The sequence below is a fragment of the Periplaneta americana genome, chromosome 1 (genome assembly GCF_040183065.1).
Source record: "Periplaneta americana isolate PAMFEO1 chromosome 1, P.americana_PAMFEO1_priV1, whole genome shotgun sequence".
In the NCBI taxonomy this organism is placed as follows: domain Eukaryota; kingdom Metazoa; phylum Arthropoda; class Insecta; order Blattodea; family Blattidae; genus Periplaneta; species Periplaneta americana.
Window position 1 is genome coordinate 56200189 of NC_091117.1, and position 120318 is coordinate 56320506.

Consider the following 120318-nt stretch of genomic DNA (forward strand, 5'->3'; position numbering starts at 1 on the left):
TCATGGTAACCCTATTCCAGGGACTCTTATTCTGATCTATCAACTACTCTCATCTATCAAGCTTTAACAAACCACTAGGAACACCCACCACCGCAGACGATCTATTTGGCGTCACGGAAACACAAGTGGTGCCCTATTTCTTAAGACGGAAATCATAGTGAAAGAAGAATTGTAGAGTACGTTGGTAGAAGGAATCCCGAGAAAACTCGCTGAAAACCTTCCTTTTTTCTACCAGAAATATACTCAAACTTCGTCGAGAGATGAACATGTGGGTAGTCATAGTACACTATCTTCTTTTCAATTCACCTAACAAGGTGGGTAGAAGTGAAAGTAACTTAAACAGCTAACGTCATTAATGGCAATCGATTAAACGAGAAGGTAGATGTAGAACCAACGATTCCGGTATATACGAGTATTTACGTAAATACGTTTTTGTTCTTCAGTTACTTTAAGGCAGCGTTTCTCAAACTTTTTTGAAGTGGAGACTACTTTTTTAAGTCAGAACAGTTCCGCGGACCACCTTAGCCTTGTTTCCTTCGAAAGCAAATTTATCGTTTTTGTAGTATATATTTTAATATCAATACACTTATATTTTAAAATAGAATTAATTGATTAAAATTACTTAAATTAAATTAATTTTATATTAGTATTAACTAATTAAGCTAATGTTAATACAAGAAAATTCAAGGCTATTAGAGTTTGGATAATCTTTAACTTATTAACAAAAAAAAAGTAAATAAATGTTGGTGCTCGCATTAATGAGATGATGAGCCTGCCGATTCTTGCACAGTTGTTCTATATTTGGACGTATGCTGGTAAGCTTAAGTCGGATATCGTCACATACATCGAGTCGATTTCGATAGCCTACTTTGTTTTTATTAGAGAGTGATGGAAACCCTTTCTCACACAGATACGTAGAAGCAAACTGAATTATAATCTCTAAAGCACCATTGTACAGTTCACTATATTCTCTTTCCACTTGTGATGCTGTCCAGATATTAACCATACATTCCGTTTGGAATTTCATTTTAAGTCCGGTCTCATTCCAATTAACTGTTCTCTTTCACTCAATGAAAGTTTGTTAGTTTCAATATCGCTATGAAAGTGATCACGATCCCATGAAAATTCGTCATATTTACTTGGAAAATAAGTTTCAAATTGTGACTTCAGAATTGTATTATTGGTGTACGAAGTACAGTACGTGACCATTTCAATATGAAGACTGGGTGTCGGCAAAACTATTAAGAAAGTCATAAATACATGAGAAGGTTCGGTCCTCTGTTATGAATTTGGAGGTCCCTGGCTGGGTTACAGGGGCGGCGACATATGTACAGGAAAAATATGGCGAGAAGCACCACATTTTTTTAGTAGGTTATTTTACGACGCTTTATCAACAGCTTAGGTTATTTAGCGTCTGAATGAGATGAAGGTGATAATGCCGATGAAATGAGTCCGGGGTCCAACACCGAAAGTTACCCAGCATTTGCTCAGATTGGGTTGAGGGAAAACCCCGGAAAAAACCTCAACCAGGTAACTTGCCCCGACCGGGAATCGAACCCGGGCCATCTGGTTTCGCGGCTAGACGTGCTAACCGTTACTCCACAGGTGTGGACGAAGCACCACATTCATAGTGCTTTAAATCCCTCTTTTGTTGTTGAGAGTAGAGTGGGAAGTCAGTAGACGAATAGGGTAATAAAGTTCATAAAATGTCAGTACTGAGAGAAAAAGTGAAAGGCGATTGCCATGTTCATTTCCAAACTCTTGAGATTTTCAGCTATTGAGTGATACGCAATTCGTTTGAATTTTGAAAGACCACAAGGGCAGACCTCGAGGACCACAGGTGGTCCGCAGACCATAGTTTGAGAAACGCTGCTTTAAGGAAATAATTTATAAGAGACAGCTATTATACGGAGTGTTTCAAAAGTGATGGTCAATAATTTGCAGATGAAAAGTACAAACTAATTCAAACAAGAAAGCTCCCATACACATTGGTCCGCAAATTGTTGGGTTGTCGACATAATCCACATTTTCTGTTGAGATTCCCCGCCGACTAAGAGCAGAAGTGCAGACATTCCAAACTGAAGTACCTAGAGCAGGTGTTCAAAATGCTGTCCATGCATTGAACACAACGTTATGCTTCTCTCTGTAGCGAGCTGCGAATTCTTACGGGCAGTTCTGCATCTTTTCTCATTTACTGATAGACACGTTGAATCCGAAGTGTGGTCACCATGAAGTGTAAACCAGGCATTTTAAATGATCCTAAACACAGAAATCGAATCGTATTTAAATCCGCTGGCCACGGCACAGACCTCCTCTGCCTACGGGGATATCACATGAACGGTTAATTTGGAGAGCAGTGTTTATTGGAGATTGTTTGCTCCTTTCAGTTTGTACTTTTCATCTATAAATTATTGACCATCACTTTTAAAACACTCTGTATATTATCTGTATATTTTATAATACATCATTCAAGCTATTATTGTTAAGAAACTGCAAGTGCCTTTATTTGCACAATTACAGTGCCGCAATTTTCAAATTATTTGCCTAACCTAGAATCTAACTACGTATTTCAAGAGGCCATTCCTTCTCACGTATTTTCTACGCTGCATATGAAGGATTCAGAACCATATTGGGCCAAGCGCAATTTATTAAAAACGGAGAAAGCAAGGGTTAAAGTTAAGTGAATACCATAGTTTAATGAAGATTGACATATCATTTAGTTTTAATGTGCATTCCTTATATTACTTCCTATAAGTTTGGTGATTTAATGTCGTAAATCGTGTTTTAGTGTGATGAAAATGTGTTTAGAGGATCATAGATATAGAGATCAGGTAGGAAGTTACAAAATTAAAAAAAAAAAAAGCTTGGAAATTAAAAAGTTAGTTAGTTAATAAATATAGATACCGATTGAAGTTTACTGTAAAGAAGTAAATCTTCGAAAGTGATGTAGTGAAGTTATGAAAGATGATTTTAGTGATAGTATTTACAATTTTCTATGGTTTTTTTTTCTGAGTGTTGATTGTGGTTAAGAAATTATTGATCAAACTAAAGTTAACTAGATACTCATGTCAAGATTTGATAAGATTATAATGACGTATATTAGGTAGAAAAAAGATCCCAATGAGTATAACCGGGTGGAGTGTTACGAGTTAGATGTAATGTAGAAAGACAGAATTATGTATAAATTTAGTTAACAAGATTAGAATACTGAAAGGAACGTAAGTGTGTGACAAACAGATGGTGGACATGTAAGATCATTAAGAAGAAATTGACTGTTTGGAGTTGGGTTAATAGCGAGAGTAGATGAGTTATTAGTAGACTTCGTTGAATTGCCACACGCAGCGTGCATTCAGGTTGCCGATGTACGGTAGTATAGAGGAGGTGAGCGACCGCCCGGTCTTGTAGTATAAACAGTTCATGTTAAGAGTTGTGACCGGTCCAAATAGATAGAGCAGCTACAGCTAATGTATACCTATGTAAAAACTTGTTTTTGCATTACTGTGGTCGGAATAGTCAAAGCTTAACATTTGTTCAGTGCAGACAAGAATTCAATCAAACATACTACAATGAGATTGTTGCTGTTCCAAACAATTGCCTCTGGAATACCCTTACCCCCGCAGCCAGTCTTGACCCGTTGAAAAACGTGATTGGATGCTGTTAATTATTATTCAGAATATTACGGCAAAATAATGTAGGTAATTGATCCATTAGATAGCACAGACAGTTCCGCTGTTGCAGCTGTAAAATCATTGCCTTCCGAACAGCTATTGGAAGATATTCTGTTCATTGATTCTAATTTTAAAATCGTGTCCAAAAGCATCACCCTGTTAGAATCGTCTAAACTACAACTCTCAAAAGCCCTTAATATCGTGGATAAAGTATCACAAATCGTTATCCAAAATATCACTAATTTCAGAAAAAGTGAAATGTAAGTTGAGAAACATTATTGCTAAAAATTCTGCCTATTCACAACTTCGTACTATAAATGATGTACTATCACGTCACGACAAGACGTGTGAAGTTGGTGTGCTAAAAAGTAGTGACTTCCCGTTCTTCAAATATGCACCTATTACATCGTGTGTTGTTGAACGTACATTTTCCCAAAATAAAAACTGTTTAAGTGGCCATCGGAGGAGCTTACTTTGCAGTCGCTCAAAATGTACGTAACTCTTCACTGCAATGCACATATTCAAGGATGATGTGAGTATATTACATTAAATTTTAAGAGTTAATATATCTCACTATAAAATAATTGTGTATTTACATGTTTAGACATTTCCTACTTCAATGATCATTCATTATATTTCTTGAATGCGGGATACAGGTTTTATTGTAACCGCAGTATACTGCTCAGTGTTTACATCAGAGGTATACTCCATCCGTTGCACGTCCCCTTCTCATACAGTCTATACCGCGAGCGTAGTAAACCTTACGATTCTCGTGGCAATTCCACGAAGTCTAGTTATTAGTTTAACAGGCTGTCGGGATTGCATGCTAATTGTAGTTATATTAATAGAAAGTTATGGTGAAACCCGTATACATAAGTTGTGGTACACCATAACTAATATAAATGTTGATGACAAATAAATATCTATGTATCTACCTATCTATCTACCTATCTATCTATATTACTTCCTATATGTTTCCATTGCATTATTGTAATAACTTCATTTTAACTCTTGTGTTCTATGGTTTTAGTAAATGGCGCTTGGCCCACTATGGTTCAGAACCCTTCATATCTAGATCCATCTCTAATATTTAACTGCATGCGTTTAAACGAGATTCAACATGCAATTCTTCTGTATGTTGTAATATTACAAGGGTAATATACAGTTTATTTAACTGCTATAAAAGTTTACATCTAAAGTGTACAGATTTAAACATATTTATTTTGTGATCATTTTCCGTGCAGGTTTTATTGCCCTCTCCTTATTGCTTTAACTTATAGCGAGTTATTCAAATAGTTTAGCAAACCTTTTTATATGAGATCCGTTACTTGTAGGTTATATTCGTTACCGAGCAATCGGCTTTTCCCCTTCAAAATTTTCTAAAGTTCCTTCAATGGAGCAGTGTAACCCGGAGTGAGACAAGTGGCCAACAGGCTTGGAGCTTACATATTCAGATTTTCTCAGCCCCAAACTCCATAGCAAGGACGCATATTCACGTACCATTTAAATATTCTCTTCCTATTTTCTCATTGACATAGACAGTTCCTGTTGGCTGGATCATACTCTCACATAACACATAATGCAGTTTTATCGGATCACCCTTCTGCAAAAGTAAAAAATTGACGGTGGAAGCCGGTGTCGAAAAATATGACGTAAATACGTCTTGCACTGAAATCAATTTTAGGCAGTTAAATGAATAGAGAATTTATAAATTACTGTTTTATGTTGATTTTTATTCCCAATATTTATTTCCACTTAAAGCATAGCTTTTACAATTAAAATGTCACTTTAATTTGAAATAGTTACATTTAAAGTATACATATAATAGGTATAATATATAACACCATTATAGTAATTAGTGCTAAACTACAGCCGTGCATATTTATTGTTGCAACTAAATATTAATAATTCCCAAACCATTGGTTCTACTTAAAATCTGAAAATATATATAGGAAACTTGAAGTTCTTTTACATATTTCATATCCAGCATGACCGATCCATCCATAAGAAAAGAGAAACTGAGCGTTCTTAAACATTTGGAGTCATATTCATAGACATTCTTAGCGCGGGCTTCCGGTGGATGATCAGCGAACTAACGTTTTTCGAATTCATAAACCAGTGTTTATTATATATATGATATAGTATGATATGATATGATATGATATGATATATGATATGATATGATATGATATGATATGATATGATATGATATGATATGATATGATATGATATGATATGATATGATATGATATGATATGATATGATATGATATGATATGAATCCTGTACAAATAATCACTCGATAGCCGGGGCTCGTTTAGCACTCTCGTAGCACGGACTAGCGAAATGTCTATGCATAGCACCCATAATATTTTAACATATTTGCTGTCCTAAATAATAAACAACACTAATAACTGTTAAAATATTCTAAATGTAACGAAATGCTGTATACTGTACTGTTCTCCAACCAGGAGTTCAACCGTGAAAAGAATGTGCTTACTATTGCGACATGTATTGGAGCGAAGAAGATATAAATATTATCGTTATAACGTCTGTTTAAAAACCATGCGCTCTCCTGCATTTGTTATTTCCTGTATGGAGAGATTAAAAGACCAGGAGATTAACAGTGATCTAATTTTGTAACTATTGTAGTATAAACATGTATGTATTAATGTTATTGTTTGTGCTGTGACAGCGAGCCATTTGAGATATCAGTACCCACGTGTGTGACCTTATGACATCTTATGACATCAACATTCCTTCACAGCATTACTCCCTTTCGTCTCATCCGGCAGAGACTTTCTCGTGGTTGGAGCACAGTAGTACTCGTATATAGGTTCTTTGTTATCTCGTGAAACCTTTCTGCGCGTCAAAGAAAGAGGAAAGTGGACTGGGAGGCTTCCCTCCCTCGCTACGCTCTTGATTCTAGCCAGGGAGCTGGCTTATCCCCAACATAAGGTTCTTACTAAATGCTACGGCGCATACAAGCATTTGGTTTCACAAGATAACGAATGACCTATACCTATAACATCGTAAAGCTCTTTATTTTCTGATTATTTTACATATAGGATTCAATAACAGAAGCATTTTAGTTTCTGAATTATCACATGAAAGTCCAACTACTGGTCTCACGTCTAAATACCACAGCAGAGATGAACAGTAATCCAACCTCTACGGGAGTATTGTGTGATTAGCACAATGATTTACCCGCTCTTTACATCTGACTTCCGAAACCGACTTGTCTGCTCAATCTAGCGCACCAAATTCTCATGATGCTGATTCGGCACCGCTCCATACGCTGGCCGAAATTTCAAAAGAAAATTCTTTCAAAATGAGGACTCGAACCAACGCTCTTTCCTGTACGTAGTCCAAGACATGACTATTTACAACAGAGGGCTACGGTCTGCAGTTAAAAACTTTATTAAATAATGTACTACTACTACTGTTACCACTAATACTGCTACTACAACTACTACTACCACTATTACTACAAATACTACAACTACTACAACACAACTATTAGTACTACTACAGTGCTATGACAACTACTACTACTACTACTACTACTACTACTACTACTAGCTTTTAAATACAACTCGTAGAAATGTGTTACAAAATTCACAAACACACGTCTAACCTAATACAAAGTCAAATCAGAAGTAACAAATATAAACATAGAGTATATATCAACCAGATAGAAGCCACTACTTGGAACTGTGAGAATTAAATTTGCTCTGAGACACTATTTTTGTGGACAAGCTACTAAGGTATTGTAAATTGCATTATCATTCAATAATAATTCTGTGGTGTTCGGGTAAAAGGGGATGTCATTTTTGTGCAGATGGAATTTTGTTCCCCACATGAACACACAAGTTAAATTATACAAGTGAGTGTGCAAAAATGAAAAGAATACTTGCAGTTGATGTGTTTTATTTGTGTAGAAAATTATTTGCAATAAGGGTTAGAAGTTTAATTTTCATTTATCTCCGAATTCAGTTTTATGACTTATCTCCCTTTACCAAACAACACAGAATTGTACGCGAATGATGTTGATACAGCTCTAGTCGGTCTACGCCCCAGAAATTTCAGTGATAAAATATAAAAAAAAAATGTAATCTTAAACATAACCTTCCACAGTAGGACAGAAGGAAAAAAATATTACTACTTATAATATTTTCACCCTCTTATTTCAAGAATCTATGCCTCCAAATGAGATTCATGCCTTAAAATAAATATTTCCTTCAATCTGTATAGAGTATTATACTAGAAAAAGATATTACCAAGAATGGGCCTACAGGTCTATACAAAATTCATTTTCAGTATGTCGTTTCTAAAGTGGCCATTTTTTTAGATTCGCTTCTTATTCGCTTTATTAGCTACGTCATATCGTGACTGTTTCTTGGCATTGATACAAAATTGATGCCTTCGGTTCCTTGCTTTTTTTTTACCATAGACCAAGCTGTCTACTGTATTTCCTACGTACTGTTATATATAGACTTGTATCTGGTGTTACAGCTCATGGATCCTTTTTTGTACTTTGCCGTTTAGTGATCATAACTGAGAAGTCTGAAGACATGTCCTTTGTGGAACTGTGGGGTCATGTCTTGGTATAATTGCTTGTAGTGGAAGTGAGAACCTATCTAGTAAATACCTTCAAAATAACTACATTCACAGCAATTTATTGTCGAGAAAACCACTAAAAACCACAGATTATCTCACTCAGGAATTTGAATCGGGGCGTTCTGTATACTGTACTGTACTGTATAATTTTATATATCTCCATAAATATAATTTTATTACTTTTTCAGTGTCATACAAGAGGATATTGAATGCAAAATTGATCTTACAGTTAAACGAAAATATTATTGAATACAAAAAGAATATTATAGAATCCAAAGTGAGTATATGAGTAGAAAAAAAAAGATAATAGATTACATTACTGTTCAAATTACGAATCACTTATTCTTAGTCTTGTATATGATGCTTCCATAATAATGGGAAATAATCTCCAAAACAAACACAACACAACTTAAAAGGTTTCCGACTGCAAATAAGTAAAAGGTGAGCAGTAGATGTTCAGTACTAAATACTATAAAAGTTCCATATTTAGTGTCGTATTCAAAGTCATAATCAGTTCGCTTTACAACGGATTTATCATCGTCCTTCGAGGCCAAACCAGACTCAATCATAGACCTCAAACGGTTGTTATACAAGTCAAGGAAGAAACTGCCCTTTCTGAAGTAGGACACAACTGGAATTGAGATCATATCTGTATCACTCATTGGACAGACATACTTATTTTTCTTCTGGGAGTTTAAATAATTCTCGACGTACAATTTATCTCCGAATAAAGCGAAATTTCCAGTGTGAATTATGCGATGTATACAATCAAGATTTTGGCAGGTAGTATAGTTTTTCATGACTTCTTTGTGGATTTCTACGTCAGATGTCTTCAACAAAAGTTCGGTAATCCCGTATAAACCATATTCCATTCCTGAATTTAAAAGTTCTTCAAGACTTGTTATCTGTTTCTGAAGTCCTGGATCCACCAGGTAACTAGTGAAGTATATCTGAAATACGAAACCGACAGCGAAACAGTAACACACCCATGATAAAATTATAAATCTCAGTCGGTATGTTCGAGGCATTTCTGTGAGACTTACACCCAATGTTATTGACCATATGTTGAACAGAGTCATGCAAAGAGTGGAATATGTATGTGACTCCACGGAACGGTCTGCTATAATCCATGATATAACAACAGTGGTCAATCCCGTTCCAATTATAGCAGTCCACAGAGACTCAGAAAATATTTTAGATACCATCGAGATGCGGTCATTGGCCTTAGCACAAGGTACATACCATTTGTGTCTATTACTGAAGAATGAATTAGAGTAATCTAGATATTCGCCAATTTCTAGGTGGAAAGTAATGCCACAAGTCATTTCATTTTCCCCATATAAAACAGTCTGTATTACTGCCTTCACTTTATTTGGAGTCTTATTCTTAGATGAAAAGTCGAAACCAAAAATTACACTGATGTTCAAAGTTTCGTAAAATGCCCTTGAGAACAATGACTTCACGTAGATTGTTTTATTCAGAGCAACTTTCAGCGGACAGCCGTTGAAATTCCTTGGAATTTTGGTAGAAAACAAACTAAATTCTTTATTCATTTCGAGTTTCCATTGTTCCAAGAGAACGATATCTGTCAGATCCCAGCAAGTGTTCTTTGTTTGTCTCGGAGCAGAAGTAAACAAACCAAATCCATCTCCTCCTATCCTAAGCAGAACCAGCACATTGAGAATGTGTACAGAGTCCCATAGCTCCTGTATGATGGATGTGGCCAATGTTTGAGGCGACTGAGAATGTTCAGTTAGAGTTACCAGGAAACGACCTCGGTTATTCCACATTCTGGAGTCACTCAGACCGTCACACTGGTCCACGGCGTCTTCAACATCTCTTGCCACTATGATGTAACTGTCGATCTTACCGTGAATTGTGATCTCTGTGCGTACACTTTGAGCGCCCGGTCTCAAATTATAAATTGTCCATAGTGACTTCTCGTTCATTTTCTCCAAAATTATACTCAAGACATCGTGCGTTGTACTTCGAGAAACGATGAGACTGTTTCTCACTTGGAAGTATCGTGGAGAGATTTTGCTGATTTGTAGTGCTATCAGTTCAGCATCGCTGTTATTAGGTGCTGCAATGTCTGTACGAACTGAATTCAAGAGTAGCGCCAACAGTAATGTCTGTAGAGTCTTCATGTTTCCTTCAAGGAACGTACTCAATGCCTTTATTCTAGATTTTAATGTATTTGTACTTTGTATGATTTGTTTAAAGTGTATAATATATCAGTTAATTATTCAGATGTGGCTCTCAGTGAAATTCCATCCAAATGTCGAAAAGTGATTCGTATGTGAAATAGTTTTTCGTGGGACAAAAATATATCAAATGAAACCAAAAAATGTACTTATAACTATCGTAAAGACTACAATAATTATATATCTCAGCAATGTTTTGCAAATGAAGATAGATCGGAAAAATTGTTAAATGTAATTGAGAAGGATTCTTGGAGTAGATAAACAGGAAAATCAAAATTTGAAAACATTTCACATATTAAGATCACAGAAATTCCATGTTTCTCACGCAACAACAGATGGAATAAAAACAATATAACATAGTACGGACACTTTCAACAAATAGATGACGAACGCCTGACGAAAAAAGTTCTACAATTGAGTTCACCAGGAAGAAGAAAGAAAAGGTGGCCAAGGAAAAGCTGGATGGAAGGCAAGAGAAGAACGCAAGATCTTGAAGGAGATCAGTGGAAAGACAGGAAAAGCTGGAGAATTTGTATCGAAAAATGTCGAAGAGCGTTATCAAGCCGACCTGATGATTATCTCTTTCTTCAATATTACAACTATCATCTACTGCAAGATTGGTTCACTTACACGTACCGACTCAAAATTCACCATGTCAGTGACGTAACGATCTTCAGACTTGTCATCTTCTTGTGTTTTATTTTGGTAAATCTGAGTATTTTAAGTAAGAAAGTTTTAGTTAGGAGGCCAACCAACCCGAATGAAAGACACTCACAATGAAGGACTAGTAAGTTCTCCTGAGCAGTGAATTGTCATCCGCTCCATTATTGTGTTAAAGCACCACTCTTATAGTTACCTCTTCCACCAAACATGTCATTCCGAAGTCCACCTTCTTCGTTAGATTGCTGTTGAGCACTTTGTATGTCAGCAAAGTACTCTGCACCGGATCAGTCCAACCTCGGCCTTAGGACAGAAGAATGTTAAACCCTTCACAGGACTGTCATGATAACAATTCAAATTTACTCTTATTAAGGTATACCGTAAAATATCTTACTCGTTCTTGTCTACAAACTGTTCTGAATATTCATTTGAATGTCTTGATATTTTAAAATTTATTTTCGTTAACATTTGATATAAGATAAATTGGCCTACTGTACATTTGTCAAGGTATATTATTGTAATCTGAAGCGTATATTCTTTAACACGGGGACTGCTTTAATCATTCTTCTAATACATCATCATAATCCATGTATATTTCTAAGGTCTTGAGCAACAGCAATATTCATTTGTCATGAAGGAATTCTAACCAATACAAGTCGTCTACAAGTAATTGATCTTATTGGCATTTGATAAAGATTTTATAAGGCTAACGCTAAGATATTAAGTAATTTTAAAGCAAAGGACAAACTGGTGACTGAAAGGAACATAAATCTGCTGCATTCATATACTTTTTTGTTCTTCTTTGTTCACTTTCACTATTGACACACATCTATTTTTATACTTACATTATATTCTCCTATTCCATTCCATACATTATCCCGTTTATTTTGTCCCGAATCCTTTCCTCGTTTCTCAATACTGACACAGATTTTGTTATTTGTAAGGGCTACGGCAAGTAAGATAAACGTTTTATTCTTCTCTTCATCTGTAGGAGAAAGCAGACCTACTGAGTTCTTTTACACTTCACAGTTCAAACGCAAACTTCTGTCCCGATTTGTCGTGGTCTTATATTTTCTTTGCCTAGAATAATATAAAGATTACGAAACTAATTTAGTCTTACACTCTTTTCATGTTTATTCAACTAAATCACATCCAAGGAATAACATCGATTTTCTTCAATTCAAGAGTCTTCTCAATCAATATCAATACTAAACATTTTATGAACTCAGTACTGACATGATCTTAAGATTTTAATTGAAACTTTTAAATTCATCTTAATATTTGATGTAAATTCTTGCTGAGATATCGGGCGAATTTACATGCTCTACTGTAACATACAACAAGGTACCTCAGAGTGAGCTTTGTTACTTTGTTAAAATATCACATTATGAACTAATGCATGCCACAAATGGAAGTGTAGCAAGAAATATAATTGCTATACTTATTACAGTTTTATGTTTTCGTATTAATCTTGTCAGTTAGCGAAGAGAAAATTAACCTCACTATTCTGTTCACCTGTCAGGTGCAAAGAAAAATGATTGCTTTTGATTTATTACTGTTGTATTCTCGACCAATTTCGTTGTTCAGAAGCTTTATATGAGCTTTAATTTGAGTTTTGTATATATGAATTGGTTACTTTTCCAATTTCTGTGAGGTATGCAGTTCCATATTGATTTGGAATAGTGATAATATCATTATGTTAATATGAATAGAATACAGGAGCAAATTATACAAATAAAATATTAATAGATGAATTAAATTCATGTTTCGAAAAGTCAGATGAAATAGGGCGAGTAATATTAGGCTACAGTTATTATTATTATTATTATTATTATTATTATTATTATTATTATTATTATTATTATTATTATTACTTTATTACTATTTTATTATTATTATTATTATTATTATTATTACTTAATTACTATTTTATTATTATTATTATTATTATTATTATTATTATTATTATTATTATTAGTAATGACATTTTAAGAAATTTAGTCATATTATTATTACTTAGATCCTTCAAATTTATGAAATAAATAACAAAATTAATAAACCCATATAACCAAAATCTTATTCTAATTACATATGTATAGGTTTACATTTCAAGTACAACGGCGTGAGGCTATCAAAATGACGGTTCTGTCCTCTCCATTCCGAGCAGATCCCAAGACGGTAGCCTCTGCAGACGATGTTACGGAGAGATCGAAACTCTTGCTCACGTCCTGAGATCCTGTCCAAATAGGGAGGTTCTGCGTACCAATATACATCATAAAATTAGATCTGAAATTGCCAGTCCACTTAAAGATGTGAGTTACACAGTACATGAGATACTCCTTTATATGGTAGAAAATGGAAGCAATATAAGAAATGACATATTGGCCAATATAAGCAATTTTGATATTGGCTCAGTGATCGATCCAACTGTTCGCTCTGAAAGTTACAGCAGCCAACTTGATGATGTAGATAAAAAAAAAAGAAAAGTATCTACTAGCGCTCTATTCCGTTATTTAGAAAAATAAAACCTTAGAGAAATCAAATTACTAGGCCTCACGGAAGGAGCCACAGGAGCTATTCCTCATCTTGTAAATCACCAGAGCATTCAATAAGTAATGGCAACAGTGCTGTAAGTCAGCGCTCCTAGCGGTGAGCATCGGAATCTTTTAGTACGTAATATAGGAGTGTGGAATATCAAAAGTCTTTAAGTAATCATATTTTGTGAATACAGGGTCTGTTTCTGATTTGTATTAAGTAATACTGAACTAGAATGTTCAGTAGGTATGAACAAGGATGTTTCATAAGTTGCAAAAGGAAAAAACGCAACGCAGTGCTTTACGGTATTACAAGAAGCTTGTGGGAGAGAAGTCCTATCATATAGAACTATTCCAAGATGAGTGGAAGCGAGGCATTCGCTTGCAATCAAGAGTTGACATGCAATGGGCTTTAGATCGATCAGTAAAAGAGATGTCCAGAAATGATGCTGCAAATGATATCCGCCGTCTTGCAAGGATTTACCAACGTATTGCTGACACGGCAGGGAACTATATTTGAAGTATGTAATGCCAAAAGTAGCAAAAATCAATTTAGTGTGAAACAAGTATGTTGCTATTACTTTTCGAATGCCCTAGTATTTTGTCAAACGTAATCCAGAAGTCCATAAATTAAAATGAATTGTGCTGTTAGCTCTTTAAGGACCCGTAGCTCTTCTAAGAAATTATTGTTATATCTTGCAGCTGTAAATTGAAAATTTTCTGTATTTGCTTATTTGTGTAAATATTAGTCACGAAGTTATTAGTTTTAGATAAGGCTTACATGACGTAATAGTATTTTTCTTTTATACAATCATATAAATTGTTATAGTACCATACTTTATTCTGAGGCAATTCTCTAATGAGCAAAAGTTTGTAATAAAAATTAGGCCTATCTTACTTTCTTTTTATGTAATATAAAAGTATCCTATTTATGTTTTTAATTTATTGTGTGAAACATTGAATTAGAGATTTTATTCCCTGCATTTCTGCGACAGGAAACACGGTTCTTAGTATGCCATCCCTTTCGATGTCTGTGTAGTACATAGATTTCTCCTAATGTAGTGAACGGATATGATATATTAGTATCTACCAGTCATTCAATCGGAAATACTGTAATATATAATGTGAAAAAGTTGTTTTTATCTTAAGACCAATGAAACTTGTTCAACAGTTTAGTAAATCGTTTTCAGTGAGGTACGTTACTTGTAGGATATATTCGTTACTCAGCAATTGATTGTAAGTAGATCTCTGAAAGAAATTGACAGGAGCGTACACCAATACACATTTCGGTTTTCAAATTCTGTCGTTCACCTACCTTCAGCTGGCAACGTAACCTTAGCATTAGCTGATATTCTCAAAACACCGGCAGAAGAAAGGTGTTATTTTTCTTCATCGTGTCGATGACTGGGCGGGGAATGCTGTGGATTGCAGCGGTAATTTTTTATAGTTCATCATCTGCTTGATTATCTAGCGCAGTGATGTCAAAGCAAGCGCATTTTGCTGACCTTGACGTCGTGCGCGGGCATCAAGCGCTAGGTATGGAATGAGGAAGGGTTATGTTGTTATGTATATGAATAAGCAGCCTGTTGGATTTAAAAAACAGTGGTGCACAAACTTCAAACTGAAGGTGAAATTTTATGTGACTTCTTTCTGGTCGATTTTACGTATATTGTCTGAAAAAAAGTACTAACACCAATTTCTTAATATTGCAGTTGTGCTTTAAACGTTAATAACATAATAAAGAGTTAAGAAGGGATATTCACATACATTCCATAGTAGTACAACTACACTGTACTAAGTGAATGAAACACATCATTCATAAAGTTATATCCCCAAAAAAATAGATTGAATATCACATGATAAGCTGGAATTTATATTGATGATATCTTTAGCCTTATAAAAATAATCAATAAAATAATCAAAACAATGCTATAGTACAAAGCAATGTTACCTAGGTACATGTTTTAACTGTAACTAATATTACATAACAAAACTCTTATCACATTATGCTTTGAGGTGATATTAGTGCGCAACTTCTTATCATCAGAATATTAAATTATTTTCTCGAAAATTTCTGAAGCTATAGAGCTGACGTTTTTACAACACATGAACACATATCTTTTGTGTATGATGTAACATTAGTTGCTTTGTTTTATTCATTTCCTTACAAACATTTTCCATGCGAATATTTTCAAAAATTTCAATACACTGTATTCAGTAATACGTATTTACGATACGTATATTAGATTTACGAAAACATCGCTTCAGTACCTATAAGGCTACTAGCTAAACATATCTGAAAATTTTACTTTTCTATAAAAGAAAATTGAGAAAATATTCCTTTTGAATAAAAAATAAACTTGTGAAAAATGAGCATTAAAATTAAAACTTACATCCCTATAATGGACTTACACTTCTCAGAGAAATCTAAAACTTAACATGGGTACAGTTTTAATAAGTTCTCTTCTATTGATTCAGTGCTGGCCATCCCTGTATATACCTCGACCAAGCGGTATAAAATACCGCTTTCGTCCGTCTCTTTCCTTTCCACTGTAAAACGCTCAGGCTCTCCTGAGCTCTAAAGCGCGCACTTGCGCCTATGGGCATCAATTGACATGACTGAACTAGCATCTCAGTGCGATGAAGGTGATAACGTTAGCAAGATGAGTCCAGGGGCAGCGGTAGTAACTGTCTATGCTGTTATGTCTGCTCGTACCCGGCTGGGTTAATTGCCCAACTACTTAACGTTCTATTAGTTGACGGTCCTTTCTGCTTTTCCCCCCCGCAAAATTTACTTAACCCCCTTAACTGGGACAGTGTGAGCGAAGTGAGACTAATTGTATTTAGGCTAGGAGTTCACATAATTTTTAAGATGAGTTCCAAGAGCCCTCGCAAGGACGCAATTGTCATTGTATACCTTCTAAATTATAGTTCCTCCTTTAATTAATTAATTAATTAATTAATTAATTCATTCATTCATTCATTCATTCATTCATTCATTCATTCATTCATTCATTCATTCATTCATTCATTCATTCATTCATTCATTTATCTGACAGATGAAGTCAACGCAGCTCTGGATCTTACTCTTGCATTACGTTTGTGCAGTTTTCTGCGAAAGACATTTCCACATACGCAGACGTATCTACCAACATCAAAAATTGACAGTGCAATTTAGTTTCCGAAGAGTGTGACGCAGATCCTTTTTTCATTAACAATTATTTTTAGGGAGTGAAATATAACAATAATTTATAAATTAGTTTTTATGTTTATTTTTATTCCCAATTTTTTTTTATTTACAGCATACCCTTTACAATTGATTGAAAATATCACTGAACTACTAACACTTAAAATAACATTACAGTAGATATATCTCCTCTGGCAGGCGTTGGATGGCCGCATCAAACAAGTGAGATCTAACTGTGTTTCAGGGCAGATGATTGTTACGATATGTGAAAAATGAGAAAAAATTTCCTGAAAGCAGCCCGGTATAGATTTGGTTATAATGACCATAACTTTTGAAAGTTTTTGTGCTCAATGATGGAACTTCTGGCTATTCAATTAACCTAGAATAGTTTCTATGTAGATCTTTGTAAGACAGAGATATATATGTTTTTTAATATGAAATGTTTTATAGAATATCGTTACATAATATTAGTGTACTTTATTAATTTTCTATAGTTCTGATGATAACGAAATTTTAATCACTTATTGTCAGAGGAGAGTAAAGTAAAACCATACAATATATTTTTAATATGTCCATTAGTTTGGTATTAGGGCTCAAATGAAATTCGTTGTTGAAAACATTTTTTTAATAGAGAAATTGGCATAAATAAGACATTTTTTGAGTTCCTTAAAAATTATATGAATATGACTAACATGTATCTATTAACATACCCTGAAAATGTCATAATCCTAACTTAATTAGTTCCTTAGTAAGATGTACAGACATGACGAAAAATGTAACTTTCGGGGAAAGAAAACAAAATTATTTCTGTCTTACAAAGAACTACATGGAAACTATTGTATGCTAATTCAATAGCCAAAGCTCCATCATTCGGCTCAAAAAATTAAAATATATATATCCTCATTAGAACCTAATCTATACCGGGCTGCTTTCAGGCAACTTTTTCTCATTTTTTCACACACCAAAACGACCATCTCCTCTTCATCTGGTAACAATTTGCTTCACAATATGAATTGTTTTAAGAACATTATATTGTCCAATGTCACCAAGCGTGGTGGAGACTGATATTTATAATAAAATAGTAGTTGATATTTCCAATTTTGTTTTTTCAATCACTAATTTTTAAATACGGGACAAAAACATGTCCCGAAAACGGAACACTTAGCAAAAATGGGACCTTTCAGATATTTAAGGGGACACGCTACTGAGTTTTCGTCAATTTTGGTCAATGTTAAAAGTTTTTTTTTTTTTTTTTTTTTTTTTTTTTTTTTTTTTTTTTTTTTTTTTTTTTTTTTTTTTGCTGATGAACTGTATTGACTAGGAGCAAACCCATGCACCATTTCATTGTAGGTAGTCTTAGCATCATTTTAAACCTTTAAGAAACAAATTATCTTTATATGAGACCCAGATATTTGTTTACTAAAATTATAAACACTTTTTTTATATTTTATTTTTTTCCGACTACATTTTTCAACATAAAATTTTGAAAATAATTGTGCACATGTAACTCATCAACATCTATTCGATTTTAAAATTTCAAAAACTTACAATCAAAATTGTGGAGATTAGAAATCTCAGTAGCGTGTCCCCTTAAGGGAGGTATAGGAACACTAGACACACAAAAAATAAGTGATTATTTTTATTATGTACTAGCCGTACCCGTGCGCTCCGCTGCACCCGTTAGAAATAAATATAAAGTAATTACATAATTAAAATAGAACGTTTGATCCAGGGAACATTCGTTTTGATAGAAGGATAAATCGTTTATTATGTTACTTAATTTAAATTGTATTTGCATAATTAAAATGCGATCATTTTGATCCAGAGACCACTCATTTGGTCATAAAAATTATTTTACGAAATACGGGAACCGAATGTACAGAATAGCCTACGAAGTTTTCTGTGCATAAGAAGCTATTTTAATCTTACCTTTCATCAATTCACTCAGAAGTTACTGTAATAACATTATAGCATTATGTCCATCTAGAGAAACTACACTTTCCAATGGTGAATTAATAATTAATTATACAAATCGGTTAATTTAGCTTCCGATATTACTTCATAAAAAACACAGAAACATTATCTGTAGGTTATCATTTCATAGCTTTCGATTGTTGCTGTCAAGGCCCCTTATAGACGAAGTCATTTGTTTTTTAATTCATTACACGGCCTTAGATGGCAGTTATTTTAATTTTAAAACTCATTTATCTCATTAAATATCAGTCCTATCAAAATTTTTCGAGGAATAAAACTTATCGGAAATTATTTCTAAAGAAACGTTTGTTATGTAACATTTTTCACAAAAATCAATAATAAGCGAGATATTTCGATTTATTTAATTCAGGCCCCCTTATAACCCCCCTTTTAAATAATGTATTTTGAATGCCATATAGCCTAAAATCTAAGTTACAATGAACTTAATTTATATTCCAATTTTCATCGAAATCGTTCAGCCATTATCGCGTGAAAAGGTAACAAACATACAGACAGACAGACAGACATACAAACAAAAATTTCAAAAAAGCGATTTTCGGTTTCAGGGTGGTTAATTGTATATGTTAGGACCAATTATTTTTGGAAAATCGAAAATTACCAGAAAATTTTCGGCTACAGATTTATTATTAGTATAGATTTAATGATTCAATAATAATTTTTAGAGTGAATGATTACTTACTGAAATTCATCAACGTTATAGTTGTACTTCCTTATCTCAAGCTTGTTCATATCGTTTAAGAAAATCTGGCGGTAGAATTGAATACTCTTTATGCACAAATGTTCTTACTCGACACTCTGTTCTTTGATGTTGAATACGTCTTTTTCCTCTTGTAGTTAGGCGTGCAACGGCCAGAGGAGAGGGCAGTGGTACCACGCGGTAAGGCGAGGACGTACGCGTGTTGTGATAGGTGACTTATCGAGGTCACGAGAGTTGTCAGGCGACGATAGAAAACAAAATATGTGAGAACAAATTAATTAGATGTATAAACAATTGAATACTCTTTAGTATCATAATATAGGGGTGCTATCTGGAACTTCTTGATGACTTAATGCTTCAGATCAAGGAACTGTTACCAGAAATTAATTATTCATAAAAATATTATACGAGTGACTGTGGTATTCTCAGAAGAACCTATTTTGTAAGGACTGTATTTTCAATACATTTAGTTCAAATTATTCTTTACATACTTTATTTTAATTTAATTGTTTTTTTTTTATATTTTCAAAGACAACATACATAAGAGCGATGGAAAATATACATCAAAGCTCAATTTTTTAATTAATGCTTTTTCTGGTTTTTCTGAGGATTCTATTCATGTCTCATGTACATAAATTTGTATTTTCTAAACTGAATAATATATTTTATAGTTTTTATTTTGAAGCAAGATGTAAATGAAGTAGTGGGGATTTCACACGAAGTTCAAATTAAGGTTCTCCGACCCAACCAGAAAACAGAGGCACTGAATTTGAAGTATCGACGATGAAAAATAGAAAAGGATGATCTGCCTTGATGTCCAAGGTCTCGGTGTTCGGAAGTATGATGAGGCTCTCCAATTCGACGATTACCACTGCTGGAAAAATAGATGATAATAATAATCACTTACATAATGAACAATATACCGTAATTCTTTATGTCTTTTCAATATTCACTACGAGTCCTTGATATATCTTAACACTTTATTTCCTGTTATAGATTTAATTAAATAAAATAGAAGAATCATCTTAAAGATTCTGTAAATTAATATAACGTTATAGTTATTTATAGCATAGTATATATATATATATATATATATATATATATATATATATATATATTGGCACACATACGTAGACGACATACTAACACTATACAAAGGAATCTAAAGACAGATTCAAAGCTACATCAACACATAAACAAAATACATCCAAAGCTACACTAATAATAATCCGTGGCGCTACAGCCCGTGAAGGGCCTAGACCGACCAGCCGGCTCCTGGCCTCACGCCCACATGCCGAAGCAGAGGTGGACGATCATCCCCCAGCCGTTATAGCTGGTATTCGCAACCGGATTTCGCTACTTATCGTAGTTCCCCAAGTGCATCACGATGCTGGGTGGGTACCGGTCCCATACACCGGTCATGAGAAAATGTCTTCCCCCATGAGGAATTGAGCCAGCGCGCATTCCGTGTCACAAGTCCTAGGCGGGATCCCTTAGACCGCGACGCCAAGGCGCGGGACCCAAAGCTACACTACACATTAGAAATCGAAAACAACAAATTCATAAACTTCTTAGACATCACAGTAACAAAAGTAGATAACAAATACATTCAAAATCTACAGAAAACCCACAAGAATAACCACACACATACACAACACATCCAGTCACCCAATAAGCTGCATTTCGATCAATGGTACACAGACTACTCAACATACCAATTAGCCAGCAAGACTACAAAGAAGAAATAGATATCATAAAATATATAGTACAAGAAAATGGATAAAACCCGAATTTAATACACAGCATAATTAAAAAGACAAAACATAATTATAAGAAACATAGGAACACAACACAAACACAAGAACACAAAAAATACATCTCACAACATAAGAAAACAAAAACACATACAAAATTGCATCTTCATCCAAAAAATTAAACTATAACATAGCATACAGAACACAAAACAATCTACAAAAAGCATCTCAACACAAACAAATAAATACAGGTATATACAAACTCACACGCAATAGCTGCAACATCTTCTAGATCGGAGAGACAGGCAGATCATTTCAAACAAGTTACAAAGAACACATCATAGCTATAACCAAATCACACAACACTTCGACATACGCAAAACACATCACATATGCCAACCACACCTACAGCAACATAGACACAGACATGGAAATTCTATATATATATCCAACCGAAAAAAACACAGAAACTAAACGCACTAGAACAATACGAAATATACTGATACACAAAATCAAACACAAATTCTCAAAACACAACTGAATTTCAGAACACACACACTATTTTACTCCACAGAACACAACACAAACGCACCCACCGGGGACGAAGACGCCCAGAAGACGCAAGAACCGTGCAGTTCTGAACATGGCTTCCAAGCCGAAACTAGTCAACTGAGGTATTTTTTAAAATTAGTTCAAGTTAACATGTGAAAGTCATATATTTTTATTCCTAGGTAATACATTACTGAAAATATACTTCCACTCCAAATTATCTGGCACCGCGGTTTCAAATCCTCACAACACCTCCTAGTCAGTGTCTGTCGCTTTTTTTCTGTTCCTCCTCACAGAACTTCTTCATACTCATCTTCCTTCACCATAACAACGTCGCCTCCGGAATTCTTTACCTAGTGATGTCATAGATTGCAGGACTTTATCACAATTTAAAACTAAATTATAAATGAGTGATTTATTGCATGAACTCTTGTTTTAATAAGTCGCTAGATACGTTTATATCTCAATGCAACACATTTTCATAATAATTAAATTGAGTTGTACATTAATAACTCTTTTTATCTTTAAATTGCTAGTGCATAAGTATTACAGTTCTAATGAAGCTGTCATTGGTACTTCTTTTGTAGATTATGTCGCTTAAATTCTGCCATTATTGTTGTAATTCAATTGTTGATTTATTTTTTAGTTCCTTATCTATGTTTTACTTATATTTTTACTTCTAGTAGTTTGGAAAAGAAGACCTACTGTCCTTAACTCCACCAGAATAAATAAATAAATAAATAAATAAATAAATAAATAAATAAATAAATAAATAAATGAATAAATAAGTAAATAAGTAAATAAGTTAATAAATAAGTAAGTAAACAAGTAAATAAATAAACAAGTAAATAAATAAACAAGTACATAAATAAACAAGTAATTAAGTAAATAATAATTATGTACATAAATAAGTAAATAAATAAATAATTGTATTTAGTCAGCCTATATATTTGCTAAATAAAATTTTTATATTTCGTCGCACGATGTAATCCGAATTTAATTAGTACTATATATAGTCAACATGTAGATATCTATTATTGGAGAAAAATTACATTCAAAAAATATTTCCTTAAGGAATAGGTAGGTTATTGATGTAGGTCTTTAAAACATTTCTGTAAAATAATCATGCAGATATTTCATTAATTGTATATTTTAATGTCCTGTAAATGCTTCACGGTTATAAAAAAATGCAAATTTGATATTATTTTTACATGTAATTATTATTAGCTCTTTTAATATTCTGAATAGTGTTTCATAAAGTGCGTATGTATATTAAGCATGGGAAATTTTCTGCCTTCCTCTCTGTTTCCTCATGTGATCCATATATATCTTAATGTCGTCTGTCATTTGATATATTGTTCTACCCCGAACTCTTTTCCCGCTCACCATTCCTTCCAGTGCATCCTTCAGTAGGCAGTTTTTTTTCTCAGCCAGTGACCCAACCAATTCCTTTTTCTCTTCCTGATCAGTTTCAGCATCATTCTTTCTTCACCCACTCTTTCCAACACAGCTTCATTTCTTATTCTGTCTGTCTATTTCACACGTTTCATTCTTCTCCATATCCACATTTAAAGTGCTTCTATTCGCTTCTCTTCACTCCGTAGTAATGTCCATGTTTCTGCCCCATACAATGCCATACCCCATACAAAGCACTTCACTAGTCTCTTTCTTAGTTCTTTTTCCAGAGGTCCGCAGTAGATGCTCTTTTTTCAATTAAAAGCTTCCTTTGCCATTGCTATCCTCCTTTTGACTTCCTGGCAGCAGCTCATGTTACTGGTTATGGTACACCCCAAGTATTTGAAGCTGTCCACTTGCTCTACTGCCTCATTTAGAATTCGCAAGTTATCTTCTGTATTCTTCCTATGACCATGCTCTTTGTCTTATTTGATTTATCTTCGTCCCATGCTGCTCATAGCTGACATTTAACTCTAGTAGCATATCCCTTAGTATTATTTTCTCTTCTGCTAACAACGTTATACCATTAGCAAATCTTATGCACTTTATTCTTCTTTCTCCTACTATCACTCCTCCCATGTTCTGAAAACCGTTCTTAACTAAATCCTCCAAGTAAATGTTGAACAGGGTAGGTTACCCTTATTAAGTCTAATAAATTATATTTCTTTAAGTTATCAACATTTATACTTACTGTACTGGTACCTTTACACACTTCAAAAAACTTACTTTCATCATATTTGATGTAATAGCGTTAAAAAAAACAGACGGGTCACTGGGACCCATCTGCTCCAGTTATGAGTCAATTGTTGATCTCTTCAGTTAAAGGTTAAGGGACTTCCCCCCCCCCACTATGCGTCGACTGATTTGTTCCTCTAGAGTTAAGGTTTCAGCTGTCATAAAGTGATTGTGGAAAAGCACTTATTTTATGAGTTTAAGAACGCAATATTTACGCATTTTGAGGTATGGCCTGGCATCGGGATGGAATTATAATGAATACAGGAAAAAATAATGTTTCATGTTGCAATGAATTGATATTGGATGGAGATAAATTAATTTTATTATGGAACAGCAGGACTTAAACACCAGAGAAAACATGGGAGAAGTTTACAAGACTTGATAATAGACGAAATAAAAATCGGAATATGTAAGATAAGAACTTTCTTGTGTTAAATATTATTAACGTACCTTGTTAACATGTTTCGACCTATTTTCGGTCATCTTCGAAACTGGTCGTTGTTGGTCTTGGCGCCTCTTGTTTCCTGTGTGGATGCATTCGTAGTGTAGAGTCAAAGAGTGTATGTGTTTTGAAATTGAGTTGTGTGTTGAGAATATCGTTGGGGTGTGTTTTCGTGTGTCTGTAAATTTCATATTGTTCTAGTGTGTTGAGTTTCTGGCTTTTTGGTTGGATTTGTAGTATTTCCATGTCTGTGTTGATGCCTCTGTAGGTGTGGTTGGCATTTGTGATGTGTTCTGCATATGTGGAGGTGTTTTGTAATTTTGTTATGGTTGTGATGTGTTCTTTGTAACATGTTTGAAATGATCTGCCTGTCTGTCCTATGTAGAAGTTGTTGTAGGTGTTACATTTGAGTTTGTATACGCCTGTGTGGTTGTATTTGTTTGTTTGTGTTGTTTGTGTGTTGTTTGTTCTGTATGCGATGTTGTAGTTTAATTTCTTGAATGAGGTTGCAATTTTATGTGTGTTTTTGTTTTCGTATGTTAGTGTGATGTATTTTTTGTGTTCTTGTATTTGTGTTGTATTCTTCAATTTTTTGTGTTCCTGTTGGTTCATTGGTATGTTGAGTAGTCCGAACAATGGTACACAGACTACTCAACATACCAATGAACCAACAGGATTACAACGAAGAACTAAACACAATCAAATACATAGCACAAGAAAACGGATACAACCCTAACATAATAGACAACATAATACGTAAGACAAAACAAAACCACAAAAAACAGAAGAATACAACACAAACACAAGAACACAAAAAAATACATCACACTAACATACGAAAACAAAAACACACATAAAATTGCAACCTCATTCAAGAAATTAAACTACAACATCGCATACAGAACAAATAAATTTCTTAAAAAACATCTCAACACACAAACAACACAAACAAACAAATACAACCATACAGGCGTATACAAACTCAAATGTAACACCTGCAACAACTTCTACATAGGACAGACAGGCAGATCATTTCAAACATATTACAAAGAACACATCACAACCATAACAAAATTACAAAACACCTCCACATATGCAGAACACGTCACAAATGCCAAACACACCTACAGAGACATCAACACAGACATGGAAATACTACACATCCAACCAAAAAGCCAGAAACTCAACACACTAGAACAATATGAAATTTACAGACACACGAAAACACACCCCAACGATATTCTCAACACACAACTCATTTTCAAAACACATACACTCTTTGACTCTACACCGCACAGGAAACAAGAGGCGCCAAGACCAACAACGACCATTTCCGAAGATGACCGAAAATAGGTCGAAACATGTTAACAAGGTACGTTAATAATATTTAACACAAGAAAGTTCTTATCATACATATTCCGAAGTGATACTGTGTTAAAAGTTGTGTAATCAAGATGTAGAAATAAAAATATATAAATAATTCTATAACAATTTTGTAATGAACTAAATAGAGTATGTAAAGTTGTAATGGATTGTGAACGTAAATGTTACAAGTAGAAATGGAGATCGTTTGAAAATAGTAGTGAACGAGACTGAAATAGCAATTATGAATGGAAATATTTACAAAAGAATGCAGAAGAATAATATTATCACAGTTTTTAAGGATCGTTTAACCCTTGCACGTCGTAACATATCCTCAAAAGGAATAGTAAGAGAAGAAACATTTTGTATTGTGAATTATACTCAGGAATTTTGGATGGTAGAATAACCTCGCAAGTGAAAAGCTTTAAGGAAGAAGCGTAAGCTTATAATTTTGTGTTATAATAAAATTATATTTACGGATTTTAAAACGTAGACTCTAGGGATGCACGACCCATCCAGAGAAGAGTGGGATATTGTTAGAGCGATGTACAATGAAGAACATGAAGGGATGATCAGCCTTTATTAGTACGAGCTCGTCTATGTCCGCGCGAGGAACAGAGAATGTGACAACGTGTAAACCTGCAACAACAATGATAAACTGATATAACAGCTGTAATACCATGTACTTCCACCAGCTCTTTACATAATTTCTTTCTGATCTCATTTTCATGGGAAAAGTTTATACAAATTGCTCACAGATCACATAAAATACATTGCCATCAGATTCGTTAACATAACTAAAGAATTTGCTGTTCAGTAGTTTACTAAATGGAAGGCATTTTGATTAAATTATTTTACGTATTCTTGCACCCGATAATAACTGATCTTTGCGCTGCTTCCTCGATATCACACTGAACCCTATCCTAAGATATAGAATTTTTGGATTTGCTTGTAGAATTTCTTTTTATGAATACGTTAAATATTTTCTTCCAAATATTAGTGATTTCGTTTATCAAAATGTTCGTAAGCGGTGTTCAAGTTCATTCGTTTAACGTTTTCCACAGAAGCAGCAGAATTTGAATTAAAAAACTTAATGTTGAGACACTTCAGGTTTTCCAAGTGCAATTTAGCACGTTTTATTGCGCTCGTACGTAAATGTTGAAGTGCAGAGACGTTCAGACTTAGTTTTTCCTAGCATCGCCCGTCCGATCCTAGCCCTTCATGAACAAACCGCTAATATCTCAAGGAAAGATTCACATTCTATGATTTGGGTGGCCGAAAGAAGATTTTAAGCGTACAGTGCATTTTTAAACTATTATTTTGTAAAAATTATCTGAAATTTTTTCCTAATGTATGTGACATAATAGAGAGAAATGCTTGAGTAATTATTGAAAATTTATCACTATGTAGAATAAGTGGACCATGAATGAAATAATCATTGAGGAAAGCTAATCAAAACAATTGAAAAACAGTTGTTGTTTCATGTGATTTATAATAGCCAATCTTACAAAAAGAGAACAAATGGAGATGATGATGATGATGATGATGATGATGATGATGGCTAAGGTGATAGAGAACCCAAAAGAATGTTAGCCGATTATCATCAGTATATCAATTCATATTCTTTCTGCAATATTTGCCATGTAAGAAGTCATTGTTACTCAATTCTTTTACTACCGGTACCTTTTATTTACATTTTTGTTCCTCATTCAAATTTATTCCCAATACTTTTTGATTGCTGGTAAAATTCATGTTCTGGGAATAATAAGTTAATTAAGTAGTAAAATATCGCTGCACTCGAAAAGTATTGGGAATAAATTTGAATAAGGAACAAAATAAAGTTTCCTTCCCAGGCAGGATTCGAACCACGAAAGTCTTAGTTACCAGTCTATCGTGCTCTGGAGTGAACAAGCCTCTGAAATCAGCTAGAAGGGTCGGTTCAGTTTTTTTTTTTTTTTTTGCTACTACTGTACATTATCGAGCGGCACTTTTTTTTTTATAGGCAGGTTGGATATAGGAGAATTGGTTGCAGCGGGAACAATAAGTATATCTGAGACACAGACTCTCAACATGTACAGTTCCCCTGGAAAAGGATGAGACGATTGAATATTCCTGTCTCAGATGTAAGACACTGCGCATGATCGGAGACCAGAGCACCGATACACAAGATAACGAATATTGAGTTACTTAAATTCAGGCTATTTGGTTTGTTACTAGCATCGTTCCGAAATTCAATTAAAAAACTGCAAAAAATATGATAATATTACGTAAATAAAAGATAAATATATACATAAATCGTGTAGTTAAATCGACAATGGACCTTCATGACTAGATCGACACTCCGCACAGAAAGGAAAGCTTTCATGTCGTTTCCATAGCTCAGACGGTAAGACTTCTGCGTGTTGCGTAGAAGAGTGCGAGTTCGATTCTTAGTCTACACAACAATTTTTTTTTGTCTAAATAACGTTGAAATAGCTAAGTCACGTTGAAATATAGTTTTACAAAGTCCTGAGATTAAGTGTTAATGATCGCAAACAATACAAAATTACAAGTTATAATATTATAAACGTTAATCTAATGAATGCATTTATACACACACATATATACAATGTAAATGCATATATATTAAAAACTAACAATTAAAATGAAATTAAAAAATATATATAATAATAGACAAACTTTTACAAAGGTTTAGAGTCCTTAGGCTATGTCATTTGTTGAGTAATTATTACAATAATTTATTAATAGCTTTCCCATATGTGTAAGAAATGCACTCGCAAAAAACAATTTTTGTTAAAAGTATGGCTTTGGATTATTTAATTCTCACCCCTGCAGTTAATTTTAACTATTTTATCTACGTGTTTGCATTCAATTTTATTCATGTTATGATTGAATGTATAAGCACTGTTGCAGTTATTGACTAATTACATATATTAATAATAATAATTATTAAATACATCTGTTAAGTAACCAATTGCAGTATCTTTTGCAAAATCTTGAATGTTTAAGTTGTCAATAATATTTCTGTACTATATACTATAATACGTTAAAAGAATTTGCAATAGATTTGGGATCCTCTACTTTATAATTATTGATTTTAATGAAAAAATATTTTCTTTCTTAGGATATCTACAAGTTTAAATTTAATAATATTACGAATAGGTTTAATTGCATTATCTGAATTTTGTACTTTTCTACTCAAATATATTCTATTTCCCCTTTCATAATTTTTGATAAATTACACTGTACTTCTTGCAGTATTTAAGAACATGAAGATCATTACATTGCAACTCATTACATATAGATTCTTCTTTTTAATACATGAGATTTTGAAGTCCCTGCGTCATCTACATGTTTTAACTTTTGAATTTTTTCACAACATTGAGTCGAGAACATCCACTGAAGTGATTATGAAATTAAGTGAAAAATTCAATATATTTACTCTTAATATCAGTAGTACCAGTATCATATATGTTTTTCCAAGATTCATTTTGTAGACATAAATGTAAATAATCACTAGATACAGCAATTACGATCCTTTCTCAGTTTTTAAATTAATATTTTGAAATTGTTCAGTGACATTGGAAACACATAGGATTTGTTTATCATGGTCAGACAAACCATTGATTATAGGTTCTGTCGAATAGGAATTCAGTCTAATTCTGTGTACAAAACGTTTATCAATGGCTGTGTTACTTCAGCTTGTATGCTATGGGAAAATGACCCTACGAATAAGGTTTCCAGTTTCAAGGAGTGAATTTAATTTACTTTTACGGAAAAGTTCCGAGAGATAATCTATGTTTATGTCACTACAGATCACAAATTCCATATGAGATTTCTAAAGTCTTTTCTTTACAAATTCAATGTTGGCTATAAATATTAATAAATAATGTAAGAAATATGAATGATTGTAGTTATGTCTGATTTACATTATAAAAAGCAAGAAGTTACATTCCTCGACAAGATTCGAACTTTCGATGTTTGGTTTTGTCGTCCAACGCACAACCACGGACCTATTCAATGCTTATGTCAATAACATACAATTTAGCTGTAGCAATGTGGTGTCATAACTTGGGGTTTGTTTATTTAATGTAATTAGATTTAATTTGATTAGTTTCGCAACAATTGGACTTCCTGTTATATCCTGTTATTTAGATATTTAATTTAGGGTTGATTTATTAACTCTTACTATGCAAGATGCCTCTTATTTCAATAATTCTATATCATGTTAAATAGTCATTGTCTACACTAAAGTATTATCGTCATCTCTCATCTCTCATTTCTCATCGTAATGGCGAACTGACGTGACATGAGACAGCGAGTTATAGCTCTAGTTGAGGCTGGATATGGGGCTAGATCTGCTGGCCGTTTGGTCGGTGTTCCTGGAAGTACAGCCGCGAGATGTGTTCATCGTTACCAAAATTTTGGGGAGGTCGAAAATCGCCCTATTCCTGGGCGTCCGCGGATTTCTTCATTGGAAGAGGATGCTCTTTTATTCGAGACAGTTCGACAGGACCCCTTTCTGACTGCTAACGAAATAAGAGCAGCATCTAACTTTCCCGGCTCTTCACAGACTATGATCAGCAGGTTGAGGAACCGCGGTATTAGGAGCTGGAGGGCTGCGAAAATGGAAATATTGGGGGAAGCACAAGCTGTCGACCGTCTTGCCTTCGCTACCAATCGAGTGGATTTCGATTGGAGAAATGTAATTTTCTCCGACGAAACAACCATCTCGAGTGATTACGAAGGTCCTGTCCGTGTCTATCGTGAGGATGGTCTCCGACATGATCAGCGCTATGTGCACCGACGTGAAAGATCGGGGCGCTTTAGCATATCGTGTTGGGGGTGGATGTCTTACGATGGACCTGGCGTTATAGAACGCATCGATGGCCGGTTTAATGCGGGAACTTACGAGCACATTCTGGAAAATATATATCTTCCCTCCGCCCGAGAACGTTTTCCCGAAGGAACATTGCTGTTCCAGCAGGATAACCATCCCGTGCACTATGCTGCAAGCATTCAAAGATGGTTTCAAAGGAGACCCGAGATCGAAATCATTAATTGGCCTCCGAAGTCACCTGATTTGAATGTCATCGAAAATTTATGGGCGGAATTGCAAAAGAGAAGGATAGCCACCTATGCCCACCGACGCCCTCGAAATCGAGACGAATTGTGGGATCAAGTTGTTGACACCTGGGAAGATCTCGCCGGGGATCAGAACTTATTCCACAATCTCGTGACATCCATGCCGGATCGACTTAGAGCTGTAATAGAAGCTGATGGCATGTGGACAAGATTTTAAGTTAACAGGTCTCTTTTTGTTTCTTATGATTTTTGTTTGAGGAAGAATACTTTTAACTTCCAAGTAAGATTTATTTTTTTTGACGAGGTTCAGCCCACTTGTAAGACCCAGAAATTGGGCATAAATTATTCCATATTTTTCGACAAATTAGACAGTCGAGGAACTCTGAACAAATTAATTACACCACAATAAAAAAAAAGTTTTACCTGGGATCGAACACGAGACGTTTCGGTTATACAATGGAACCGGCACGCTACTATATGAGCTACCGAGACAAGATAGTGATAGCAGCAGTCCAGAATGTAGATCCCTTAGCAGGCATTTGCCATTCGGTACAGTGAAGCAATGATATTTTGGGACTCGAGCTATGTTGTGAAATCCTGGCCTTAAATGGCAGTCTTCTTCGTGATCCTTATTCTGGTCCTTGTCCTTGTTGTGGTCCTTGTAACAATTCTTGTACTATCTGTCATGTTATGTATCCCTACGTCGATATCGAGTGAACCGCGCTGTAGAACTTTAACTTCCGACGACCAAGAATCGTCTCATTCTTTTTCAGGGTAACTGTACATCGTCGAGCCACTGATCAAACTTACATTTCGTTACATTAAAAATAAATTTTAGATAATTTAATAATTTAAATTAATTTAATATTTAAAAAAGAAGAAGAAATAAAAGCACCAGAAAAGGAAGTAAAATGCGAAAACAATGATAAAAATATGACTTAAAACTTGAAAAAATGACCTAAAACTTCAAAAATAGAAAATATGACGAAAAATACACAATACAATTAATATTTTTATAACTAGAGGTTCGTGTTCAAGATTTTAATACTTGAGAGCAATGCATACTGCACGAGGAAAAAAAAAAAGATGACGTCACGTCATAAAAATTTGGACCCTTTATTAGCAGGCTTTGAAAAAAATTAAAACAAGAAAAATAATTATTTGTGGTTATTAAGTCAAAGCTTGATAATGATACTTTAGGAATATGTTTTAGTGTAATGAATAAACAGTATATGCAGGGTGAACCATTTAAGTTGATACTGTACAATATCTTCAAAACTAAGCGTTGTAAAAATAAATGTCTTGAATAAAAGTTGCTTGATATTATGGGGGAAAGTAAATGCCATTTGTCGTGTTTTATTTGGAGGACGTTGTGATGGTTATTTTAGGGTAAATTTAATTTTTTAAAATAGGAACCTACATTTTTTATGTTGCTTCCTCATTCCTAATAAGAAACTAAACAACTTTTGTATGAAGCACTTTGCGATTGTTCTTACACCAACGTAAATAACAACAAAAATTATGAATGGCTGTGTACGAAGAGCGTAATGAATGGTTGGACCCATTCGAAACAATCCAGCATCGCAGTAGCGAGGAGGCAATGAGACATTGTGTTCGTTGTTTTGTTTACTTTCCACGGTAGGATGGTTTCCTTGTATCTGTCGTTAGTGTACTTGCAGCCGCCTTCGAGTCCAGGTGGATCCACTGGTGGTACGTACCTACAATTAGCGATTACCGAGTAACAACCATCAGTTCCATGCAAGTCGTTTAAGTGTACTCAGTTGTCTGTGGGTTGAAATGGACCTACTTTCTCAACAATATAAAGTGGAAATAATTCTCATTTACGGGGAGTCTAGGAGAGATGTGGAATAAGCTATTCTTGTGTACGCGGAAAGGTTTCCTGATAGAAGAACTCCATCAAGAGCTTCATTTTATCGTGTGATAAAACAATTCTCCGAAGACGGCAGTGTCCAGCCAAAGAAAAGGAGGCGCAGAAGAACCGTTCCGGACGAAGATGGGGAAGTTGCGGTCCAACCATTCATTGCGCTCTTCGTACACAGTCATTCACAATTTTTGTAGTTATTTACGTTGGTGTAAGAACAATTGCAAAGTGCTTCATACAAAAGTTGTTTAGTTTTTTATGAGAAATGAGAAAACAACATAAAAAAATGTAGGTTCCTATTTAAAAAAATTAAATTTACCCTAAAATAACCATCACAACGTCCTCCAAATAAAACACGACAAATGGCATTTACTTTCCCCCATAATATCAAGCAACTTTTATTCAAGACATTTATTTCTACAACGCTTAGTTTTGGAAATATTGTACAGTATCAACTTAAATGGTCCACCCCGTATATATATATATATATATATATATATATATATATATATATATATTTTTATAAGCAAAAATATATCGTAACTTAAAGCCTCAGAGGACGGCTATTCAATGGTCAAACCGAAAGCTTGATACTAGAGGACTCACCTGTAACAGCGACGGCTTTCGCCCCTTTTTCATCAACCTCAATCTCAGCCTTTTGGATAACTTCCGTTGCCTTAAGAGGCCGAAGTGAGATGCCTGTCAGGTTCGCAGATATGTCGAACAGATCATAAACTCCCATCTGTGAAATATAATATAACGGCTTCAAACATTGTGTGGCAGCGAAGAATCCAATTTTATAGCTTTCGTGTTTTACATTGCTTAAAACTGATAAATCTATGTTAATTATAATCTGGAAATTTATCCATATTTTGTCTTAGAAAATAATTTCGTTAGAGCTCTTTAAAATTTAACGAATAGATTGATTCATTTTTATTGTTATTGGAATAATTTTAATGTGTTATAACATAATTAATATGCCAAAGTAAAATTGTATTACATAAAGTAAAGAATGTATAGTCGCTTAATTAAAGGGAAGATATTTAATGCAGGAGAACCAAGAAAAGAATCTAGAAGAAAAAATGAGACAATAAACGGGAATTTTAGGAAGCATAGGGAAATAAAAGAAAAAGTGAAGAGAACGAAAAATTAAAACTAGTAAGAGGAAGAGAAAGGGAGCAACCCAATATAAAAAATCAAAAAAATGAATTGAGGTAGAGAATCGAAAAATGAATACGGAAAAAAGTTTAGGAAACAACGAAGAACATAGAGAAAATGGAGTAACCAATAAGGCAGTAAGAGAAAATGAAGCAACCAACAAGGCAGATAGCTCAGGCGGTAGCACGTTTATATGCTGATACAGAGCTACGTTTAGCCATGGTCCCCTTTCCATTTGGGTTGATCACCAGTTTGGGTTCCCCATGTTTTTCTGAACTGTAAGGCGAATATCAGGTAATCCTCGCTATTACCAATTCCATTGACGCTAAATAACCTAGTACTTAATACTTAATACAGCGTCGTTAAATAAAGGACTAAAAGCAAGGCACAAAGAGACAATGGACCAACCAACAAGGCAGAAAGATAGAATGGGGCAACCAACAAGGCAGAAAGACAGAATTCAGTAACCAACAAAGCAGTCATGGAAAATGGAACAAATCAACAACAGAAAGAGAGAATGTAGCAACCAACAAGTCAATAATGGAAAATGCAGCAACCAAAAAGTCAGTAATGGAAAATGGAACAACTAACAAGACAGAAAGAGAAAATGCAGTAACCAACAAAGCAGAAATGGAAAATATAGCAAGCAACAAGGTAAAAATGAAAAATTCAGTAACCAACGAGGCAGAAAGGGAAAAAGCAGCAACCAACAAGGAGATAACGGGAAAATCCATCAACCAACAAGGTAGTAATGAAAATGAAGCAAATCAACAAGCAGACAAAGGGAAAATGCAGCAACCAACAAGCAGATAAAGGGAAAAAGCAGCAACCAACAAGACCAAGAGGGAAAATGCAGCAACCAATAAGCAGATAAAGGGAAAATGCAGCAACCAACAAGCAGATAAAGGGAAAATGCAGCAACCAACAAGCAGACAAAGGGAAAATGCAGCAACCAACAAGGAGATAAAGGGAAAATCCATCAGCCAACAAGGTAGTAATGAAAACGAAGCAAATCAACAAGCATACAAAGGGAAAATGCAGCAACCAACAAGCAGATAAAGGGAAAATGCAGCAACCAACAAGCAGATAAAGGGAAAATGCAGCAACCAACAAGGAGGTAAAGGGAAAATCCATCAACCAACACGGTAGTAATGAAAATGAAACAAATCAACAAGCAGACAAAGGGAAAATGCAGCAACCAACAAGCAGATAAAGGGAAAATGCAGCAACCAACAGGCAGACAAAGGGAAAATGCAGCAACCAACAAGGAGATAAAGGGAAAATCCATCAACCAACACGGTAGTAATGAAAATGAAGCAAATCAACAAGCAGACAAAGGGAAAATGCAGCAACCAACAAGCAAAGGGAAAATGCAGCAACCAACAAGGAAATAAAGGGAAAATCCATCAACCAACAAGGTAGTAATGAAAATGAAGCAAATCAACAAGACAGTAAGAAAGAATGGAGTAATCAACAAGGCAGAAAGGGAAAATACACCAACAAACAAGGAAGAAATATAATAATGCAGCAACCAACAAGGCTGTAATGGAAAATGAATCAAATAAACAAGATTGTAAGAGAGAATGGAACAACCAACAAGGTAGGAAGGGAAAATGCAGCACCCAACAAGGGAGAAAGATAAAATGCAGCAATCTGCGAGGCAGTAAGAGAGAATGGAGCAACCAATAAGGCAGAGAGATAAAGTGAAGCAACCAGAAAGACAGTAAGAGCAAATAGAGCAACAAGAATGTCAGTAAAAGAAAATGGACCAACTAGGAAGGCAGTAAAGGGAAATGGAGCAACTAGAAAGTCAATGACAAAAGAATGGACCAACAAAGAAGGCAATAAGAGAAAATGGAGCAATCAGAAAAGCTGTAAAACAATCTGGAGCAACCAAAAAGACAATAAGAGAAAATGAACCAACCAGGAAGGCAGTAAGAGGAAATGAAGCAATCAAGACGACAGAGAAAATGCATCAACTACAAAAGAATGAAAGTAAAATAGAGAAGCCGAAAAGCAGGAAGAGAAAACTGAGCAAGAATCGCAGGAGAGGGGAGTGAGCACGAAGAGGAAATTGAACAATGTGAAAGTCGGGAAGAGATAGAGAAAATGGAGAAAAGAAACGCACAATTGTATAAAATGAATTGCAAAGGAAGATAGAAGGAAAATTTTGATTAGACCGTTGGTCAGTTCGTAGATGGGTCGATTCAAATAATATCTTTATAAAATAATTTTCATTTAAAGAAAAGGTAGGCCTATAGATTGGACATCTTCTAACTTGATAATAAATAAGGCATTCAAAGCGCTTCGAATAGTTACTCTTTCTTTGTCTTTAGAAAACCCTTCTCACTCCAATGTTTAACCTGAAGACGAAGATGCAAACGATTTTCGAAGGGCTGTGAATTACTTAGTCATTAGCGAGTACACGTCTTCCTAACAGCTCACCGTTGCTTTCTCTTCTTTTAGATCAAAACTGTTTTTACGTACTTTCTTTAGTGTCGGTACCAACTTGGATGTTGTGTCAAATTTGTACTTTGGCAGGGCAAGGTCCACGTATCTGGTATCGACTTCCCTGATAAGACTGACGAGTTTCTGAGTGGTGAGAGAGTTGAGAACACCCTTCAGTCCGTCTACAGCATCGGGCACTATCAGCAGCATCGAGAACTGGTTATTCTGGAAATGATAAGTAATAATACATCTTAAAATACAAAGAAATTATAGAAATCTAAATATTTACACCCTTGTTTTCCGAGCTGCCATATCTGTTCTAAATTTGATAAAATATTATATATATATATATATATATATATATTATTTTCTTTAAAAAATTATGTAATAACTTCCATAAACTTTTAGAAAACTCTGTTAGCGTTGCCAACTTAACAAAATAATTATATAACTAATGTGTATATTCATCGCTTCTAAGACTTTTCAAAATAAAGTAAAGCAGCAGCAAATGTGTTCTTATTATTATTATTATTATTATTATTATTATTATTATTATTATTATCATAATCATCATTATTCTCTATGGTTGTGAATCTTGAACTCTCACTTTGAGAGAGGAACAGAGGTTAAGGGTGTTCGAGAATAAGGTTCTTAGGAAATTTTTTGGGGATAAAAGGGATGAAGTTACAGGAGAATGGAGAAAGGTACACAACGCAGAACTGCACGTATTGTATTATTCACCTGACATAATTAGGAACATTAAATCCAGACTTTGAAATGAGCAGGGCATGTAGCACGTATGGGTGAATTCAGAAATGAGTATAAACTTTTAGTTGGGAAATCTGAGGAAAACGACCTTTGGGGATGCCGAGACGTAGGTGGGAGGATAATATTAAAATGGTTTTGTGGGAGGTGGGATATGATTGTAGGGACTGGATTAATCCTGTTCAGGATTAGGGACCGAAGGCAGGCTTATGTGAGGACGGCTATGAACTTCGGGTTCTGTAAAAGCTATTAGTAAGTATTATTATTATTATTATTATTATTATTATTATTATTATTATTATCATCATCATTGTTATTATGCATTTTCCTTCATATTTCTCTGACAAATTAGATTTGCTGTAGTGTTAAAACTCTCTTGTTCGCATTACTAAGGATGAATTTTATTATTTATTTATATTGTGTTAGTAATACAAGTGATAATTTTCTTGTAATTCTTATCATTACATCTCAAGCTATTTATTTTAATATTCTTTTTGTTTATTTAATTGTAGATTAGGGTTAAGTTATTACCATCGAGACGATTATTTGAAGATGAAAGTGATTGGCTATTAACAAGCTCTACGGTGGCTTCTTTGAGTCACCCGACCTATTCTTATATTTAATTATCAAATATAACATATTTATTCATGCGTTCATTGTTAAAAGGATGAGTTATAACTTTCAGATTCCCCAAATATCAAGTAACATAATTTGTGTGGAGTTCTAATTAATCTCTAACATTTTAGAAATGCTTGCACGTTCCATTATCAGGATTGGTCAAGAATTATCAGTTGCATGCGTTACGTCTGACTAGTCTAACTACCGAAGAAGTACTAAGGGATCCCATAAAGTGAGCGACGCTTTATGTTACCCTCATGCTGGAACATTTTAGTAGTTCCGAAAAATTATATTAATCTGTAATAAACAATTAAAAATAATAAATTGTTCTATTGGACAATGAAGAATTTGCTTGGAATACAGCAAGTAATTATTTGGGATTCAAAACGTGATGTTCGAAATTTCGTGACTGTGAATCAAATGTGGCATAGTGACCAATATTGTTTGATCTTCCTGGAAAATTAGACACAAATGAGAAAATAATTTTATTTGGTTTAAAAACTAATATTTTTCGGCATCCTCAAAAAGAGTAGATGATTACCTACATTTCTTTCGCGCGGAATGAATTCTCTTCCGAAGCATGAAATTTCATCGGCACAAAAAAGACCTCTCTTTTACTTTCCAACGTTCAAAACACATTTTTAATATGTCTTCATACAGTTTCATTCTTTCTATTACAAGTGATTTGAAAAGAATAAAATCAAGATAATGCAATGTTAAGTTTTAAAAAAAAATCTACATTTTCATATTTCATTCTAAAACATTTGCAGCAATATGAAAAAATATAAAGTTATTGTTGCCGTTTCTATCTTATTATTATTATTATTATTATTATTATTATTATTATTATTATTATTGTTGTTGTTGTTTCCAAGGAATAATCTTCTAGTTCTGATCTCATTCTTACGAGTAATATGAGCCAATATTATACCATCAATAGGGACGAATTCCTTCTCATACCGTCAGGATGCCTAAATACCACAAGTGAACATAATAAAATACACCCACATCCCGTTCCTGTGAAAGGAATGTAAATCTTCACATCCTTTCAATGAGTCAAAGGAAAATCAACGGCAGTAGTAACCGCAATGTTTACACTTCATTTCCTTTAAAAAAAACTTGCATTTCTCTATACTGATTAGTAGGCCTACTTATAAAAATGTATTTTGACTATTCATTAATATTAATTTTAAACATGTACTCATGTATGTTTGATTCGCAAATATATATACAGTATAAAGGGCAATCAATAACTTTCCGGACTGCCCTCAATATAGACAACACACAAGACACAGAAAACGACCAGGAAAACGCCTGGAATCTATGCTAAATGCATCACTTGAAAAACAGAAAAGAGTAATAGTCATAAGGCGTATATTCAGAGATTGCAATAGGTCCTTGATATGTTTGTATAAAATCACGAGAAGAAACTCAGTTCTTAAAGACAATCTGGCGCTGTTTGATAGACTGACTCAACAGACATAGAAGCAATGATTTTCAGTGACACGCGCTTGTAATAATAATATGTTTTATTTAACGACGCTCGCAACTGCAGAGGTTATATCAGCGTCGCCGAATGTGCCTGAATTTTGTCCCGCAGGAGTTCTTTTACATGCCAGTAAATCTACTCGCGCTTGTATGTTTCACGGTACAATAAATACAAGTCCAGTTCGGAAATATGTTGATCTTCATGGCCGTAATAAATTGTCACTGTAGTTATGGATTTTAAAAATTGATCTTATGAACATGAAAATTTCTCATTTTTCTACGTATGTTGTAACAATTCATTTGTTAAACATGTTACCATCATATTTGAACACTTGAAGGTTTAAGTGCCATGTTTGTAAAAACATGTTTTTACCGATTTAACATGTGCTTAGCCCTATAGCACAAATAAAGATCAAAGTTCAGACACATCCCTTTGTAGTTTTATTAGGTGTTCATAGATGGTGGAACCTGTATGTACCACCAATACCTTCAAGGTATATTATGACTCATTTTTCTAGAAAGTTTGAAAATGACGCAGAAGACATAAATTTTTCACTAAAGAACAATATTTATTTTACATGTGTATTAAATTAACTTCTTGAGAGTTTCACGCAAAATAACTAATATTATGTTGATGCATGTTTTCCTTTATCTATGCGAAGCAAGTGTCCGTGGCCCCTTAGGTCTCCAGATCTAAATTCTTGCGACTTTCATTTGTGGGCTACCGTAAAAAGTGTACACAAAAATCCACGTAATCTGGAGGATTTAAAAGAAATTATTCGTGAAGCGATTTTTGGAATACAGCAAAATCAACTTCACGTTATCTATTCCGTACGATTGGTGCATTTTCAAGAGCAAATGGTGAACACTTTGATCGTCTGATGTAATAGTTTTAACTGATTATTTTCATTAAGTAATTAAAGTGCGTGAATAAATAAGCTCTTAAAACAATAATAACTTTAATCTGTGTATGTCAAGACGAATAGGCACTTACACTGAATGGTAGATGCACGTATTTCGCTCCAATGTCAGAATTGTGTCCTCCCACCAAGATCTCTTGGTAATGATGCATTGTTGCCACGTCTTTTGAATTTCCATCAAGTGTAGTAAACGGCTGCATGTTAGTATTTCTCTCTGCAAACACTGTATCCCACCCACCAGAGAAATATACAGCGTTGAGCAGCATCAGTACCGTGTCTGGTGTTATCATATCTGTGCGGAAGAAAGCAGGAAAAAATATCGTTAGGTTATGTTTGATATAAATTACTTATGAAGAATGTTCTTTTGCCTCATATAGCTTTGAAGTTAAAGTTGATAGTTTAATGATTATAAACATAAGCATATAACTCTTCATAGATCATGCTGAAGCATTTAATAAGAGTAGATGTTGTTTTTGAAAGCAATTTGAGACTTACTCCAAGTGATGTTTTGATTATGAGTTTTAATCTGAAATACTTATCACTAAAATACCAGGGAGTCGGGCGCAAACCCTTGTTGGGATTGCATGAAAATAAGAATATCTGTTGCACAAGGAAGGCCTACATTGGGATCAATAACAACTCTTACAAAATTCACATCATTTCGCTGGCAATATAATGACAAATTAATATTTAGTAGTATTTATTTATTTAACCTGGTAGAGATAAGGCCGTCAGGCCTTCTCTGCCCCTCTACCAGGGGATTCCAACTATAATATGAAGAATAAAATTGCAATTAGAATTAAATTTACAATTACAATTACAAATAAAATTATAATTAGTATTAAATTTACAAATACAATTACAATAAAAATCAAAGTACGAAAAGATTACTTGACTTATTAAAGCTAGATAATTTATCATAGAAAAACAAAGAATATTTTATATTTAGTGAATTGCAAATTAAACCTAGAATACCAAAATTGTATAGTGATGAAATTACTGGATATTGAAATATTTTGTGATAGATTAAGGAAACTATTTACAAGAAATCAATTACTGACTTACGCCCAGTAAGTTTGCGTTTGAATTCAGTTTTATTCCGACAGTCCCTGATGCTAGCAAGTAGCGAATTCCAGAGTCTTGGCAGGGCTATTGTGAAAGAGGATGAGTATGAGGAGGTGCGATGGGATGGTATTGTTATTATTGTTTCATGACGAGAGCGTGTGTTCAGATGGAATGTAGCCAGCGGATTTTGAGAATAATTTAATTTCGTATAGAATTTTCATGTACCATAGGCATTCCAATATTCATTAATTTCAAAGGATTTGACTACAAGCTATTCAGTGTTTAAAGGTCCCGTTAAAGACAAACTTTAAATCGAATAATTTTTCCTTTTATTGTTTCTGAAAGAGCCCTAGACTTCTTTGATCAAACATCTGAAAAATGTAAGATCTTGAGCAGAATTCAATACTGCATCTGCATAAAGATAAATATAATTTAGACGACACGTTACGAATGAAGTGGTATAGAATTTCATACATACTCAAATACCTGCCAAATGACGAAGTAATATAGCACGTTGTCGAAGAAATGTATGGAGTGTCACTGAAGCAGTCTAACTCCCTGATGTCATCAGTATGATAATTTTGACAATGAATTTTATTGATTGACACATTTTATTTTTCTCTCTCATGCACTCCCTTTTTCAATATTTTCTCTTGATATCCCTTTCTTTTTTCAATTTCTCTCTCTCTCTTTCTCTCTCTCTCTCTCTGTTCCATTCTCATCATGTCTTCATCTTTTTCTCTGTATGTCGCTTCCCTTTTCTCTATTATGAACTTCTTGAATTCAAAGAAAAGCCACCATATTTAAATATTATTGTGAACGTACAACGTGTGATTGAAAATGTTGTGCTCAAACTGAAGAAACTGATAGAGGTTAGAAATATAACATTTTTTTTCGGACAACAACGTATTGTCTCCGAAGTTATCTTTAGTCAGCATAAGTTCTTAATGTCAGGACCTACGTTGCGGATGTAATAATACTTTGCATCTTACATCCTGTTACCAAGATTGAATAGGGAGATTTACAAAAATTGTTTGCAACAAGTTATCTCAGAACTGTTAGAAAAATATCACTTATCACACTTCAACATATCTGGATTAAACAGGACGAAGCACCAGCACACTTTACTCTTGTTGTACGACACTTTATAAATCTCGCATATCCCAGAGCGTTAGATCGGAAGAGGAGAGCCAATTGAATAACCACCCCGCTCCCCAGATTTGATGTCTCTTTATTAAGTTACTTCTTTTGGTGGCATACCAAAAGTCTCGTTTACGAGACACCTGTACAACAATCAAAAATATTTTTAGTTAGGATATTTGCAGCATCTGATGTGGTTCAAGTAGTGCCTAGTTTATTTAGGAGAGTGCGCCAGATGCGACCATAAAATGCCTGTACTGAATGTGATGGTCTCCAATTCGAAAAACGTTTAGAGTACGGTAATACAAAATTAATTGTTAAGTTCATGTAATTTTTGCCCTGCTTAAATTGTTGCACAAATTACTATTACTGGTACTTCATAATGAAGTTTCTTACATTTACAACCGTATATTTACATAGGATTACTTCCTAGCACATGAGATTCTATATATATATATATATATATATATATATATATATATATATATATATATATATATTTATATTTATATTTATATTTATATTTCAACCCCTCTATAAACCCCTTCAGTTTGAGCATAACCATATGAATTAGCCTATGTACGTAGGCTATAAGAACAGTAGAAATGCATGGCTTACTGCTACATTCAATGATAATATGCAATTTTGCGTAGAATTCACCTACCATAATCTACTGAACTCACCTTTTGTAACGAGGCTTTGTATTTTATGGTGAGTGTTCTCGGACACCCATGAGTTGATGGTGTCGGCTGCGGATGCTGCATCAGAGAAGTTCAAATCCTCGATGTCTGAACGAAAATCTTTCTTCACAATGTTCACGAAAGATTTCAGAATGTCAAACCCAGTTCTGACGTATAACTTGTTTGCGATCTCCAACTTTATATCTTCAAGATCTCCCTAGATATTACAAACATTTATTTAGAACACTCTTCATTAAGTACCGCTTAATTTTCTTATTTCCATCCATCATATGTACTAAAATGGCTGACGATTTTCTATGCTCTTTAGAAATAAAAATATAGAGACAACACATGTAAGTACAACAGGATTACACACACAGTATGAGGCAATTTAAGATTTCGGAGTAAACAATGGTGAATTCACCACAAGATGTGTAGCTTGGACAATTTCTCCAATGACGGTAACCCTGGTCTACTGTACACTAGGTTTTCCTAGTCTACCTGAGTAGCTATTTCCTGTCCCAACCTTTCGTGGTCTACTTGATATTATGCTTTCCTAGTCAGCCCCAATCTTTTCTACCTACCATATACTAATCTTTTCTCGTTTACTCGACGCTAGGCTTTTCTAGTCTAACTCAGTCTTTCCTACCTAGTCTACACTGACCTTTCTTGATCTACTCGATATTTGGCATTCTTAGTGAAACCTAGTCTTTCCTGTCTACTCTACACTAGGCTTTCTTAGTCTACCCTAGTCTTTCCTGTTTACTCTACTCTAATCTTTCCTAGTACACTCGACACTAAGCTTTCCTGTTTACCCTAGTCTTTCCCTTCTACTCTACACTAATCTTTTCTGGTACACTCTACACTAGACTTTACTAGTCTGCCCTAGCCTTTCCTGTCTAGTCTACACTAACCTTTTCTGGTCCACTCTACACTAGGTTTTCCTAGTCTACGCTAGTCTTTTCTGTCTACTCTATACTAACCTTTCCTGGTCTACACTACACTAGGCTTTCCTAGTCTACCCTAGTCTTTTCTGTTTACTCTACACTAATCTTACCTGGTACACTCTACACTAAGCTCTCCTAGTTTTCCCTATTCTTTCCCGTCTACTCTACACTAATCTTTTTTGGTACATTCTACACTAGGCTTTACTATCTGCCCTAGCCTTTTCTGTCTAGTCTACACTAACCTTTTCTGGTCCATTCTACATCAGGTTTTCCTAATCTATGCTAGTCTTTCCTGTCTACTGTATGCTAAACTTTCTTGGTCTACTCTACACCAGAGACCTATACAACGGCCCAACTCATGGGCTACTTCCGCACTGCACCGCACTGGGCTTCACAGTCTCACACGGAACAAGCTCGTGGCCGGCCGGGCTGCTTGCGAAGCGGTTTTGTGTGGTGGGCTGGTATCAAGGCACCGAGTCCAAGTCTCCTCTTCTATCAGTTACTTATTAATTGTGTTTGCGCGGGCTTATACTTGCGTGTGCGGTTCGATCTACGATCAGCTACTGTTTCAGACGGTTTTTTTTTTTTTCAAGATGAGTCCAAATAATAGTGCATTGCAAAGGAAATACAGTCTCTGTGATGAATGTTTTCCGGGATGAGATGCCGTGGTCTATTGGTAGACTGGTAGAATGGTAGACCACGGCATCTCAGCCCGGAAAACCTTCATCACAGACACCGGCCGTGGAAGCACACATTCCAAAATTTAGTCTTTCTAGACTCTAGAGAAATAGTAGTGAAGGATAAAATCCCTGCTAGAGAGTTTAAAACAACAGAGTCGGCTGGAAATTAAAAAAAGTACCATTTGGACAATTGTTAAATCCGTCTTCGACAATAGTGGAAAATAATTTAATTTTTTATGTTGTTCGGTATGCGGGGAACTGTATGCTCATGCCACACGCGAAGCGACAGCACAACCAATGCGCGCAACTGGAAAAGCAGTAGAATGCAACCAACTAGTGGGTTGATGTCAGTGCACTGCTGAGCAGTGTGGTGGGCTACGGTGGACTTCGAAGTCCAGTGAGACGGCTAGGAAGCGGCCGTGTGAAGCAGTGTTGGTCTTGGGTGGGCTGGGCTACTGACGCGTGCGGAATGGCAGTGCTGAGCTGTGAGCTACCGTGCATTACTGTGCTTTACACTAATCTTTCTTGGTCTACTCTACACTAGGCTTTCCTAGTCTACCTTAGTCTACTCTACAGTAGCATTTCCCGGCCTACTCGACACTAGCATTTTCCGATCTATGGTAACCCTATCTTTCCCGCTCTACTGTAGTCTTGCCTTTATTGGCATACTTTAGCGTAACCGTGCATAGTTTACCCAAGGCGGGCCTAGTTTAGCTGAGGCTACTGAGGTTTATAATATTTCGTTTTGTGATGATGTACAGAAAGTTCTACTGTTCTCAATGAACAGTTACCTACACTGAGTTCTTGAATGAGATCCTTGAAGCCTTCTCTCGTTGATTTCGGTTGTGCATGTAGAACCTGGTCCAACTCCTTCAGTGTATTTCCACCCGAGCCTTGCTGAACCATGGAGAGGACGGTGGACAGGCTTAGGGGTGACACAACCGTATTTTTCTGCCTCTTTTCTGAGCTGAATATTGTCTATATTTAAGCATACATATGTTAATAAACATTGTCATGAAGTTGTTAAATCTTACATTTATAACTAAGTGCTGAAAGATCGTTATGACATTGTTGATAACAAAATATCAGTATATAATTTTATTCTGGTGGTTATTGTAATTAAAATGGGTTATTTTCCTTGTGGTTATGTTGTACTGCTTCCTATCACAAACCCAACGGATGGGGATTCGATTGCCGATATCTTACCTTTTTTATACACGTACACTCACGGAAACAAAAAGCGACCGACCATGTAACTTATTTTTGAATTGACAAATAATAATTATTTAATTCTCTGTCTATTATTCTCTCTTGTGGGGAGAGACACGGGCTGGGGACTGCCTTTGCACGTTGACCGCTTGGATGGGCCCTTTTTATTACCCGGAATGGAATGGTGTGCATATCCTAATACTCCCCGCGCTACAGATTCCACTGCGGGCCGCTTCCGAACTCCCCTGCAGCCTACAGAATCCGATATCACTGCCTAGGTCTCACCGTGGTCCCTCAACTCCGGTCCCACGCGCTACCAGAGTTCATTGTACATAGCACTACCACCAGCAGCTAATGACCACATACCACGGAGTTCAAGTCCGGAAACCCCGAAATATGGGAAAGAAACATGATGATGATGATGATGATGATGATGATGATGATGATGATGACGATGAAAGAGAGAGAAAGTGTAATTATGGTGGCGAAATGAGTCCGATGTCCTACGTCGAAAGTTACACAATTCAATTAGTTGAAGGAAAACATTGGAAAGACTTCAACCAGGTAATTTGTCCCAACCAGGACTCGAACCCTGACCCACTCGTTTCACGGTCAGACATGCTAATCACACGCAGGTGTGAGCGGGCTCCTCTGTCAGGTTAAGGTTCTTTTACGTGTCGTAAATTCATAGCTTTATTTCCCTCCCTCCACACCTGCGGAGTAACGGTTAGCACGTCTGGCCGCGAAACCACGTGGCTCGGGTTCGATTCCCGGTCGGGGCAAATTACCTGGTTGAGGTTTTTCCCAGGGTTTTCCCTCAATCCAATATGAGTAAATGCTGGGTAACTTTCGGTGCTTGACCCCGGATTCATTTCACCTTCATCTCATTCAGACGCTAAATAGCCTAAGATGTTGATAAAGCGTTGTAAAATAACCTACTAAAATTAAAAAAAATATTTTCCTCCCAGAGGAAGCCATGCTAGGGATATTATTGTCTTTTAAAACCCATGGTCCCTGGTCGGGTTTGAACCCGGAAACCTGTGATCTGACGACCAAAAGACCACAGAGTATATAATAAAGGAATCTAGGCTAATTATTACGCAACTCGTAAATCGTATTACACTAGGCCTATATGTTGTATCTTGATATTATTCTTTATTCACAAAGTAGGTGACCTGGTAGAGTGTAAGAGAAGGTCCTATGGCCTTAACTTTGCCAGTATAAATAAATAAGTAAATAAATAAACAAACAAATAAACAAATTAATTAATTAATTAAATAAATAATAGGTACTTACTTTCATCAAATCAATGCTGAAAGCATTACTGGCTGTCACCATTTCCTCTGAAAGACTTCCATGGCTGAGTGAAATTAACATCGAACCCAGTACCACAGTTAGAATTATCTTGGCTATATATAAAAGGAAGAGATTCATTACAATAAATTCTTGCATAGTAATTTATCTCAGATAGTTTAATATCATAAAAGCTTACTATTTTGTCGTTAATTTATCAAAAGGAAATGGAAACTCGAGTGATGTTTGATATCATTATTTTCCGAATAGGATCATAATTAAATAATGATAATAATGCATACTATTATTCCAAGGGATAAGTAATTTATTTACGTCGTACCATATTTCATTTGCTGTCACGTCTCTCTGTATTCGTAAGGAAAGAATGAAAATATTCATTTAGAAATACGGCCAAAGACTTCTAGTGTTAAATATTCTGACAAGTGAATGACAGAAACAACAGAATAATACATGTATAAACAAGATGACTTCTAAATAGACTATTACACTTTTACTACGCCTACCACTTTTGACCAATAAAACGGTACGGAACGACGTGTTTCAACCAATCATCACTGCTTATCCTATAATTTTTATCATCTCCCTAGCATTTGTTTTTATCACCTCCCTAGCATTTGCTTCTTTGTTTGCCAACATTGTAATTTCAATAATAGTACCTTTTGAAATTATTGATGTTTATTTCATCATCTTTAATTAAAACTTTTCTATCAATTATCTTGTTTATATTATTTAGGTTATGTTATAGCTTTTGCTATATGAAGGGTATACGGGAATAACGATCAAGGTCCATTTTAGAAAGTTTCGAGAAAAACGAATTTTAAAGTTTAAGCACTTAATACTTTGTTATGTGTGTGTTTAATAGAAATTGACGTAGTGGAATGTCAAGAACGATGATTTCTTATTACTAGCTAGACCACATGATAGTACTTTCTTTCCACTATAAGATAGCATTATTAACTCAATTTCGATTTTTGATTGACCTTGATCGTTTTTCCCGTGTACCCTTCATATGACATCATGGATAGTCACGTATCAGAGATTGTTTAATATATATTGAAGTGGAATTCAACTGTTTTAATTAAAGTGAAACTGAATCAACAAAGCCTTCTTGGCTAGTAATCGTACATAGAGTTCAATGAAAATTGTATAGTTGTCACAACTGGTACCAAGAGAACCGCTCATTATAACACACTACTGCCATCTAGCGGAATATTTATAATGATGATACGATACAATGATACATTTCCAAGACAGTTTAGTATATATTTTAGTAAGTTAATAAATATTTTATTGTATTATAGTACTTTATTTCTTCTAACCTTTATACATTTTCTTCTAATCGTGTAATAGTCAAATAATCCCACTTGAGTTTTGATGTTATCTAGATAAATCAAAACATCTAATGAGATTACTATAGACTATTACACTCTTACTACGTCATACTACTTTTGACCAATAAAACGGTACGAAAGGACGTATTTCAACCAATCATGGCTGCTTATCGCACAATTTTATCGCGTCCCTAGCATTTGTTTAATTTTATCGCGTCCCTAGCATTTGTTTAATTTTATCGCGTCCCTAGCATTTGTTTCTTTGTTCGCCAACATTTGAAACTGCGCAGGTCTGGACGTCAAAAATATATATAATTACAAACCACTCCAGTCGATGCACAGCAGTTTCAAATATGACTCGCATTGGCATTCAAGAACAAGAATTAATAAAAATCACTGATCATACCTATGCATCTTCTGAAATCCGATTTACATATAAATGAAGAGCACCATTCGGAAATCCTGAACAAGTTGAATACACCATGTAGGCCTAAATCAACGAGTTCCACTTCTATTACGCACACGTCCAATATAACATCAATTGAACCACCAACCACATTCAAATTTTAAAATTGTACATTCAATAATTATTCCTTTTAAAATTATTCATTCGGAAATCCTGAATAAGTTGAATACACCATGTAGGCCTAAATCAACGAGTTCCACTTCTATTATGCACACGTCCAATATAACATCAATTGAACCACCAACCACATTCAAATTTGAAAATTGTACATTCAATAATTATTCCTTTTAAAATTATTCATGTTTATTTTTTAAGTCATCGTCGTTAAATAAAACTTTTCTAGCACTTGTGTATATTAGTTAGGTTATGTTATAGCTTCTGCTATATGATATTATGGATAGTCACGTATCAGAGATTGTTTAATATTAAGATTTATTGAAAATCATCTATCAAGTGACGTTGATTACTGGGATTCGGATAATTGAAGTGGAATGCAACTGTCTTAATAAAAATGAAACTGAATCAACAAAGCCTTCTTGACTAATAACAAGCCACAGAGTTCAATGATGATTCCATAGTTGGCACAACTGATACCGGTAACAAGAAAACATCATCATAAAACACTATTGCCATCTAGCGTAATGTTGAGATGGTACAATAATACATTTGAAGACAGTTGTATTTTCGTAAGCCAATTAATATTTTATTGTACACTTTGTTACTTCTAATCTTTATATAGCCTACTTTCTTCTAATCGTGTAATAGTCAATTAAATCCCACTCGAGTTTTGATTTTCTCTAGATAAAATCAAAACCTCTAGTGAGATTACTGTTGATAAAAATCTAATTAGATGTAGAATTGAAGAGGTAGATTCCAAAGTGTCCTAAGTCCTTTTTTATGATTTTAACTTGCTTTATTCACATTTATTTTATCAGTTTTTGTCATTTTTCTCATAACTTGTCATTTGGGCTTCGGCCGGTTTGGAATCCAGCTCTTTAATTAGGAAAGTGGCAGTTCCTCAACGTAGATCCATTGGTTGTGTTTAATACTAACGACACTGACATTGAATATTTATGAACATAGGTTGGAAGTTCGTACCAAAATAGTAGATTTCAGTTCAGTACAGCGAGGAGTATAGATGTCACTCGCGCCTCGCCCTGCTCCCGCTTCCTACAGACGATACACAATATGTTCACATAAACAACGGATAGTGGCATTCTGTGGAGCTGTGTAGAGTCGTGAATAGTTTGAAGAATATTGTTAATTTATATTAATATTTTAGGTTCTGAACAAAGTGAACTATCGTGTTATTATTATATTATTTACGTAATTTTAATATTATGGATGATTCTAAAAAAGTAAACTCATCTGTTATTAAATAATTATGCAAACAGAAGTGTGCAACACGTTTATTTTTTCCCGGATTATTCTTGGTTAAAATATGTTGACGTCTCGTGCTGCTATGCATTCAGTTGCGTTACAGTCCAAGATCGACATCGGAATTACGATACGAACTTCCTAGCTATTGCAACAGAAATGAATTTTTTTTCTTGGAAACAATTATGGGTTTAACATTATGTGCCACATACAAGACACACAGTTAGATTCACAAAGTAGTTGTTCACCTGATGATAGTAAGATATACTGTATCATATTTCATATTTTGCTCCATTATCGTCTTGTGACGTAGAACGAATATTTCCAGAGTACAAATATTGTTTTTTTTTCTGAACATAAAAGGAGTATTTTTTTGATAAAATGAAAATGTTCATTGTTATTTGCTATAATAGGCTATAATCATAATTGTAGGCTATACTTTGTATATTATTTTTCTTTGTGTCTATGGGTAAATTATTTTAGTTTGAGAGTTACGAAGTTTATAATTACAAACTATTGTTTATTATAGTTTATTATTTTCTTTTTTCTAAGGCTGTGGACGATTGGAGCACGTGTTTGGTTACCACCAGCTTTACATGTTTGTCGTTCTGGTTCACTGACATTGGGAGATGCGCTGTTACATTTCATTCGGTATAGATATAATCCAAGCTCACACAACTTAACAGTTTTGGTACCAACTTTCTAGCTCTGTTTATGAGTTTATCTGTATGGACACGCGTACAGTCGCCATTGCCTTCAAAATATTTACTTTCACTACCAACCAGACAACAACTGCGACTCACAAGGAAGGCTCACTAAGTGATTATAGATTTTCACAATGATTTTTACCCTATACGTTCCAATGAAAGAAGAACCCTCCCTATAAATTTCTATATCCGGAGAAAGCCTAATTTTCGAGATATGATTTTTTTTGTTCAAATTCTTAAATCCAGAGCTATAACAGCTAATGTAAACGGTGCTATGTGCTAGACGTATCAGGCAATAAATCTCATCAAGCTGTATATAGTACTGTAAAAATCTCCTTAAATAATATAAGTTATGAAAATGACATACCAGATGCATAATATTCATGAAATTGACTATAGAAAATTTAAGGATATATAAGCGTAACTGAAATTACTCACTGTACTGATCATAGTAATGGAAATCGGTGTAAAAATGTTCAAAACAGGGTGGAACTTTGCACCACGAAAATTTCAGAAAAATAAGTTTCTCACAGTGAGTTTTAGAGTAGTTCTGTACATCAACACGAAAACAGAATTCTACAGGAGTAATGAATTTATCAGGTTTGTTGTCAAGATACTCGACTTTATGCCAACCATATTTAAACATACGAGTATTTATATATCTAGGAGATGAAAGCCGATTATGCGTTAAGAACTGTAATTTTATCACATTATCTCTCTGATGCAATATAATATTCGTGCCAAGTCACAAAACACTACCAGAGAACTTCCAAATGAAATTTTTTCAAGGTCTAAACAACAAACGTCAAGAGGCTGAACAATCGCAGTTGTGTGCTTTGGAATTGTTAACACTTCCACCGATTTACCTTCTGGAGTTATTCTTTCCATAGCTTATCTATCTCGGTAACTGGTCCAGAAGTCTACCAAAAAATGCTATGGTCACTGTTGAATGAAAAGTATACTTCTTGAAACCGCTTGAAGAGGTGAATTTTCTTAAGCTTTCCTAATGTTGAGGGCAATGCATAAACATTTGGAGCCTTAAAACATTTCATGCTCGACCATGCCGAAATGTAGTAATTATACACCTGGTAGCAGTCCTTTAATGCATGTCATTAAAGTGCACCTACTCATTAAAGTACAGGTGTTCAGCCAATGGCAAGTCAGCTTACAGGTGTTCAGCCAATGACAAGTCAGCTTTGTACCGTTATAAAACCGCAAGTATCGATTATTCTCGGATATGCAATCGAAAGAGAATTAGCGAAAAGTCAAGGAGGCTGGAAATCCAATACTGTCGCAGAAGGTTATGTTCTGTTACTATAATAATTAGAGTTAATTGTAAATAATATTCAAACAAATTCAATTTGTCATCTCGTTTTTCAATTCTAAATCAATTTTCAGGTTATATCAGAATAATGTTCATCTTATTCTGTGCCAAGGTCAATTAAATTCGGCCTCGGAAAAAATCAATACTTTCGCGTCTGCGCACATCTCACAATTCAGGTCAGTTCGCACATAAACATAATTTTGAATACTTTCAAGTTAGAAATATGGTCGAGCATAAAAATTCGTATGAAACTTGCCTATAATGGTAATTAAGACGCTCGCATGAAAATTATGAAACGAGCGCAAGCGAGTTTCAGAAACAATCAAACTTGCGTCTTAATTACTACCATTATAGGCTCGTTGCATAATGTACTATTCTTTTTCACGGTGAAAATTGAGATATGAGACATAGGAGTGTCAAGTAATCATTTTGAAAAATATTATCTCATGTCTTCTCTGGACGTAAAAATTTATAGGGACATTTCTTATTTCAAATGAAAGGTATGGGGTAAAAATCGTTGTGAAAATCCACTATCACTTGGTGAACTTTCCTTGTCAGTGAATTTACAAATGTGACAATATTCCACAATGGCTATAATTGGTTGAAATAGAACGGATTTTCACAGTTTATTCGTACTTAAGCGATATAGTCACCGGGAAGTAAACTCACCTGTCCACATGATGATTCTCTATCCTTCAGAAGCCCTGTTACTACTGCTCAGCGAATATGTTAAGAGGTCTCCCTTTTATAAACAGTGCAGCTTCAACACTTAATCTGCCGAGTCACACGTACATCCTTGAAGTGTTCTCATCAGACTCTTGGTTTCTGCGGTCACACTCTGTTGTTACGTAAGATAACTTGTTTCCTTTCTGTACAGATCTTCATGATTTCTTGTTCCTTAGATCCTAGCAATGAATATTGGAAGCGACCATACTCGTAAGACACACATTGTCACAGACATAATACATCGTGTTATGCACCTGATAATATATTCATTATGGCACGTGTTTCAGTGTAAAACGAGAGTCTAGTAAGTGTATTGGAAACTGTTAAACAAACGGATGCGCAACATTTTATTTTTAACATGGGAATGAAAGGAGAGTATAGCCCGCTCATAATTATAATACTGTATGCAGAAGAAATCTGGGATTTCCCGAGCAGAAAAATCGACCAAAAAAGTACTGAACAAGTTGCACAAGATTAACATACGATGTTGCTAATGCCAATTCTAATACTGGTGATTATGACACTAGTGCTGGCGATAATGGTGCTGGTAATCGTTGCCGTGATTACACCGGTAGTGGTGGCGATTGCACCGATGATACTGTGGTGATTATACCGATGACTGAGGTAATTACACCGATGATACTGTGGTGATTACACCGATGATACTGTGGTGATTATACCGATGGTATTGTGGTGATTATACCGATGGTGCTGGCGATTACCAATAGTTCTGATTATTAAACCAGTGGTGATGGTGATTATATCGTTGGTACTGTGTTTACACTGATGGTGCTGGTGATGTTAATCATGGTGCTTGTGATTATACGGATGGTGCTGGTGACTACATCGATGGTTCTGATGATTATACCGACGGTGGTAGTAATTATACTGATGATGGTGACGATTATACCGAAGATGATGGTGATTACACTGATGATGGTGATAATACCGAATGGTGGTGATTATACCGATGGTGCTGGTGACATTAATGATGGTGGTGTTGATGTTAGCGATGCTGTTGGCAATTATATCCCGATGGTGCTGGTGATTGTACCAGTAGTGTTGGTGATTATACCGGGGATGTTAATGATATTAGGCTTACCGATGGTATTGATGATTATATCAATGGTGCTGATATACCGGTGGTGCTGGTCATTATACCGATGTTGCTGGTGATATTAACGATGATGGTGGTGATGTTAACGATGATGCTGGTGATTATACCAATAGTGCTGGTAATTATACCGGTGATGTTAGTGATATTGGCTGACCGATGACGCTAATATACTGATGATGCTAATATACCGGTGGTGCTGGTCATTGTTCCGATGGTGCTGGTGATTGCACTGATGGCACTGGTGGTATTAGTGATAGTGGTGATTATGTTAGCAATAGTTCTGGTGATTTTACCGATATTTCTGTAGATTATATCGGTGATGTTAGTGATATTAGGCTTACCGATGGTGCTGGTGATTATACCGATGATGTTGATATGCCGATGGTGCTTTCATTATATCGATGGTCCTTGTCATTATATCGATGATGCTGGTGATTATAAACCAATGATGATATATCGATGGTGCTGGTTTTATACCAATGATGATGATGATGATGATTTGTCAGTCGCTTGGTAATACTTATAATTTCTGTATTCCTCTATGCATTTATTTTGCACTTCATTTTCATTACATCTATGGCTATGAAAAGAATATCTATCGACTTTTGTAATCGATTAAAGCAACGTGTGAAATCTGTTGCATGTAAAGAATCAGACACCATACTTCGGTTCGAAGAGGTTGGCAGTCTGATTGTTGTTATTTCTGACCATGATGCAGCCGTGACTTCAGCTAAAATAATAATGTTGAATTGCTTTTATACCAGTACTAAGCCAAGTTAATCGCTTAGCATTTAGGTATAGGAATACCAAAAACAACTACTATAACTTTTGACACCAAAGGTGAAGTATATAAGAATGAGGGATTTTATATTATGAGTATTTTACGCTGCAGAAAGTTTCAATGTCTGAATAACGTGACGTTCAAGTAACACAGGAACGAAAAATCACGTGTCGTGAACACTGCAAAGATTCAGGAACGCACAAGAAAGAGTTTATGCAAGTCTAATCTCACTAGAGAAGTTAAGACAATCCTGGAATTATACAGGGTGTAAACGATATAAACTATAAAAATTATAAGATTGTACATCTAGGTATAGCAAATATGATGTGTAGTGTAATTCTATTTTTTCTTTTATTTTTGTTTTTAATTCCTAATATACCATGTTTTTAGGATTGATAATAGTCTAATGTTTACTGTTCGAGTAAATGTGAACGTCACTGCCAATGACTTTCCGTCCAACACACGATAGCAACTCCACAATAGAGAGACAACAGAGTATCCTGATTTGTAAACAAGGATATCACCACAGTTGGAATGTACGTGGCGGACGGAAGTAAATAATGACTGTCTACTATCATTTTAAAAAAACATTACACTCAAATATAACATTTTTCTTTTTTTAGGGAAACCACAAACGTTACAGAAAAATTGTAATAGACTTTTTGTTCAGTAATAGATGCTCTAACACCGGTATTTTTTGGCAGTTTATATCGTTTACACCACCTTTATGGTGAATGAAATGGGACATAAAAGAAAAGTCTGAAGATTATTTCCAGTCTCCAGTTTTCAGGCTATATTATGAAAGGTGACTAAATTAATATAGGCCTACTCCTATGTTTGAAGTAGAAAACATCTTTTCCCGCACGGAATATGGTAATATGTTTCTATACTTCGTTTCATAAGGAGAATTAAGCAGGTCGACTTTTAGTGTAGGTTTAGCCCACATTAAAGAGCGAGTTTTCGTGTTACACCCAACAACCCTTAACCAAGTGACTTTGGGTTACCTGATGTGTGTGGCCCTATAGCACAATAAATATTAATATTAAATAACCTGTATCATCAACTAAAATAAATTCGTGGCGAGAAAGCCCATGGAGGGCCATAATGATCTGACGGCTCCTGGCCTCAAATCCATATCCCACAGTAGAAGTGAACGATCATCCAAACTTTGTGGGGCTAATCTGTGATAAGCATGATGATCTACCCTGCCGTTATAGATGGCTTAGGAAACTATATTTCGCTGCTTACTAGATTTTCTCAAGTTCATTTTTCACTGGTCCCTTACACTGACGAAATTAGAAAGTTCCTTCCCGCCGAATGAACGAATGAATTAATTAATTAATTAATTAATTCATTCATGAACACAACAACACGTCTTTTCAAGGGAGTTTGGGGCTGAGAAAACTGAATAGGCCTACGTGACCTCCAAGTCTGTTGCCATTTGTCTCACTCCGAGTTCCGTTGCTCTACTGAAGGAGCTCCAGAAAATTTTGAAGAGGAAATGCCGAAAATGACGGAACCTAATAGCTACCACACATTATGTTATGTCCACTTTCCTAATTTTGGTAGTCATTTTCCCTCCAGAGTTCCTTCCTCCTTGAAGATTAAAACCAGCATCCAATCCCTATCGACACGTTATACCACACAGCTACGGCGCGGAACACTGATTACCAATATTCTTAGCGTTCTGTACCTCCATTTGAAAAGGTCGATGGTAACTTACTTGCAACTTGGAAACTACAGGCGGGAAATTACAGTACCTATGTGACCATCTTGTGACGTTCATGCAAAATACCCGCCCGCTCAAGGTTAATAAAATGAAGGTCAACTTTCGCGTAAACTGTAAATAACTGACTAATTGTCTAGTTGGTAATAATTAACACTCCAAATGATAATTATCGTATAGGTGGCAACACTGTATTTCATTAAAATATAAATTAAGAAACGCAGCCGACCGAATGATGATATGTATAGATGCCAATAGATGTACACAGCTAATGGTCAGGCAATTCGTTCAAATAGTAGCAACAGCGCTTCTTATTATACAAGAAATTTCACAACTACTTTTTTCCTTTATTGTTTATCAAAATCGTGCAGAATATGTCACATTATTGCACTAGTGTCGTTAGATATAGACTATTATTATGCCAACTAAAACGTAACTTGTGCCTTTAAATTAATATAATTTCTTATTATAAATTCGTTTGTATTCAACATCTATGGTCATATCGCGTACGTAAAAACTTTGGATAATGTTTTTGAGTTTCTGTTTCTATTATCATGTGATATACAGGGTGCTTCCGAGGTGGTGTTACAAACTTTCAGGGATGATGGGGAAGGGCACATGTATCAATTTGAGATAAGGAACCACGGTCCGGAAATGACTGAGTCGAAAGTTATAAGCAAAAATAGTTGTGTTGAAATAGAATTGTAATTTGGCACCACGTGCCCATCTTCCCTTAACTTTTGGAACAGTCGTGGAAAAATGATATGGGCCGGATGTTTCCTACATGGGTACTGGGCCCGATACAATCTGTGAGCTTGTCTACTGTTCCCATTGGCTCATCCGTGTTCGAAAATCAGGTCTGCTTATTCCGCTCTTGTGTACTCCTCCATTTCACTAGGACTGATCGACTGGATAATGCAACATGTATACATACACTGCTGTCTACGGACGTGCATATCAGGACCGACCATGTCCGTTACACATTGCGCCATCTACATTGCTTCAGTAGTTTACTATCCCCACCCCTCAGACAGCGCACTGAATGGAATACTTTAAGTAGACAACGTAAACAACGTCAGATGAATACAGTATGTGTAGGCTAAGATGTACAGATAAATACACATAAATAAGGTGTACAGAGGAATAAAATTATTTCATTTCCACACAACTATTTTTGCTTGTAACTTTCGACTCGGTCATTTCCAGACCAGGGTTCCTTATCTCAAATTGATATATGTGTCCTTCGCCATCATCCCTGAAAGTTTGTAACACCACCTCGGAAACACTCTGTAGATAGCTTCTGTTAATGTAACTGGGTTAGATTTTGTTTTAACGTTTATGATATTGGTGATTAAGACGATGATTAAACATAGTACGTAAATTTCCAATCCGACATTTGCCTTTGTGATTGATGAAAACCATGAAAAACCCCAGTCAGATAGGCCAATCACGATTTGAACCCTTGATCTCCCGAATGCGAGTCTCAAATTTACCGTCTGAGCCACATCGCTCACTAAAACTAATATTGTTAAATTATTTTCCGTGTAATAATGTTTGCTGTCATAACAACTTATTCTTCATAGACCATGGTATCAAATTACCCATCATTACAAATCTGATATTATTTCTTTATTATATGTTTTATAATGCTTTCATGCAAAGAAATAGCGTACGAAACACGTTTATACAGTTATTGCATTCGCAAGTTTTCCTAAACATTGTCTCATGCCACGAAGTATAACATTATAAACTAGTTTCTTAATAGGTCTATGCTATTCTTACATAAGTAGAAAGGCTAAAATATCTTGTATTGGTAAAATTGTTTATTTAATTCTATGCGGAATCGAAAAATTCATTTTTATATTTAAAGATATCCAAACAGTATACCTCTATCAATTACGGATATCGAGAAAAAGTACCGGTATTATTATTCTTTGTGCTTGTTGCAATGACATTTGTGATTATTGTTTTGGTGTTTCTGGTAATTGTGATGGCGTTTATGCTTTATGTGATGGTTTTTGTGGTATTGCGATGACGTTTGTGGTGATTTTAATGATGATGTTTAGCATGATGTTGATTATCGTATACAGGGTGTATCACGAGGTTTTTCCCCGGTATACTGAGATGATTCCTGGTGTTATTTGAAACAAAAAAATGTAAATGCAGTAATGGGGTGACATTCATAATTAAGGAGTTACGGCAATTTGAAAAAAAAAAAACAGAAAAAACTTTTTATTTGAGGATTTCACTGACAAAAATGGATATCATAGTTAGAATACAAACAAGTGTTTCATTTTGTACCAGTCTCTTGCATGTAGAGTGGATTTAAAGCAAATGTTCAAAATTTCCTCCCTGCATCTGAAGGCAAAATTCGCACGGGTGTGAACCGTGCGTGTAGCATTTCGTAACTTTACATGTAAACAGCGACTGCAGTATCAACAACGTACTTGTTATGAGGACGTACGACTCGTTTCGCTTATCTACTGCTTACTGTTTTATCGTTACAGTCGTTAGTACTGCGCAAACATGTCTAGCGGTACATATACCAAGGCGTGTTTCGAAAATCTGTTGTAACTCCTTAATTATGAATGTTACCCCATTACTGTATATACATATTTTGTTCCAAATAACATCAGGAATCACCTCCATAAACTGCTTACTGTTTTATCGTTAAAGTCGTTAGTCCTGCGCAAACATGTCTAGCGGTACATACACCAAGGCGTGTTTCGAAAATCTGTTGTAACTCCTTAATTATGAATGTTACCCATTACTGTATATACATATTTTGTTCCAAATAACACCAGGAATCACCTCCATAAACCGGGGGAAAACCTCGTGATACACCCTGTATAAGTTACAGGAAAACAATTAATTAAAACACAGTTTGTGTAAAGTTGTAGTCACAGATAGTTTTATTATCGTTAAATGGAATTTGTTTATAAATCAATATAAAGAAGAAACTACAATATCTCTCAATGTAGATTGGAATTTGTGAATTTCTTTACAATATTTTAAATTATCAGTTTTAAGGATCTCCTATCCAGGCACTGAAAATGGGTACTGAGTGCGTCCTATCCACAATGAAAACCAGGAACGGATGGTCGACTTCAATTTCCACAACTTCATTGTTGCGGAGAATCTGTGCTGAAAATGGCACAAAACGAATACCTGAAAACAAAATGTCCGTGTAACTAGGAGGAGTGTATACTGTAGTTACAATTATGAAATCAGAATAACAGATTCTTAAACCATTGTCACTTTGTTACCCAAAAACTCCTTTGGTTCTATACGCCAATTTATCATGATACATAGAATCCTTAATATAGGTGTCCCATAAAGAATGGAGGTGCTCTGAGCCTTAGCATCGGAAACTTATATTAATCTAAGACATCACTCCAGCCTGTTTTCAACTATTGCAGACGATAGGTGAAATGAGGGGAAGGTGATAAGTGTTGGTGGAATAGTAGAGCAAAACTGGAGTACCCCAACAAAAGTCGTCTGCAATGTCTACTTTGTCGACCATAAATTCCACCGTGACCTCGACAGATATGGAAGCTGTGCCGCCTAAATGGAAGACCAGAGCTCTTGATGTTGGACCTCAGATGCGACCCATGAGAGAGGGACAGGAAAAAGAAACTGTGAACGACTCTGTAGAGTGACAGAGATAAATCGAGATGTGGCTGACGGCCATCTGCTTTACGTTAATACGTCTGGCTTAGGCCAACGAACCTAAACGAGACTTTCAAATGGCATTAAAATCAACCCGCTAGCACATCAGAATCGCGAGATATATTGCCAAGAAATTTTCACCCACGTCCAAAATGGCCGCTACTCGCCGCGGACTGACACGCATGCGCGGCGCCAACTCAAGGTCATGTTCGCAGCGTAGTCGTATACCCGATCGAATTAGACAATATTTATTTCAATCGTGTTATTCGTCACAAGGTTGTAGTGTCAGAATGGATCACCCTGCAAACATTACATCGCCGTTTCCGTCCTGGTGTCGGTCTGATTTTAAAGACATGCTATTTATAAGTAAATCGTCTTCACGGACAATGTATCTATAAAATGGAAGGTGGCTACATTTAAAACATAAAATGTTAAAATTGTAATAATTAATTTATGGAGAAAAGAAACTGGTCACCCCATCCCAATATCTCGCCTCTTGGTTGCCTCATGGGTGTTGCGTTATTGGTGTTACTTTTGAGGTTTCAACCAGTCTTCGGACTATTGATAAAACATACGGTACATACAATTAATTTATCTTTAACAAAAAAAAAACGAACAATGTGAAGCTTTACTATGTTGCATATCTTCGTGCAAAACTACGTATGAGTTACGGGTATGTAACTTTACTATATGTACTGCATATCTTCATATAGAAGACTGAAAAACAGTACTCTCAATAAGGAGAACAAGAGTATTTGAAGGAAAGCAAGAGGAAAAGGATAACAAGGGCAAGACAAGGAGAACAAGGGAATTGAATTTTTATGTGACAGTCAATTCCCAAGTTTCTCCCCAATATATAATGTAGAGAAAGACGCCAAAATTGTAATGATTCTAATAATTAAGGCGGTTGCCGGAAAATGAGTCTATATACAGTATCTATAAGCTCTTTTAAGGGAGAATGTTTAATTCGCTTCTCCATTTAAAAATCTACTTCCTTACGTAGTTTCGTTTCAATATCTTGTAAACAGAGTATAGGGTGGCTAATTGAATGAACCCTTGTACCTTGCGTAGTTGTAGAATTCAGCAAACATCAGTGAAGATGATCCTCAAAGTGAGTGTGTGTCCATCCGTGATGTGCACTAAAGTGTAAACTGCACTCTGAAGATGAACTTTGAAGTGAGTGTGAATCCATTCTAGATAATACTAAATAACCTGTAATCTGTATTCTGTACCCAACAGATATTCTTGATTTTTACGTATGCGGTACTATTTATGACGTAACTATGAGAAATATGTAAGAATTATAATTTTACTAAAATGATTATGAACTTGTAAACATCTGTAATGTGTGCTGTTCAATGCTGATGTTTAATTTCTGCTAAAATAATCATATTTAAAGTCTTTTGATAAAATAAACTTGTTCTCTGGAAAAAGGGCCTATAAAATGCTCCAATAAAATATATATTATTTATAACATTATTAAAGTCGAAAATGCAAATATTATTGTAACAGTATGTAAATAGTTATTTTGATAAAAGTGGAATCAAATCGCAACTACATAAAGAATATAAATATGGGCCCTTTTTCAGGCTACCGCCTCAATTGTATTCTCTTCTAGTATATATGCATTATTTTAAACAAGATTTATTAAATCATAACAGCAACAAAGTTTACAAATAAAATTACTAGTTTCAAATTTCTCATTCATTAATTTAAATCATAGCTGATCATTTTAAAAAAGTTTAGATGTCACAAAATGGTACTGAAAGCGTACAGATGTATGCTTGTAATAATGACGGTCACTATTTTAAGGATCCCCGCTCCAGCCACTGAAGAGTGGTACAGAATTGGCCTTGTCGACGATGAAGAAAAGAAATGGATGGTCTGCCTTGACCTCTAAATCCTCGGTGTTCTCGATATACATTGCTGACATCGGGTAAAACCTCACACCTGTAAATCATGCATCAATTTTATGGTCTGACAAATTAATTAATTAATTAATAGAGTAAAGAAATAGGCCAATCAAAACCCTAAGTTCTATTTAAAAAAAATTTCAAGTCATCATTCTGTGAATTTGCAAAAGTCTAGTCCTAATAACTGCACAGTATCTGAAAGGTTTGAAAAAGGTAAAGGGTATGTGTTATTTGTAGAAGAGACATTCCCGATGTTTCTTTTCTTTTCTCTCAATGATTTTTACTTTTTATATAGATAAAATTATGTAACTTCAATCTAACTCAGAATGATTAGGCAGTGTGTGGAGTGCTGTTCTTGGATTCCGCCGCAAGACAGTTGAACAGTTCCATGCCAGGTAGTAAACAAATGTTCAAAACGTATGATGTACACCAACGCGCATGACTGATCACTAGACTTCGTGGAATTGCCACGAGAATCGCAAGGTTTACTGCGCACGCAGTATAGACTGTATGAGAAGGGAGCGTGCAAAGGATTGAGTCTGCCTGTGATGTAAACACTGAGCAGTATACTGCGGTTACAATAAAACCTGTATCCTGCATTCAAGAAATGTAATGAATGGTCATTGAAGTAGGAAATGTCTAAACATGTAAATACACAATTATTTTATAGTGAGATATATTAACTCTTAAAGTTTAATGTAAGATACTTACATCATTGCAGTGAAGATTTAGGTACATTTTGAGCGACTGCGAAGTAATCTCCTCAGATGGTCACTTAAACAGTTTTTATATTGGGAAAATGTACGTTCAACATCACACGATGTAATACGTGCATATTTGAAGAACGGAAAGTCACTACTTTTTAGTACACCAACTTCAGACGTCTTGTCGTGACCTGATAGTACATCATTTAATACGAAGCTGTGAATAGGCAGAATTTTTAGCAATAATGTTTCTCAACTCACATTTCACTTTTTCTGAAATTAGTGAATTGTTATTTTGGATAACGGTTTGTGATACTTTATCCACTATATTAAGGGCTTCTGAGAGTTGTAGTTTAGACGATTCTAACAGAATGATGCTTCTGGACACGATTTTAAAATTAGAATCAATGAACAGAATATCTTCCAATGCTGTTCAGAAGGCAATGATTTTATAGCTGCAACAGCGGAACTGTCTGTCCTATTCAACGCATCAATTACCTCCATTATTTTGCTGTAATGTTCTGCATAATAATTAACAGCATCCAACCACGTTCCCCAACGGGTCAAGACTGGCTGCGGGGGTAAGGGTATTCCAGGGGCAATTATTTGGAACAGCAACACTCTCATTGTAGTATGTTTGATTGAATTCTTGTCTACACTGAACAAATGTTAATCTTTGACTATTCCAACCACAGTAACGCAAAAACAAGTGCTTACATAGGTATACATTAGCTGTAGCTGCTCTATCTATTTGGACCGGTCACATCTCTTAACATGAACTGCTTATACTACGCGACCGAGCGGTCGCTCACCTCCTCTATACTACCATCAGCAACCTGATTGCATGCTGCATGTGGCAATTCAACGAAGTCTACTGATCACAAATCATGTTTATTTAATGTCAAGAATTATTTGAGTTAGAAGATTAAAATATTTTGCTTTTCTGTTTCTTTTTTAATTAAAGAACAAACCTGAAAATTTAGCCGGTTTGCTTTTGACACATCAATATAAAATGAAAATTGATGTATGGTAACAGCTGACTTCGGAATAACAGTAATAATGAAACTATAATTAATCTAAAACATGTTTCATATTTAAGCAAAGAATATAGAAATGTGTAATCGAAGCTGGCAAAACGTTTTTGTTGCATTGTGGATAATTTTACAGAAAGACAAAAAAACGTTGTACAGCTTGAAAAAAAAGTTATAAAATTAATTCCTTCGGCCCAAACTATCTTCATTGCTTGCATTAAACGTATCCATGCACGTTTACAATATAGTATATGAAACGTGAATCACGAGAAAAACATTTTTGAAAAAAAAAACATTTAGAACGTTTTGCCAGTTGCACCATTCAATTATCTTAACTTTTTTATTTAGTTAGATAAATGAAATTGGAATATCCAAAAAGGATGTTTACACGATATAGACGAAGACAATAAAAGAATGACATTAAGAAGCTTGTCGAAACGAATTTGAAATGACTAGACTTGAATTACAAGGATGGCTTCTACCGACTCTCCAAGGTCTGTAACATTTCGAGTCAGAGCAAAAAAAAATATATATATATAGATTCACTCCGGTTCATGTTCGTAAGAGTTATGTTCAAACTACGACTATTAGCGAATTATGTAAGCGATTTTCACTAATTTCGTAAATAAAATTTAAACAACTAAACTTAGCCTGTGTGTTTAGTAGTTCATTATTTTAGCAAAATATTTTTCGCTAATACTAACTTTACAGACTGACCGTTTTGGTAATTGAGTTGGCCGAGCACTAGAATATGAACTGCACTACCACGAGAAAAGTAAAACAGCTCTTCTAGATTCTTTATCACGATCTCTTCTCCAATACTAGACCTTCGAATAATTGTAAGTTCGAGATATATTTACATCTATGACCCAGTGCAAGCTGCCAAAAATATAGAACCATGTCGAACACTGGTCAAAATCTCGGCTTATGCGTACAGAGCATGCAGGGCAACTCAAGATTCCCTGGAGCAGCGGAGAGCGATTCTTTCTCATGAGATTAATATTTCTGCCTCGTTTTTATTTTGTACTACACGAAAAAGGGAAAATACATCTTTTGGATCCCTTATCAAGATCTATTCTCCAGTACTATACCTTCGAACAATTGCAAGTTCTGGATATATTTACATCTATGACCTAGTGCAAGCTCCCAAAAATATACGACCATGTCGAACACTCACTGGTCAAAATCTCGACTCATGCCTACACAGCATGCAGAAGACTCCCTGGAGCAGCGGAGTGCAACTCTTTTCCACGAGATTAGTATTTTCTTTCTGCCTTGTTTTTATTTCTGAATTAGCCTATAAAACAACCTGTGTTGATAATGTTCCAGACGTCTTTTGGTGTGTAATGTCGTGTTCTATTATCAGTTTGGAATCCCTTGTAAATTTATTATTTATTGTTATTGTTGTTTATTACTACCATGATTGTTATTGCTGCATTGAAAAGATCAATTGCTCTCCTGAAGCATCACCTATATTCGAAATGAAATCAAGTTCATTAGCATTCTTTATATTTTCGTAACACTTGCCTCTCTAAAACTAGGTATAATTCCACCAATCACAAAATGTATTTGCAGCTATGTACTTGTAGGAGTTTCATTGTCAAAATAAAAATTAATGGTTCACTGAACTTGTAAACATTTATATGGTTAAGTACTCTTTGTCCCTTGTGGCAGCTCACGAATAGTGAGAAGATTTCTAAATTTCATGTAATATTTCGATTTAGAAAAGATGTAAGATTATTCAGTTTAGAGTCACTCTTTCACGAAATGAATTTGTCCGTCCCTTCTCCCTGTAGTATCAGTATATTTCAACATTTACAGTTGTACTTACTTGTAGCAGCAGACGCCTTGGCTCCTTTTTCATCGACCTCAATTTCTGCCTTTTGACGAACATCAGACACTGCCAATGCCTCCTCTGCAATTCCACTAAAGTTTGCAGAGTGTCCGAACATATCGCTTAGCCCCATCTAAAAGCAAAAATGCATGTCTTTAATTAAAACATTCCTAGAATATCAAAAATATAAGAGGAAACATTTCAGAATTATTTTGATTGCCAACCATATCTCGAAATTTACTGTCTCCAGTACTCCTAAATACTTTCCGATTCCATTATGAGCCCAAATTCGGAAGAATATATTGACTAGCCTAGCCCTGGGCATAAAGAGGAAGTTAAAAGGCGAAAATAAACCTCCGCCCGTGTTCTTCTGGCTTACACTACCTTAGAAACAAGCGCTCAGTAAGACATTATTAATCAGTGGTGAATTTTGGGCGACCAGCGAGAGCCGAAAGTTCGTAAAAGCTGTGATGGCTGCCTTATAGCACACAATTCGCCACTGAGCAATGCTTATCTTCCTGTCTACTCGTATCCTACCGAAACATTACTTTCTTAGCTTAAGAAGATTGAATGGTTAGTTAAGGAGTAGTCTGGCTCGATTGAGGTATGAATGCTCAGGCCTGGGCTATCCAAAACAAATAAATCGGATGTAACGAACCTAATAAGATAGACGGTCTTTAAAGGTTTGAACAATGTGAACCTGATTATGGAATATAATATATTAATCGGTTAATTTAAAAAACCCGTAAGTCACTCGTTTTGTCATTTTTGTCTGGTGTATAGGATTTTTGTAAGGACAACGCATACAAGGTGTTAAAAAAAGTATCTAATATTATAAGAGGTGGTAGAACTCATAAAAAATTAAGTCAATTAAACATATATCTATCTCACTTTCTTCTCAGTGCTACTCCGTCGTCGTTGACTTGGGATTAATATTTTTAAAAAATTTAAATGCTTCCTTGCTCCTAAATCAGCCTATAAAATTACTGATTTATAGTGAAAAGAATACATCTTCATAAGCTGAATTTGTTGAAAGGTTGTATAGTACAGTGTATATTATGATTAACTTATTCATATTTTTTTCTTTTTTTAGCATTAACTATCAAGGTTTAATGTTTTTTTAATTGTTTCAAAAACGTCAGGTAACTTCGACCTCAGCTTTCGTGAGATCTGTGGAATATCTATCCCTATCATCCGTAAAATAATTTTTCATAACAGAAATTAACATTTCCACATGGGCATTCAAACCTGGAATAGACAGGCATTAGCTAATATACCAATATTAACATGTGTGAGATTTCACTTAAATTGACTTCGGTAAAAAAAATTGACTCATTTTGTATTTGTGTTGAGTAGTTCCTATTTGAATTACAGTTTAATTCAATTTTAAAAATTCCTCATTAAAACTGTCTATATTGAAATGTGGATAAACATTTGTGGATTTCAGAGAATTTAGAATCAGTTCAAATTTTCAAAACTCAACACATGTTAAATTTAGTTGACTCAGATGGTTAAAAACATTGCTCTCAGTGCAGTTATATGATTTTTCGAAGTACACTTAGCGGCAAAAAGAATGTGCCGACTCTTGGTCGATAGAAATGCTAAGTTCTATCGCGCGGTTCACTCGTGTAAACGTAATGCACTGCAAGGCATTGCTGTGGTGTCTCTTCATTGAAAGTCGTCCGTCTATAATGTAGTAAACTTTACGAGCAGTGTGTGGGCCAATGGTAAGAAGTCTGACATCCGTACCAGAGGTTGTGTATTCGCCTCCCGGTACGGTAAAATTATTATTTTTTTATTTCAACTTTTACTTAATTTATTAGTTTAAATGTGAAATGGCATTTGTTAACAAACTTCTTCATGCCTGCCTTGTAAATATATTATTGCCCATTACCTGTGGGCTATTAATAGGTGACATCTGGCCTGTATAAACAAAAATACTTCTTTCACATCCTAAAAAACCGGACGCATATCAAACACAAATAAATAATTAAATTAACAAAAACAAACATTTTTTTAATATACTAACAAAACAAGGCTGTGGTGGGGACAGTATCTCTTCCACAAACCGCCTGCGTCAACAACTGCCCTCATTCTGCGCGGCATGGAGTCCACAAGATTATGGAACAGGTCTAAATTCTTGGCCATCTCCTCTCACGCATCTAGAACTCTGTCCTAAAATTCCTCAGGTGTCCGAAGGGATGGTTGTTCTGCCCAATTAGAGCGTAGGATCCTTTTGACTGCAGCCCACAAAGTTTGAATCGGATTCATATCTGGTGAATTTGGAGGCCAGTCGACTGGGTCGACATCACGCCTCCTCGTAAACCATCTTTGAATCCGGTTGACGGTGTGTATCGGATGATTATCCTGCTGGAAGAAAAGTGTTCCTTCTGGATATCGTTTTCGGGCGGAAGGGATCATTACATTTGCCAAAGTGTGTTCGTAGACTTCTGCTGTAAACCGTCCGTGGATGCGTTCCAGAAGTCCTGCCCCATCGTATGACATCCACCCCCAACACTCGACCCTCACTCAACCCGACTTGCTAATTCATCTCACGTGGCCATTCATACAATAAACTAGGGCAGTACTATCGTTGCTATTGGAGACAATTACCTCGTCGGAGAAAATCACATTTCTCCAATCGAAGTCCTGTCGGAGAGTAGCATACGCAGAATGCTACTGGAGACAATTACCTGGTCGGAGAAAATGACATTTCTCCAATCGAAGTCCTGTCGGAGAGTAGCATACGCAGAATAACCTATGCGAACCAGGGCAATGAGTTATTGTTTCTGTACCATCTTCAAGCGTAATGACGAGACAGAACGTTGTATTAACAGATAGCAATATTGCTTGAGAGAGAGAGGGAGGTTTATTATTTATTAGAGTTTGGACATATTCTAAGAGATATCGCCACATAATTATAGCTTTGCGAGACACATATGATGACAAATTTGTAATAAAAAAGAAGATTGTGGGAGATTCGAATTCGAACCTTGAGCTACTACTACCAATTTGTTCAATAGACCACTGCCATAACGATTTACGCTACAGTGACTGTTAATATCGGTTCGGCATAATACGTGGTTTTCCTGTTCATATTCACTCCGGTTGATTTTGTATTTATCAATTTTATTATTATTTCACTCTTCAAGGGCCCTGATGTATCTAGAATCAACCCGCCATTCGATTTTATTACATATTTTAGTCTCTTAAACAAAATACAGCAAATTTAAATGGTTTAATTATGTGTTACCTAGTGAACTACGGCTTTGACAAAACGAGCATGCGCAATGTTATGTCTCTGGAACTTAGAAATTGTCGGCCGGCCCATTCTTATTGCCGCTAAGTGTACAACACGGGACACTTGGCAACCCTACTCAGAACGAGTGATTGTGAGGCGTTTGTTGATTCCTCTGCTGAAATCAATCAGAACTCTTTCCTCATTTCTGTAGCGCTGTTCACGGATGACATTTTTCAAACTTTTTGTACTCTCGTAACGATATTATTTTTCCTCTTACTTACTCTACGTTGTTAAATATTGACTCCAAATAAATTAACTATTTAAGAGACATCATACACCATATTGATATACTTACCGTCCTCAACACATCGTTCAAGGAGGAAGTAGTTTCAAATTTGAATTTTGGCAATGCTAAATTTACGTATCTCAATTCTTGGTGTCTCGTCAGATTGTAAAGTCTCTCTCCCTGCAAATTGTTCGTAACATTGACCAGCCCTTCTCTTTCGTCAGGAACAACCACCAACATGGAATATTGTTCATCCTAAAAAACAGAGAACGAGTTATTTATAAGATGATGAGTCACGCACAAATGTTAATATTACAGTTGTTTAGATAAATCTGACGTATTCGACATGCAAATTATTTTTGTGATTGCATTGTATATATATATATTTTTTTTTTCCTTTCGTTTTACATACCCTGAACAAAAGATGTACAAATTTAGCACCGATGTGAGAACAGTGTCCTGCGTGAAGTATTTCTCTGTACAGATGCATTGTAGACACATTTTTCGATGACCCACTAAGCGTATGAAATTCTTTCAAGCTCGTGGATCCAGTGTGGAATATCTTGTCCCACTCCCCAGAGAAGAAAACTGCGTTCAGAAGCATCAGTGCTGTGTCGGGAGTTAGCGATTCTGTAGAATTAATAAACAGAGATTAATTTGTGTCCATGTAATTCGTAACTTTATTTAGTGATTAATATATCTTCAGTACTACAGAGACTATTTAGAAACGAAAAATAATAGAGTGAATAATAATATTTTCCACGTGTTATTTCCTATAAAACATTAACACTTGACGAATCAAAGAAACGAAATATACAAATTTGATTTCTAACTTAGAGGCAGCGTAATGAAATGTTTTTGTCCTCCATCATTATTAACAGCCTTTATCTTTAGTAAAAATCGTGCATATGCCACATTATTGTACAGTACCAAAAAAAAAAAAAATGAGCCGAATCTTGGTAGCATTCGTCCTGAATGTAGGCAACAATCTTCGCAAGACTGTCGACAAGTAGCATATTTATGTACAGACCGATTATTTAGTCCTCACAGCTCAGCTACGTGAAAGGGGAGAAGTAACTGTACTGGAAACACACCGCTCTACCGCACGTGTGACATCCGATTGCTCCGAAGGCAAACGAGTGAACAACCCAAACACCCCTTGGCGTAACTAAATGAACTCGCCTGACCCAGGCGCATATCTCCGGCGACTGTCAGGACTAAATAATCTTGTTTACTGCACATGCGCAATACGTTGCATCTGGAAATTAGGAAAATTAGGCGGTTCATTTATTTTTATGGAACTGTACCTTACTTACTTAGAAATGGTTTTAAAGAACCCAGAGGTTCATTGCCGCCCTCACATAAGCCCACCATCAGTCCATATCCTGAGCAAGGTTAATCCAATCCCTAGCATCAAATCCTACCTTCTTCAAATCCATTATCCTCACGCTCCCCAAAAGTCATTTTTCCTCCAGGTCTCCGAACTAACACTCTATATGCATTTCCGATTCACCCATACGTGCTACATGACCTGGAATCTCAAACGTTTGGATTTAATGTTCCTAATTATATTATGTGAAGAATACAATGCGTGCACTTAACATTATTGTACCCTACTTACTTACTTACTGACTTTTAAGGAACCCGGAGGTTCATTGCCACTCTCACATAAGCCCGCCATTGGTCTCTATCCTGAGCAAGATTAATCCAGTCTCTACCATCATATCCCACCTCCCTCAAATCCATTTTTATATTATCTTCCCATCTACGTCTCGGCCTCCCCAAAGATCTTTTTCCCTCCGGCTTCCCAACTAACACTCTTTAATGTTCCTAGTTATGTCAGCTGTAGAATACAATGCATGCAGTTCTGTGTTGTGTAACTTTATCCATTCTCCTGTAACTTCGTCTCTTTTAGCCCCAATTTTTTTTCTAAGCACCTTACTCTCAAACGCCCTTAACCTATGTTTCTCTTTCAAAGTGAGAGTCCAAGTTTCACAACCATACAGAACAACCGGTAATATAACTGTTTCATAAATTCTAACTTTCACATTTTTTGACAGAAGACTGGATGATAAAAGCTTCTCAACCGAATAATAACAGGCATTTCCCATATTTATTCTGTATTTTATTTCCTCCTTAGTGTCATTTATATTTGTTACTGTTGTTCCCAGGTATTTGAATTTTTCCACCTCTTCAAAGGATAAATACCCAATTTTTATTTCTTATAGATTCTTGTAAGGAAGAATAATTAATTACCGAGTTTTAAACCCACCTTGTGACACCAGCTGCTGAATCCTTTGGTGCGTGCTCTGTGACACCCAGTCGTTGATGGTTCGAGCAGCCGCCTCCGGTTGAGTGAAGTCTACAGACTCGATGTCAGACTTGAAGTCCTCCACTGTCATGTTCTTGAATTCGGGCAGGATGTTGAAACCGGTTGCGATGAATAATTTGTTGGAGAATTCTATCTGAATATCATTGTGAGTATCCTGAAAGAATGTCATTATTGAATGAAATACACAAAATTCACACAATTTGTAGTCACTTTTGATAATCGATTAATCATCAGCCATATCATCACCATTATCATACCAACATGCCACTTTTCCCAATGTCATCATCATACTCTTGTCATAATTTTTTCAACATCATTTTCTTCCCCTCAAGTTCACTGTTTTAACTACTTTTTAATCCCCTTTGTATCTTTCATTTCATACTCTAATCGAAATTCACTTTCATCTTCTTTTTCTTTCCCATCATATTCAGTCTCTCGTGATTTTCTTCATCTCCTGTTATATCTTTACTTTATTTTTTTATTTCTTTTCAAAATGCATACTAGCCCTTCCGCTTTATTTGTCTCCTTTAATTTCCTTAAATCTCCTTTTCTTTAAAATTCGATCTCATATTTTACTCCTACATCTGGCTTTCCATTTCCTTTAGTTTTTATTATTTTCCTTTTCCCTAAAATTTACTTTGTTCATTTCTTCTTCTTCCTGTTTTTTTATAATTTCACTCTCATTTCCTTTTCGCCTTCCCTTCTTCTCTGTCTTTAAAATTCACTCTTTCTTCTTTAACTCTTTCATTTCCTTTTCCATTACCTCATTTTATTATTTTCCATTTTCCTTCGAATTTAATCTGATCTTTTCTTCTCCACGTACCCTGTAATTTTCCCTTCCATTCCCAAATCCTCTCTCTCTCTCTCTATATCTCTCTCTCTCGTCTTTTATGCCTTCATATTCTTTTTCATATTCTCTTTAGAATATTATTATTTTCCCTTTTGATTCAAATTTCCTCTGATCTTCTCTTCTTCAATTCTTCAACGTTTTACTCTTTGTTTTCGTATTTATTATTCCCTCTTCAAAATCATTCTTTCTACTTCACTCTTCATCCTGCTTCTCAACTTTTATTCCCTGTCTTTATTCTTTTTATTCTTCTTCAAATTAATTTTCTTAGCTGATTCGTTTTTATTTTTTCTTTAAACTACTTTTTAATTTTCTTCTATTTAGCTCTTCTTTCCTTCTTCAAGTCCCTTCTCAACTTTTTCTTCATTTTATTCAAAATGGAACAGAGATTCGTTCCGCATAGACAGGAAGAACAAATAATCACCCTATTTCTTCTTGTGCAATCTACATGTGTGTCTTGATAACTATACTTTATATTCAGACGTCTCAATAGGGCCTTCTCAGAGCACTTCCTCCTCTCTCTATTTTTTTTATGTAAAAGTGGAACAAGATGCGGGAGCAGTTCGTGTATCTCTGGATGACGTCATTGACCGCGATTTTTGAATAAACATCTCCAACCGCTACGATGTTGTGTCCATCTCTGAGGGAAGAATGTCCTTATTACCGCAAATATATGAAGAAATAAAAGCTTTTATAGGGAAAGTGAATTTGTGGGAGTCGCAAGTTTCAGTGGGTAACTGTTACTACTTTATTAATCTAAAATTGTTACCTAATTTGAATCAAGATCAGTGTAACAAATATAATGAAGTACTGAAGGACTTGAGAAAAGAATTTGAGACCAGATTTAAGATTGTTTTTGAATTTCTAAGATGTTTTGGTTATTTTTAATTATTGAAAACATCACGAACTACATTATTTAACTATTATTGTAATTAATATATTAATATTGACATATCATAAAAATACATACTTTAACAACCAACAAGTTTAATTGTAATTTTATTATTATTTAATTGAATTTTATTTCATTAAATATAGTATGAACTTTAAAAAAAGAGATACCATAAACCATTTACTAGAAATAAAGTATTATTGTTGTTTAGTCAACTTTCCGAAGACAGGTCTGAACCTCACAAGTGATACCAACAAGATACCACTTAAGAGGCAACTAGGCCAGGAGATAATGGGGTAAGGTAGCCAGTTCCTTGTGCCTAAATAATTACGTAACATGTACTGTTCTTCATGCTTCAGATGTCTTATTTTTACTCATTGATATATCATTAGAAAAAAATGTATTATCATTTTTATTATTATTATTATTATTATTATTATTATTATTATTATTATTATTATTATTATTATTATTATTATTATTATTATTATTATTATTATTACTCTGTTTCCTTTTATGTGCGTCGTTTGTACTGTCACGATTTGTGCTTTCGATATTCGATTTCCGACGTCATTGAAGTCTTTCATCTGATCTACGGGCCTACGTCATATTAGTTTGTCTCTTATTAGGTTAACTTAAAATATTTATGAAATTCTTTGGTAATTGGAAACGACAAGGATTTAGTATTTGTCAAAGTACATCGACGGCCTTCCAGTCTCATTCTTTCACTAATACTGAATACATTTCTTTTTTCATCCGAGCATGGGTAGATGCCCCACTCCTTTCCAACTACTTGTAGCTGTTTTCGGTATCTAATGTAGGCTACATAGTCCGAAATTGATATTAAAATAATTCAGTTGTATATTTCGACAGTTTGTGTAGCATTCATGAAAATAACTTAGTATTAATTATTTTTATTAATTACGATAATTTGTGTAACATTCAATAAAATATATTTTTAAGAATTTGCTATGGTTTTTCTGAACCGAACAAATTTGTAAACCATGAAATATCATTATTAATTTAATTTTTTTCTCCACTGGTCCCTATCCAACGCATTTGCATCTTGCAAACCTTTCAGCTCCCTATAGAGACTTACTCCTTCCAACCATTTTCAGTTGGTCTTCTTTTCCTATTCCTTCCTTCTGGATTCCACCACATCACTTCCTTCGGTATTTTTCTATCTTCCATTCTCATTACATGCCCGTATCATTGTAATCCTTTTTCACTTATAATTTCTACTACAGCCTTTTCTCCCTTATTACTGTAGTCCTTATATTTTCCCTTCTTGACTTTCTAGCTGCTTCTTCTCCAAAAGTCCATTTCAGTGGCTCTTAATTTTCCTTCTTGTAGCCTATTTATTGTCCAAGTCTCCGCTCCGTACTTGAAAATAATTTGGCATTAATTTAAAAAATATAAAGAGTCATAAATCCATTACTAATTTTCAATCTACGATATAGGAACTTATAGTTAAAAGAAAAATTCTTCGAGAATATACATGCATGCTGACAGCTTAGCATTATGTTTGATGCGGGTTACTTACTTTGATATTATTAATAAGGTCCCTGAAGCCCACCCTGGTTTCAGCGGGCTGTGCGTGTAGAACCTGGGTCACTTCGTTCTCCGTGTTGCCGCCTGCGCCTTGCTGAGTAATGGCGAGAACAGTGTACAAGCTCAGCGGAGATATGATCGTGTTGCTCGCTCTGTTTCCAGAATTGAAGGAAGTCTGTAAAGTAATAACGTTGAATTGAATTCTTTTAAAAGGACGTAAGTCATAATTTTTGACATTTTCATTTTTATCGTAGTTTCGAAAGTACATTGATAACCCTTTCGTTTTTGTTCGAAATGACGCCAACATCATTGTTCGTTGGCTTCTTAGAGGCAAGTTAAAACCAAATTTTCTTTGTTGTAATCATTGTCACGTGCAGTTTTAGAACTATTCAATTGGCAGTGGCGTTTGTGTGGGAACAGCTGAACAGCCGAAAAAGAACAAATATTACAAAAAGACTGCTGTTTCTAAAGAAACAAGGAACAAACAAAGAAATGAGAGAATGTGTACCCTATTCCACTGTGAGTATGGACATGACTGAGTTGGATACATCAAAGTATCCAGTGATATTAATGGATTAGTAAGCCACGCAGTCTTCATGACACATAAGCGAGTATCTGTTCCTCCACCTAGAAGCCCAGTCTACCCAGGAAGAAAAGTGTCAATAAAACAGAAAAAGAAATACAAGACTTGGAAAAACGAAGCAGTACATCCCAAGTGAGCATACGGTACTTCATATACAACTTTTCAGCTGGCTTACAGACAGCAATGAAAAACAGTGCATCCCAAATGAAAAGACTGATTTCTCGTTTTTGTCATATATATTTTCCTATTTTTGTTCTATTTATCATTATTATACTTTTTTTGCTGATTATGTATGCTTTCAGTAAAGTAGGTCAAGAATATCATTATTTGATTTTGTTTTCGAATTAATTTTTTTAAAGGGCGGATTTTATCAACAGTAATCTCACTAAACGTTTTGATTTATCTAGAGAAAATCAAAACTCGAGTGGGATTTAATTGACTATTACACGATTAGAAGAAAGTATATAAAGATTAGAAGTAACGAAGTACTCCAATACAATAAAATATTAATTGACTTACGAAAATACAACTGTCTTCAAATGTATTATTGTACCATCTCAACATTACAAATATTATGCTAAATGCATGCTAGATGGCAGTAGTGAGCAATGCCTTCTCGTCGAGAAGTTCTCGATCTATTATACATGATGGCAATGTTACTAGTCAAGAAGGCTTTGTTGATTCAGTTTCATTTTTATTAAAATGCAACATTCCACTTCAATTATCCGAATCAACGTCACTTGACAGAAGATTTTCAATAAATCTTAATATTAAACAATCTCTGATACATGACTATCCATAATATCTTATAGCAGAAGCTATAAAACGTCTTTGAGCTGAAGCTATAACATAACCTAACTAATATACACAAGTGTTAGAGAAGTTTTAATTAACGACGATGACATAAAAAATAAACATGGATAATTTTAAAAGGAATAATTATTGAATGTACAATTTTCAAATTTGAATGTGGTTGGTAGTTCAATTGATATTATATTGGACGTGTGCGTAATAGAAGTGGAACTCGTTGATTTAGGCCTACATGGCGTATTCAACTTATTCAGGATTTCCGAATGGTGCTCTTCATTTATTTGTAAATCGGATTTCAGAAGATGCATAGGTATGATAAGTGATTTTTATTAATTCTTGTTCTTGAATGCTAATGCGAGTCATATTTGAAACTGCTGTGCATCGACTGGAGTGGTTTGTAATTATATATATATATATATATATATATATATATATATATTTTTTTTTTTTTTTTTTTTTTTTTTTTTTTTTGACGTCCAGACCAGCGCAGTTTCAAATGTTGGCAAACAAAGAAACAAATGCTAGGGACGCGATAAAATTGTGCGATAAGCAGCCATGATTGGTTGAAATACGTCCTTTCGTACCGTTTTATTGGTCAAAAGTAGTATGACGTAGTAAGTGTGTAATAGTCATATTTTAAATCTCAATAAAACATTAAGTATTCGCATCGTTGTTTAGTCAACTGTCTTCGGACCCCACAAGTCACACTAACAAGGCGTCACTCATGAGGCAACTAGGCCAAGAGATAATGGGATAGGGTGGCCAGTACCTTCCCTTCTCTATATTACACTAATCAGACTTCAGATGTGTTTATTTATTTATCAGAGCTTCCTCAAATTAGAGGCTGCCATTAGACAAAACATACAAAACAATACAAGAACAAATAGATGATGAGAGATAAAAGAGTAAGAAAAAAGGCAAACAAGTACACAAACAAAAAATGGCAGTTTACAGAAGAAAAAAAATTCAAGTAAAGAATCAATGAAAGCTAAGAATTATTATTTTTCCTCCGACATATATCGTCAAGTGACATGTACTGGCTGGTAATATATGTACACTTAACTTTAAAAAGAATGGGCCGCCGGAAATTTATAAGTTCCAGATACACAACATTACGCATGCTCGTCTGCAGGTAACACATAATTTGCTGATTTTGTTTAAAGTCTAAAATATGTTATAAAATCGAATGAAGGGATGATTTTACATACATCAGGGCCTCTGAAGATTGAAATAATAATAAAATAGATTTTGTTCTCTTCCACGATTGTCATCTCGTCAAGAATTGTCTTGCCGACCGCTGGAACTATAAATAGAAAAAAGTTGGAAATTGGATATCCGCAGTTTTGGAAAAAGGAAACACGGAACTATAGGCTATTTAACCTACGTTGTTATGGAAATAAATAACAATAGTATTGGGAACTGTATTCGTTGGTTTGTGTAACTTTCTTTGGGAAAAATGAATGGGGATATTGGATTGGGAAAGAAAGAATTGGGCATTACAAACGATTGGAAATATAATTTTTGGGGGAAAATATATAGTGAATAGTGTATTGCAATTCATACAGGACGTCCAAAATCCCGTATTTACGGCCTGGTAAAATAATGACAACTGTTTATTTATTTATTTATTTATTTATTTATTTATTTATTTATTTATTTATTTATTTATTTATTTGGTTATTTATTTATTTATTTGGTTATTTATTTATTTATTTGGTTATTTATTTATTTATTTGGTTATTTATTTATTTATTTGGTTATTTATTTATTTATTTATTTAGTTATTTATTTATTTATTTATTTATTTATTTGTTTATTTATTCATTTATTCAATTATTTATCTATTTATTTATTTGTCTGTCTGTTTGTCTGCTGTCAGTATGTATGTCTGTTTGTCTGGTGTCTGTTTGTTTCTTTGTTCTTTGATTTATCTATCTATCTATCTATCTATCTATCTATCTATCTATCTATCTATCTATCTATCTGTCTGTCTGCCTGCCTGTCTGTCTGTCTGTCTGTCTGTCTGTCTGTCTGTCTGTCTGTCTGTCTATCTATATATCTATCTATCTACCTACCTACCTACCTACCTACCTACCTACCGATCTATCTATCTATCTATCTATCTATCTATCTATCTATCTATCTATCTATCTGTCTGTCTGTCTGTCTGTCTGTCTGTCTGTCTGTCTGTCTGTCTGTCTGTCTGTCTGTCTGTCTGTCTGTCTGTCTGTCTGTCTATCTATCTATCTATCTATCTACCTACCTACCTACCTACCTACCTACCTACCTACCTACCTACCTACCTACCTACCTACCTACCTACCTATCTATCTATCTATCTATCTATCTATTAATTCAGTTGGTGTATTCAATAGATGTGTTGAAATATTTGGAATCAATTTATTTTTGTTTCACTATAACACTTTTCCTGCCATTGCGTTACCCTTTTGAAATTCTTACCTTCAGTAGTTCAACTGCGAAATTGTTAGTTGCTATGCTCATTTCTCTTGTAAGTGACCCATGGCTTGGGATGAAGAGTGCCGAACTCAATAAAAGGAGTGGCACGTACATCTCTGGAATGAACGTAAAACGACAAATTCATATATCACCTTCAAAGCGAATCTAGCAGTATTCAGTCCACATAAATCAGTTGCTCCTCTTCCTTCAGTTTCATTTTCAGTGTTTGACGTCTCGCAGTCCGAGGTGGTTTTGGATAGTTTACTCGTATCGTCTTTCATCCAATTAAAATCGAGTAACTAGGCCTACTCTGGTGTCCACATCTCGACTGACAAGGCTGATGCATAACCTGTCCTCATTCCGTTTCTGCGCTTGCGCGAAAGGTGGTGCAACAGTGGCCTTGCAAGTGTGACAGAACAATTAATCTCTGAGAGATTGCGCTTTACGTTACAAATTTGTAATGTATAATTCTCGCATTATATGTACAGTATACCTTTAACTTGGACACTCTGTATATATTTTGTTTACTTTTAAATATTAAACAATTATTATAAATTTTCTGTAAATAAGCATTGCCATAAAAATAATATCCGCAATAATTAAGATTCCCTCATAACTCAAAAAGTATCCAACATTCTGTGATGAAATTTTTTTTGTGTATTTATGAATGTCATATCTACAATATGATGCAAAATCACTTCTCCACCTTTAATAGATTTTTTGATAAAAAAATAAATTCATTTTAAAAAATGGTCAAATATCTAACACAAGATAAAAAAAAATATTGTTTATTAAGTAATGTAGTTGAAAGAGTATGATATTGTAAACATGAGTTTCAGCAATAAAATAAAAGAGAGAGAACATGTAAAAGTTAACAAGTTTATGAGTTATGAGGGAAACGCTTCATCACTGCACAGTGAACATTGAATTTTGAAAAAATATATATAAATATTTTTTAAATCGTAAAATATTTTTTTATATAGCAGAAGGATAGTGTTTTAAACACACTAATTTTCATTATTGTACCAGATACAGTAATGGAGGAAAAAATTTTGAACATTTTCAAAAAATTTACTGCTGTAAGCTGTACCTAACCCCTTAAAATAACTATTTCAGCACTAAGGAGGACTGGAGATCTATAAACTGATATTCTGTACGAGCGGCACACTGGATTGAAAGGGGTTGTACACCATGAAATATGTGAAGGCCTATCAAATCTCTAACATATTATAATGGTTGCATAGGAACACTGTTTGTTCAGGTTCGTACATCAAAGCTTGAATTGAAAAAAGACCTCAGGAGCTTTCGTGCACTTTTTTACCCGCATGACGAGAGCACCAAATGACATTAAAGTAGCACCAAGTTAAGAACGTCTGATCTATAGTCTATGAAGCCAGTTGTATAGACCAATTTTACCGACAGAGGGTGTGCCATAGGAGGCTGGTCTACGCTACATCCACGATGAGATTATGAAGATTTGTTGGGATGCCACCGGAACTCCCGTAGAAAACGTCTGTATTATCTGGACTACGGGCTTTCTCAACACAGTTATAAATCGGAGATACACCAGGTATCGAACCCGGTCCACAGGATCATGAGTCCAGCGCTCTAGCCACTACACCATCGTGGCGGCTTAAGTACAAAATATTCACAAACATTTTTCTTATTAAATGAAAACAAAAGAAATTATTCTCATGGATGCAGTCGCATACTCCATTCTGTGATTACAGAATTTTTCACCTCTTAAAAATGATCCATCACATTATGAAGTAATAAACTTACCTGATATCATGTCGGTGTTTTTAAGTATCGATTATACACTTAGAAACAGTGTTGAGATTCTGTAGCTTCTGACCACTATTTCTTTAGCACTGAAACTTTGATAGCATAGTGTTCTATCCTTTGCCCTATTCCAAAGTAGAATTCACATCCATTAAGTAGGCTACTTGTTTTATTTTTATGTTGTTTGTTTAGGCCGCGGTATTAATGCGAGGTCTATCAACACGTTACGGGTCACTCACAGAGTGATTACATCTGACACTAAAACTCCGCGAGCCTTCCTTTTATACTATATACTTCGCACCAAAACCTGACGACCTTCCCTTATCCCCTTCACCAGTTAACTGCAGACATGCGCAAGGGATAAACCCAAAGCTGAGTTGCCAATTTTTTAAGTCATTCTGATATGCGAATGTTTTTCAAACTGTGTTCCGTGAAACCGTGATTTTCAGCGAGAGTATTTTATTATCTTTGTAAATATGTCTTAATTAATAATTATGATTACTAAAACAAAATTTGTATAAAAATGAATAAACTTTTTTTAAAAACACTTTATACTTATATTTTCATTAACATGTTTTGCTTAAATCAGGCATGTCAAAAATCAGACACTGAAAGTGCAGTGTATGTGCGCGGAACGCCGGTCTGTGCAGATTGCGTCATTCACGTGTTGCTCTTACCAGTTCTTAGCGGGAGGGATGTACATGAATCTATTCTGCGCTTCTAGTGTTCAATTAAATTGACATTTGGACATTATAAACATATTTAGCAGAAGGAAAAAACATAATTATTATCAGTGTCTATATTTGACAATAATTGTAACATAAGAAACAATAGACTTACTCAGTTACAATTCGCAATGCAGTCGTTTGTAAAGAATAATTTATTTACATGATTTGTATACAGTATTTCAAGAAAATATAAATATTTCAGTAATTTCGAAACAACAAAAAACGAACACAATATTTAATTTTACGTAGTAGGTACTGATTATTTCAAAGTAATACTCTTTCATTGTTCCTCAAGCATTATTGGGACCACTGGTGCACAAATGCTAAGAAAGAAAATATTTTACTCCCAATTACATGCAATAGGACATTGTGAGGCTTTTACACTGGAATCATTTCCTTGCTGTATATTAATATAAATTCACATTATTATTAATAAATTGGATAAATTAAGCTTGAATTTAAATTTATATATAGTTTATTTGGAAAACGTTGAGAGCAAGTATTAGCAAGTTGGGAGCGTTACTGAATTGAGTTAAAAGAGTACTTCACAAGCTGTGAAGCGAGGACATTTTCTTTATGTCAGGTTTAAAGATTTATTAACGTAAGTATATTAGATAATATAGTAACGTGAGATGGAAAATTCATCATTATGTATTATTTTTCCAGAAAATTTTTCCGCCTTACAAATAGTTGCTTTCTTCCTCCCCTTACAACCTCAAGAGCCTCACATGTATTACTCACTATATTCTCATCACTTATCAGCTTATCAAATAAAAGTTGTAAGTCGTCTAACCATTGATGGCTGTGTTAGTACAGACTCCAAAACAACATCATTTTCATGTTTGTCTTGCCGTGAGAGTACTAATTAAGAAATAAGAGCAGGCAAATATATTTTGAGAACTTTACTAATATGATTTAAATTCTCATATCACTATTAGGTCCACATGATATGATGAAAGCCTTTCATTTTAAAATAATTACTATTGGCTGAGGAAAACATCATAACAGTTATGTTATATGATTCGTGATTTCTCTTCTTCGTTATATCTGTGGACTCTTCACTTTATTTTCCATAACGCATTCACAATTACAGCTCAATGAGCACCCGTACTGATCTGTGTTACTGAAACAAAAGCTGATCTGCTACTATAGGTACTGTACAGCCCTGTCGCGTTCCCCTCCAAGCCGATTCACTCCCTCCAGGTAGGGGAATAGGAACTGCACGTTGCACGCAGACCAGTGCACAATGTGCGCGACTGCACAATGTGCAGGGTTTTGACATGCCTGGCCTAAATAAACAAAGCCATGCAGAATTATACAGAGTGTATACAAATTGTCGTACGCTGGTCTCCGTGGTCGTTCCTCTCTCCAACATGTAGTCGAGGTGGGGAGGGGAAACGGGAGTGACGTGACAAGATGGCTGTAGCTTGTGAGTGGGGTGATGATACGAAACTGTGGTGAAGTTTAAAGGAAAGACTGTTTTTAAAGTTACATTTGTTTATAACAGAAATAAGCTAACAAATAAAGCATAACTGTGGTTCTCTCCTAGTTCTGTGGTAGGGATAACGGGGGAGTGGTGATAGAAATTGATAATTTAGAAATTCGTCCTGAGTCTTCGATGTGGGAAGAGTTATGATGGATGATTGTAAAATACGATTTTAGTGAGAGGGAGGTAGGGGTAACGGGAGTGCTTGGGGAAAATCGGCTTGCTCTCATGTGTTGTGGGGGGCAGGATAACGAGAGAGAGGGAATCGGGTAGAAGGTTAGTTCTCTAGTTCAGCGTATAGTCCGGGTCAGCTTACTTCATGCCCTAAGGCTGAAACCTAACCATTTCCCCCCCTTACTACATATGCTAGTGGATTATGGTGATTTTCTAGTTTGCAGGTTGAATTTTCTTTTGCCAACTTCTTTTCGAATTTCGATACTGATAAATACTACAAATGGTAGTGATTTTGTAACTAGTATGTTGGCAGCTGAGACAAATATCGACAATATTTGTCGGTACTGGAGTTCCATGAAATTAAAATTGTACTAGATTTCTGAGCCGGTTACTGGAAGCTAATTAAATTTGAACATACTAATAATTAATTATTATCAGTATTAATATTAATACATAATAGTTATTTTATGTGTTGCGTTGTGGTTATAAAAGACTATAGTCAGGTAAGTTTTCGGAGTTAGTACTAATAATTTCATGTGGTCAAACAAAATACATTTTTAGGTTAGGTCTCGTGAGTCAATTGTTTAGTCAAACCAATGAATTTCGTATTGCCAGACAAAATACTTGATGTGTTGATCCCTGTCTCGTATAGTTTGCCTATGAAAATATGTTACAAATTATTGAATTATTTAGAATAATCTTCCAACATAAAGTACTGTAAGTAAATAAGTCATTTAGTACGTAGGATTGTGTGATGTCTGGTAAAAGTTGGCAACACTGACAAGACGGTAATATTTGCTGTTTAGGAAATGTTCTTATGTGACTCTCACTATACTGTGCGACTTACCGACTTCAAGAACAAGCTCCTGGCATCGGAGGATCAACATAGCGTACTGTGCGATTACCGATTTCAGGAGCAGGGAAAGGTGACCTCTATCATCGACGGATCAAACAGAACGAACTCTCGACTTTCCAACTCTAGAGGGGGTGTTGCGGAGAGGACTTGGTTTCACAAGCCGAGGCATGAACTGTTTAGGGCAGGGAAAATAAGAAAGCGGAGGTCTGTCGTGAGATGAGAGGAAAGGAATAACTATAGAATACGAAAAAGGTGAGAGAGATACCGCGATGTAGGAAGAGCACAGGAACAGGGGCGCAAATGGGCTTCCTGTTCCCGAGTGGTGGCCGTGTATGGACACGTCCGAACAAAAGAAAACCATAGCGTAGGACGGTTGGAAGACTGCTGCTAGCGACGGAGGACACGTTGACATCTAGCGAACGAGTGAGTTTGGATTTTTTTTTTACATTGGGGAATATAATTGTTGTGAATTTTGTCATGGCAGGCAGAGTAACTATCTCATGCCCCCATGTTATATTGCTACCTATGCACTTCATTAGAACCAGGTACCCAGCTTCGAAGCCGGAGTGAGTTTTGGAGTCGGGCTCCGCTGTATTTGAGTCATTCCACGTCAAATCGCACAAAATTAAACAAATTTTGACCTTCATATTTCGGATTGCGTTTATATTTTTTTTTACCAACTCTGTGGGTCTAATAAACCAACAAGTGTGTTTTTATTTCCTCCTAAGTCCACATGTTTTTTAAAATATTGCATGTTAAAATTTGTTAAAAATGTCACGCAATGCAACATTTAAAGCGTCATATTTTTGAGGATATTGATGTTAATTTAAAAAAAATGCATTTAAAAGCTTAAAGTACTGTCTTTTGTTAAATATTTACTAACTAATTTTAATATAATTATTACAAATATTTTTTTATGATTCAATTTTTAGAAGTTAGGTATCAATGTGAAATAGCCTATTAAAAATCTAAAAAAAAAATGCCTACTAGGTGCACTGAAGTATTCTTAATGATTCCAGAAAAAATCACAATTGGATCTCCAATAGTTTAATGGAAATTTAATTACTTACGACGCAATGTGTAGCGGTCGGTGCAGCAGCAGCGTTGAAGCGCGCTGGGAGGTTTATCGGCGCTGGATGATCGAGTGAACGTTGTAACATTACACCCAGTATGGATCAAGTCACTCGGGAAAACACTGCTAATTTACTTGTTATATCTTCAAATATTTGTACATTATGTTTTTTAAACGTTTTTTTTTTTATTATTCAAACTACACTTTAAATTTTCATTCGCCTACTTTCTTTCTCGAAAGAAAATTGTTTTACTAAATCTTCAGTTTCTGACAACGGAGTCGAAGAATGTAATTTTAATGTACCAGTTATTGGTTTTAGATTGTGGTATCTGGCCTGCAAATTTTAAGTGTGGTTTTTGTACTTATTCAATGGAAAAAATATAAATAACACGTTAGAAATGTTTTTTGTGACCAATCAAACAGTTTTTTTTTTTTTTTGGTGTTGTTATCGGATTTATAGGATCTTGTATAGGCTGGCTCTCGTGGCAAATCTTTTAACAGTTCCTCCAATGCCATCACATGGATCTTTACCATGCGACGTTGCAAAGAAGTGTCATTCGGCGCTAATTCCGTAATCGTTTTCATGTAAAAAATTATTTTTAAAATTATTTTTGTTTTTGTATTGTGAACTTGATCCATCGGAAAAGTAGATGATTTTTTTCATATCGTTGAATTCTTGGTTTAAGAAATTGATTGCTTCGGATTGAAAAAAGTAAAAGGAATCGGTGTCATGTTTCATGCTTTCTGAGATGACAACAATACTTTTGTGACGAATTTCTGTATCTTCTTTGAAATATACTACGAAAGGATGTATTGTGGCTTGGCATTTGTTCCAATGCACACCTTGTACTGAATCTTGTATTACAAATGAATAATTTTCAGAAAAGTCTGCAATAACTATGTAATTTTCAGGTTGTATATTTTCTTTGATTCCGTCAAAAATAAAATATGGCTGACTTTTGAAGGGATGACGATGCATCTTGTACATTAAAAACTTTACTTGCTAGGGAACCTTTTACTTTTTTAAACTTTTCACGGGGGTATCGTTTTCGTTGCAGTTTTCTTTTCTTGATAAGGGATTCTATTGACATCAAACTCTTGTTTAATTCCTTAATATTACTGATTTCTAGCACTTTATCCATATAACTACTAGAAGAAGAACTGGCATAATCACTTTCTCTGTCCGCATTTTCATTTGATTCATGTTTATTAATATCACAAGAACTACCGGCTTCACATATAATTTCACCTGACCTATCCGGAAGTTGATAGATTTTTTACGGAACGAATCGCTATATTCGCATATTCAAAGACTCCTTTAAATTGAGCTTTATCAATAAATCGCGACTTACGCGTCTTAGTGTACTTTTCTTTTTAAAAGCGTGATTAGAAAGGTCAAATGGATTTAAACACTTCTTATATATTACGCGATCTTTGCTGTCACTAATGTATAAAAGTCACACCACTCCATGAAATTCAAATTATTTTTCTCTTGTGTATTTTGTCTCCTGCCATCTGTTTACTGTCATAAAGTTTACTGCCTTACTCAGCCTTGCTATCGTTAAACACTTGGCTATATTACAGTATAAACATAGGCCTATAGCATTGTGAAGGGCTCCCCCTCTCAGCTGAGCTGGCAATAATAAAATAACTTTAGATAAGATATTTACTGTTCCTTAAGGTATTAATCATTTGATGAATGAATGCATTTGTATTTTAGTGTGGCATATATGCAATGGGGGATTTCGTGAAACTCTCCGTGGGCAGCCTTCTAGCCCACGGCCACAAGCAGTTCATTAGCTGGGGATCGCGAGCGCGTGCATGCCTCCGGAAAATAAATTATTACAAATGTATGTGGGCAGATCCCATATTTCTAAATGCAGTAGTTTACAGATAATACATCAGGGAACAAGTCTATATTTTTTTCAGATTTTTAACTTGGATATATAATATAGTAAATTTGGTTTGAAAAATAAATGATTAAAAAATTAGGCCAAATTTTAAATTTATTTGTGATAAGCCTAAAGTAATAAAAATTGTTGTATTTAGTCTTTCAAATGCGCCGAACCGCAAATCTCAATTATATGTAGACACAAAGTTCCCAGTGAGTTTTTGTAACAGTGCGCGCATAATTTGCGTAATTTCAAATAGGCATAACTACACAAATAATTAATAATTGTGAAAATAAAACAATACGGGTCTCCTTGTTTGATGTCTGGAATTCATGAAAAATAAATTCGACCATTTACGAGGAGGTCGTGTTTTATTGCTGTGCGATTTGACGTGGAATGACTCATTTAGACCCCTCTCGGTGGTTGGGGACGCCGTTGACGTCACAGTGACAGGGGGCATTTCTTACTGCCAACGTGACTCGTCGCCGCGCGATCCTTGCTTTCTCCCTCACAAGAGGGAGAAAAGCGAGCCAACCTGCTTTCAGGGGGAGAGAGAAAACAGCGATTGGTGTGGACGTGGGTAGGTTTGAATTGTTTTAAGTAGGACGCACGGACATAAAAAGTAGATATACACAACAAAATGATTCATCGGGTTTTGACATCGTATATTTTCAAATGTATAATGTCCATCTATTTGTACTAATAGCCAATCGAAAGAGCAATTTTCAAGTTCTGTACATATCATTACAAATGTTCTATGTTACCTCCTCGTGTTACCCGACACACATATGTGCGGTAGTCCAGTTCGACCCAAACACGTTGGAGCATATCATTGTCAATGTTCCTCAGCGCAGCAGTGATGCGATCCCGGAGTTCAGCCAATGTTGTCGGCATAGGTGGCATGTAAACATTCTCTTTCGCGTATCCCTAAAGAAAAAAATCACAAACTGTGAGGTCAGGAGACCGTGGGGGCCACTTAAGGAGTGCCGATCCATCGGTTTGAAAGTTCCTCGTTCAGATATCGACACACTTCTCTATGCCAATGAGACGGAGCTCCATCTTGCTGGAAGATGAAGTTTTGGTTGTCATTTGTCAGTTGAGGAAACAACCAGTCTTGGAACATTTGTAGATACGTCGCACCCGTCACGGTGTATTCTCAGAAAAAAAAAGTAGGGTCCGTAAACCGTGTTCCTTGAGACAGCACAGAAAACACTCAATTTTGGAGAATCTTTTTCAATTTCCACTGTAACACGGGGATTTCCTGTGCCCCATATTCGGACGTTGTGACGATTCACGATCTCACTCAGATGAAACGGCGCCTCATCACTGAACACGAGTCGAGAGGCAAATTCGTCGTCTTCCAACGCTGCCTGAAAACGATAACAAAATTCATTTCTGATGACGAGGTCGTTTGGCCGTAAATGTTGCAGCAGTTGTATGCGATACGCTTTCTGGCGTAATCGCTTTCGCAGAATCTTCCACACAGTTGCGTGAGGAATGTCCAGTTCGCGACTTGCTCGACGTGTTGATTTTTGTGGGCTACGAGCGAATGCCTCTCGGATTCTCTCCACCTTTTCAGCTGAAACACCTGGTCGTCCTGAGCCTTTTCCTTTACACAAGCACCCTTTGTCTTTCAACTGTCGATACCACCGCAGAATGCTTTGGTGGGTTGGTGGGTCTCCTCTGTACTGTCTCCGGAACACACGCTGCACAGTGATGATGGATTGAGTACTCTGATATTCCAAAACACAAAATGCTTTCTGTTGGTCAGTCACTATTTTACCAGCCGCCACTAGTGAGTCTCTGAAGAGTCAGAATGAAATCTGAAATGAGAGATATCAAATTTAAGAATATGCTCTTTCTATTGGCTATGAGTACAAATGGGTGGACATTATAAGTTTTAAGCTATACGATGTCAAAATCTGATTAATCATTTGTATACACACTGTATAATAGTGTTAAATTATCATGTTATTGAAGTTCCAGAATTTCATATTTAATTAAAGATGTTGCGCTGGTAAAATTTTCGGAAACTGTGATCATTGAATAGCAATTTATAGGCTAGTACACGAGAGTAAAATCAGATTTTATCCGCTTCGCCTTCATTTAAAACTTCCTTGCCAACAACACATTACAAAGAATAGACCTACAATTTAAAATTAAATTTACATACCAGTAATTGATAAAATATTGTATAGCACACTAGAGTAAACAGATTTTATGCGCTCGTGGAAATTATCAGAATAATTATTTCCGCAAGTTTATTTGCCGTTGGCGATATTTCTTTCGCGTACTGTTCACATACTGTTCGACGAAGTAAATCACGCATAAAATCGTCTATCTTGCAGATTTCTGTTTTCATTTATTTTCTCTTCACTTGGTGAACCATAATTCTTAATTTCTATGCCCAATATATATATATATATATATATATTTTACTGTAGTATTACCAACGCCGCCGATTGCGTCCGATGTTATGTGATTAAGATTTTTACTTGTCGTACTCCATGGATAAAATTCCTGAAGCCTGTGTGTTGTATCTTGTCTCACTGTGAAAAGAGAGAGGAAGGAGATATGTCTTACCTCGTCTATGTTGTTATGGCGATGGGGGGAGTGAAGCGATGACGTCCATCTATCCAGTGGCGGAAGGGACTAGTTGATACATTCTATAGTGCAAAATAAAATAACAAAATATCTCTCTTCGTACTGTGTATAGTTCCGTCACTGAGCTTGTCTTTCAACAAACTGAGTTCCGGTATCCTGTACAACAACAAGGTTTTGAAAGGAATCCCGAAAATTTACAACCCTCCTATAATCTCCACCCTTATTTGAAGGGACTTGACTTTATTGCTACTGAGGCAAGATAAACCTTACCAGGTATAATATTAGGCATAATTTTAACACTTCGTTTTCTTAGCTACAGTCCTCTGTAAATAACATATATTATTCTGTTTTCTTCGACGGTGTTATTTGTTCTTGCCGTGACGGTCCTGGATCTTCAGGTGAATCAGGAGGCCTGGCTGCGGATCATCTGCTCTAACACTCATTAATCATGGCCGGAATAAATTAGACATATTAAGCGCATAACGGTATAAAACAACACGTCGACAAATGTCTGAAAAGACACTGAGAACGAGTGAATGCCAACAGATAGAGGCAATGACTGCTATATTTGGCAATGCTGGGATCTATTACATTACTTCCACGTGGCTAGGGGTTGAGTGGAGAATGGGGGTTTATGAGGAATTACCAATTCCAAGAAAAGAGGCCGTCATGTTCTGGAGGCTACGCATTACGGATTACGGATCAGTGGCATTTTAGCTACTTTCTGTGCTGTTTTTGGCCATTTTGAATATTTTTAGATGCATTCTAATTGTTATTACTTATACGTGCATACGGAGATCTACTTCTCGACCTCGGACTTCTCAATAGTCACTATCGTTACATAACGTTGCACAATAGCATGCAATCACGCATTGCATCATCAGTATTCGGTATTTCCCTCGGTTAAATAATGAATTTTCTCTTGTAATTTTCAAAAAGGATTGTAATAAATTCATTGTATTTATTATGCGTTATCTCGTTTCAAGGGTTACAATTATGCTAGATTTCGTGTCGGTAGGTTCTTTGAGATTTCTTTGCACCTAGCCTGCTTTAGATTTACGAAAACTTTCCTGCTAACATTACCTACGGAAACATAAATGTAGGCCTATAGCGTTTAAGTAATAAACATTGAAAGTCATTATTAATTTCAATTCAAAAGGAACACAACGAGTGACGTCCTTAATTTAACAGTATATTGTACAGTTCGTAATAATGAACTTACCCGAAAGTTTGTGCATTCCATAATTCTTAATATGGTTTTTGTTGAAATGTGGTTTAATATTGAAATGACGAGTAGAAATAAATTTGATGGGACTCAGTAAACCAGCAATTCTTTCGTCTTCAACAACAAAATAATCATATTCCCATTTCCTTTGGAAGTAGTATTTCTTCACGGGTTTAGATTTTGCCATGTTCCAGTTCTCTTTAAACTGCAGTACGCGTATTGTGTATTTACTTTTATTCATTTATTTATTTATTTATTTATTTATTTATTTATTTATTTATTTATTTATTTATTTATTTATTTATTTATTTATTTATTTATTTTTTATTTATTTATTTATTTATCTACCTATTAGTTTGTTTAATTTTTTATTTATTTGTATTATCTAGTTTGTTTATCTATCTATCTATCTATCTATCTATCTATCTATCTATCTATCTATCTATCTATCTATCTATCTATCTATCTGTCTGTCTATCTTCATTCACTTATTTATTTATTTATTTATTTATTTATTTATTTATTTATTTATCTATCTATTTATGTATTTATTTATTTATCAGCCATCTGCTAAACTTTTAGCAATTGTACTGGATCCCAAATTATCTTGGACCCCACATATTGATTATGTTTGTACTAAATTCTCAAGAGTTATTCATTTATTAAGCAAATTGAAATCACTGGTGCCTAAAACATGTGTAAGAAGTGCTTATTTTGCCTTCTTCAATAGTATAATAACCTATGGTATTTCTGTTTGGGAAAATAGTTCTAGTGTATCTAATGTTCTCATTCAGAAAAAAAAGCCTTACGTATTGTAACTGGTTCTGCTTATGATGTGCACTGTAAGCCACTATTCATAAATGAGGCTATTCTGACTGTTACTAATCTTTACATCTTCACTTCTTTGCTGAAGGTAAAGAAAAATTTAGCAAATTATTATCATAGATCTGATCATCATAATTACAAAACAAGATACAATTTTCACTTGACTGAATCTAATGTTAGACTGGAAACAACTAAAAAACAATTTATGTCCATGGCAGTATCTATGTTTAATAAATTACATAAGTCTGCACACACTGTTAACTAGAATACTTTTAAGAATGTTTTTAAAATGCTGGATGATTAATCATCCCTTTTATAATACTGGGTGTTCATTTCGAAGTGTGTCATGACGTCACTGTTGTTGGGTCACCGATTTGAAGTGAGCTTCAGCTTATATGTCAGAGAAGTTGCCTATTATTTAAGGCGTTCTTCAATCTGAACTTGAGAACGTGTACGGTATAACTTGAACGTCATAGCAACAGATGGCGGTCTGTACGGTCTGTGTGCTACCATAACCTCTTTCGAGCTGTGTTTTGCGCGGCCAAGTCATACGCAGGGTATTTGTTATCATCGGTTGCGTACGGCAACATTCCACAACACAAATCCATGCTCCGTGTCCATGTTGACAGTCGAAATCAATGTCAACAAATACGTAAGTAATCGTCTTAACCCTCTCCCCATATCCCGACAGTAAGAAAAAAACTCACATCAGTACATGTTTCGAAACAGTTCACATTCCTGCCACTACCGGCGTTACCGTACGTATCGGTAAGTACTCTTCTGAATGAACGCCGTACTTGCTAGGCAACTTCTCTGGCACATAAGTAATACACCTATGCGGAAGTGTAGGAAGATTGAATTCTCTAGGTTCATCGGCTAGCCACATGACGGCATACAGCGAGCCATGACACACTTTGAACTCAACACCCAGTATTAATGAATACTTTGAGTCCTCCGTTAATAACTAATGTTTTTAATATAATTTTATTCACTCTGTTTTATTATGACTATTTCCATAGTATTTGTATAATACTCATGACTTTAATAAAATCTAATCTAATCTAATCTATAACAAAACCATGAATTATTTTTTTGTTATAATCTATATAGATTAGTGTTTCTCATTCTTTTTGATGACGGGTCCTCTCTTTCCCTCACTTTGCTTCAGTGCGGACACTAGTCTAAGGTGCAGAATTAACTGTACGGCAGGAGTTTCACTGTTATAGGTAGGGCTCGGAAGTTGATGAAATATCTTCTTTTTTTTCTGTGACAAGATAGACAATGCAGGATGCAATATAAACTCGTTTTACTTCAACACCAACCAAAATAATCTGCTTTTATTGCATTTTGTTTTGCATATCTCTTTTTTTATTTTATCTAGCTCGTAGGTAAAGTTAATACAAATTAAAATTATAAAACAAAAATGTTTCTAGCGAATACCGTAAGAGCCAGGCTCGTGTACGGTGTGGTCTTAGCCAATAATATAACATAAAATTTACAAAGATACTTTACTAAGTACAGTAACTTAATGCAAACCGATAAATAACACACAAGAGCAAAAAAAAAAAAAAAGAAAGAGAAAAAAGTGAAGAAAAACACATTTAATATAAATTGACAATCAGACAGAAGCTAGTGGTGGTGTTTACGGTAATTGTGACAGCGTTTGTGATGATTATGATAGCATTTGTGGCGATTATGTTGGTCTTTGTGGTAATTATAATGATTTTTGTTGTGGTTATGATGGCGTTTGTGGTGATTACGGTGGTGTTTGTGGTGGTTTAATAACTATTGTGGTGATTGTGCTAACGTTTGTGGTAGTTGTTATGGCGTTTATGGTGATTGTGATAGCATTTGTGGTGGTTGTGGTGGCATTTGTGGTGGTTGTGATGACATTTGTTGTGATTGTGTTAGCGTTTATGGTTGTTATGGTGGCGTTTGTGATGATTGTTATCATATTTGTGGTGATTATAATGGTATTTGTGGAAATTTTGATACCGTTTGTAGTGATTGTGATAGTGTTTATGGTTATTGTGAGTCCGCCGAGTTAGCTCTGTGATAGCTCGTCTGCCTCCAGACTAGCCGGCCCGGGTTCGATTCCCGGCGGGGTCAGAAATGTTCATCTAAAATTTCTACCTCGGCACTAGGAAAGATAGAGGTGTATAAATTCTAATCACTAAATTTTGCACCAATATGCCTGGGTTAAATCTCAAATCTCTCCGCAGTGCATATGGAGAGAAGGCATATGTCACTGTTGATAATGATTCTTCCGTCGGATAGGGACGTTAAGCCTGGCGGCCCCTTTGGTGATATTCGACAGGAGTAGGCTACGTTCCGGCACCGGGTTTCCCCTTCTCCCTTCCTCACCATCATCATCCTCACCTATTCCCTACTCAATACTTACACTAACACACGTCCACTCACCCTAGTACACAACATAATTCTTCACAGATACACATCATGCATAACGTGGCCCGTCGAAGTGATGTGCAACCTGAAAATGAGTCACAGTTCTGCCATCTATCCGCAGTATGCAGAACCCGAATCACGCAAGTGAAGTGAGTAGGCATTAGACACACACACACACACACACACACACACACATGGTGTTTGTGGTAATTGTGATAGCGTTTGTGGTGGTTGTTGTGGCGTTTGTTGTGATTGTGATGGCCTTTGTGATGCTTGTGGTGATTATAATGATGGTGACCAGTATGATGGTGAAAAAAATTCATTGAAACACGGATTATGTAAAGTTGCTGCTTTATTTCCTTTAATTGGATTTTGTTTACAAAATCACTGCAAGAGAGAAACTACAAGATTGGAATTTGTGAATTTTAATGCAAAAATGTTCATTGTCAGTTAAGGATCTCCTACCCAGGCACTGAAAATGGGTACATTGTGAACCATATGCATGATGAAAACGAGGAATGGACGGTCGACGTCGATTTCCACAACCTCATTCTCGGAAGGAATGTGCCCTATTGAATTTGGCACCATACGAACACCTGAAAGTACAAAGTTCTAATTAATTAGAGAGAAATAGTTTAGATACAGATAAAATCATGAAATTGCACTAACTACACTAACCCCGGAAATAAACCTCAACCAGATAACGTATTCCAATCAGGATTTGAACCCGGACTTCTCGTTTCACTGTCCCACATGCAAACCGTTACTCCACAGCAATGAACTGGCACAGGATATGCTGCGCCATCACTTAATTACGTAGAATAATTTGTCTGGTTTTCTTGTTACACAGTAACGTGTCTAGTCCGTTTTCATAAATTGTTCCATCTCGTTTTTATATCCCTATTATAAAACAACTTGAGTTGTTAAATTTTAATTTTCTACGTGGACTTATAATGTTTTCTGTCATCAGTCTGATATCACTGAAAAACTTACGACTTACTACAGTATATATTATTGTTGTTCATTATTGCAATGATTATTATTATTATTATTATTATTATTATTATTATTATTATTATTATTATTATTATTATTGCCATAAATGTCACTATTATTTAGATTTGGAAAGAATACAAAATACGAGGATGATTAAAAAATTAAGGTAACAGGAGCTCTCACGAGTGACATATTCCCCTTTTCTTCGAATTTTCCACCACGTCCGCAGCATCAGACCACAGCTTTATCAGGCAGCCATTACGTGGCGCATACGTTGCGTTAGACTCTCGCAATCTCAGTTGTAAGATGGCTGCGCGCACGGAAACATGGTGAAACGTGGAAGTGCGTAGTGTGATCCGGTTTTTTGCGTCTGAAGGGCACCTCATCTTCAAAAATTAATGAAGGTTGGATAGAACAGAGAAAAATTTCTCCGGCACCGGGACTCGAATCCGGGTTTTCAGCTCTACGTGTTGACGCTTTATCCACTAAGCCACACCGGATTCCAGTTCCGATGCCGGATCGAATCCCCTCAGTTTAAGTTCTACCTCTCAGTTTTCCCTTTGGTGGCCTACCCTCATGTACTGTGTCACAGAATACGTGACCGTGGCACAATGTCAAAAACATTATGTACAGAGGTGCACTCATTACGAGTGACTAAGTGGCCGGGATCTGATGGGATGAGTACCGTCTTGATTCACTAAGTTATTCTTATGAATATCATGTTATTATGACAGAGTACATACATGAGGATAGACCACCAAATGGAAAACTGAGAGCTAAAACTTAAACTGAGGGGATTCGATCCGTAATCCGGTGTGGCTTAGTGGATAAAGCGTCAGCACATAGAGCTGAAAACCCGGATTCGAGTCCCGATGCCAGAGAGACTTTTTCTTTATTCTATCCATCCTTCATCATATGGTAACGCAGAATTCCTGCATGGAAATTTCATATGTACTTCGGTAAAGGTAAATGTAAATGTAAAAGTATCCCCGTAACATGCCATAAAGGCACTTGGGGGGCATGGAGGTAGAGCCCCATGCTTTCCATGACCTCGACACTAGAATGAGGTGGTGTGGTCGGCACCACGCTCTGACCGCCTCAATTTTATAGGAGGCTGAGTGAATCTCGGCCGTTCTGAAAGTTTGGCAGCGAGAAAAAATCCTGTCATCACCTGGGATTGAACCCCGGACCTTCCAGTCCGTAGGCAGCTGCTCTACCAACTGAGCTACCCGGCCGCCCTATGTACTTCGGTACATCATAATAATATTCCAAACTTAATATTCAATTTGTTGAGATGTACGGTGCGAAACGGTACTGAACCATCCTCCCTACAGCTCCGGCCTGGCACCTAGTGATTTCTATCTCTTGGGTGGTAAGCGATTCCACACCGATACGGCAATTCAGCAGGCCGTCATGACGTGATTTCAGGGACTTGACGCAGATTTCTTTATATCAGCATCGATGTCTTGGTCTACCGTTGGAACAAGTATTTGGACAAGCATGGTGACTGTTGAAAAGTAATGCGTACCAGTGCCATACTACTGTGTATCAATATATCTGCCTATGAAATAAAATTTATTCATGAGAACTCTTATTACTGACTTTTTAAGCACCCTCGTAGTTAGCTTCAGAGTTAAGATTTCATGTACCGGTAATTAATATTTTCTTCTCTTATTCTTGTAAATCAGAATGCTTATTATTTATAGGTGCACTTACTTGTAACAGCAGATGCTTTGGCACCATTTTCAGCTACCTCAATTTCTGCCTTTTGAAGAACATCAGACACTTTCAACCCCTCTGCAGCGATTCCACTAAAGTTTGCAGAGTCTGCGAACGTATGTTGTAGTCCCATCTGAAAGCATCAGTGTATAGTTTCAATTCAAGTATTCCTAGCTTATCGAAAATACAAGAGGATGCATTATAAATTATTTACATTATCAACCGTATCCGGAGATGTAATTATTGTTTTCGAAATTTCAGAAATATTTGCAGGTTGCATTACAAGGACTAGTGTCCTGCAATGTTCGAATATGAGAGAGGCAACCAAAATATTACAAAATTAGTCTTATCCCACATGAAAAACTAACTGCAAGATCTGTATGAAAATCCTTAAGTGGTTAAAACATGAAGAGGTAGAAGTAGAGGATATAGAATATTTTCATAAAAAGGTCGAACAAACATGATAGGTCGCCTTCTGCAGAGCGAACATCGATGAATATCGAACTTCGACATACTCGACAGACTTGAACCGAACATAGCGCCTGTACTGCACGACGCTAAGGACTGCATTGACTAAGATCGGAAGGATCTATTGGCTAGGTTTTAAAAAATAGACCCTGATTATCCAACATCTATGTTGTTCCAGAAAGTTTTTAAATTAGGCTATATTTTATTTAATGACACTCGCATCTATCGACGTTGTATCAGTGTCGCAGTTGTGCCGGAATTTTGTCCCGCAGGAGTTATTTTACATGCCAGTAAATCTACTAACATGAGCCTGTCGCATTTAAACACACTTAAATATCACCAATCTAGGCCGGGATCGAACCCGCAACCTCTGGCACAGAAGGCTAGCGTTATACCGATTGCGCCACCGAGGGCGACTTCAGAAAGTTGGAGGACCTGAATCTGATAATATGATTAATCGTCACAACGTTTGTTGTATCAACCATTAAGTTACTTAGCGTCGATGGAATTGGTGACAAATGATATTTGGCGGCATGAGGCTGATTCAAAATGTGATTATCTGTCGTCCGCTAGGCCTGTACACTTGGAGAAAATCTTGGGGGGGGGGGGGGGGGAACATAACCGATTTTGTTCAACGACTGCTGGTATGAAACATGGCTTCAGTATCCTACTTTAGCTAACGTAACTATGATTGAAGTTAAACTTAAAATTAAAGAAATTATTAAGGGAACTTAACATAGGGTTAGATAATTAATTGTTAAATATTAGTCTTATATACTTGTGAATATTGGTTATAAACTTTTTCAATTGTGGTTGTTGTTTATTATATAGGCTCTTGTTTTTGTAATCTGTGCTATTTTATTGCTTATATTAATTGTTTATTTTGTCTTCTTTTTCTTTCTACTTATCTACAATGCGGTTTTGAAATCCCGACCAGAGCGTTTGCTCGTACGGGGGTAAATTCTTTATTTATTTTTACATTTTGTTTTAAAATTTGACATGTTCATTTTTGTTTGATGTATGTAATAGTTTTTAATGTATTTTTGTTTCTGTTATATTTAATATGTATTTTGTAGTTTACTGATTGTAATAATTGTAATAATAAATAAGATTAATGTGTTATTATATTAAAAAAATAAATAAATAAAAAGAAGGTAATCGCCCAAGCGGAAATCGAATCCAAATCCTAACGCAGCTGAGGATCAATAGGTAAAGCATTACGAAATTTGATGTAGAGTATTAAAGCATTTCCGAATGCAATAATTTCTTTATCGTAGTGGAGCACAGTATAGCAGAGCTTTGCGATATGCATTTAGTCCTGAGGACTGCAACTAGCTGTGTATCGTGGCCATTACAAAAACAGGTCGCAATAAGGGCAAGGCCCAATGCTTCTCCTGTTACCTCACCCAACTGACGTGTGGAAGACTAATTCCCCTTTCTCATTTTCCCAAGGCAGATTTAATATTTATGGTATAAATCATCATCATCATCATTGGCGCTACAGCCCTTGGTGGGCCTGGGCCTCCCTTAGTAATTGTCGCCATCCGTCTCTATCTTGTGCAGCAGCCATCCGATTCTTGCACCCCAACTTTCTGGCATCCTCTTCCACTCCATCAATCCACCGCAAGTGCGGTCGACCTCGTCTTCTCTGGCCTCCCGGATTTGTTATTACAATTTTTTTGCAAGGTTCACTTGGGTCCGTGCGTATTACATGTCCTGCCCACCTCAATCTGCTAGTTTTAACTGTATTGATTATATTTGGCTCTCCTAGAAGTCTATATAATTCATAGCTGCATCTCTTCCTCCAGAGACCTTCCTCAAATGTTGGGCCATAGATCCTTCGCAGAATCTTTCTTTCGAAAATCTCCAATCTTTTTTCATCATTTTTGGAGATTGACCACGTTTCTGCCGCATATGTCAAAACTGGTCTCACTAATGTTTTGAAAAGAATAACTTTTACTTTCCTGGATAGAGCATGCGAAGTAAAGTGATATTTCAAGCCGAAATATGTTCTGTTTATGGTATAAATACAACTCAATAATTTTCGAATGTAGGCTTTCACGGCCGGCGTCAATGGGGTGAGAGTTATCCCGGGCTTATAGGCCGTGGTCTACTGACGATGTTACGACCAGACGTTTCTACAGCTGCGGTAGACATCGTCAGTGGCAAGGCACTCTAGTGTTTAGTGATCTCAGCGTGCCAGGAACAACTATTGCTATACAGCCATACTTCAACCAACTATGTCCTCAAATATGTGTTGCTTTTGGACGACATTTTTCAAACATTCTGTATTTTCTATCCATGTTTTCCTTCTTCTACAGCAGCGGTGACCAAACTGAGTATCGTGATTACATCGTGTAATCAAAGACATTCATACTGGTAAGGGGAGTTTCCTGTACATTGCTCTCTGTCTCGCTCACGTGGTAAGCAGTGTCGGTACCATGTCGCTCTACAAACCCTCTGTCTCTAGCAGAAAAGAAGATTTCGTACAGAATGGGAAGAGGGATTTATTCTCTGTTCTCTCGGAGAAAATGTAATATGTTGCTTTGCTCAACACTTCAATTGGTAGTGGTATATAGAAGCAACATTACAGAGCATTACGCTGAATACACAGGCAGCAAGTATTACCATAATTTTTATATACTGTACGTGCCTGAATGTATAGGCCTACATCTTCCCATGAAGGATAAAATAATTATTAGACTACGCTATGTCTCCATTTCAGTTATTTACAGTTATTGAATTAATAATAATAATAATAATAATAATAATAATAATAATAATAATAATAATAATAACAGTAAAATATAGGGAAACTGATTGAATATTACGTGTTAGTGTAGTGACGACACGAGCTATTAAACTCCAAGAACTGAAATCAGCCATAAATCATCGTCATGAAGAGAAAGATTACATAAATAAAACATAAGGAAGCCAGCTATCTAGTTGCGAACGAAATAGCTCGTTCTATTAAGCCTTCCAACGAAGGAGAGTTTTATAAAAGCGTAATGATCAAGATGGCTGAAATAATTTGTCCAGAAGAGAATTCAGGAGATTTCTGATTGTGTTCATGAGGAATACAAAAAAAAGGCAAAAAAAATGATGACAGTAGTGACATTGCTGATACAGTAAAGCTTGCGATTTTTATTAGCGGGTTGATGAAGAACGCAATATTAGTGCACGAACCACCACTGGTTGTAGTTTTCATGCCATGTACCTCTCCCCCGTCTCTTTACTTCATAGACTGTCTCTCGCGTGTAATCACTGCCGTTCGAGTTTGGTCACCGCTGTTCTACAGCCTCTACATTGTGGAATATATTATGCAGATAAGAAACTATTGACCTCCTAATATAACGATACTTAAAGTAATGTAATTACAACTTACCGTTTTCAACAAATTCTTCACAAAGGAGGTAGTTTCAAATTTGAATTTTGGCAATGCTAAATTCACATATCTTTCGTCATAGCGCCTTGTCAAATTATAAAGTCTCTCCCCCTGCAAGTTGTTTATGACATTTGCCAGACCGTCCCTCTCGTCAGGAACAATCACCAACATGGAATATTGTAGATTCTGAAGAACAGAGAACGAGTGATGTGTAAGATGATTTTTCACGCACAAAATTGATATTACAGTACGATTATTTAGTCCTGACATACTGCGGACGAAGGATTAGGGAAACAGCTGTAAGTGTCTGAGGTCAGGAGCATAGACAAGACTAATGGAGGAAATGCAAGAGAAGACATGATAAGAACGAGTGAAGGAATGAAGCGACTACCAGATATTAGTGATTGTGAGGACAGAATAGACAGGGCTTTGGAGAGGTTATTAGCGAAGAAAAAGAGTGCTAAAAAGTGAGTGCAAGAAAGTTAGGGGTGGCAAAAGTGTAAGAAAGGGAACAGAGAAGAAAGTGTTAAGTGTAAGAAGATAGTGTAAGAGTGTAACAAGATAGATTATCAAACAATGAATACAAGAGAATTAAAGTGAAAAAAAACATCTGAACAAATGTGAAGTGGAATGAGAGAGAAATTGCAAGTGTAATTAAGTGAATTAGATATTTGATGTTTTTCAATGTTATGGGTTGAGAGTAGTATGAGGGGACTATAACTGTAGGAATATTATAGAAATAAATATATGGAAAGAGGAATAAAATAGGACATTTAGGAGTGAAGCGAAGAGAAAGGGATCAATACGTAAATAAACAGAGAGTAGGAAAAAAAAGTGATGTAAGTGTTGTAAAATAGAGTAAACGAAAAAGTCAGCAAGTAATGTAGGATAAAATAGTTGGAAAACAATGATTAAGAGTAGGTAGGATTTGAGGGTAGAGACGAAAATAAATAAATAACGCAAATTATTATGGAAGGAATATGCAATATTTAATAGGTGAGCCAGAAATGGAAGGGAGACAGTCTAGGTAGGAGGGAGAGAATAGAAGAGGATAGAAAGGGAAGGACATATAGCAATTCAGTCTTAACAGAAGATTAGAAAGTAATCAAGAAATTCTCGGCAAAGAATACACTAATAGAAAAGAGTTGTATGTATTAAAGGGATGGTGGATCGAAAAACAGAAATGTGAAGGTCCACCATAACTGTGAATTGTAAAGTTGACTGACAAATATCATATCATATCATATCATATCATTTAGTCCTGACAGTCGCCGGAGATGTGCGCGTGGGACAGGCGAGCCCATTTAGTTACACGAAGGGGCGTTTGGGTTATTCACTCGCTTGCCTTTACCGACCGCTCGCCCTGTCTCTAACCAGGAACTCTCCCCACTCCTCCTATTACTTCCCCTCTTTCGCGTCGCTGAGCTGTCAGGACTAAATAATCGGCCTGTACAGATTTTTAAACTTATTATTTAAATCTGACATGTTCGACATGCAAGTTATTTTTGTAATCACAGTATTATTTTTTCGTTTCATTTTACTTACCTTGAATATTAGATTAACAAATTTAGCACCGATGTGGGAACAGTGGCCTGCGAAATAGGTTTCTCTGTACTGATGCATTGTAGACACATTTTTTGTTGACCCACTAAGCGTATGAAATTCTTCCACGCCCGTGGAACCCTCGCTGAATGTTTTTTCCCACTCCCCAGAGAAGAAAACTGCGTTCAGAAGCATCATCCTTGTGTCGGAAGTTAGCGATTCTGTAGAATTAATAACCATAGATTACATTTGTGTCCATTCAATCCGTAATTTACTAATTAATACAGATCGGAATCTTAGCCACTACTCTTTGAAGTTGAGTGAGTACGGAGATTATGCAATGACCCAAATGACTTTGACGAAGAGTAGTAGCACGTGGTGCTGTACGATTCAAAACAAACTACTCCGCATCAATATCAACAATCACAGTACACACATAAAATAACTTTATTGTTTCAAGAATAGGTGTGTGTTGTGTATTACAAAAGAATAAACATAGTTTTTGCAGTAAATTGTTAACTTAAAATGTTACTATTTAACAGGCATTACTCTTAATTAAATGTTTAAGCCTATATTTATTTATTTATTGAACATAACATGCAAAGCCCAATTACAATGTTCAAGATTGACAAAGTAATTTATAAAACATAAACAAGGAAAAGGAAACATACTCTTATTAAAAAACTTACACAAAATAGAAAAAAGGAAAAGAAAAAAAAATGTTCAATGTAAAATTTTAATTTAAAATGTTACTGTATCCGGGACACTACTCTTAACATCTTTAAGCCAATATTAAGAAAATATTTAACATAAAACACCAATACAACTTTAACACAGGTACTGCCAGCTTAAAGCTTAATATTACAATAACCTTTGCTGTAAAATTTAATTTAAAATACCGGTACTACTGTAATACAGGTACTGTCCTTGTGTACAAGTGTAATTTCCAACAAAACATTTAGAGAGAGAGAGAAAGAGAGAGAGAGAGAGTGTGTGTGTGTTTTTTTTTTTTTGCCTACCCACTTGACTTGCGTGATTCGGGTTCCTCATACTGCGGATAGATGGCAGGACTGTGACTCATTTTCAAGTTGCACATCACTTCGGCGGGCCACGTTATGCATGATGTGTGTGTGAAGAATTATGTCGTGTACTAGGATGAGTATATGTGTAATTGTATTGTAGAGAATGGGTGTGGATGATGATGGAGGTAAGGAAGGGAGAAAGGGGAAACCCGATGCCGGCACGTAGCCTAATCTTGTTGAATAGCACTAAGGTGGCCGCCATATCACTATCAACAGTGACATCTTCATATGCACTGCGGAGAGATTTGCGATTTAACCCAGGCATATTGGTGCACAATTTAATGATTAGAAGTTGTGCACCGCCATCTCTCCTAGTGCAGAGGTACATGACAATTTCTGACACCGCCGGGAATCGAACCCGGACTAGCTAGTCTGGAAGCAGACGCGCTACCACAGAGCTAACTCGGGGGAAAAATTTTTGAAGTGGTTGTCTTCAACTTTGTTGAAAGAAATGTTGGTATGCAGCATCATTTCATACAGATCTCTGCTAAATTCGTTCGCTGTCACCGAATTACTAGTTGAAAGTAGATCGTCAGTCTCATTTCTGTCAATTTCAAATGGTTTATATGTAGTAGCGCATAATGCTATCTCAGTGAAACATACAGCAGAGTCCTTATAGGTCAGTTTCTGTCGGATATTTACCAATTCACTGCGGGCTAAAGCAAGGAGATGCACTACTACCTTTACTTTTCGAATTTGCTGTAGAATATGCCATTAGAAAAGTCTAAGAGAACAGAGAGGGTTTGGAATTGATCGGGTTACATCAGCCGCATGTTTATGCGGATAACGTGAATTTATTATGAGAAAACCAACAAACGATTAGGGAAAACACGGAAATTTTACTTCAGATAAGGAAGGAGATAAGTTTATAAGTAAACCCCGAGAAGACAAAGTATATGATTATGTCTCGTGAACACAACATAGTGCGAAGTGGAAATGTATAAATTTGAAAATTTATCCTTTGCAGAGGTGGAAAAATTCAAACTTCTTGGAGCAACAGTAACAAATATAAATGACACTCGGGAGGAAATTAAACGCAGAATAAATATGGGAAATGCATGTTATTATTCGGTTAAAAAGATTTTGTCATCCAGTCTGCTTTCAAAAAAACTGAAAATTAGAATTTATAAAACAGTTATATTACCGATTGTTCTTTATGGTTGTGAAACTTGGACTCCCACTTTGAGAGAGGAACACTTTGAGAACAAGGTGCTTAGGAAAATATTTGGGGCTAAGAGGGATGAAGTTACAGGAGAATGAAGAAAGTTACACAACGCAGAATTGCACGCATCTTTGGGGTGGCCGAGACGTAGATGGGAGAATAATATAAAAATGGATTTGAGGGAGATTTGATATGTTAGTAGGGACTGGATTAATCTTGCTCAGGAGAGGGCCCTGTGGCGGGCTTATGTTAGAGCGGCAATGAAACTCCGGGTTCCTTAAAAGCCATTTATAAGTGAGCAAGTAAGTGCACAATATCATAAACATTGCTAAACTGAAGTATACTGTACTTGTTTAGGAGTAAGGAACCTGTTTAGAGTGACCCTACAGTGCGCGTTACTTGTGTTTATGAGCAGGGTGTCTACTGAAGGACACGTGACGTAATGTATATCCCGCGCACACTTATATTTATTCCAATGTTGTTGGTCTTTACTAATCAACATGCCTTTAAAATTTCAGAGACAATTTAGAAACAGTAGATAACGAATGAATATACAGAATCTTTTAAAACTATCGGTTCGTAAGTCGGCCCTTAATAGCACTACCTCCTCGCAACCCCCGCACCGGCATCACCTTGCGTGAACTCACGGTACTTCGCCGGCATTTTCCTGATTGTCCATTTCTTATATGTAGATTCTTGTAAGAACTAGTATTCATTAAACGCACCCTGTGACACCAGCTGCTGAATCCTCTGCTGCGTGCTCTGTGACACCCAGTCGTTGATGGTTCGAGCAGCCGCCTCCGGTTGATTGAAGTCCACAGTCTCGATGTCAGACTTGAAGACCTCCACGGTCATGTTCTTGAATTCGGGCAGGATGCTAACGCCGTCTGCGACGAACAGTTTGCTGGCGATATCTATCTGAATATAGTTGTGAGCGCGCTGAAAAAATTCCAAAATTCATTAACAATAAATTACCAAATTAACAGAATTTGTAGCCAGTTCTGATAAACCACCAGCCACTAACCATATTATCATCATCATTATTATATCAACACACCACTTTCGTTAATGTCGTTATCTTAATTTTTCTCTTTTTTTCATCATCAACTTCTTGCTTTCAAATTTACTGCTTTAAGCTTTCTTCTACTCAATTCCATTTTTTTCATATTCACTTCGTTTTGTCTTCTTCTTCTTCTTCACTTTCATTTCGTTATGTCTTTCTTTTCTATCCTAAATTCACTCTTATCTTCTGTTTTGTCTATTCACTGTATTATACAACCAAGCTCGGAATAGGATCGGTGAGTTTGTGAACTACAACCACAGTCTAGTATATAGTCACGAACCTTGAGTTGTGAGGGTGCTAGGAACAATAGACTGTGCCGGTACTATTTCGCATTGTCTGTGATGAGGCGATATTAGCGATCCTAGTGGTTAGCAACTATCCATGGATGCATATTTATTACGTATTGAGCTTCGTGACTGTATATACACTATCTACCAAAAAGTAATTGGGCACAGTTTTTGCCTCTTTAGAACCTCGTGGTACCACCTCTTGTTGCTATAACAGCAGCCACCCTGTCAGGCATGCTGTCCACTAGTTTGTGTAGGATATCCACTGGAATGCGTCGCCATTCCTCTTGCAACATCGCACTCAGTTGGACAATGGAAGTTGGCCGCATGTTTCGGCGGCTACTATACAGTGGTATGCAGACAATAATGTTCACCGGTTGGACTGGCCTACACAGAGTCCTGATCTCAATCCCATTGAGCACCTTTGGGACAAATTGGACCGGCGATTGAGGTCTCGGGAGATGCGGCCAAAGATGTCCAAAGTTTCTACAACACCTTAAGAAATAACATGATGAATTTCACACTTGAAGTGTCAACAACACTGTATGTAGCGACCTCTTCTGGGTTAAAGAAGATACTGATAATAAATATTTTGTTAGTTGTCATTCTACGACATAGGGATTTCAAGTAAACAGAAATTTTTTTTCGAGACTATATATGGACGTTGTTGCTTAGTGTATAGTATTCTTTCATGCAGTTAACGTACTTTGATAAATTTCATGAGTTCCTTAAAGCCGACCCTGGTTTCAGTGGGCTGTGCGTGTAGAACCTGGGTCACTTCGTTCTCCGTGTTGCCGCCTGCGCCTTGCTGAATAATGGCGAGAACAGTGTACAAGCTCAGCGGAGATAGGACCGTGTTGCTCGCTCTGTTTCCAGAATTGAAGGAAGTCTGTAAAGTAATTCAGTTGTTTTATTTGTATAGTTATTTATTTCGCGTAGAATATTATGATTTCTAATAGGTTACTCGAACGCTGGACGATGTTAGAAATATTCACGACAAAAAAAAAAATATATATATATATATATATATATATATATATATATATATATATATATATATTCTCCCCTTTCCTTCTTGTAGTAACTGTGATTGAGGTTCTGGCTATATGTACAGCCTTAGACACAAAAAATTACCGCTCCCCTGGAGCGTGAATTTGTCTAAATCCACTTCGGGCACACAACTAGGAAAAGGATACTTATTAATGGAGGAAATATTCATTCCGGCACCGGGAATCGAACCCACGACTCTCAGCGTGGCGCGCTGAGTGCTCATACCATCTGAGCTATGCCAAGACCCGATCCACAGTGCCGCCGAACTCTACTCCTTTGTATTGTTATTGGCCTAGTACCTGCATTTTAGACATAGGCCTAGTATATGATATGCAGGAGCACATATTTTAATGACTTATGGCGATTTCAACCAAAGTTTTAGAGAACTGTTAATTCTGATGTGTATACAGTATATAATATATTATATACATGTTATATACATAGGGAAAGGATGTTTTGCACCCAATTTAACCGTTGAATATATCTTTGATATGGATTATTTATAATATTTTGATGTATAAACAGAGAGAAAAAAGCAACAAACAAAATAAAGAAAGGAGGCCCAGGCCGAAGTCTTCTATAGGAACTTCGCTAACGTGAAAACCTAAGCTGTCACTGATTCAACCGAAGTGTTCCGAAGAGGACTTAACTTACAGCAGCAGGTGTTTTATTTATTTTTGTCTAAGACCGTACATATATTACCAGTACGGCTCGGAAGTTGATGACCTAAAAATCACAGGAAAAAATTATCTATAAAATGATCTTAAATTTCTGAAAATATGACATTAAAATTTAAAAAATGACCATGATTTTAATAGTAAAATACAAACAAATCAGTACACTTTCATCTGTGGAATATACATTGTCAGCAAACTCAGTCACTAACTGCAGAAAAAAATGTTGTTTGCTCTGTTTTGCTTCAGGCATTTTTACGTCTTCGCTTATGTGATACAATATGCTGACTGCGGCCACTGCGGCTGAGTATTTGTTCTGTTGCGTTGAATGGGGGGAAGCACATAACACATGTGATCAGGAGTTAAGGCTAATGCAACCGTAAGGAAAATTCTTGTAAGACGCAATCAAATTGCGTAAACAATCTGCAGTAGGTTTTCGACTGTGGACTGCGACTACACAGTAAAAAAAGTCCGTATATAAGCAGAAAATGGCAAAAATCCAACAAAAAGTAGAATATTTTCTAAACAAATTACCAATATACATCAAAAAACCGGAAAATGCATGTATTTGTCCGCTTACGGGGGAAGGATGCCTCTCCGCAACCACCCCTGGGTTCCCAGCCTTCCGCAATATCTCTGCTAGGAGTCATTAAGCACTTCCAAGGGCACTTCAACACCTTGGAAAGGTCATTGGAAAGCACCGTGTACTGCTTTTGTCACCTTGGCGGTATGAACTTAGAGCGGAGGGAGTAGGGGATCCCCATTGTTTGAGCGGGTGAGGGTTCACATGCGGCCGGTGGGCTGGAACACCTCATCCTCCTTCACCACATAAATTCGGGGTGCCCAATAGGCCTCAGTATGGCCGACGTGCAAAGGGTCATCCCTAACCCGCCCCTAGCCACCGTTACCCAACCGAACTTAACTGGTCAGCGATGTATGCAATGGAGGGGAAAGGAACTGGCCTCCCTACCCAATTATCTCCTGGTTTAGTTGCCTCATGAGTGATTCCTTATTGGTGTTCCTTATGAGGTTCAGACCTGTCTTCGGATAATTGACTAATCATATAACAACATTTATTTTCACATAAGTCATAAAATTATTAAAACACTTCAGATATTTAGACACCAAAATAATGAATAAGTTTCTTTTCTGTCAATTTTGTGTAACGTTTACGTCTAATACTGTGAGGTCAGTCTGTGATTATGGTGATGGTGATTCAGTGGTCCCTACATGGGATGTAACGACTTTAACAACCAGGCCTCCATGCAGAAGATGCGATACTGTTCTAAAATTACTTGTTGGTCAAGGACGAATGCGCTGATAGCGGCTCATGACCTAAAGGTCAAAGTCAAACCTCAAATAACAACAAATAAATTGCATCTGGTTTCATAGTACGATAAATTCTTAAGAAACGAAATGGGATGGATAAGAATGCCGGTTATGAGATTGCAATTGGGAACAGACAGCATGTCTAGTTAGCATTCTATTTCACAGACTACAGAAAAATTTCGTCCATGAAAGGCACTGCAAGTTAGTAGACTTAATACTGATTAATTTAAGCAGGCCTATATTCGCCAACAATCCACGATAAACATGATACTAAAGCTTGCAAATGTACAGTCCCGCATGAAACGTGTATACCATATTAAATATCATTAAATATTCATTCGTTCACTGAAAAGTACGAAACAAGGAATTGAGACGTTCTCTGGAACAAGAAATTACTTACAAAATCTTGAATTTGAGATACAGAGCATCAGATATTTCCGATCTGGCTTAACAGTGCTGTCCAGAACGATATTCAGATGTTTCTAGAGGGCGTTCTGTTTGTTGGAGCGAAATAATATTTTCTCGGAAGGGAGATGAATTTATGTTGAAAACATAAAAATGGAAACGTCTCAATTAGGCCAAATAAATGATAAAATTATTTAAAAAGTAAATAGACTTCCAATTTTTGTGTCCATCAGTGCGTCGGTGACGTGAAAAAAAAATGCAATATTTTTAAGTAGAAGAAAAAAGGCAATAGGCATATACAAAATATCCAAAATATGTTTTTAAATGGACTTAATTGTAGATTTATATTAATTTCCAGGATCTGAGTTCGACATTATTTATGAATTCTTAATTCAATATTATTATTATTATTATTATTATTATTATTATTATTATTATTATTATTATTATTATTATCACATTTTACAAAAAACGAACACTTATCCATTAATACAAGACTGACAACTGCTGACACAATTTTTTCATATTTTCAATTAACAATATTTTAAACTTACATAAATTAACAATCTTAAGTGAATTGGTTATATATGATACTATGATACAGGTGATAATTAAGGATATACATATATAGTTCCTCGCAACACCAAGACATACTTCATGAATGTCCATACTTCGCATTTTTAACGTTCGGAGTGTAGATTTGGTAAAGTGAAATGATGTGATTCTAGCTGTGAAAACAAGGACATTTACTTCTCAAGCATAATTAATTAATACAGTTAGAGCTCTCACTTATATGAAGACTTCTAGGTTCATAAATTTCCTCATTTATTTATTTATTTATTTATTTATTTATTTATTTATTTATTTATTTATTTATTTATTTATTTATTTATTTATTTACTTATTTATTTGTTTCTTTGTTTCTTTGTTTTTTTGTTTGTTTGTTTCTTTCTTTGTTTATTTGTTTCTTTGTTTGCTTGTTTGTTTCTTTGTTTCCTTGTTTATTTATTTATTTATTTATTTATTTATTTATTTATTTATTTATTTATTCCGATTTTAATTTTTTCCAAATTGAACAAATATATAAGTATACATTATTAAAATATTATCATAAAAATCGGCTGAAATATAAGAAAGAAAAACATGTTTATCCTAAAGAAGAAATTTGATATCCTTTAGCTGAACCTAAATGTTACACAACCACTCGAATAAGTCATAACCAGAGTTACGGGCCAAGGTTATACAACTCTATTATGATAACAAATCCTGACCTAGGTTATTTTGAATTTAATAAATTTAAGAAAAAAAATAGCAAATCATGTAGTCCGCTTTTCCTATTTCTTTTTCTTAATTTCAATATAGTGTTTATTCATTCCAACATATATACTGTTCTTGATTTGATTCTATATTTTTCTTTTATCTACGTGATTATCCGTGTTTTTTAATAATTGTATTGGCTTTGTAAATTATTGAATCTTTGTTATGTCTCATTTAGTACAAAATAATTATTTATAGGAACTGTTCCAGAACAAGAGCTTGCGCTACGTATATAATATGTATTTACTTTGTATTTTATGTATCAATAATATTAAATACTTATTTATTTTTTATGTATTTATTTATTTCTTTACTTTTTAATATTTATTTATTTATTTACTTACTTATTTACTTATTTATTTATTTATTTATTTATTTATTTATTTATTTATTTATTTATTTATTTATTTATTTACTCCCCCATTCATTCATTCATTCATTCATTCATTCATTTAACAAGTAATTCAGTTGTTGTTGTGAATAAATGCGTTGACTTGTTTGGAATACAGTATATCTATTTTTCTTTCAGTGCAACTCTTTCCTGTCACAGTGTTCCCCCTTCCAAACTCTTACCTTCAGCAGTTCTACTGAAAAATCATTAACTGCTATGCTCAATTCTCTCTTAATTACTCCATGGCTCGGAATGAAGAACACCGTGCTCAGCAAAAGCACTGGTAGGTACACCCCTGGAATTAATACAGAATGATAAATTCATACAACACTCTCAACAGCTGCGAGTTTCGCAGTAATCAGACCCCATAACTTAGTTTTATTTTTCCCCTTCCCTCTCTACTGTATCACCTTCTCAGTCCTTCACGTCTCGCTGTGAGGGGTAATTTTGGATAGTCTACCATTTTTTATCCAGTTAAGTTGTTGAAATAAAGCTAATATACAGTAGATTAATAAAAAAAAAAATAATAATAATAATAATAATAATAATAATAATAATAATAATAATAATAATAATAATAAGGCTATGGAATATAACTTGGCAACGATGATAATAATAATAGTAATAATAAAAGTGATTATGATGGCAGCAATAATAATAATAATAATAATAATAATAATAATAATAATAATAATAATACGGCTATGCAGTATAGCAACAATGATAATAATAATAGTAATAATAATAGTGATTATGATGACAATAATAATAATAATAATAATAATAATAATAATAATAATAATAATAATAATAGGCCTAATAATAATAAAGATCAGAGGACAAGGATATTGCAGGGATTCTCCCTTTTTCCCCTTAGTATTACAAATTTCATTCATTACAGTCTCCAATCTTCTCCTCATTTAACATGATTTCATGTCACAACAATATAGTTTACGGTAAAGTGCAGGTATTTCGATTATGTAGATGACCTTGCCAGATTACTATCATAATTCTCTGTGAAAGCTGTGTTCATCCTCTGAATTCTAGTCTGTCTTTGACTAGTTTTTTTAAATAGGTTATTTTACGATGCTTTATCAACTTCTCAGGTTATTTAGCGTCTGAATGAGGTGAAGATGGTAATGCCGGTGAAATGAGTCCGGAGTCTAGCACCGAAAGTTACCCAGTATTTGCTCAAATTGGGTTGAGGGAAAACCCCGGAAAAAACCTCAACCAGGTAACTTGTCCCGGCCGGGATTCTAACCCGGGCCACCTGGTTTCGCTGCCACACGTGCTAACCTTTACTCTACAGGTGTGGACCTTTGGCTAGTTGCTAGGCAGACTAGAATTCAGAGAATGATGGACATAACATCGACACTATTCAACCAGGTAAAATAACATCAAAATGTAAATATTAACACAGTGAAGTTGTAATTTATTTAATTTAAAACTTAATAGTTCATGGGTGATATGCTGCTAGTTGAGTGTAAATAAAAGGAATAACTCTCAAGGAAATGCAATTTCTTCCAGTACATGGTTACAGAATGCCTTATCACTTGAAAGTTAGTCTATCACTTAAGAGTAAGGCACTTGCCTGATTTCATGACGGTGATGTTAAATGTCAAGTAAACACTTATAAACAGTCTTGAAGTTCAGTTGCTTGTGATCACTGTCTCTTTGACATTCAGACTTTTATAGCTTAGCGTTCTATCCATTGGTCTACATCCAAAAAAGAAATAACACTCATTAACTACTTGTTTTATTTTGCGTGGTTGATATGGTACGGTTTATTGATATTTCTGGCTTTGAGCCAGTGGCCATTATAGGGTCTTACACACGCAAGATGCCCTCTCCAGCCATTGTACATAAATAATAACAAATATACATTATACGAAACAATTTTGGCGTAAGTGCCTATAGATGTGTGGGTGAAGTAGAGCGAAGTGATTGATTTTATTCCGGTGTAAGTGTAATTTTGTCATTTCCGATATTGATTTGTAGGGAAATAGGAAGTGACAGAGATAAATTGATTATGTACAGTATACTGTACGTTGTACAGGGACATCAATTTATTTTTACTTCAATTTTTATTGTACCTGAGTTTTTTTAATGTACTTCACTCCCACCCCTTCTATTAGTAAACTTCCAACCGTTCACGACACAGCCGAGGGCGCGTAAGCAGTACTGAGTGAGTATAGTACGTTCCAGAAATATGTTCGCGTTTTCCAGTGACGAAAGAGCTTTCAATATTGAATCATATTTTCGCACAGGTACTGTCGTCCGTTTGCCTACGTCGCATCCCAGTTTCCCCCACATGCTTCTGTTCGCCCCTCTGTAAAGTCTAGTAGCTGGGCTGTCTTAGCTCTTTTCTGAAAACATTAATTTCTGTTAGGAATTGGACGTCTACGTAATATTATACAACTGTTTAAAATAACTTAAATAAAAGGACCTCGTTAGGTAATTAACTGTCACGTGATTTCCCCCCTTTCTACGACCCTGCGGCATAATCACTTGGACGGACAGTAGATAGCATGTCTGAGTAATTTTATCTTTTCGGATCGGGCTGAAGTGAAGATTGAATTTACAGTACATAAGGTACTCTTTTATAGAGTAGATACAGAATTATTTCACATGAGTTACTAGTACGGACGAAACTGGTAATTGGAATTAGGTACAGTAGTCTATAGTGTGATAATATGCACAAAAGAACTGAAGCCTGTATCGAAATGAACGGCCACCATTTTCAAAAATGTGTTTAAATATCCATATTATGGTTATTTTTCATTCTCTATATTGTACGCTAATGTGCTGTAACAATACAATATACACTGCATAATGAATACGTCCGAATGGATAGCTCAATTCGTGAGTAAGAACACTAAGTGTTAATACAGTACTGTATTTTGATTAAACAAAAACCTATTGAAAATTATCAAACTCAAAATTGCGATATTTCCTAGTTTACATAAATGGATGAACTACTTTTCTTCCCTCCTATACCTGGTAAATTGATTTGTTTGTACATTACGCCAGTATCATCGAACTCCAGTCGTGGAAGGGGTAGCAAACGGTGTTTCCTGTTTCAATCGTTAATAGAAAGGTATAGCCAGATTAATATTAAAAATGTTAGTAAAAATAAAATGATGTCCCTGTATATTCTTTATTAAGTTTTTTTAAAGTCTCCATTTTCGTATGGCACAAATGTCTTGGTGGCTATGGAGACTTGCACGGGGCAAAGCTATTTTACTGATCTGCCTCTGTTGCTGCAAGTGTCCTTTCGGACAGTATTCAAATTTCCAGTACGTGGTTACGGTTTAGTCTCTGTGGGCCACGTTCATAGACATTATTAGCGCGGGCTTCCGGTGGATGATCAGCGAACTAACGTTTCTTGTATTCATAAACCAGTGTTAGCGATATGCTAAGATATGAATCCTGTACAAGTAACCAATCGATAGCCGGGGCTATTTTAGCACGCTCGTAGCGCGGGCTAGCGAAATGTCTATGAATAGCACGGTGTGTATTTAGTTTGGTGGTTGGGGCTGATGGTAATTGTAGAGGAGTTCCTTCGTGTTGTTTTGTTGTTTGTATTCGGTGAATTTGCGAAGTTGTGTTGTGTAATTATTAGACATCGGATATTTAGAAAATGCCTATTTTATTTGAATGTTCATATTTAAAGGCTTTTAGTAAATATGCACGATTCATGAGAAATGAAATTTGATCTTGCCTTTTTTTGCCTTTTTTGCCGTTAATGCCTTTTTTTGCTTTAATATGTACAGTAGTGGCAAAAAAAACAGGACCGACCCTTGTAGCTGATTTCAGAGCCTTGTTCATTCCAGAGCACGATAGACTGGTAACTAAGACTTTCGTGGTTCGAATTCTGCCTGGGAAGGAAACTTTTCTTTATTCCTTATTCAAATTTATTCCCAATACTTTTCGATTCCAGCGATATTTTACTACTTAATTAAATTATTATTCCCAGAACATGAATTTTACCAGCAATCGAAAAGTATTGGGAATAAATTTGAATAAGGAACAAAAAAAAAGTTTCCTTCCCAGGCAGGATTCAAACCATGAAGTCTTAGGCTGGTATTCATAGTCGACACTTTATATCACCACTTTGCAAAGTGACACATTTGACGAAAGTGGCTCTTTCATATTAGTGGTATTCATAGACGATTGAAGAAGTGCACTTCACAAAGTGTCACTTTACGCCAGCAAAGTGTAGAGTTACAATTTGGTTGGTAATAGTAGTCCCACAATGCCTTTCAAAACAAGTGAACAAACAATAACAAATTAATGACCTATAACCTACAAATTACAATGCTTGTGATTTGATTGCGCGAGGAAGAAAATATATATTTAAAGTTGTTTTATTTCAGTTTCTAGTTTTTGTTGCCGATAGTTTAGATTATTTCAGTCAGTTCAGATATTATATAACATTTTATTAAATAGTGATACTGCTGGTGAAATTAGGTTAGGTTTTGTACAGTACATAACTGATCCATTAATTTATATAGTTAGATTAGGTTCTGTACATATCTTTTTCATTGATTTATGTCGCTAAGTTAGATTTTGTATGTATCCGTTCCACTGATTTATACAGTTCGGTTAGATTTTGTAGCCTACATATCTTCTATTAGTTTATATAGTTAGGTTAAGTTGGACTGTGTAGGTTAAGTTTTGTATATATATATATATATATATATATATATATATATATATTAAATTTATATCGTTAGGTTAGGTTTTATACGTATCTGCTTCATTGATATATCGTGTTATTTCCGTTATTTTCATTTTTGTCTTTTTCGTGAATAGCGAATAGAAGTAAAAGAAAAAGATAAACACATTACTACTGCTATTATTATTATTATTATTATTATTATTATTATTATTATTATTATTACTACTACTACTACTACTACTACTACTATTTTCTCTCTCTCGTTTCCATTATTGCCTGCTCTTTAGGAATATTTTGAATGCCAAATATTTTTATAATGCAAAACAAAATAGGCCTAATAGTATAAGATCTCTTTTCATGGTGAGGTTATGACTGCACATGAACTAGAGACATTAGATGTATTGCTTACCGGCGTGAAAATATATATTACCGGGGTATCAAAACAGTAATGATTATATCAACATCAAGATAAATCTTATCTCAAAATACAGGTAGTCAACAAAAATCAAAATCATTTTAAACCCAATATAATTATGGAATCTGCTTAGAAGGCAGGCACGTGAGGTCTCTCAATGCTAATTTAAAATAATTATGCCTACATTAGATTGAAGTTAGTTTAATATTATTTAAGTTAAAAAATTCGTTTCAGTAATAAAAATAGGTTATATAGGCATATCTACCTACATATCACTTCATCGAATTGAGGTTATAGCCTAAATATACGAATGTTACTACAGAAATACCTGAACTATAATATTATAGGATATTAATGTATGGTACATATCTGTAGCATAGAATTTTAATGTAGTCAATAACTGTATTATTGGAGGCACTGGCAAACGTCTATTATTCGTTTTTGTCAACCAGTCATCGAAAATATAAGCAGTCTCAATAAGTTTCTTTATCAAATCGGAACAGTTTTTTTAATTCTATATCATTATAAAATTCCACGGGATTGTCTTTAGGCCTATCTCTAATTTGTACATTGTCCACCAATTGTGCCAGCTCTTCCGCACGTTCTAATAATTCGACAACTTCCAAGACGTCCGCCATTTTTATACTAAGTGCCACTTTCGGCTTAAAGTGTGGTCGGAAACTACACTTTCATTCAAAGTGTTCCTTTGCACCAAAGTGTCGACTGTGCAACGGAAAAGTGACACTTTGCGTCTTCCAAAGGACACTTTAATCGAAAGTGTCGACTATGAATACCAGCCTTAGTTACCAGTCTATCGTGCTCTGGAGTGAACAAGGCTCTGAAATCAGCTACAAGGGTCGGTTCGGTTTCTTTTGCCACTACTGTATTTTTTTCCCCTTTTTTTTTCTTTTATATGTACTGTTTTGCATTTTTCTTTATATAACTACTCACTCAACAATACTGCATTTATTTCTGCGTTCAAAACTAAAGAAATTGCACTCCTTATAGTAGTCATAGATCCAATGCAACATTGTTGTTTTGCTTACTCCAGAATCGATCTTCTGACTTCAGCACTGTGTTGAGAACACGAAGTACGCAGTAAGTCTAGGATTGTCTTTGTGAGGGTACTGTTGTATGCTGAAAAATGCCAAAATTGAAAACATCGAAAGCTTCTTTATATCGTCAGTGAGTAGCAGAATTTCCTGCCATCACTACTAATAGGACGATTATTATGTAGCCAGGAGGCACTGTTTAAGTGTGCTCTAGTCACATCAGTATACGTTGAGAGGTCTTTTTTTCAGCATATAAACTGATTTTGTTCAATAAACGTGACAGATGTTTGTGTGTTAATCATGAAAAGTTGCTTGTTGTTCATTGTAACTCAAATCATGGACGTGAAGTTGTGGATTCATATGTACAAATGAAACAAGTCCATAGAACAGAGAAACTACTTTTCCAATGTACTTTTAAAAGTTACTTATAGTCTTATGGGGTGCTATTCATAGACATTTCGCAGCACGCGCTACGAGCGTACTAATCTAGCCCCGGCTATCCTCTGGTTACTAGTACAGAATTCAAATCATATCCTATCGCTAACACTGGTTTATGAATACGAAAAACGCTGATAATCCACCGAAAACCCGCGCTAAAAATGCCTATGAATACGGCCCATGGAGTTTACTTTATGAATTATGAGTGATTAAATATAATTTGAATGTCTTTTAATGCTCTATTTTTGTAGTTTTTATAGCCTTTTTAGGCGCCTAAAATGCGATTTTTAGTGCCTTAACTTCCGATGTCTAGTAATTATATAGGCGGTTTATTGCCGAGTGTGTATTTCCTGTTTATGTGGTTGAGATGTGTGAAGAATGGCTTCGTGTTTTAAATTGTGTTGTTTCTGGTACGTCTGCGTAGGTGGAAGATTTGGCGGAGGATTCTTCTTTCGCGGGCTTCAAATTTTGATTGGTCGTTGGTGATGCTTGTGTGGGGAAGATAGAGTGGTAAATGCATATTCTTTGTTTACTTGTATATAGGTCGGGTTATTACTGTGAGATCATCAACACGACAAGGATCACTTGCAGAGTGATTACATCTGACACTAAAACTAATAATGTCTATGCAACATATTTTTCAAATTCAATAAGTATTAAGATAACTTTTTAACAATTCCGTCTCTAATAAGTATTAAATTTCTTTAAAATAACATTAACTCACTTCTTTCACTATGATTATGAAAACTTACATAGCACGTACCTAACGCATTTATTTCAGACATAAGAATACATGGAAACTCCAATTTATGGATTTTGTTGAACAAGGTAACTCCAATTTAGCATTTTACAAATTATCGATATTCATCTATTTCAACTTCACAATGTCTGAATAGGTTAAATAGGCCTATTCATAAATATACAATTATTAACATTTTGTGAGCGAATTTTAGAGATACAATATTTACATATTTATTGTATTCACAAAATAGTCCTAATAAATCTCAGACCTCTTGTGACATTACTATAGATAAAACCTTCTTATTTACTTCCAAATTATTTTATCACATTTCAAAAGTTGGTACAATTCGGGCAAATTTATTCTCAGTAGATTTTAGGTGTGTTCTTTTCTATCAGTTATTGTTCACGCCAATAACTTAAACATTATTATTAAAAACAAGTGCGACATAATGAATTAGAACAAAAATAAGGCTAATATTGAATTTTTAACATTTAATATTAAAATATGTTAGAATTGGCCTAAAACACTATAGAATAATACAGAAAATAGTAAATAATATTTAAGCCTACAATCTACACCATGTTTATTGCATAGTTCACGTTATCCATTACACAGATCGATGAAATATTACTTCTATCAATTGTGGAAGTCTTACATATCTGCGTCTGTTCTTGTAAAACTTCTACAAAATTTCTACCCCCTTGGACCGTTACATTTATGTCATATACTTCTTTTCGAACTTAAAAATATCCATTCAATTCTCCCTCCATGATTTTCCGTCTATCAATTGTTCCTGCATAGACAGCCCTATAATGAGCGTAGTTCGTTCACCAACTTCAACAATACATACGGGCCAGTTCTGAGCATATTTTAGGAGTGTACTTTTCTACCGGTTGTTCAATACGTACATGTTAAAATTAATTTATTAAAAATAATTAAATTCGACATAATATTAAATAAATTATTGTACGTTACAAGAATTGAAAGTGTTTTAAGAATTCGTTTCGAAATTCCGGTCGAAGCGTATCTCAACTCATCTGTAAAACATCACTTCCAATTCTTTCACATAAATAACTAATTCTGCTTGGTAATATAATGAATTAATGTTACTGGTCAATCGCAATCCGATTTGAACAGAACTGAAAAAATATGGATCATAGACAAATAAGTGGAGTTACCGTTGCATCATGTGTGGGGATTCACCGATTTGAAATGCAGGACTTTGAAATAATCATTCTTTGCTTATGTTCTAGTTACTTATGACCTGGTTCTTCCTTCAAACAAATTAATTACTCTTTTTAACATGATTAATCTCTCTTCGAATTATCTGGAGGGGCGAGACCCCCTCTATTAATTTTTATTGGGGGACAGGAGGCGACATACCTGATTTAATAAGTTGAGGAGGCAGAAAGTGCCTTGCCCTTACCCAAAGTCGGCGTCTATGATCTAGAGCAGCGTTTCTCAAAGTGTGTTCCCCGGAACCCCTGGGTTCCGTAAGCAATTCTTAGGGGTTCCGCACAATTCCTTATGTGAAATTATTTACTTTTTAATCTCTAAAATATAATGTTATAAAAATATGAAAAAGAATAAGAACAAAACTATAACTGTTTATTCAGCCATTCTATTGACAATAATCAGACAACAATGGGTACCGTTTACGGAAATCTAATCATTAATGCACATTGTTGAAATAATAATAATAATAATAATAATAATAATAATAATAATAATAATAATAATAATAATAATAATAGGTGCGCTTGAAATAACTTAAGTGTCTGCAGCTAACACATTTTTCAACAATAATGCACAGGTGTAAATTGTATACGAAATTAATTTAAAGTTCTGTGAAGGATATTTCGCAGAGTTGTTTTGACGTTCCTTCAAGAAAGCACAGGAAATTTCTTTTGGAGAGGAAAGAACATTATTTTGAAGTTCAAGGTGAGTTACATGTTAATTTTGTGTCTCAACGTTTATTTAATAATATTCGAAAAAGGCCAATGTTTTAAAGAAAAATTGTGCGAGTTTTGTCATCCCTTTTTCAGAATTGTGCAAATAGAGGGCAAGACCGATTATTATTGCACTCTACGTCACCGTATTTTTAA

General features: G+C 35.3%; 3 protein-coding genes across 7 annotated transcripts; all 3 read right to left on the reverse strand.

Moving 5' to 3' along the window:
* Nucleotides 1-16941: 16941 nt before the first annotated feature.
* Nucleotides 16942-53292, reverse strand: LOC138696141 (serpin B4-like). 4 transcript variants are annotated; one of them, XM_069820719.1, is made up of 9 exons: nucleotides 53135-53292; nucleotides 47243-47355; nucleotides 45533-45715; nucleotides 43114-43327; nucleotides 40300-40517; nucleotides 36474-36659; nucleotides 33435-33570; nucleotides 26339-26500; nucleotides 20297-20435 (listed from the first exon to the last, which is right to left on the reverse strand). In XM_069820719.1, the coding sequence occupies exons 1-8, from the start codon at nucleotides 53142-53144 to the stop codon at nucleotides 26358-26360; spliced, it is 1203 nt and encodes a 400-aa protein (XP_069676820.1). In that variant the 5' UTR covers nucleotides 53145-53292; the 3' UTR covers nucleotides 20297-20435; nucleotides 26339-26357. The 4 variants fall into 4 exon arrangements, with proteins under 4 accessions (XP_069676829.1, XP_069676804.1, XP_069676820.1 ...); XM_069820711.1 differs by having other exon boundaries at nucleotides 20300-20438; XM_069820728.1 differs by lacking the exon at nucleotides 26339-26500 and having other exon boundaries at nucleotides 16942-20435.
* A 6417-nt stretch (nucleotides 53293-59709) lies between these two features.
* Nucleotides 59710-81015, reverse strand: LOC138696165 (leukocyte elastase inhibitor-like). 2 transcript variants are annotated; one of them, XM_069820763.1, is made up of 8 exons: nucleotides 80748-81015; nucleotides 78969-79081; nucleotides 75108-75290; nucleotides 71766-71979; nucleotides 69906-70123; nucleotides 69563-69748; nucleotides 65964-66099; nucleotides 59710-59983 (listed from the first exon to the last, which is right to left on the reverse strand). In XM_069820763.1, exons 1-8 carry the CDS (start codon nucleotides 80755-80757, stop codon nucleotides 59841-59843), a joined length of 1203 nt encoding a protein of 400 aa, XP_069676864.1. In that variant the 5' UTR covers nucleotides 80758-81015; the 3' UTR covers nucleotides 59710-59840. The 2 variants fall into 2 exon arrangements, with proteins under 2 accessions (XP_069676864.1, XP_069676855.1); XM_069820754.1 differs by lacking the exon at nucleotides 59710-59983 and adding an exon at nucleotides 62109-62434 and having other exon boundaries at nucleotides 80748-81013.
* A 13334-nt stretch (nucleotides 81016-94349) lies between these two features.
* On the reverse strand, nucleotides 94350-112622 carry LOC138696134 (serpin B3-like). Its single transcript, XM_069820692.1, has 8 exons — nucleotides 112477-112622; nucleotides 111068-111180; nucleotides 106426-106608; nucleotides 105095-105308; nucleotides 102129-102346; nucleotides 100584-100769; nucleotides 96728-96863; nucleotides 94350-94611 (listed from the first exon to the last, which is right to left on the reverse strand). Exons 1-8 carry the CDS (start codon nucleotides 112484-112486, stop codon nucleotides 94466-94468), a joined length of 1206 nt encoding a protein of 401 aa, XP_069676793.1. The 5' UTR covers nucleotides 112487-112622; the 3' UTR covers nucleotides 94350-94465.
* Between the last annotated feature and the right edge of the window lie 7696 nt (nucleotides 112623-120318).

Coding starts and splice junctions, on each gene's coding strand:
- LOC138696141 (XM_069820703.1), bottom strand. Junction 36,660..40,299: donor ACGTGCATCTACCATTCAGT/GTAAGTGCCTAT, acceptor TATCATTTCCAG/AATAACCAGTTCTCGATGCT. Junction 20,439..33,434: donor GAAAGCCGTCGCTGTTACAG/GTGAGTCCTCTA, acceptor CTATTTTTCCAG/CAGTGGTAATCGTCGAATTG.
- LOC138696165 (XM_069820763.1), bottom strand. Junction 70,124..71,765: donor TCAGCAGCTGGTGTCACAAG/GTGGGTTTAAAA, acceptor TTAATTCTACAG/AATCGCTAACTCCCGACACA. Junction 59,984..65,963: donor CAAGGCGTCTGCTGCTACAA/GTAAGTACAACT, acceptor TTTTGTTTTCAG/GTATTCGTTTTGTGCCATTT.
- LOC138696134 (XM_069820692.1), bottom strand. Junction 96,864..100,583: donor TGAAGAATTTGTTGAAAACG/GTAAGTTGTAAT, acceptor TGATGCTTTCAG/ATGGGACTACAACATACGTT. Junction 94,612..96,727: donor CAAAGCATCTGCTGTTACAA/GTAAGTGCACCT, acceptor TTGTACTTTCAG/GTGTTCGTATGGTGCCAAAT.